The sequence below is a fragment of the Coffea eugenioides genome, chromosome 2 (assembly GCF_003713205.1).
Source record: "Coffea eugenioides isolate CCC68of chromosome 2, Ceug_1.0, whole genome shotgun sequence".
NCBI classification, from domain to species: Eukaryota; Viridiplantae; Streptophyta; class Magnoliopsida; order Gentianales; family Rubiaceae; genus Coffea; species Coffea eugenioides.
The window spans coordinates 71,453,010-71,597,188 of NC_040036.1; the positions used below are offsets into that span (position 1 = coordinate 71,453,010).

Consider the following 144,179-nt stretch of genomic DNA (forward strand, 5'->3'; position numbering starts at 1 on the left):
TAATAATGACCACTTCCATGTTGTTATGGATGGGATAAGCAACTTTGTGAGTTCTAATCGTCAAATTGTCTAATCGAGGGGGTACTTACTGAAGATTGGCAATTTCTCTGGGTTCATTTCAGAACTGAATGGTAGCATTGAGCACTGAAGTCTGGCATTTCTCTAGGTACTCATTGTTCTTTTGGGATGGTGTGTGGTTGCTTTGTAAGATTGTATGAATATTGTAGGTACGCTTTGCATGCAATTCTGCTCCCACAGCTGGAATTAGTTGGGTCTCCAGGAGTATTCCTCCTGCAACTATTTCTTAGGATATAGCCTTATCGGCTTCAAGATTGTTGGAACTTAAGCTTACTAGTAGTTTGACGAGTTTCCGCAGCACTGTTTGTAGCAGATCAGCTGATTTAGGATTCAACTTTCCCACTTCTAGACCAGTGAAGAAGGAAACTTTAGGAATATGATTGTTGCAAAACAATTTAGGGCAGGTGCCCTAGCTGATGCTGCGTAGTTAGCTATACTAATAGAGGGCATGGATGGGAAAACATCCCATAATTGTATATACTTACATGCCTTCAAGAACCATGTGAAGGCTATTTTTAGTATTGTGCTGTTATTGCAACATTCATAGCATCTGTACTTCTGGTTGTTGTTAAAGTCAATTCCGCCTGCTAGCCCACACTCCATCCTCTCCCTCATTAAGGAGCTGTGGTTTGGGTGGCAAAGAAGAGAAGAGAAAGACGTCTCTGTCTGACGTTTGGGAGTTGAGTCAAAAGAGAAGAAATGGAAGAAATTGGATAGAAAACCAAGCAGCAATGCGAAAGCAAAAGCAAACAAGGTAGAAAAGCAATTGATGATATGTATTCAGATTGCCGCAACGTTAGCCTTTGGACACATCTAAAATCATCTCATTTTCTATATATGCTACCTGACCGCAGGAAAATAAACTTAATTATTTTCTCTCCTTTTCCTTTTTGTCATAACAAGTTTTCTCTTCCCAAACTAAGCTGAAAAGAGCATCTCTCTCTCTCTCTCTTACACACACACACACACACACATACTGCAGACGTTTAATGCTTTTAGAACAGCACAAGAAAATGTAGAACGAAATTTAACATATTTAAAGTAGTAGACGCTAGACAACGAACCTATAATCTCCCACCATGTATTAATCCGGAGTGTACTGTTTCACTATATGTTCTATTAACTTTTGAGATATGTGTCCAACAAGTAATCTAAATCAGACAACTTTTAACAGTCATCTTCACCAACAATGGCCTCGAACACTTGCAGAGACCATTCCTTCATCATCAACCGTGATCAGCCGCCTTCTACAATCCCCGAGCCCGCACTTCTGCCTTGCTAGCTCACTTTACGGCGAAGAAATAATTGCTTAAGAACGCATTGATGTATATACCTTCTGCATTTCACCTTGTGTGTGGATTATATGGGAGCAGTTGTGGCATCCACTATGGATAAGTAGCAACTTTTGGCATACTGATATAGTATTCTAACACATTTTAACCGAAATAGTGGTAGCAGAAAACAAACAAGTGGTTAGTTATTCGCGAAAAGTAACCTGATTTAGATAAGGTTTGGTTGTTTTAGGAACTCTTTTATGAGTTTATCTAGCATGACATGTTGGACTAGAATATGTATTTTAAGTATTTGTGTCATGTATCCTACTTGGTCTTCTCAACCCATATAAATTACTCCCTCCGTCCCAATATTAGAGACGTTTATAGGGAATGCAACTTTTTATGTACAGTGGTATCATTATTGACAGCCAAGCCTTTGTTCCAAATTTACCCCGTCGCAAGTACAATGGTCAGCTGCACTTTGTGTTTTTCATGGAGTAATGATTTCGTGGGTCCCATCTTAACCAAAAGCATCCCTTTGTATGTTAGAGACACGCGCTATTATTGGCCTTATAAAGTGAGAGTTAGTCTCACGTACTCCTCTGGCTTCTCCAAATGGATAATAAATAGCAGGTCCCACCAAATTTATTTGAATTTTCTAGCACATGCACTATGAGGGCAAGGACGGAACGTTAGAAGGAAAATAGTGTAGCGTGACTCTAATTTTGGGACAATGAAAAAGGTGAAACATGACATTAACAATGCGACAGAGGGAGTATCAGTTTTTTTTTGGAAGATTACCAACCACAGTTAGTAGACTTGAGACATTTCATGGGTGCTATTGCGACGAAAATCCTTAACTCTTTACCAAAATCAAACTTCCGCATTACTTTCTCTATAAGTGCTCGAGTCAGAACTTTTTTCTCACATCCTCCAGAGGGAAAACGAAAGAGATAAAGATGGACAAGACAGACAGCAAGAGTATACGTGTGAATAGCTTAAGCATGCACATAGCAGAGCTTGTTGCATGCCCTTTAGTTCTCTTCCTTCATGGTTTTCCAGGACTCTGGTACTCATGGTGCCACTAGATCCTCTTCATGGCAACTCGTGGCTATCGAGCCGTAGCTCCGGACCTCCGTGGCTATGGCAATACCACTGGCACACCTGTTAATGATAGCTCAAAGTTTAGCACCATTCATGTAGTTGGAGACCTCATAGGTCTTATTCAAGCTATTGCACGGTATTTGCACCTGATCAAGAGCAGGTGTTTGTGGTTGGTCATGACTGGGGTGCATTGTTGCTTGGCATTTATGCTTGTTTAGGTCTGATAAGGTCAATGACTTGGTTAGCTTGAGTGTTGCCTTTTACTCGAGGAATCCGTTATGCAGTTTGGTCGAAAGCTTGAGAAGTGCATAGGGGGATGATTACTTCATGGGCAGATTTCAGGTTCACTTTTATACTCTTCACTGAATAGTGTTTTGTTTGGACGTTTGGAATTGATGGAACCCACGTTTATATAATCTGAAGAAGTTGAAACAGTTTATATAATCTGAAGAAGTTGAAACAGAGAGGCATTGACGAGAACAATTTTATATATTTGTCTCATTCATTGATACCTAATATATACATGCATAGCAGCATAAAGGTGGGAGAGTTACACCAGAAATAGGAGCCTACATCAGACAAAGTCCTATATGTAGTCAGCAGCTAGAGTTCTACCATCTATCTAGTATCAGTTGGTTGAGGATTCTTATCATGCCCCCGCAAGATAGACGACAGTGAAACAAGTCCTATCTTGACCTTCATGGAATCAAATTGAGAGCGAGCAAGACGTTTGCTGAGAACATCAGCGAGTTGATCAGAGGTAGAAATGTGGGACACACATAGCAGACCATTTTGAACTTGATCTTGAATGAAATGATAGTCAATGGCCACATGTTTCATGTGTGAGTGAAAGACCGGATTGGAGCATAAAGTCGTGGCACCAATATTATCACAATAAATGACTGGTTGGTGCGGAAGAGTGATACCGAGCTCGCTAAGAAGAGAGCAAATCCAACGAAGTTCAGCAGTAGTGGAGGCCACTGATCGGTATTCTGCTCAGCGGAGGAGCGAGTGACAGTTCGTTGTTTCTTGGAGCTCCAAGAGATAGGATTATGACCAAGATAAATGATATAGGTACTTGTAGAGGTGAAGTCATCTTTGTTACCTGCCCAGTCAGCATTAGAGAAGCCATGTAATGCCAGAAGGGAGGCGCAATGAAGTGTGATGCTGTGGTCCAAAGTGCCATATAAATACCGAAGAAGACGTTTGAGGGCAGTCCAATGATCAGCTGTCGAGCGGTGCAGAAATTGAGAGAGCTTGTTCACCGTATAAGCGATGTCAGGTCGAGTGAGAGAGAGATACTGAAGACTGCCAACAACCCTGCAATACTCAATGGGATCAGATAGAATGGTTCCAGAGTGTAAAGTGAGAGGCGGGTGTGTAGCCAAAGGCATAGAGGCAGGCTTTGCTTCAGCCATCTTGGTGCGATGAAAGAGATCAGCAATGTACTTGCGTTGACTGAGGAAGAGACCACCTGAGTGAGAGAGAACTTCAGCACCAAGGAAATATGACAAGGGGCTAAGGTCTTTGAGGGAGAATCGGTGAGACAGCTGTTGAATGAAAGTTTGCACAGCCTGAGAGTTGTCGCCGGTGATAATGATGTCGTCAACATAGACCAGGAGATACAGGGCAATGCTGTGACTGGAGAAGATGAACAAAGAGGGATCGGTTGCAGAGTTAGTGAAGCCAGAGGGCAGAAGAAATGTGCGCAGCTCATGATACCAGACATGGGGTGCCTGTTTGAGACCATAAATGGCCTTGCGTAGCTTACAAATGTGATGAGGATGATCACGATCAATGAAGCCTGGAGGTTGAGACATGAACACATCCTTAGTGAGACTGCCTTGAAGGAAGGCATTGTTGACATCAAGTTGTTTGAGCAACCGACCTCGACTAACTGCAAGACTAAGGACTAGACGAACAGTAGTGGGCTTAATGACCAGACTAAAGGTTTCGGAGTAGTCAACACTTGGATGTTGGTGAAAACCTTTGGTGACCAACCGGGCTTTGTACCTGTCCATCGAACCATCAGGTCTATATTTAGTGCGAAAGATCCATTTGCAACCAACTACATTGTGATCAGGACGGAAAGGGACGAGTTGCGAAGTTCCATTCCGAAGAAGAGCACCAAACTCCTCAGACATAGCCTGTCTCCACTTGGGTTCCTTCAAAGCTTGAGTGATAGTGGTGGGTTGGAGCACAGCCGAGAGATTAAGTTTTTGAACTGGTTTACGGATGTTATGTTTGGAACGGGTAACTATGACAAAGAGAGAGGCTGGTTGGGGAGCTACGGAAGAGGGAATGGATTGTGTAGGAGACGTGGTGCTAGTGAAAGAAGGTTCAATTGTCGGGGTGGTTAGCGGGACGGTGGAAGCGTGAGGCTGAGAATTGGGTTCTAAAGGTTGGTGGGGAGTAGTGGTGGGAGACAAAGAAGGAATGGAAGCAGAGGCGCCAACGGGTAGCGTTATAGAGCACCGCTCGAATAAGGTGGAGGAGAGCCACAAGGTAGGGAAGTATGAGATGATGCAAAGGGAAAAATAGTTTCGACAAAACACACGTGACGAGTAGTATAGAGTCGATGAGTAGACGTGTCAAGACAGAGATAGGCACTTTGAGTGGGAGAGTACCCAACAAAGACACACGAAACAGATCGTGGCACAAGTTTGTGGGATGTATATGGGCGAAGCCAAGGATAGCAAAGACATCCAAAGCATCGAAGTTTAGTGTAGTTAGGAGGAGTACCAAAGAGTTTAAAGAATGGGGAGACGTTATGTAAAGTAGGTGTAGGAAGGCGGTTGATGAGATAGACTGCGATGGAGAAGACAAATGGCCAATATGAAAGAGGCACGGAAGCATGAGAGAGCAAATAGAGACCAGTTTCGACAATGTGACGATGACGGCATTCGAAGTACCCATTGTGTTCAGATGTGTGAGGTGGAGTTGTAAGATAAGAGACCCCATTTATGGTTAAAAAGGAAGAAAGTGCTTGATATTCCCCCCATTGTCTAAGTAAAGGGTGATGATTGGTCGAGCAAAGAATTTTTCAGCGAGAGCCTTAAATCTGATGAAGACGTCACGTGTGTTAGATTTGCGTTTGAAGGGATATAACCAAGTATATTTGGTGAAGTGATCAACAAAGATGATGTAATATTTGTAGTTATTGACAGAAATAACGGGTGATGTCCAAACGTCAGTGAAGACAACCTTAAGAGGTGAGGAAGTAGAGAGTGAAGAGGAAGAGAACGGTAATTTATGACTCTTATTACACTGACAGGAATTATAGTTAAAATTGAGATCGGGTGGAGAGGAGACATCCAAAGTAGACATTGATAAAATATGCTTGAATGTGAACAAAGAAGGATGGCCGAACCGATGATGCCAAACAGGCAAGAGAGCCTTGACACTAGAGAAGGCAAGCAATGGTGACTTCGAGATAGAGATCGACCATTCATAGACCCCATTCTTGGTCTGGCCTTGCAAAAGGAGTGCCCCCGTGCGGAGATCCTTCACACAGAAGGAAGAGGATAAGAATTCAATGGAAGTGTTGTTAGATTTGTAGAATTAGGAAATAGAAATTAAATTACGTTTCATGGTTGGAACGCATAGGACATTGGAGAGAGTAAAGGAGGAGGAGGGAGTGTTGAGTGAAATAGAACTCGTATGGGATATGGGGAGACCAGAGCCATCGCCAATCATGATTTCATTAGTTCCATGATAAGGACTATGGAGAGCAAGATTGCGGAGGTCAGTGGTGACATGATGAGTAGCCCCACTGTCGAGCAGCCAAGGTGTGTTGAGAGGATCGAATGTAGGATGGGTTGCTATATGGGCTTGTGTCTGCCAAGGAGGAGATGTGCCAAAGGAGGATAAAGCAATGTGACGAGAATGTGGTTGCGCATGAGGAAACTGTTGGCGAAATAGAGGGCAGCGGGAGATAACATGGCCTTGAGTGCTGCACCACTGGCATCGGCCAAGGAATGGGCAAGCAGCACGGCTGGTTCGAGAGTTTGGCGGGCCTTGAGACTGGGCAAGCGCTGGTGTAGGAAGTTGAGAAAACTGACTGCTAGCAGACCAGGAAGGTCGTTTGTTACCATAACACGGAGTGGAACGAACAGTAGTAGCATGAGCGGATGCCGATAGGAGTGATGAGCTTGACAGATTACGTAAAGACAGCTCCTTGTTTAAGAGTTTTTCATGAAGTTCATCGAATGAGATGATGGAGTCTCGACCATTGACAGCGTCAATAATGGACTGAAAGTTTTCATCAAGGCCGTCCAGCACTTTTTCAACCAAATCTTCATGATCAAGTGGCTTCCCAAGTGCAACAAGTTCATCAGCTTGGGTTTTGATGGATTGCATACATTCTATGATGGACTGAGTGCCTTTGGTGATATGTTTCAGTTTGTCTCTGAGTTGCTTGATGTGACCGTGAGATGGGCGAGCTTATGTATTGGCTAGAATCTGCCAGGCTTCAAGAGAGAATTGGGATTGAGTGATAAGAGGGACAAGAGAGGGTGAAAGGGTGCCTACAAGAGTACCAAACAATAGCTTGTCCTGACGTAACCAAGTTTGGTATACAAGATTGGATGAGACTGTATCATTAGTGTTGATGGTGGGAGGGGGGAAGGATAGGAGCCATCAATGAATTTCTTTAGATCATATCCAATGAGGATTGCTTTATTTTGTGTTTTCCATGACAGATAGTTGGTGGGGGTAAGTTTGATTGAGTTGTGGATGGTGATCATGGTTAAGGGATTAGTGGGTTCTTGAGTATTTGGAATGACAGCTTGAGTTAAGGAATTTGATTGAGTGTTTTTTGCAGCCATTGAAATATAGAGAAGAGGAAGAATTTGCTTGAGATGGTGGGATGTAACCGAATGTTTAAAGAGCTCGATATGGCTCTGATACCATGAAGAAGTTGAAACAGAGAGGCATTGACGAGAGCAATTTTATATATCTGTCCCATTCATTGTTACCCAATATATACATGTATAGCAGCATAGATGTGGAAGAGTTACACCAGAAATAGGAGTCTACATCAGGCAAAGTCCTATATGTAGTCAGCAGCTAGAGTTCTACCGTCTATCTAGTATCAGTTAGTTGAGGATTCTTATCATAATCTTGGTAATCTTGTTTAACTTCTTGTTTGGTCAAATTTATAAGAGTATCATAATTTTCCCTAGTCTTTAGTCATAAGTTTTTCTTCATATATACTGTATCGCATTACGAAATCAAAGTATATTATTAAAGATAGTAGTGATACCAGATCTTGAAGATTGATTATTTTTTTCATAATCATCGAAAGAACTTTTTTTTTGGGTCTAAGATTTATTTAAATAGAGCCCAGGTTTCGAAATGTCAACAAGTACAAAGAACTAGGTAAACACGAATTCAAGTAAGAGCATTTTCATATTTGTACTAGTTATACTACTTGAATCCTTGATGATTTAATGAATAATAAGAAGCTATAGTTCTTTGCTCTTTGTTTATTTGTTGATAAATGTCCCTGACATCTTTTGCTGCCTAAAATCCAGCAGACATTATAGCCAAATGGGGACACGCTCCAGAAACTACAAAAATTGATCAACAAGAAGAAGCTATGATGTAGTGACCGAACTTAGCCAGGCAACTTATACGCAGACAAAGCAAGAGAAGTACAATATTTTTGTTCTAAAAAGAATTGAAGAATGTAATTTGACTGTTCCTTTGTGTGGAAAAAGTGGAACAGAAGAGTGGATTAAAGGTTGTAGTGACAGAACTTAACCAGGAAATTCTTACAAGAACTTGACAGTGTCACGGTTTCACAGATAAACTGATGAATATAATGTCCATTTGTATATCAAGGACCAGGTGAAGTAGAGGCTGAACTTGCTCAGATTGATGTTAAAGAACTTTTTCAGAAATATACTCGCATATTGAATTCCTGATCCCCTGTTCTTCCCCAAGGGTCAAGCCTTTGGCCTTTCACCTGATACTCCAGTTGTCTTGCTTTCTTGGTCGACCGATGATGATGTCGATTATTATGTCAGTAAATTTAAGAAGACAGGCTTCATGGGAGCAATAAACTACTATCGTGTTTTGAATCATGTGTAACTACCCTTCCAACAGTATTGGAGTTTAGTATCTTTCGAAAGTTTATATGTACATCCTTAGTTCTGTCAACTTGCTTTCTTTTATCATTTTATAAATCCTTACAGCCCTAACTCCTAAATGTTCTTTTCGAAGCAAATATCAGTGTCAAGTTTGGAGATCATATGCTTATACAAAGTTCTTATACTACATTGCAAGTAGGGATTAATATTCTCCCTCAGTGATTTTATGTGATGCTGTCTATATTACATTATACTTGTATTATAAGGGATTCGAAGAAAACTTTCATAGAACTACCAAAATAGGCATCCTTTCAAGTTCGCTGGTACAAAACAATTTTCTAGTATCAGTGCATAAGACTAATCAAATAACTGATTCTATATTCTACCCTGGTGGCTTTAAGAAAGATGTGTCATTTTTGGAGGAAGCAGTTGTAATCAAAGATGCGGCTCACTTTATCAACCAAGAAAAGCCTGATGAGATTAGCAAGCATATCTAAGACTTCATTTAGCAGTACTGAACTTCTGATCTTCCTTTGTTTCTCATTTCCTTAGACAACATTTTCCATGCTTCAGTTACCACCTTTATCTGTTATGAGTCTTATGACTTGAACGAGAGGATGGCATTTGCATTCATGGTTCAGAAACTTGTTGATCCGGAAGCTTTGTAGTTCTATCTGAGGAAACAAATGTATAAATGTGGGGCAATAAACTTTAGGATAATTTTAAAAACCTTCCTTGAGGTTTCTAACAGTTTCACTTGACACTCTCAAACTTTGAAAAATCTCACTTGTTTCTCTTATTTTAAACTTTTTGTAATATTTAAAATCCACTTCGAAATACAATAATCATTTCTGATCTTAGGTTTGGGTGCTGAGAGCACTCGGGAGGAGAGAACAAAGTAAAGGAGGTGGGATTCACTCCCTATAACCTTTTTGGCCCAGTTGAGCTCTTCCTTAGATAGGTTATGAGTAGGAGTAGAATTAGTGTAGAAATTGCCTACTGACAAACAAAAAAAAAAGTTATTTCTTTCATTTCCAGTTCCTTTGTATCTCTCTCTCTAATTTCTTTCCTCATTCTTTCTTCTCCTTTTTCATCTTCAACCAATCATCATTTTCTCCGATTGAGATCTTGACACACCCCTCCTTCTTAGTGTGGGGTAAGAGTAGGAGTTGAGTAAAAATTATCGTATTGATCAACAAAAAAAAAAAAATCAGACTTCTTGACCGTGGCTAAATTTTACACCGATATATATTTTAATCCATTATCAAAATTAACGTGATGTTAAAGTATGAACATCTGCAGATTTATTAATTGTCAATGAAAATTGATAATTATACATGCCTTTTGTTAGCTGAAGTTTCCCTTTTAGAATGCGTCATGATAGAGTAAATTCTCAAAAAGTGGGAGTTTTTAAACTAACATCCCAATGATAATATCCATGAGGTGTGATGGATCAGTGCAATTCACCAGTTGCCCTAGCTATACAGGACTGGTCAATATACAGTATAAGAAAACAAGATATCACTGTTGACTGTAAACAAGATTTGACTACCCCGTTTTAGAATTTATTAATTCAACATGTACTATTGCGTGGATAAAATTATGATTATCCACTGGTAAAGTTGCAAATAGTAAAATTCTGTTTTGAAAAGGCTATTGGTCCAAAACATAGGCATTTAAGGTTGCTTTTTTTTTTTCAATACGATAGCTTCTTATACTATGGAGAGGGGGAGGGCCTGAAGAGATCCTGAAGTAACCCGGAAGGGACTGAACCACTACTGGATCAGACGAGTACACTACGCACCCGTTTGAATTTTTTAAACAAGGCTACAAACCTTGCCTCCCACTAACCCTTAATGCATTTGTGATGGCCACCAGCCCAAAGGCTGGTGGTTATCTAAGGTTGCATGGTATACAATTTATGTCGCGATCAAGCTAAATGAAGTTAGGTCGATATGAGATATTAATCTTAAAAAGAAAATAGTACCCCATATTAAGCCAACCTTATATGGTTCAAATCAAGACGTCAGTTGTTGGGTACGTTGTTCTGACACCAATTTTCAACCATAAAAATGGGGAGACGGGGTAGAGACGGTTATCAGAAGGATCGTCCCTGAACAGTGCACGGCCAGAATTTGGCCCAAAAAAATTGTAAGGTGCAGATCATTTCTTGTACCTCGTTTTTAACAACGTGTGTGGAACCCACAAAATTTTGTTTTAAAGTTACGCTGTGTGCAAACAAAGTTACGCCGTGTGCAAACAAAGTTACGCCATGTGCAAAATACACAAAACCGTTAGGAACCGTTGCACCTGCAACCGTTCCTGCCTGTGGTCCATAAACATGGATTAGTGCCACTCTTAATCCATCTAGTGAATTGAATTGTTGGAGTATGGTAGATGTAAAACTTCTTTTATGCAACAAATTATTATTCGAACAAAAAAAGTATTATTGGATAGAATAAAATATACGAGACTGCACTATGAAAAGTTTACCATATAATCTATACTATATATAAAGCCTAAGAAGGGGTTTGGGGTTAATATTGGGATTAACATTTATCATCATTTTATGAATTTTTTTTGTCCCTATAAAAACTATTTTTATTTTAACTACTTATAACTATTCATGACTATTTTTACTTTTAATTGTTTAAGTATATATTTTCAATATAACTACCCCTAAACATTATAATTGCTAATATAAAACTATTTTATGAAAAATATTTTAAAGATTAAAATTTGTTTTAATAATAAAAATTTTATTTAAAATATATGACCATAAATAGTATGTATTTTTTTGATTTGACGCACATTAAGTGTGCATCGAATACTAGTTTTAATAATCGCGGCCGGACCAAAAAAATCCCAGATTTCCGCCACCCTGCGCTGCTCCCTCCAAAACTGAGGCCCAATTTCAGCCCATACATTTTTGAGACAATCGTTTTAGAAGGTTCACGGCCATGATTAGGCCAAAAAAATTTGTACGGCTCAGATCACTCCTTGTAAATAGGGATGTACGCGAGCCGAGCCATAATCGAGTAGCTCGCGAGTAGCTCGGTCAATGGCTTGGCTTGAACTCGGGTTGACCGAGTTCGAGCCGAGTCTCAAGCTACTCAATTGTCATTCGAGTCGAGTTTCGAGCCAATATTTTAAGACTCGAGGCTTGTCGAGCTACTCGTCGAGTCGGGGGTATTTAAATAATATATTTATAATTTAAATAATATATATGTATTATAATTATAAAATGATCATTATGGGTATAAGTTTTACGGAATTTACAATAAACTCTTCTTTATAATAAAATTTCATAATGGCAAAAAAGTAATAACATAATTGTAAAAAGACCTAAAAAGAAAAAATGTCTAAAAAAGGAAAGAAAAGACGAAAGTGTGTCAAAAAGTTTGATTAGGCTCGACTTGATAAGACTTGACTAAAGGTTAAGGCTTATCGAGTCGAGTCTCGAGTTTAAAACGAGTTTCTCGAGTCAAGTTTCGAGTATCGATTCTTTGTACTCGGTCGAGCTCGAGCTTAGGTATATATGAGTCGAGTCGAGCTCGAGTATAACAATACTCGAGTTTGATTTGGTTCGATTACATCCCTACTTGTAACTTGATTTTCACGTTGTGTGGGACCCACAAAAATATTGTTTTAGTATTACTCGCTGTTGTTCTATTATTACACCTTGTACAAATGATATTACACCATGTGCAAATGGTATTATACCTTCCGGAACGGTTGCTCTGACAACCGTTCCAGCCCGGATCCATTTTCGAGTGGGAACGGTCGGTCCACTCTTAACACCTGCCATTTGTTAAACGAACTCAGAAATTTTTTTTTTTTAAAAAAATCGTGCCTTTTGCCTTTCCTAACCCATCAAATTTCATTCTTCCCCTCATTAGTCAGTGTAGTCGTGTCTCTCTCTCTCTCTCTCTCTCTCACTCTCACTCTCAGTGAGCACTCTCACTCTCTCCACCTTCTCATCTTCTTCCTCCATTTTGAATTGCTACTGGTTTCCAAAATTCTGATTTCATGCTGGGCCCTATTTGAAAACATATATTTTTTTTTCTAATAATCTTCTGCAGAAAAGAAGAAAAATCTCCTTTTGATTTTCTGTTTCTTTTTCTGCGTTAGTTTTTTACCCAGAGAGAGAGAGAGAGAGACTGTGTGTGTGGAAGATATTTTCTGGAGTGTTATTTTCCACCGTGAAGACTTGGAGGCTAAGGCCTTTCGCCTACTTCAGAAATATTTCAGGTACATAGCATGTTTTTTTGTTTGATCTGTTTCTTTTTTTTTTAATTATATCAAGAATTTTGAACACAGGATTTTCTTTTTTAGGAATAGTTTGAATGCGATGATGTTAACTATTTTTTTTAAAATTTTATGTTGATTAATGAGTGCTGTTTACTTAGTGTAACCAGAAGCATATTTTAATTTCTCGTTTCGTAACTTTGCAGTATAACTATCAACATCTGAGGCCATATGCAGGTAATTTGTGTGAGCTTCCAAATTTCTGGAGTGTGTTAGTTGTGTAAGTTTCGTGGTGGCATGTAAGTGTCACAGGAATTCTTGATATTGAAGTTTTGCTCTGGATCTGTTTCTCTAGTTATTTTGTCCTTTCAAAGTTTGGATGCTCTTTTTTATGCTGTAATGTGCTGTGCTATATGGGAACCGATTAGGTAAATCCATTAGCTTAGTTTTATGATGGAACTTCCATCAGCTATAGTCCTTTTTCATATATTGGATGAGATCCTGACCTTTCTCGTTTTTTTCTGCTTGTATTTTATCTAAATCAGTCATTTGGAACCCATCTTTTGGTAAATGCTGCATGATTTATAGAGTGGAACATTCTTACCTGGTGATCAGTCCTCTGGACCGTTGGGTGGTTGCTATGTGACAAAAAATATTGGACTTCTCCAATCAGAAACCACCTGATCCCATACTTTCAGGTGTACGGGTGGTGGATAAGAGGACTGTCCCTTATTTTAGAACTTGATAAATTCTATGGTGGATACCATACTCTTGGTACCTTTCTGCATATGGATATGATTCCAAAGTATTAGTACTTTGTTTGCTAAGCTTGATGCTTCTTGTGATCAAACAAGAGGTACTTGCTGCCTGGTGTAGCTTGGGCTTGTGATTCTTAGGTGTCACAATTTGAAAGTTGAAATGTGAATTGGTTGACCAAAAGCAAAAGGCTGTTAAATCAGTTGACTGATCAAGCGGCTTACAGCTAAGATTGCATGTCTTCGATAACTTCAAATTGTCTTGTTTTGTATCCAAATTGAAGCGGCCAAGAAAACTCACTCATGCTAAATGGTTCAGGGACTTATTGAAGTCATCTGGTTTTACCAAGACTTGTTAGAGTTTGCTCAGCCCCTTGTTGCTTTTGGCATGACTGCAATTAAAGCTAGTTGACTACAATTAAAGCTAGGTGATTACAAAACCTTCAGAAATATTTCATTACCAGCTAGGATACAACCCATTGGGAGCCTTTTGTAGGCTCGGGGTTTGGCCAATTGTCACTAGGGTGACAACCCATAAGGAAGCCGAATCAACTTCTAATGCACTAATGGGTGATGAAGTGGCAAAATAAAGACCCTTAATAGAATTGTATATATGTATGACTTTTTGGGTAAAGTCATTGACCAATATTATGGTAGTATTTGTTTTGAAGCTATTGGTTATTTTACTAATGAATTATTGCCATTGGTTGGTGTACTTTGTCAAAGTTGTACATAGTTGTGTTTCAAGCTCCATACATGGACCGAGTATGTAACGTTAGGATAAGTACGTGAAAGTGAATAGCATGGTGGCAAGATTCTTTCTGATAGATATACTAATAGACCATTTCACAAGTAGGTAAATCCCACATATTTAGGTCTCACCTACTTGTGAGATGATCTACTGCTGGATCTGGTTTATAATAAACCCTTTCGTAGTAGGAAGGCTTAGCTTTGCAGTTCATGCACAGGGCTAGATGAGCAATGCTCAAATGCACATGGTTGGATGAGTGTGTGCGACTGCTTATAGCTTGATGATCTTGCTCTATTGGCTACTTTATAGCATAGACTTGGTTTATCTATGCAATATTGAGTCCATGGCTAATTTGATAAGCATGCTTGACTGCTCATGGCTGGATGAGCATGCTCGAATGCTTATGCACTGTTGACTAGCCAGCTCGATTGACTACTTTATAGTGTAGACTCGATTTACTTATGCAATATTGAGTCCATGACGAATTTGATAAATGTGTTTCATGTGATTTTCTTTCAATGGTGAGTAAGCATTTTAAGTAATGCTTCTCAGCATAGAAGCACCCTGTGGATCCCATTGGCGCAAAAGAGCTCCCACTATATGACTAATGTGTCCCTCGACACCTCATATTTGTTTGAAAATACATTTTATTTGTGAACTTTGAGATAGTAGATGACTTGGAAGTCTAAGAAGACCAAAAGTTGAAAAGTTGCTTTTTAAATATTTGATACAAATATAAAACTATATATTCTATAATTTGCTTCTTATTCTTTATTTGAATAAATTTGCCTAGTGTTTGCTTGTTATTCTTTAGAGAGGGAAAGTTTAACAAATGGGAGTAGGAAGTTAAATGCACATAACAAGAAGGGTGTAACTTTGGTCTGATTTTCATTTGAGAAATTGGTGACTCTTCATGTTTACAGATTATCAAAAATAGTATTATTTATGAAAACAAACTCATAGTCATTTAAGCAGGTTGCGAAGAAGTTGACAACTAGTCTCTAGAGGTCAGAGCTCTTCGTTTAGCCATTGTTTCTTTTGAGTAAATAGAATTAGTAACATTTTCAGATCTCTTCGTTAAACATTTTAAATAAATTGAATTAGTAACCATTGTCAGATTCTTCGTGAAACAAGTTAGTAAATAGAATTAGTAAGAGTGTAGTAACATTTTTTATAAACCTTAGACGGAAAGTGGAAGCTTGTATTTGAATGTGTTGGATTGAAGGGAAAGGGGCAGGAACGGTTGTCAGTATAACTGTTCTTGAATGTTGTAGTATCATTTGAACAAATTGTAACTTATTGTTAATTCCTTGTACAACTTCTCGACAGCAGTTTGATATTTGATCCTTGTTCACGTGGGCTCATATACTAACTGTGTCCTTTTTATGAGGTTGTACAAATAGTGTCAGTAAGATATTACTTTGTTTACGAACAGTACAGTTGTATTGACAATTGTTTTTGCTTCTTTCCCTTGATTGAAAATTTATTACATGCTTATGTTGGGTAGTTATTGACTCGTGGCTAATTTCTCGGAATATATCTGCGAAAAAAAAAGTCGGGAAATTGTGGCAATTAGAAGCCCCGTTTTCTATTATGTGCCCATTGTGCTTATGAAGTGCAGTGGGCCAATTGTTTATTTTTTTTAACTATAAAATTGCCCCATGCTTCGTAAGCTGCAGGGCAGATATATATATATATTTTTTAATTTAAAGAGGAAGCACGGCATGATAGTAATTTTATTTTTAAAATTTTGAAGAGCTGTAAGCACGGCAAATTAAGCTTTTTTTATTTTTTTAAATGAGAAATAGAGCTACTAGCCGTTGATCAATGGCTAGTAGTGGCTAGGACACTACAAAACCCTCTTCACCACTCCCAATTTCATAATTCTCAATTCCTCCTTGTAGAGTTGGGACAGAGGCCGAATGAGAGAGTTTAGAGAGAGAGAGAGATGAAAATCAAATGAATTGAGGAATTAAGGGTCGGGAAAAGAGGGGGGGGGGGTTATCGTCCCAGAACTACCATGTCAAAATGATGAGGCAGGTCATAGACGAATACTGGTGGCTACTTTTAGCCTTTGTAAATATGTTAAAACTGACTTTTTGTAAGAAAGCTGCAACGTTTGCTTGGTTTATATGCATGATCTAATTGTTGCAAACTGTGGCTTTATTAATGTTTGTTTGGGTAAAGATCATAGTAAAATGCTTGATTCTAATCGTATATTATTAAAAGATACTTGACAAAGAAGAGAGTCTACATTTGAATTTAGAAGAATGCAACATATTGATAAGTTCGATGTCTATCGTTCAGTCTTTGAGATGGTTAAGATTTCAACTTATAAGAGTGGGAGGAATGCATTAAAAAAAAACTATTTGGTAAAAATAAAAAATTCGCATCTTATTCATGCACATGTTCGGTGTCAGTTCAATGAGCATCTTTGTGCATGTCTAAATATTTAAGTGTAGTTCCATGTGAAGAATGTTTCCAAGTACTTGGCGGATTGTTTTACAGGAGGATGACAGCTTGACATGTGGAGCAAGATGTATTACACAGGCGATGACTAGATGTATACTAAGCCTCTCATGGATTTTTATGGTTGATTTCTTTTTCCTTCTTCCCTCTATCAATGGCAGTATGTTGATTTTGAATATGTGAGAAATCATGTGTCTTTTTGGGACGGGTTGTAGGTTTTAAACTTTTGCTTTGAAAAACTTGAAGAACTTTTAAATGGCCGAGGCAGATGAGGATTTGAAATCGAGGAGAACGGTTTTTGTAACAGTTGGGACAACTCATTTTGATTCTTTGATTAGAGCAGTGGACACTCAGGAAGTTAAGGAAGAAATTTTCAAAAAAGGCTGTACTCACCTTTTAATTCAAATTGGTCGTGGTTCCTACAATCCTGCAAAGGTAATTGTAAATATTTTGCTCCCTTTACTCTGATTGCTCCACTAAACAACCTTGTTTAGTGGAGCACGATTGGTGGAATGGTGATGAACTATCACCTGAAATTTGCTGTTTTGTTCAGATTTTTTATTGGAAGACTTCATTGTTACAAAATGATGATTGAATACATATGCCAATGCGATTGTTGCAAGAACAAAATGATGATGATAAAGTTTATAAAGATAATGGTCATCCAGTTATCCTGTTCAATTTGTTCATGATTATGGTGGGATGTTTCAGTAGTTTCTAATGGAGAAGATGCATGCTATTGCTGTAAGGACCCAAGGCCTTTGCTTGGGTTTGTGTAATACTCTCAATATAAATCTTCATGAACAACTTCTGTGAATATATTTTGTTGTGGCATCTTTTTAAGATGATATTAGATTGTTATGTATCGTCTAGGTGGTGTTTGCATTCTAACTTGCAACTCCTGACAGAATCTTGATGTATGGATTAAGCATAGGGTAGTGAATTACATGGATTGTCAATCTTGGCTCTTAATTAGTGGTAGTACCACTGTCAAGTCATGTAATCTTTGTGACCTATGTTGCACTCAAGCAAGAATGAATGCTGGCCAACTGAAAAGGATTTTCCTTGACCACTGACATTAACGCTCATGAGTTTCTCATCTCTGACTTTTTGTGTAGTTTTGGAGGACTTTTAGGAGTAAATTTTCTTTTTGCAGAAGTAGCGAGTATGTGACGGATTAGTCAACTTGAAATTTTGTACCTTTAACTCTTAGGTAATTCACTGCCTTTTGAGTTGAATTTGCATGTAGTTTTCATATTGAAGAATTTTTTGTAGCTTAACTTTTGTTATTCTTAATGTGCACAAATTGGTTGGCAAGTGAGGCACTTGACCTTTATTCTAATTCGAGTTTGAATGAGGAATTGGGTTGATGTTATCTTTCTTGATTGTCAAGTGTTATAATTGTAGCAGTAGCAAGATTTGAAGGCTTATGTGAGATGGGGGAAAATTTTGAGCTTAATAGATTAAGGGTGCATTTGATAAAATTGAAGTTTGAAATCTGAAATCTGAAATCTAAAGTCTGAATCTATTAAGTTATTGAATTATTAAGTATTAAATCTAATACATTTGAGTGCATATCAGATTCAGTGATAAGTGAATAGCTTATCACTTAATTTTAGAAGCAAGTTTTGGCTAGAAAATTCAGTGCCACTTAATTAATTTAGATGTTCAACTTTTGGTTATCAAACAGTCTGAATGTGTTACGATTTAAATCTATTAAATTTTAAGTGTTGAATTGAATTATCAAATAGAACCAATATTAATGGAGTTGATAACCAATATTATCCTGAACCAATATTTACTTAGGTGATATAGTTGTAACTCAAGGAGTGCTGTCACCTATGTTTCTGTTTGTGTCAGCACCAGTTTTAGATATTGATTTTGTTAGAGTCTTATTAGCTGGACTTTTTTTTCGATAATATTCAAAGGGATTAGTTGTTGTTAAAATACTATTACATTAATAATTTGAGATTTGGTGTATACTCAAATTAGTATATAAGGAGCCTATATATAGAGTTTTACAAGAAGTGTCTTGCTAATCAAGACAATCAGCTCAAATATAAATTGATTAAATGTAATCAAATAAAAATCAAATAGGATGATACAAAACCAAATCAAATTACATATTTACAATTATGATAAAAATGATAAGAGACTTTTAATATATGGCAAGTTTATCAAAACTCTTGGACGCAATCAATCTCACTTCACTTTTGTTTTTTTTGAAGTCCGAGTTGGGCCAAGTTGTGCTCTGTGCGACGTACGCGCTCCGACTTGAGGAAGAATTTTATAATATTCTATTATAATTATAAATATGTGATTTGTTTTGATTTTGTATATATTTTTTAAACTTTTTTTATTTGACTTGATTATTTGAATAGTTTAAATTTGATTTGATTACCTTGATTAGCAAGACATCGCTTTTGGAACCCCATTTCCTTCTAATAATTATAGCTTATATGTACTAATCCGATCACACCATTGACTATAGCGAAAATTCTCAAATTCAAATTCTTTATGCCTTCTTAGTTTTTTTTCAGCAGTTGTTGATTTCGTCCGTATTATTTATACAATGGGCAATCTAATCTAGCAAGCACTAAGGTCATTTATTGTGAAATTCCTTAAAAACCTCATTCATATGCCTTAAGAGCAACTCCATGATAATCCGGCTAAACTAGAAGCTCCAAAGAAGTCAAAACGATGAATGTCAAATATCAGCACATTTTCAAGAAATCTGAAGTGTAAGACCCCATGTGCATCAAATTGAGGTCTTAAACCCAAACAATTAATCACAACAGTAACGATTGCTAATCTAGATCTTCAAAATGGCTTAACAAGACAAAAAAAATGACCTAATGATTGTTGGCGTTTTTTTTTTTGGGTCAATCAGCACCTGTCTACTTGACACGTACTTTTACTCCTACTCTAATACATTTTAGGAGAAGACTTAATTGGGTCTTACTGGAAGATGACGGGAACTAAATCACCATCGGACCTAATGATTGTTGGGGTTTTAAGTGATAGGAAATGAGACAAAATGCCTTGAAAGCATGGAGAAAGAGTTGCATGTTACCTAACCAAGCCCTAACTCCCCCAACCCCAAAATTTGCTCTAGTTTGCATATAGGATTCTACTCCAATCTTGAGAACTCTGGGAATATCAAACAAAGGAGTCTTTAATCTACCCCTATTGGAGTTCTTTAAAAGAATTCTTTGACAGGCAAAATTTGCGAGTTTATCCATTGCGTCAATAGAAGGCTAAGAACTTGAATAGGGGTACAAGTCGGGGAGAAAAAAAAAAAACTACCTGTAGTGGCATTGTTGCCCCATTAATTTTTCTACATATTTGTAGAGAATTTTAAATTTCAGTTCCGATTTTGGTTTGGTTCAAATATGGTTCCAACCAAATCGAATCAAACTGAACCATATTTGAAGCAAATCAGAATCGGAATCAGAATCGCGATGGCCTGCCAGGTTTTAAGGAAAAAAAAAAATTTCTGGCACAGCGGCCCTTTCCCTTTCTTAAAAAAAAAAAAAAAAAAAAAAAAATCTCATCCAGGCATACTTTAACACAGGACTTACATAGAGCCATATTTGGCGGATTTTTTTTGGGAAGTAACAATATTATGAGGATTTGGCCGTGAAAAAGGAGGATTTCAGGGGGTGTGGGGGAAGGGGGGTGGGGGGTTATTTCGTAGAAATAGCCCAGAAACTTATCTTATGGAGAATAACAGATGAATATTTCAACAGTCACTAGTAAGGGGGTACTGACAATATCTAGTGTTCTTCATACAGAGGAAAAATCTTTCGTAAGCGGAAGCCATTTTAGAAGCTGTAAACATTGAGACTGCATATCTTTGGCAAAGCTTGCCTTTCCTCTGCAGCTCTCTTGAGCCATCCTTAATCGCTGACTCTAAAGCTTCAACAAGAGACTCCACATTTGGTGAGAATGTATAACCAAACTCTTCGTTCAGTACCACTGTTCTGGTTATGCTTGGATAATTTGGGGTCAAAACAGGCTTCCCACAATGCATTGCCTCCATCAAGGTTAGATCCAACCCTTGAGGCCTCAGTGTAGGATTAACAAACACATCAAGCGAATTGTAAAAGTGAGACAATTCTGAAGGCTCCAGTGCGCCTAAAACCTTTACATTTTTCCCTAGTTCAGCGTACCTTCTCCCCCAAGGACCTGAACCTGCTACCAGTAGGAAAACACCAGGATGTCGTTTGGATGTCTTTGCAAATGCTTCATGAAGCAGGGGATGCCCCTTGTCCCTAACTAGCCGCCCTGCAATGCCCAATACTAGGCTCACATTGGAGGGCACTCCATATCTTTCACGAAATACTGCACCAGCCATGGGATCAGGCGTAAACTTTGTCTCATCAACCCCATTAAGGATGACATGCACATTTCTTTGAGGCAGCTGATAGATGTTGACTAAAACCTCTCCTGCACTGTCACTAATGCAAATATGCTGTTTATAGATCGAGAAGAACCTAATCTCATTAAGCAACCTTGGCATTGCTTCTTGTAGCTCAGTCATTGGTCCGGACAATTGCTCCTTTGGGTTGGATAAGAGCTCCTGGAACAGTTTTGAATGCATTATCTCATACCACACCCCATGCCAAGTTACTGCCACTTTAGGCACCACTCTTGCACGCCAATATGGCAGTGATACACTCTCCGTGTGGACATAATCGAACTCATTCATCTTGTTCTCACGATTGAAAATGTCAAATGCTAAGGAGCAATTAACGGAGCCATGATCATTGGACGCGAAATATACGTGAAGATTACCTCGATGAATGTCCTCGTGAGCCCTTCTATCAGAAGGCGCAGTAAAGATATGTATTTCATGCCCCTTAGCAGCAAGAGCAGTGTATAAAGTCGAAGCATGACGTTCCATGCCACCAGGAGCTGCACCAATAGGCCAAGATTTGGAGAAGACTGCAAGCTTTAGCTTCTCGTTTGCTTGTCCAAAACAAAGCTTGTTCCATGGGAATTTAGCCTCACGCAAATCACCCCTGAAATGCACCTCTCTGGACCATGATTTTGCAAAATCAGCCAGTGGAGAAAAGAAGTAAATGAAGGACGCAAGGAAGAGAAGTGCAGCAATAATGGTTGAACATTTCAAGAAACACAATTTTGGACGAGAATGAAATTTACGATTAGAATGCTTCAACCCCATGATTGATGTCTGCTGCTATTAGAGCTCTACTACAGTTTTGATTCTTGCTTCATTGTATTGTGTTCAATGTTAAACATTTAATGGTGCAACCCACTGATGCCGGAGATCTCCTCGTGCTTGTCAACTTTTCTGGAATTGCACAAGATCACATGGCTGTTCCGAGAAATAGTCAACCTGGACACACATTAACTTCAATAAGATCTGACTTTCTTATAGATTGACTTAAATTTATGTATTGACAATAAGATCTGATTTCTTATAACTCGTCAACTTACCCTGTATTGGGCTCATTACCCAAAAGCAGTGTTACTTTTGTTCTCCCTAATTTAGCTTATTTTTCTTCTAGACAGAACATGGGTCTGGAGATTTTGAGCCTGGATGCCAACCATGTATTGGTTTCTGTTTCTTTCTTTTTTTCCCTCCTATTTCTATGTTAATTTCTCTTGCTAATTCTGATAATCTATAACTACCTTATTAGAGCCAAAACAATAAAATCCATTAGAAATTGGGAATGGGAACACTAACTAAAGGGTATCGAGGCAAGGCTTAAGGCCTAATTCTAGATCTTATCAAACCTTCTATAATACCCGTACATTGAAGCTATCGATTACACCAATCTAACAAAACTTCCAAATTACTTGTTAGCTTCCATCAAATTGAAGTTATCTAGCAAACAAAACAAGCTCCTGCTACATATGATTGGAAACCCGACCTCCAGATTCCAAATGCAAAAAGCAAGAAAAAGGGAAAAAAACAGAAATTGCTTGTTACTTGAGAGTTCCATTGTCTCACTTTTGTCCAGTAGAGTAACCATCTGGACCCTTTTCCGCCTTTTGGTTAATTTGCTATTTAGTATAATCTCAAATTGAGGACCTAGTGAAAATGCCAATCTCATGTGTTTATTAGTTTGATTATGAATTTATTAGCACAACCACCATTAAGAGGGTCAAAATGAAGGCCTAAATGGCATGATGCTCTATGAGCAGCAAATGCTTTGTGGATGTAACCCTCCCTATTCCATTAAGAGGCAGAGCCTGTAAATTGCTAAATACATATATAAACAAGTAGGTGTATAGTTTCCTGATCGGCTGATCCTCGCAGACCTAAAACTGCAAAAGAACAACATAGCTCAGGACAGCAGACAAATGTGATATCCATCTGGACACCCTAGAGCAATGAAATAAGAAGCATATTCGTTTGAACTTCACTCTGGGCTAATACCTGCAAGGCCAACCTGAATCATTTGATTCATTTGCTGAGTTTACTTCTACAATAATCAGAAGTTGACTTAACATATTGGAATGGACAAAGCATAAATTTGCAAGCTTGCGTGCTCGTAAAAATCATCAGACTAGCGGTCAAAAACTTCATAACTTGATATCAGCATCAAGGAACATGAGTAAATTCTTATCAAGAGCAGTTCGAAAGAAAACCAAACTTGGCACCATTTGGCTTATGATTATTTCTAGTTAGGACTAAATTCTTGATAGATAACTAATAATCCTCAAGATATAAAAAGATTTTAATGCCCTCGAGTGACATATGCAAGTAAAATTGCAGCAAAAACTGTTGTTGCAGAGGACATAATAGTCCAGAAGCTCTTCTTCTTGTGTGCCTCTGCCACAGAGTTCTCCAAGATTTCAACTTGCCTCTTCATGTCCTCTACTTTGTCCTCTCTGCTCTTGAAAGCATGCTTGATTGCTACCAATTCAGCCACATATGGTTCAATTTCTCCATTCATCTCCTTGTCACCAGTTATATTCATTTCACCATTAGGACAAACCAATTCAACAGTCCTCCTTAAAACTTTCAAAACCTGTTCAGATTTAGCATCTGCTACTTCTAGTTCAGCCTTCGTAGCATCCAACTCTTTGCGTGCAACAGTAAGCTCATTCTCAGCAGAAGCTATGTCCTTCTTCAACCTAATGCAACAGCTCTCCAAATTTTCTTTTTCAGCTTTGACGTAACCATTTTCAGCCTTCAAAATCTCAACCAATTCAACAGTTTCTTCAACATTTTTCTCCATTGCCACAATCTTCTGCTTCAAGCTTATACCATTCTCCCTCTCGTCAAGAAGTTCCATTCTAGCTTCATCCCTTTCAACCAAAACTCGCTTCAAGGAATCTTTGTAATTCCCAACTTCAGATTCCAAGCTATAAATTTTCTCCTTCTGAACCCTGCAGGACCCTTCCATTCCTGAAACCGCATCCCTCAATTCAGTCACATGTTTTTCCAATTCAAGAATCTCTTTTTCCTTCCTAATTTTAGCCCCAGCAATTTCTCTGTTCTCATTAACTATCTGCTCCATTTTCTGCTTAAGCTCATCCAATTGCTTCAACGCATCATCTAAATCCTTCTCCACCACACCATTCTCTTCAATCAATCCCAAAAGCCTCTTCTCCCTCTCACTCTTTTCTTTCACCAATTCATCAATCTCGCTCTCCATCTCCCTTTCCTTGTCCTCTCCTTCAATACACCTCTTCTCCAACTCGGCCACACATACGCGCAATCTTTCCTCCTCCTTCTGCATAGTCCCCACCGTCTCATTAAGTCCATTTACTACTTCCTGCAACTCACTTCTCTTCCTCATCTCCACTTTCCTCTCCTCTTCAATCCCTTCTTTTTCCTTTACAACCCCCTCAATCTCCTTCTTCATTTTCTCAATAGCCTTATTGACCTCAATCAAACTCTTCTCCACCAGCTCTTTATCCCTCATCACCCCCTCAATCTGTTTTTCTTTCTCCCGTTTTGCCCTCACCAATTTATCATACTCACCCCTTAACTTTTCAGCCTCTTCTTGGACAAGTTTCTCTCTTTTCTCAGCTTCAATCAACTTTCCCCCCAACTCACTTCCCTCTTTGATTTGAGCATCAAGTATAGCCCTCATTGCATCCCTTTCTACACAAACTCCGTTCGAGAAACTCCTCTCATTATCAATCTTAACCACAAGCTCATTAATTTTCTCATTCAGCAACTCGATTTCCCTCTCTTTTTCACCCGTCACCTTCTCAATCTCACTTTTCTCCCGCAAAATCTCCCCCATTTCTCTCTCAAAGCCCTTCATTTTCCTCTCAATCTCATCCCTCTCCCTCTCAATCACCTCCTCAGCCTGTTGAGCAACAAAAGCAAACACCACACTCCTCTCAACATCCAACTCCACCACCCCCTCACTCAACCGAGTCAACTCGGACCTCAACCTCTCCTTCTCCGAGTTAGACCGAGTTAGCTCGGATTCCAGAGACCCTTTTGACTGCACAAGCGCCTCCACCTCCCGTCGGCGCTCAACAGTCTCCTTCAGAAGCCTGGCATTGAGGGACTTCAAGCTCTCAAGCTTCTCAGAAGCATCATCCATGGCGGCAATGTTTGCAAACGCGGCAGATTCTTCGTGATGGGTTTTCTGGGTTTCTTTTTCTGAGTTGTGGGTCAGCTTCTTCTTGGCCATTAACCCTTTGCTGAACTCAACAGGGTTTTTGCTCTATCTGCAATTCAAATACTTATATACTATATCTTTGGGGCTAATTTTTCCCCTAAAAGAAAAAAAAATTGGGTGGTGCAATGCAAGGAATTGAAGATTGGGTTTTGGAGATTTGGGATGGAAGATGAGAGGTCTAGGGTTTTTCCAGGATAGTATTTTTCTGGCTCTGGAAATTGGGAAGCGGGATAATAAGAATGGTGACAAGTGGAGAAGGCGGATGGGAGAGAAAACAGAAAAAAAACAGAGGCAAAACAGCAGCGATAAAAAAGCCACAGATCTGTTGGGGTTACATCTGTCTTTCTATTGGGCTGTTAAGAGACGTTGAGAGAACCAACCATTAACTCATTGCCACGTGGATTGCAGTATAGTGAATTGACTGAATTGTTCATCGGATGAGGTAAATGTGTGAGACGAGTACGGGATGGGTTGTTATGTTTTGAATTCAAATTTGGGTGGGCACTTGAATCGAGGCAATTTTTGACTTCGAAAAAAGGGATAATTTGAGAAACCTCTTGAGATGTGTCATAATACCACTTACCTCCCTTAAAGTTTTTAAAATTCATTTACCACCCTTATCAACATGAAAAGACATCAAAGGTCACAAATTGACAACATTGCCCTTGTTCTTAGCAACTATTTAAGCACAAAGCCAAAACAAAATAAAATTTTAAAACCAAAAAATATAAATTAAAAGAATAAATTGCTAGCTAATATTGATCCATATTTCTTTATATTGGAGTCGTGGTGAAATAGCAAAGGACGTAGATAAATTAAATTTAATCAAGATCAACCACTTAGGAGCATTTTGGTAAGTAATTAATACTTTAAAAAATTTCGTGCATAGTTAAGTTACAATTAAGGAAGTCAAGATATATTTTGGAGAATTATGTTTTAATTCATGGTGTAGTTTAAGTTGTATTAAAAACTAAAATAATCTCTTCATAAATGTGAGTTTTTCAATGTTTATATTTTGCTTTTGTTCCATAGGATTTTTTTTTTCTCTTTTTCCGCCACCTCCCTTTTTTTTTTCCTTACCCTAAAGTGATCTTTTGAAGCCTTTTTATACGAAACAAGGGTGGCTAAATCCTCATATCACTGGTTCCTAAGAAAACCAGATTTTGCTGCAATTTTTAGAGCCATTAGATGGCTTTTATTCCAGAAAATTATTGATCAAATCCTAATGGATGAGGTGTCCTTGTACTGGGGCTTGGAGGGAATGAAAATGGAGCAAAAAATTGCATCCAAATTGCTAGCGCAACACTTGTACTTCATGCTGGTTTTTGTACTAGCTGAAAGGAGAAGAATGATTTTCTTTTTTTTCTTTTTTTTACAAAATCTGATTTAATTAATTTACCTTTTTCTTTTCTTTTCTTTTCTTCACTTTCCTACGAAACAAAACAAAACAAAACAATCAAATAAAAAGTGAATTCATTTAAACAACAATTTCTGCTTATTCTTTTTTTAAAAATAAAAGATAACGATTAAATGAATTGATAAAATTTTGGTGTCTACATTATGCATTAGGGTTTTTTTTCCCACCTTGAAACATGATATATGAGACCAATTTCGTCGTATATGGAGGAAAAGTTTCCTTACTTTTTTTTATCAGTTTAATTATTTGCAATTACTACACTTGTGTATTGTGTCATTGTCAGCAAACTCCTTTACTTTATTAAAGATTGGAATCAAATGAGACTAATTTGAGAAGTTACAGTGCAGTGTGTCCAAAATAAAAAATTTGGGATATAAAATGAGGATTAATTTAATTACAAGTTAGGGGTGCAATATGAGATTTAATGATTGGCTATATGAATGTAGATATTTAGTAATTATAATTTGATCATTGTGCTTGTTATGATATTTCTTATTTTTATTTTTTTTTCAAAAATTTTGGAAAACATTAATTGTCAAATTTGCATATCACCCGATCTATGGCCAATATGTTGTGACCGATGTAAAACAATGATATTCATGATTGTTACCATGATCGTGACGGCAAACCGTGGTTGGCATGCTTCAAATGCTATAGAGTTGAGAGATGCATGTTTGGAAATGGAATTTTTAATTTAGCTATATAAGATATATAAATATGCTGGAAAGAAGTCTGTGTTTAATGAGAAATTCGTTCGAGTAAAGATAGTAGACAAGCTTGGTAACTTATTTTCAAGATAACTTTTTCAAAGTTGCTCTAAATTGTGTTACTAAAAAACATTGTGGATGTTGTTTTGTTGCTCTCTCTCCCTTTCTCGCTTCTTTCTATTTGGTGAAACTTCTGCAACTAAACATACACCATGTCTTGTATGACTCAGAATATTTTGCTTTCATTTGATAAAATTTGCAATCCTGACATGGGTAGGAATTAAAACCCAAATCATTAGGAGGAGTCACAAGAGTTCAAACCGCTTGATCCACTGGTCATTCCTATTTTTGATTTAGTGCAATAGTAAAATAAAAAAACTCCTCTACCTGCCTTGTATAAATTCCAATAATTGAGAATCAAAATCTATACCACCTCCTCAATCATCTAGACCCATTAAGATGTGTCCTATCCTGTTGTACAATTTCGAGCACATCTAAACAGTAAACTTAAAACGTATTTAGCTTTTTGTATCCAAACTTAAGAAAAGATGTAGCATATAGCTAGTCATCAGCAAGTTAGTTCGTTCTTTCCGTAAGTTTTCTATGTACATGCAGATACGGGTCTTTGTGGGATTTGGGGCAGGGACGGTCATCAGAAAGACTGTCCCTGAACGGTCCCCTCACAAAACTGAAGAAGTGGTTATTATGCATCCACGTCGACAGGTAGAAAAAAGGCATCAAAACGACACCATTTAATTAGCAAGTTTCAAAAAAAATATTAATTTCAAAAACACCAACATAAACGGTGTTATTTGGGAACAGAATTGTTAAAATATGAAATTTGAACTAAAAATTTGAATTCAAAACTGATTTTGAAAACAAACCCGGGAAAACCTTGACAAAAAAGAAGGTTTTCATTTTAGTTCTTTGAAGGTATAGTGGAAAGAGAAGAATGGTGAGAAATACCAATCTATCTCCAGAGAAGAGAGGGCAAAAATAGCAAATGCAGATTTGTGTACCAAATTAGGGTTAGAAAGTCTTGCTGTGGTGGGTTTTAAATGTTGATAATTTGGACCTCCACCCATAACTAGAACGGCAAGGGTACGAGCAAATATAAACACCAAAGCAATCATAGTATTTGCATCGACATCGCTTCCAAGAAGTGATCTAAACTGGAAAAGGCTATTGCAGTTGTAGCATACAATAATGGCCAAGACAGTTGACATTATAACAGGGTGAACAAATAGTTACAACAATGCGGCGGACATTGATGAAGGTAATGATGCTGATTATCATATGAATTGGATAGAAATTGTAGTGGTAGCAATGTTAGTAGAAACTAATATTTAAATGAAAAAGAAGTTATGCTCTATTTGTCCAGCGTGTCTGTTTGATTGTACACATTGTTACCCAAGAAGAACAGTGCGTTCATTTGCTTGTACAAGTGAAAAATCATTGCTATCATAATGTTAATATATAAGTGTTGTTAATGGGATTAAATCTTGGATATGTAGATGTAAGATCAAAAATAGCAAATATATACATGTGGTGTTTATACACAACGTTAGAAAATATTCACAATGTGTTTCATGAGTATTACATTGAGTTTTGGTATATGTACAAGTATGTCTTGTTAGAGCACTATTTAGTCATCATGTTGCTATATGATAATTTTAAGAGTAACACACGTGGTTAGAATTATTATAATAATGGTTATGTTGTACATACTAGGGTATTCTGTTGCATAATCGGATTGAGAGACACCATAATTTGTACATTATAGTTGCCTCTTCTCTTACTTGTGCATTCTATGAAAAAATTTTATTATTCAGCAGTTTTTTTGTGATTCTATTATCTCTTTGTTCCTATATATGCCACATGTTTGGATATTCTTTGCTAGATAGTTTCTTTTGTAATGCATAACAATCATCTTTAGTTGCCTTTATGCAAGTTTGCTTATCTTTTGGAAAGATTCTTCCAATTATATATATTTAATATTATGGGTACAAAATTAAACTCTAATTGTTAGAATTTTCCCTTGTATGGTTTGGCATATTAATTAGGTACGAGAAAAGTAGATCTGAACAGAAAGCAATAGTTTTTTTTTCGCTTATTCTTCTTGATGGCTGAAAATGTAGCATACACTAGTAGCTCTAGAGTAAAGCAGTTTTTGAGGAATGAATTATAGTCCTCATTTCTTCTGCATCCTATGTTGGTTTATTTGGGCTTATCTCTTTTGATTCTGGTCGGATTTAGGTTCTTAGGATGCTCAATTTCTTAATTGATAGTTTGGATTCAGTTGTCATGAGTCCTTAACTGCAATGTACTATAACTTATGTTAGAGTTTTGATTCTACATGGTCTAAGATAGCATGTACAAGGTATGCATGCAATTATACACTCTGTTATGGAATGTTTACATAATATTGATGAATTTATACACTCTAAACAAAAGAAATTCATGTAGTGGAATGCTTGAAATGGACAGAAGACGAGCCTTCACAAATTGGAATGGAGTTTGATATAGAAGACAAAGCGTATAACTTCGACAATAAAAATGGATTTGCCACGAAATTTAGTGTTCGATAGGACTACTTAAACAAAGACAAGGATGGAGTTACCACATGTTGGAGCTAAAGTTGGAGCATAACTATCTGTTGCTAAGATGGCTCTCTATTGCCGGCACTATCTTGGGCGAAAGAGAACAAAACAAGTTGTATGGAGTTCGGGTGTTAAGTTCAAAACTTTAAAGGCAGTGCTCCAGGCATTTGTAATTCTTCGGACAAATGTACTAGTTGATTTCAAAATTGAGACCATTTCCTGCATTCTTAGAATTTAGTTGATTTTAGCATTGTTACATCTATATTCAAAATTTTCACAAATTGTTATAATATATAAAAAAAATTGGACAGTGCCAATTGGTAGAGGTCAATTATTATTCAGCATGTTTGCTGTAACCATATAAATTACAGAGTAAACTATGTGAATGTTGGGCAATATTGCTATTATTCACTTTCCTGCCCACTGTTTATTTTTCGGATTGTTGATTAAATTAGCGAATCATGTCATGGATAGTATAATGCTATTTCAATAAGTTGTTAGATACAGTGCATGACATGTACAACTAAACAATAACTATGTGATATTCTATCCAGTGTTGATATGGGTCACAGACATGGTAATTGCATCACTGTTATGAGAAATTACAAATAGTTACCTATGTATTATAACTTATTGGTAAGCCATTACACCTTTGAGGAATGATTGTAATCAATGGCATACAACCTTTGCCAGTAATGATTTTCATAAGATATGTAAGAATCAGAAAGTGCCACATGACTATGAGTCAATAATAATTGAGACGTACAAGTAATAGTTGTATATAACATCTATGTCACTCAAACATACAAGCAATTGAAATTGAGTTACTACCTGTTACAAAATTAGAACACCCTCTAAAGAGATTTGGGGCAGGGATAGTTGTCAAATCAATTGTCCGTGAACGGCATAACTCTCTCTGCACAAATTGTAAGTCCTCCTTAACTACTCGTACATCTTTATAACAGAGATGTGATATTTTGTTACTATTCATATGAGTCTCATATATAATATTTGTGTCTCTGTTGTTAAATTTTACAAATAGTTTATATAAAGCTATACCTTGTTCAAAAAATATTATATCATTCAGAATAGTTGTTACTAACAACTGTTGGTGCCCAAGATCCCCATCAAAGATGGCTGTCAGTCCTCATCTTCCAATAGAATTTAAGAAATGTTGAGTCTAACCATATTTATAGTAGTAGAAAATATGCATAAGATATAACCATGAGTTAGCATGATGAACTAGAAATCGACTCATCGATAACAATCTGATGAGAATGGAGTTCGACCACTATGTATATGTTGGCCAAAGTTGTTGTTTGAGGCATCGGTAAATCAACCGTATAGAATTTAGAGAGAATTATAAAATTGTTACAAATTATTAAATATTATTCATATTCATGTTGATTGAATTTGCAAATTGTAGAAAGTGGACAAGGAATGAATGTAACATTGTCTGAACTGATTGTAAGATAATGTCAACTATTTGTATAAGTACATAATAGATACGCGATTATTATGCATGAAACCCACAGAAACAGCTGCTAAATTTATCACACTTATATTGTGAATTTGTACAAGCAATTAATAAGGAGTTACAACTTGTTTAGGTAATGTTACAATGATCAGAAACAATTTATTTCATTTTAAATTAGGAATCCTAAATTGCTTGACTCCAGATGCTCCCTCATCTATGCCTTCATCATCGTTTTCATCGGAATCATCTTCTTCGGCATCTTTGTCGTCATCCCTTTCTTTTTCACATTCATATTCAGAATTTTTGTCGTTTGATTTTAGATTTGCAACCTTTGTTTCCTGTAGTGATTTTTTCCCTTTGTTCGTTGATTTGGGCTTGCTGGATGATGCTTTGGCCTTGGTATGCAAAGTATCTTCAATCTTTAGAATCCTATATGACATTTGGTAGCCAAATTAAACAACTCCTAAGCTAGCATTTCTCCAATCTCGATCTCCTTCATGTCATCTGTAACAATTTTGGACCAAAAAAAAAAATTTGTTTAATTGCTTAAGATTTTTACCCAGCATTCATAATACACTATAAAATCATGATAAGTACATTTAACCTAATACATACATATTAGAACCTACATTTATCCAATCAATTTTAATCCCATAGATTGGTACTATAGAAATACGTACTACTTTACAAACATGGGATAACAAATTATCAATTTAATAGTGTGTGCACTTTTCTCTTTCTTTTATTTATTTCCCTTCCACTGTAAATCCCGCCGACCTTGCTTTAACATGATTATGTTAATTGATTATTAAGTTACAATTGAATGAAAGTGTTTGTCTAGTGTCACTATTTATTCACCGATAATAATAATTATCCAACATGATGTACAGATCTTGCAACCATTTTCTACAACTAAGTAAGGCACAATAAACACTATGCACACTTAGTCTAACACATATAAATTAAAATCTATACTTGTACCAATTGACTTTTAAACAATCCACTTCAACTACTAGACTGCTATTGTATGAACAGGTACCAACTTTCAAACACAAGATAACAACCACTATTAATGTTCAATATGTCCACTTTCCTCCCTGCCTTCCTTTTATTTTTTTTTCCCTTCAATGTGACCTTTCTTTAACATTATTATGTTAATTGATTACTAATTTACAATTACATGAATATATTTTTCACTATCACTATGTATTCACAAAAAGTAACAGGTGTCCAACATAATGTACGGACACACTACTAATAAAACATCTCGTAACTCTTTTATTACACTAAGTGGGTCACATTCAACAATATGTACATTCGACCTAACACATACAAATTGACATTTATATTCATACCAATCAAGTTTGAAATAATTTATTTCACCTACTACACTGCTATAGTATGATTGACTATTAATTTTCAAATATGAGGTACTACCCATTGATGTCTAATAGTGTATGCACTTTCCTCCCTCTTTTAGCTTTTATGCATAGTTGGTAGGCCATCTTGTAATCTATCATAATTTTTTCACTTTTTTTACCTTTACTCTTAATGTATACCTCGTACTACTTCAACGTAATCGGTCATAAACACCCAATAATACTATGCACATCATAAGGCGTTCCTGCTTATCCACCCATACAGAACAAAAAAAAAATTTGACTTCAAAATTTCCTTGTTATTTTATCAACCTAAAATCTCCCGTACCTATTTAGTTCATATAATGATTACACTATTGCTATTAATGCAAGAGTTACGACCCCTGTTTATCCCCTCCTAACAACTCCTTCTACTAATTGGTTTGGAAGTTCTCCTTTTCTTTTTTGCAAACACTTGGTGTGCAAAATTTATCTCTACTTTACTCTCCCATATGGGCCATGAACAGATCTGATTTCTAACATACATAGGGTTTCCACAATCATGATATAAAATCATGGGATGCCATTCACGAAACAATGAAAATTATGTCATTGGCTTGCAATATTGTTACCTGTAGGGTTTACGTAGATGCGATTGGGTGTCATTGCTTCGGACTCCGTCATCTTTAGCTTCATTGTTTGGTCCTAACTTTCCTCAAGTCTTTATAGATATTAGGCCTCCAAGACTTTCTCCTTCAATAGGTAGTTCTTCCTTTTCCTAAGTATATTTTGACTGCTCTTCTTCCTTCCCTTGTCTACCACTTTCCTACTCACTGATTGTATTTTGCTTCAGTTCTAAAGTTGTGGATGAATATTGACAACATTTTGGAGGGAGACTAAAAAGAGTTTTTTGTTTGAAGAATTGAAATGAATAGTCATAACGAGTCAATTTGGGCGGGAATTTGTGGAATAGAGTTTCAATGGTTGGTAACGGAGGCGTTAGGCTCACACATGTTTTTTAGTAATTTTTTCCCTACTCACTAATCAAAACGACTCTGTTTTGAACCTTGTCAACGTGGATTGATGTTGGCCACTTCTTCAGTTTTGTGAGGGGACCGTTCAGGGACGGTCTTTCTGATGACCGTCCTTGCCCCAAATCCGTCTTTGTGATATGTAGCAATTGTGGGGTTCATGGTGCATTCCGTGTGAGGTGGAATGAGAAAGGTGGCAAATTTTGGGTATCTCATGGTATCGTGATTCAGTTTAGAAGTCTGCAGGTAAAAATGCTGCCGAAGAATAAAGTGATCACAAATTGATTACAGTTGGAAAATGGAGACTGATGTACTACTACAAAGAGCATCGTGTTGATGATATATATATATATATATATATACACACACATGTATGTATGTATAGATATAGTGAACGATGTCTTGAAGACATTTTAACTTGATTTTGACGTTGAAGAGTCAGTATTTTAACTCCAAGAAGACTTGATATCACTCCAAGAAATTATGGAAAACTATAAAAATTACTCTACTTATTGACCAAAATTTAAAAATAAAAATTACTCTACTTATTCTACAATAACACATCCCAAAAACATTCCAAAACACTCTCAATACAAATAATTTCAAATACACCTAACCAAATATATATATATATATATATATATATATATATATACAAAAGCTAAAAAAAATCAAATACAGCTAACGAAAAAAAATAAAAAAAATAACAAATTCTATTACCTCTTTCTTCTTTTACTTACCATCCGCCACCACCATCACCCCTTCTCCTCCTCCATCACTGCCACCGCCCTTGCCCCTCCCTCCTCTTCTCTATATTAGAGGACAAAGGGACAGTGGAGGAGCCAGGATTGGCGGGGAGATGGCGGGTGGTGGTGAAAAATTAATAAAATTTAAAAATAGTTCAAAATACATTCCAAAAAACACTAAATCCATGTCAACCATCTACACTGAATAGTAGTTTTTAAAATACATTGCTATAGAACGGTATATAAAAAATTATCCACAAAGCTCCCGGAACTAAATTCACCATTCCTTTCTCTTTTTTAACATTGCAAAGTGAACAAAAGCCATAGTTACATGTGCAACAAATACTCTAGCTACAAAGAATGGTGAACAAAAGCCATAGTTACCATTCTCTTTTTTTAAAATGATCCACAAAGCTCCCGGAACCAAATTCACCATTCTTTTCTCTTTTTTAACATTGCAAAGTGAATAAAAGCCATAGTTACATGTGCAACAAATACTCTAGCTACAAAGGAAAAAGCAGAAAAATCACAAACTCTGTCAACATATTGCTCTTACTGTAGGTGTTGTCGATCAAAATCATATAGAAGAACCAATTTATGTGATATATATTAATTTGGTAAGCAAAGGATCTATGTGCACATTCTGTGCACACTATAACGTTTAAAAATCCAAAAAGGGGAGACTGACTTTCTGTGAAGTTTTCTTGCTTATAGTAACATTCTTAATTTTCTTTTTTTTTTCAATAATAATTTTGCCCTTCTCACGTGAGTTCACAAGACATTTTCCATTGATCATGAACGGTAATTTTGCAATAGAATTTAACGAGATCCACGGGTATATTGAGCTATTTATTAGTACATTGAGGATCCTTAATATTTTTTTAGACATTTATTAATCTTCAAGGATGGTGAAACATCAGAATCGACCAATATTCATGAGAACAAGTGAGGTTTTAGTATGTTGAGGATCCTTAATATCTTTTTAGACATTATTAATCCTCAAGGATGATAAAACATTAGAATCGACTAATAGTCATGAGAGCAAGTGAGAAAAAATCAATGTTAAGGAGTATCGTTTAAAACACACTTTACATTGAATGGGTTTATTGTCATTAATATTGGGCCCTATTAGACACGTATTTTCATTAATCAAACTGTGATGGTGTTAATTTGCGGTAAATGATTGTGACAAAAAATTTCTTCAAGAACGCAAAATTGTAGGTCACGACGAAAATTCTTCAATTGTTGTCAAACAATGGCTATATCATGTTGCAAAGTTTTAAACGGTTTAGAATTGTATTAAGACCACGGTAAATAGTAAATAAAATTTGTTATAATTATTTCTAAAAATTCCAAAATCATGATATGTCTGTGCCAAAGAACAATTGTCACCGAATAAATATAAAGCATTGGCCACAATAGTATCTATATCTATATGTATTGCAGAGTGGGTTTTTAGGAAAGAGCCTCTCAATAGTTTCCAAACTTCTCATTTTTTTTTCTAGATTTTTGTATTTATTTTAATACATAAAAAGTAGTGGGTTATAACCAACCCTATCACTAGTCAAATTTAAAATTTAAAACTTTCCCACTATCTACTTCATAAACCGTTTATAATTTGTTATTTATACTTTAAATCCTTTTTAGTCCTTAATTAAAGATAAATGCTCATTCGTATGCTATTTTAATACAATTTTACATTTTTATAATTAAGAAATATTTATCACTAAACTAATCCTATAACCACCCCTACAAATGACATTTCCAAATTACAATCATGTTTCAAAAAAATCACAAATGTGCAACTAAATGTAAAGTTGAGGGGGTAAAGTGCAACTAAATGTAAAGTTAAGGGGCTTCCTATATTTAACCCTAAAAAAATCGCAAGAACGGAACAATTTTTTTTTTGCCCTTTAGGATGGCCGGACATCCATGTGCAGTGACCAAAAAACTTTCCCTTTCTTAAAGAACGTAAGATTTCCAATTTATTTATTTTTTAAAAAGGAATAGGGCTGTTTCAAATCCAAAAAAAAAAAAGAAACAAACCCAGGTTCCTCCATTGTTATGATTTTTTTCGCCATTATTCTAAGAAATTTGCTAAATTGAGTTCTTTAGGGCAAAGAATGAGATGTGTGACCAGTCCCTTTTTTTTTTAATTTGCGTGACCAGCCTATTCTTTACAAAAGTTTAAATTTTTTAAAAAGTATACAAAAATTAGGGGAGATAATATTAGGAGTTTATAGTAAATTTACCACACTTCTGGTGTGGTTTTCGCCTGTCCAATATCATGAAAGAATAGAATAAGCCATTATCAATTATTACACGCTAAGTAGAATTTAGAAGCATACAACATGATTAAGAAACAACAGAACCAATTAGGACTAGATTTTGACCCAACCCTATCACCAGTCAAATTTAAAATTTAAAACTTTCCCACTATCTACTTCATAAACCGTTTATAATTTCTTATTTATACTTTAAATCCTTTTTACTCCTTAATTAAAGACAAATGCTCATTCGTATGCTATTTTAATACAATTTTACATTTTATAATTAAGAAATATTTATCACTAAACTAATCCTATAACCACCCCTACAAATGAGATTTCCAAATTACAATCACGTTTCAAAAAAATCACAAATGTGCAACTAAATGTAAAGTTGAGGGGGTAAAGTGTAACTAAATGTAAAGTTAAGGGGCTTACTATATTTAACCCTAAAAAAAATTGCAAGAACGGAACAATTGTTTTTTTTTTTCCCTTTAGGATGGCCGGACATCCATGTGCAGTGACCAAAAAATTTTCCCTTTCTTAATGAACGTAAGATGGCCAGTTTATTTATTTTTTAAAAAGGAATAGGGCTGTTTCAGATCCCAAAAAAAAAAAAAAGAAACAAACCCAGGTTCCTCCATTGTTATGATTTTTTTCACCATTATTCTAAGAAATTTGCTAAATTGAGTTCTTTAGGGCAAAGAATGAGATGTGTGACTAGTCCCTTTTATTTTTCTTATTTGCATGACCAGCCTATTGTTGCCAAAAGTTTAAATTTTTTAAAAAGCATACAAAAATTAGGGGAGATAATATTAGGAGTTTACAGTAAATTTACCACACTTCTGGTGTGGTTTTCGCCTGTCCAATACCACGAAAGAATAGAATAAATCATTATCAATTATTACACGCTAAGTAGAATTTGGAAGCATGATCAAGAAACAGAAGAACCAATTAGGACTAGATTTTGACCCCAAAAAAAATTAGGACTAGATGCCACTGGCACGTTGCCGTAACTTGCAATGCCAATTAGGACTATTTAGCATTTTTTTTTGCAAGGAATTAGGACACGGTAAAGCTTATTTAGGCAAACTTTACCACATCGGTGATTTGAATATACTATCAAATTATTGAATATACTACAAATTCTATAATCATGCTCGCATTTTCCCCATATTTTCCCCACGTTTCCCACTCCAATTAAGAGTCCTCCAATTTAAGAAATGTTTATCTCTTAACTAATCCTACAACCGCTCCTAAAAATCCTATAATTATGCTCACATTTTCCCTACATTTCCCCCACTTTTCCACTCCAATTAAGAGTCATCCAATTTAAGAATTCCACTCCAATTAAAAGTCCTCCAAAACATAGCATCCTCATTCAATTTTCTTGCGTGCTCACTCCAATTAAGAGAACTTTCTTGCATTTTTCCCAAGAACTTATTATCTCCTTCAACTTTTTTATGGTATCCATCTTAACTCTTAACCTAATTTCACTATAGAACATGCCCGCTTACAAGCATTTCAATGACAGCTAAATTTCAAACTCGCAAGATTGCAAAGGAGGGAACATTTGTTTAGATAACGAAACGTACACCGCAATGATTCCACACAGCAGTTCGAAAAGTTTCAGCAACTTTGCGTTGACGAAAGAGAAATCTCACATCAAATTCGAACGACAAAATCCCAACTACACCGATTAAAACGTCGTTCGCATCAAATTAGAAATTCCGGTACTGTTTATTCTTTAAACAATTGCATTTCCATTGTTTTTTTAAATATTATTCTCAATAATGTAATATTTTCGATTGATTATTGCTGTTATTGTCTTTCGTCTTTAAATAGAAGTGAAATGTTAGGTAATAGGTCATCCTTTTAGACTTATTTTCTCATGATTCAATAACAACTTATTATGCAATAGTAAGCATAAAAATTTATTTTATAGTCAGAGCAATAGATGTCCATCACTGTTTTTATGTCATCTTTTTTCCCTATGACACAAGTATTGGTATTTGACTTTTAATATAACCAAATTCCCTCCAGATACAAAAATGATGGAATTTGATATAAGAAATTTCTTTCGATAGAAAATTTACATTTTCAGATTGTTTGCGACTTAGTTAGGATTCTTGGAGTTCGATAATTATGTATAGTATTTGATATTGTCATGATGACAGTTTGCGTACCTTTAGGCCAAAAGAGTTAATGTTTCTTATCACAAAAAGATTGTCATTATCTGATTCTTTGTCACTTTGGTCTACATTGATTGTAATGATGTGGTCGACACTGTTGTTAGGTAATTAATTTCGTGTACTTTTAATTTCAACATATTTTTTTGTATTGTATATAACATTTTATTCGTCAAACAGATATAATGTTAACATACAAATAAGAGATTCCAGTGGTAACATATATCTTAATCTACAAGACAGACATGCACGATTCGTATTTAGTTGTGATGTTTCTTATCTCAGAGAATTACAAAGGAAGGTATAATTTCTTGATATATATATATTTTTTATAATGCTATTTATAAACTATGTAAAAAAATATACTAATTTTGAATTTCGTACGTACTTAATTTTCAGGAAAATAGTGATATGTTGTTCAACCAACGAATCAATTCATGCAAAGATCGTGCATTTTCATTTGTAGCACGCACTTCACAAAATTCAACAGAATTAATTAAATCACCAATTTTGGCTTTCGTACTAAAAATTGATTGGTGTGAAGAGTGTTCACAACTTCATGCAAGATTATCAAATCGAATGCATAATATTTGGAAGTATTTCATTTTAACAACATTCAATTACATTCATTTTTATTCATATATCATTCATTTTCTAATATAAATTTTTATTATTTTTTCAGAATCTATCTTCCGAAAAAAGGCAGTTCTTGAATGATATACACATTCTATCATATTTCAAACTATTGTTGGGCAGATATTACATTTTAATTGTGTTGGTACAATTTTTTAACCTTTTTTTTAACCACTTTATTTTCATTTTTTCCAATAATGTCAGCACCGTGCGTAGCATGGGTATTCACACTAGTAATGAAGTAAAACTCCTCCAGTTTCAATGGTGTGCTTAAGAAATTAAAGGGTTAGCTCTTTTTCAGATTTTTTGTGTTGGTCTTACTGTTTCAGTTATGAATGGACAAAAATGCCATTTAAATCTAACTGGATTTAATTCTAAAGTCACCGGGAGTTCTTAAAGTATACAGTTTTAATTATTCAAGGATCAATCAAAAACAAAATTTAAATGAGGGGTTAAAAGTAAACAATGGCAATAATTTAGAGGTTCCACAAATTTTTTACCCAACAATTTAGAATGGTTCTACGTGATTAACAATATATATATATTTACAATAGTTTGAATCCAAAAAACATTTGGATTTCTAGTTCCACATAAATTAGTTTTATTTCTCATATACACCAGATCCCAACAATACTAGGAGAGATTTATGATCTCATCCTGAAAGAAATTGGATTTTGTCGCTCAGCAAACATACTAGGAGATTGGTACTCTAATTCTAAAGTGAATAGAATCCTATTGGTGCCTATTCAGCACTATCAATCATGGGAACTTTATACATCAGCAATTCAAATCGTATTTTTTCCTTGTTAAGTTGTTATACATACTAGTATAACAAGGAAATTGGTATACATACTAGTATAACAATTCTAATCCTAGTATGTTTCCTTGTCAAACATAGTATAACAAGGAAATTGTAATACATACTAGTATAACAATTCTAATCCTAGTATTTTTCCCTTGTCAAACATACTAGGAGATTGGTACTCTAATCCTAAAGTGAATGGAATCCTATTGGTGCCTATATATTCAGCACTATCAATCATGGGAACTTTATACATCAACAATTCAAATCGTATTTTTTCCTTGTTATCTTCCAATAAACAATGGCTACGAGGGGTCAACATATCTCCATTATTTGTCTCGGTTTCTTCTTAATTCTTCTTCTTTTACATCCTCATGGTTGCACTGCAAGAAAATTCAGAGGTACCATGGCCGGTTTTATGAATGTTGAAAAAGCAGCTGAACTGGGAAGGCTGTATCACCTTGACAAGATATATCAGCTCGGTGACTCAATTTCTGATACTGGAAACCTTGTTTTAGAGAGTCCCCATGGAAGTGGTTTCTTGTTCACTAGACCCCCTTATGGCGAGACAACGTTTGGGAAACCTACTGGTCGATGTTCTAATGGGCTCCTCATGGTTGACTATTTCGGTATGCACCAAAAATAATTCCAAACTACTTTTTATTATTACTGTTTTTTTTTTGTAGTTGAGAATTTTCTCGCAATTTGCCTCTTATAACTTTATTTATGTTTACAACCATTATTCTTCCTTTTTTTTTTAATTTACAACGATATCTTCCTATTTCTGGTTGAGGCTATGTGAATTTCTGTTTCTTTGGTTTGTCAAATTTTTAACCTAATTCTATTTTTTTATTTTCCCAAGCTCTTCTAGATCTTTTTTTTGTTTAATTTTTTTTATATGTGATATCTAATTAAGGATCAAAAGTTTAAATCTACTGAAAAAATTAAACGAGCAGAACCATCATCTAATCAGGCTTGATGTGTGTTACGTGAATATCATGAAAATTAACATGCTTAATTACTCTAGAAAATTTATGCAAAAGTAAGAGAGATTAAAATGGAGAGGGCAGATTAAATCCCAATTTCATAACGTTTAAATCAGTTTTCTTATTACAAAAAATTAACAAGTGGATATATATGTTTTTATGAGGAAAAAAGTTTTTCAAACAAGGCAGAATTCCAATTAATTCTTTTGAGGAAAAACTAGGCCTAATTTTTCTTGTAGAACGTCCGTATTTTGGTTCTTTTTTTTTTTAATACTCCTAATCGTATTAGCAACTAAGATTGTTGAACATTGTTTAACAGCAACAGCATTTGGTCTTCCATACCTCGAACCTTACAAGAAAGCTCATGCAAACTTCAAACATGGGGTAAACTTTGCTGTTGCTGGAGCTACTGCTCTATCAGAAGAGGCATTGAAAGCTAAAAACATTACAAATCCAGCAACCAATAGTTCCCTTAGCGTGCAATTGGAATGGATGGCTTCCCACTTCAACTCCACTTGTCACACCAAAGAAGGTTAGCAAATTAATTTAACTTTTTAGCACAGATCAAGAATATATTAAGGTAACAATTATTGATTATCCTATTTCTTTTTTTGTTAATCTAAACCCTAGGATGTTGGAAAATGCTCAGAAATGCCCTTTTCTTTGTTGGTGAGATTGGAGGCAATGACTATAACTATGGCTTCGTTCAAAGAAAAACCTTGGACGAGTTAACTGGTTTAGTGCCAGATGTTGTCCAAAGTATTACAGATGCTGTTCGGGTGAGTGCTCTCTCTGTTTTTGATTTAATTTCCTTGTTAATTTAATTTCAAGTATGTTTAATTTCTCAAAACTGCTTTTTTTAAAAAAAAAAAATTTCTCAAATTCCTTTTTTTTTTGCAACTGTTCAAAAATGGCATTTTTCATTAGGGGTTTGTTTATATGTACAAATAAAAATTTAACAATCTTATTTTCATCTTGCTAATTTTTGCTGTTTTCAGAGAGTCATTGGTTTTGGGGCAAGACGAGTTATTGTCCCTGGTAACTTCCCAATTGGTTGTCTACCAATTTATCTCAGTAGCTTCCACACAATAACTCAGCAGCATATGACGAAAAACAGTGTCTCAAGGACTTAAACAACTTCGCTGAAATTCACAATGAAGTTCTAAAAGCATCAATCAACGTGTTGAAGAAAGAATATCCCTATGTCGACATTGTCTATGGTGACTACTACAACGCCTACTTGTGGCTCCTGTCTCATGCCAAGCGTCTACGTAAGTTAATTTGTTACCATACCATCATTTTGCCGAAATTTTTTTTAAGTATATATATGTACTAAATTAATTATCTAGCTTAATCCCACAACTTAAAATTTTTGGTTGAAAATTCTTGCAGGATTTGATAGAAATTCTTTACAAAAGGCTTGTTGTGGAAGTGGATCAGGGCCATACAATTTTGATCCTCGAAAGATGTGTGGGGCTGAAGGAGTTTCTGCATGTCCTAACCCTGATAAATACATAAGCTGGGATGGAATTCATTCAACACAACGAGCATATAAGTACATTGCAGGATATTTGTTGCGCTCCATCTTGCCTCAAATGAGGATGTTTCATCTTTGAGTTGGAGATCATGTCATAGTTTCTGCTAGCTAGTTGTCGTTCAATTCGGCCCGCAGGGGTTCCTTTTCTTTTTTATTCTTTATTTGTTTATTCGATGGTATAACACATTCCATCTTTTACTTTCCCTTGACGTTTTTATTGTTATCAATAACGTTTTTATTTAGATTCAAAATGAAAAGAAGTACTTTGCATTGATCCAGTAGTACTTGGTACTTCAAAGTTTGCTTTTCAGTTTCATTTTGTTGTTGAAAACAGTTCCCCTGGTCTTTTATCGAGGGGGAAATGGGGAATAGTTTGGTTTTAGCCTTAATCTATTTCATGTCTAATTTCTGTGCTCTGCCATGGTTGACATATAGAACTTACGGCCTGCATCCGAATTTGCCTTGGTTATTGTTAAAGCTGAACTGGTTTTTTGCTTCTAGCTAGCTGCATCTGAAATTCCCAGCAATTCTTAGTATATTTATATGCTATCAAGTCGGGTGGCTTTGCATCTGAGTCCGACTCAATAATCTTTAATCAAGCTGCTCAAGTTTGGTTAATATCAATTCAAGTTGAAAAGAGCAGTGGACTCGAATAATTCACAGATTCCTTGGTGACTTAAATTGAGCAACAGTTCGTTCAACTTGAGAAGGGGGTATTGGTAGAAGGGGAAATCAAGTATGTATCTATGTTCACTGGGTTTAGTGAAATATTATTTGATCACACGGGATCGACAGTGCCACTTTTTCAGTGGCAATTCAGTGTCACTTCTATATTTATGCCAAGTATCCTATTTATTTATTTTGGCATGCGTTGTTTATTTAAATTTCTTCTACTATCACGTGATAAGTGGAATTGGCACTGGATTTGGCATCAAATAGTGGCATAGAGGATCCCAACTGATTATTTGTATCCAAGAACTTCGGAGAAAATATGTGTTTGTCCTAGTGTCTTGGTTCAAAAGTTTTTGGGATAATTTCAGAAATCTCTCTTGAGGTTTTTGGCAATTACATTTAGCTCCTTCGAGGTTTTAAAAATTACATACACCTCACTTGTTATTTAAAATGCCAATACTACCCTAAATATTTTAATGAAATTCCCTTATTGGTATGCTTATACTTAGAATCACTTTTAAAATTGTTTTTCATTCTTAAACCTTTTTTTTAAATTTTTTGCCAATAAAACTGTAGAATTACCACTATTACCTCTAGTTTTTATTGTAACCAAATGTCGAACTAGTGATTTTTTTGATGAGTTAACTTTATATGCAATCCAATATTTTTGCTAATATTTGTTTTCTATTTTTTGGTATTAAAATTAATAAAAAATAAAAAATAAATGGCCCAAAAACACTATTAAATTGTGATAATTCCATTACTCGAAAAATTGATAAATTTTAAAATGAATTGTTTCAACATTTTCTTTTCTATCTTATAAATCTAAATCCATAATAAAATATCATTAAAAGTATCCTATCATAGTAATAAAATTATTATTATAGCTATTTATCAAATAGTAGATATGGACATGAAAATTTGACACCTTTTCCTTGTAATTATATTAGATAATCTTATAATTGTATGGGAAAATAAATTAAAACTCATTATACAAGGGCATTTTTGGGTATTCATTTAAAAATTTGACCAAGTTAATATTATTTTAAAGTTTTGTTACTAAAACTATCAAATCAAAGGAGGTAGGTATAATTTTTCAAATCTCTATAGAGCTCAGTGAAATTGTTAGAAACCTCAGGAGAGGTTTCTGAAATTATCCCAAAGTTATATGTACTGAATCGATCCATAGGTAGGCAAAAACTATGGATGATAAAAAAGAACTTGCAAATTTTCTGCAGTAATTAATTCTAACTCAGCCACTATCATAACTAATTATAACCAGGCCGCAGGCTCTTCTTCTTCTTCTTTTTTTTTTGATAAGAAACAAACGGAAAAATTTTATTACTGAGAAACAAACGGATACCACGATTTGTTTGACAAAATTTGGAGGAGCATTCCAAAGAGATTCATAAAGGTTGGCATACTTTGCTCGGTTGGCTGAGATATGCGCAACCTTGTTTGCCTCCCTTGGTATCCATTTGACATCAATACAAAGTTGATCTAGCAAGGCTAAGCGTATATCCTCAAGAATCAAGCCTAAGTTAGACAGGATGTCTTCCTTATCAAGAATGAGTTTGATAATCGAAGCTGCATCTCCCTCCAAAATAAAACTTGGGATCATTAGATTTCTTGCCAAGTAGACCGCTTCCCTAGCAGCATGGGCTTCCGCTATTTCTGCGCTCACCGAACCAACGAATTTCTTTGCAAGGCCAGCTATAAAAGAGCCTTCATGGTCCCGGACCATTGTCCCAATGCCAAAGTTTCTTTGAGCTTAAGTAAAGCCACTTTGACTAGATATTCCTTTTCTATCAAAATAGAGAGGGGGCAATAATCCTCCCTTTTAAAAAAAAAAAAAAACGGGAGGTCATGAAGCCAATACGTTCTACTTACAATTCCTCATGTTTTAGCACCCAACTCAAGAAATTATCACTCCAAGAAAGACTTGAGATCACTCCAAGAAATTATGGGAAATATGGGAAAGTATAAAAATTACTCTACTTATTGACCAAAAAAAATAAAATTACTCTACTTATTGACCAAAAAATATAAAAATTACTCTACTTTTTTTTTTGTTTATTGTCACCATCTATACCTGTTCCTAGGATCACGGGGAACTGACGGGATTGAACCACCATCCGATCATACAAGTGCAAGAGGCACTCATATGGATCTAAAAGAAGTAAAGTTTGAACCCTTGATTTTTCATCTCACAAAGATATGTGGTGGGCAACTACCCTAGAGCTAGTTGGTTATAAAAATTACTCTACTTGAATTAGTGAGTTTGTGAAAGACAAGTTTATTTTTTCAGAGTCTACAATAACATATTCCAAAAACACTCTAAATACAAATAATCTCAAATACACCAAACAATATATATATATATATATATATATATATATACATGACAACAGCTAAAACAAATCAAATACAGCTAACGAAAAAAATAAAAAATATAACAAATTCTGTTATCTCTTTCTTCTTTTACTCACCACCCACCACCACCATCACCCCTTCTTCTCCTCCATCACCATCACCACCCTTGCCCCTCGGTCCTCTAGTAGAGGACCGAGGGACAGTGGAAGTGGGAGGATTGGCGGGTGGTGGCGATGGCGGATGGTGGAGAAAATTAATAAAATTTTAAAAATATCTTAATAAAATTTTAAATTTTAAAAATACTCCAATAGACTTTCCAAAAAGCACTTAATCCATATAAACTATCTACACTGACATGTAGTTTTTAAAATACATTGCTATAGAATGGTATATAAAAAATAATCCACAGAGCTCCCGGGACCAAATTCACCATTCATTTCTCTTTTTTAACATTACAAAGTGAACAGAAGCCATAGTTACATGTGCAACAAATACTCTAGCTACAAAGGATAAAAGAGAAAAATCACAAACTCTGTCGACATATTGCTCTCACTGTAGGTGTTGTCGATCAAAATAAAAAAGAACCAATATATGTGATATATTAATGTGGCAAGGAGAGTATCTATTTGCACATTATGTGCACGCTATAACGTTTAAAAATCCCAAAAGGGGAGACTGACTTTCTATAGGCATTTTCTTGCTTATAGTAACATTCTTAATTTTCTTTTTTCATAATAAATTTTGCCTTTCTCACGTGAGTTCACAAGGCATTTTCCATTTATCATGAACGGTAATTTTGCAATAGAATTTAATGAGATCCACGGGTATATTGAGCAATTCATTAGTGCATTGAGGATCCTTAATGTTTTTTAGACATTATTAATCCTCAAGGATGATGAAACATTAGAATCGACTAACAGTCATGAGAGCAAGCGAGAAAAAATCAGTGTTAAGGAGTATAGTTTAAAACACACTTTACTTTAAATGGGTTTGTCATTAATATTGGGTCCTATTAGACACCTATTGTCATTAATCAAACTGTGATGCCATGATTGTGATGGTATAAATTTGTGGTAAATGATTGTGACAAAAAATTTCTTCAAGAATGCAAAATTGTAGGTCGTGATGGAAAATTTTCAATTGTTGTATGTTTATATCATTTTGCAAAGTTCTAAATGGTTAGGAATTGTATTACGACTATGGCAAATAGTAAATAAGATTTGCTATAATTATTTCTCAAAATTCCTGTCCGTGCCAAAGAGCAATTGTCACCGAATAAATATAAATCATTGGCACAACAGTATTTATAACGATTCTCAAATCATATTTTTGTACCACAAATTGAGGCTTGATAAAAAAAAATAATTCTTTTTGTATTTGTTTCATAACCATTTTGAAATTGTTGTTGTGAAAAATTAAAATTATTCAAAAATAAAGGCTATGCAATTAATTCATTAAAATTTCCTAAATTAAAAAAATAATTTAATAGGTTTTAAAATTTGAAGATATTGAAAAAATAAGAATGAAAAAAGAAAAAAGAGTAGGAAGTTATAGATTATCATCCTACGTAGGTTGGTTAGTATGTTGCCAATAGGATGGTCCAACAAAGTTTTTTAGTACAAGCACATCTCCTATCTTCTCTTGTTTCCAAAAAAATAATAAATAAAATCCCCTCCCATCTTACTCTTCTTGAAAACCAAGAGTTTCCAACAAAAAATTCAAAAGTCTGACAGCCCCACCTCACCCTAAGGCGAACCAAAGGATTCGGCGGACTGCCTGCCCAACTCTTGTCAGGACTATGGAGTCGAATCACACAAACCCAATATAGTACGCACGATAAGACCTAAAGAAAACGAATAATCGGAGACTACTAAGGTGAGAACATGCTTACCAAACCATAAAATCATAGTTTCAACTGAATACACTTAATAGATAAGATTAAACACTTCTACATATATTTACATTGGAGTCTTTGGCAAATTAACTAAACTAACATACAAGCCAAAATATTCATACACTTAAAAATACGATTCGGGTTTCGGCTGCAAAAGAGCTTAACAAAATATTAATTACACTAGCTCGACCCTTTCTTCCAAGATCATGGATTCAAAGTTTCTCCTGAAAGGAAAACAAAGATAACGGAAAGGGGGTGAACTTATGCTCAATGAGGTATCAAAATAATAACAGTCAAATCTTGGCATTTCACATTTAACCAATCAAGTATACATGTCAGATACAAAGTAAAGCAGTTAGACACCATGATTCAAATAGGAAGGATACGGGTGGCTTTTAGGAGCCAGATTTCCATGGCAAAACTTGATCCAAACCCGTTGACTTTCCGTCAACGTATATAGAACCAACATGTCCGTAGACCCCACTTTACACCAAATTCCGTCCACCAAACATACCCCTTATCGGGCCCGAACACCTCAACAGAAACAGAAGTGGTAATACTCGAGTATACCGGAATCAAGAGTCTCAATACCCAAAAATTCTCAGAAACAAATTACCGTGGTTCATTCTCTAATCGACCAGGCCCTTGCCAGCCCGACTAGAGTAACTATTCACAGGTGTTGAGTTCAGAGGTCACAGAAAGGTCGTTGGATACCAGCCTCCAAACGACGTCCGAACAGACTCAGATGCAGATAACAGATTACACACAGTAAATAGGCATACCGACAGACAAGAGAACGAGTGTGATAAAGTACACCCTCGTCTCAAACAGAATAAACAGATAGTATAGTCATTCAAATCACAGATTGCAGGTGCAGAAACCAAGTTAAGCAACAAATGAGGGGAGTGGTACACTCACCAATTCCAGTACAGATACTTCAAAAGTTTTTACCCAAAGTGGCTTTAATTGCCAAGAACCCTAAAATAATCAAGATAAAATAATTATAGTTCACACATCCACAAACCCAGTAAATGAATGCATAAACGAGGCTCGACTACATGTCGTACGCCTTTCCAGATTAAGTACTAGTACAAAAGAATAAAAATATGACTTTTGAGTAAAAAAATAACAGTTGGTCCTAGGGTTACAAACAACCCCCAAAACCCTTCATTTTTATTAAGATCAACTCAATTTGAAGGAATCGCGTAGTCTTAAAATTTTGGGTAGCATGTCCTCTGTATTTTGCTATATTCCAGCCATTTATGGTTCATTGTTTTTCCTCAACTCAGTCCAATTCAACACATAAGAAATCTCAATACAATAGCCCTTCAACTAGGTTCAAGTTCATCCAAATACAAAGCAAGTCTAGGAATGCAATTGGAAATCAAGTTTTAAGGACAAAAGCTAAATAGCAGGTTTGACGTCTCTTAGCGTATCGGTCATAATCGAAGCTACGCTTATCGGATTGGTGTGCAATTTATACCATTTCGAAACTAAGATAAAGAGCTACAACTTCTGTGTTTGGTCAAATGCTAATTCAGTACGGATCAGAGTGAACAGACGCGGTCAGATTGGTGAAATGTCAACACTGTCCACCGAACTCTACCTATGGCAGTTAGAGGTATTTTTATCTTTTCACATGCTACAGTACTCGGATTGGGCTAAAATTTTACAGGCAGCTATAAAACATCATTTTCTACAGCTTTTATGTTTTAACCTAAGGCCAATTCGGCCTCTATCATGGCCAAACAGAAACGGCCAGAACAGGGTTAGTTGACACCCTAAACTGGAATTTCCGCACCAAATCAGAAATTTTTCGCAACCAATCATATCCAACATATACCAACTCCATTTTACACTATAACAAACCATCAATCCATGACTAAACAATAATTTCTATATAAAAATAGAAAAATCAATAATAAATCAAGAATCCATCAAAACTCCACTTCCAACCATCAAACCTACTACAAATCAACATATTTAGTCACAAAAGCCACTAATAAACCATTATTAAGAACAAATTATGAATTTGTACACACCATACCTTAATACCTCAAGAAAGGTAGTAGCTTAGGTTTCTTTCTTCCAAAACAACTCCACCAACCACTTGAATCCTTCCTAACAAAGTCACTTGAATCCTTCCTAACAAAGAGTTTTTATGGAGTGATTTGAGATGTTAATGGTTGGAACTCAAGATTTGGAACAAGAATTGAAGTGACAAAATGAAAGGTTTTCTCTCTTTTCTCTGTCAATGTGTTCGGCCAAGAAACATGAAGAATGAAGATGATTTTGGTCAATTTTGGTATTTGGTAAAGGTGATAAATAGTAAGTCAAAATCCACCCTCCAATGGTTTCATGACACTTGCCCTTTTCTATGCTTAATCTTATCCTTTTGTCTACCAAAGGTTAATCTATCTAGATAACCTCTAATTATCTCCAAATACCTTGTAAAATAATATCACTTGATACAAAACTCCAACAAGTTGTCAAAAATATATCGCATTTACCTCACTAGCGGGTCTCACGTCAATAATACACTTCAAACTTATCATGAACTAACTTAAACTAGGAAAATGATTTAAAAACTCTATTCACTTATAAAATCTCTGAAAAATCGAAATAGTAGGGTATAATGAAGAAAAATACATGCAAGGAAATAAAATAAATAATATGAAATTAGAAAAATTTACGGGTCCTCACAAAAAGCTCCATTCATCTCTCTCATTGAAAATCAAAAGTTCATCTACAAGAAAATCAGTCTTCTGTGGCCGCCAAATGTCGTCATTGAAATTGAAAAAATTGTCATTAAAAGAAATAGTGACTATATTTTCTGTTGTCATTTGGTTGTCACAGATTCTATGTCACAAATGAGTCCACGTGACAACCTTAGTCAGGTTGTCACATATTCATAGTATTCTGTGATGATGATAAAGTCATCACTAACTATTAACATTTTGTAATGACTTTTATTGTCATTGCTTCACCTGTATTTTTGTTATAGATGATGTGAAAGTCGTCACAAATTATGACTCTACAGTGACGAGGTCCACATGTCACTTGACAGGTGTCGAGATTGTATAATAATCAATACCTACTCGAGAAAAATATAAATTTTGTATATACCGGTGAATAGGGTCAAATCCACAGGGATTGAAGATAATTTGTTTCTTCTAGAGTTCGGAATATGGGGGAATTTTAATACAAGTATGAATAATTAAACAAATCAAATAAAAAGGCCTAACTAATAATTTACTAAAAATGAAACAATAATAAATAAACTCTAGCCAAGAAATAATTTTGGAGATGGTTCACTCAATTGATTATGGATACAATAATAATTTCATTCACTCACTGATAAACAAGTTATAACTACCAAACAAGCGATGGCAATTAACTTTTCCTTAATGTATCAGTGATCAAGGTACGACTGTTAATCACTTCTCTAATCAATAAACAACCTTAGGTACGACTATAGAGTTCAATTTTTCAATTGCCTTAAGAATTAGAGAAGCCCTATTCTAACCAAATAACGCTACAAGGATTATTTTAAGTTAGCCCATATATTCCCCTGACACAAATCCAATCATGCCAATCACCACTAATTTAGAGCAATTAAACAATTACGGATTTAACTACTCTAACTAGTTTTATATTATTAGGTTAAATAAAATATCGGCCCCTTGATATTTAAATAAAATAATTACTGTAAGAGATTAAATCAGAGAACATACGAATACCAATAAATAAAAGAAGTAAAAATAATCAGTTCGATCTCACAATTTTAGATGAACCAAATCCTTCATTGTTCCTTGACTAGAAAAGAAAACTAGTTACTCTCCATTGAGAATAACCCATGCAATTTCATTGACAAAAGTTGCACGAGCATTCAACAATGGAAAAATAATGAAAAGAAAACAAAAGGAAGGAGATGGCACTTTTTGCCTTTAGAGCCTGCTGCCCAAGTCTTTTTGCTTCCTCCAAGTATTAATCATGCGGGATGCCGGCTTCCTTTCCTCTTTCCTATTTTCTAGTTTTCAAAATAAATTAAACTTCCTAATTTTCCTAAAAAGAAGATATTTTCTAATAATCTAAGATGTTTCCCAACTGTATTTGGAAATATGCTTCATAAGTCTTCGACTTGAATTGGGAAACTGCCACACGCGAATCTCGGTTTCTCTGGACTTGAACGCAATACTTGAAAAATTACCCCTTTCATCACATTTTGCGCATTTTCTACAATTGGCACCATTAACCAAATATAAGTAGAATCTATCAATTAAAATAATATTTGGCTAAAATCAAGGGAAAAATAATTATAAATGTAGCAACAAATTACAGCCTATCATCACTTGTAGTCCTGTTCATCAGTGATAAGAATTGCTGTCATTAGTTGAACTTATAACAGTGACTACCTTCCCTGATGTCATCACTGAGCTATGTTTAGAATATCCGAAATTTGCCATACGAAGCCTACCTCTATAGCATTTCTGTGAGGATCCGAAAATTTTGTGTAAATTTCATGCCTTTATTTTGATTTTTATATACCTTGTTATTGATGAATTTAATTGTTTTTACCACTTGAGAAGTGAATCATAGAAGTTTGTAGTGTGAGAATCCAAAATTTATGTAAATACTCTTCACGTTTTAATTAGAAATTTGAACGTGTTATATTACTTATTTATCGATTTAATTACGTGTTTAATTGCTTTTGTTGTAACTTAAGTGTTTAAGTGCATTTTAATTCATTACAAGGTTAAACTCTAGGGATATAATACTAATTAGGACAAGAACTAATGGGGTAACAACACAATAAGATTTCAAGTATAACCTTAATTGTAAAATTGGACAAATGGATTTCTTTGCATGAAATCTCATTGGCCGATGGAGTGGTCAGCCACTTAGATGAAATAAGAACCTTATTCCCAGACATTTCACTCAAAATTTCAGCCTTCATTCGGTAAAGGAACCGAGACAGAAACTAGGAGAGGAATTGGTTCCTTTTCTTGTCATTCCAAACCCGAGAGAGAGAGAGAGAGCTGCATCAATTTCCCTTGTTTCAGCTTCAAAAATTTGGACATTCCACTCCATTCCAGCCGTGCAAGGAGGGGGGAGAACAAGAAGAAACCAGCCACTCTTGAGCTAGAGAAACTAAGGAAAAATAAAGGAGACTGCATTCTCCTTGAATTTCAGCTTTTGTTACTTGTCAAAAAGGTACCAAAACCTTCTATTTTCATAGTAGGATTGAGGAACTTGATTGCATGTTGAATTACTGAAGAAAAGTTGGACTTTAGAGCATGAAGATTGAGTTGTGAAAGCTGAACGTCTGCGAGAAATTTCCAGCCTTGCCGATAGTGAATCTTTTGATGGCGGGTGGGTATTTTGGTGAAATGTGGCTAAAAAATCATGTTATATTTAGTACAATCTTTATTTGGTGTTGCATGTTGGTTTTTAGTTAAGAAAAGTGAGTTTTTGCTCAAGAAAATCCTGTTTGATGACTGCTCATTTGCTGGAAAAATTCTATTATGGCCGAGGAAGTGAGAGCTGGTGATGAAGCTTGTTATTCAAATTTTGGAGAAGTTTTCATCTAGAAATTTAAGTTATATGTCTACTCTCTCATTGAATTTGAAAATCTAGAGCAAAGTTGAAAAAACTTGAATGAGAATTTTGCAAGAAGTAGCTGGAAAATTCTGGTGGGCTGGCCGAGAGAGAAGATGGGAAATTTTCCAGATTTCTTCTATAGAATTTGGTTGTGAAATCTTATATTGTGGTTCAAAACACCTTATAACACCTTAACCTCAACATGCATGTAAGATTTGATTGTAAAATGAAGAGTTCTATTCAAGGAAAATTTACCTTTCAAACTGTCTAATTGCTGTAATTTTTCCAGTTTTGACCGAGAGAGATGAAGAAGAATTTTTCCAGTTTTCTCCATGAATTTTGACTGAAAAATTTCATATTATTGTTGTTTACACCTTATGATACATTAATATTGACATGCATGTAGCATTTGACTTGAATCCAAGTGAGATTAGTGTTGGTTTTGGGAAAACTTTGCTGAAAATTCTGATCATGATTGATAATTGAGGGCTGTTGGAGTAGAGTTGAGGGTTTGCAACTTTAACTTCAAAGTTTTGTTGGTTTTGGTTAAGAACTCACTTCATGTATCATTTAACTCTTTTATCTAAACATGCAAGTGGTATTTGTTGAGTTCCAAGCTAGAAAAGACTGATTTTGGAAGAAAAACTCGTTTGGCAAACTGTTTTATTGCTTTCTTGCTGGAAATTTTTCCAGCTTTGAACCGTGGGGGAAGCTTGAACTTCCAGCTTTCAGATGCAAAATTGTCTTGTTGAGTTTTGCTGGAATGCCTGATTAATACCTCATCTCATGTTACAAGCCTATTATTGGGTGATTTGTGGTTGAAAATGAGTAAGAGAAGAACTGTCTTGGTGACAAAAGTGAGGAAAGACTTGCTGGAATTTTTCTTGCCTGAACCGTGGGGTGTGAACTGTAGTTTCTAGCTTGTAGTTTCTATTTTTATTGAAGTTTTTCAAGAGAGATTCATGCCTTATAGTCACTTTATTATATATTGCATGATTTATGCTTGAATCATGAACGAAAGTTGAGATTTTGGTTAGAAATCAACATGCATGTAACATGTTTTGGATGGAACTTCCAACTTTGAACCATGGTTATATTCCAGCCTTTATTTCAAAAATTTGTTGCTATTTTATTGAAAATTCTTGTCATATATCTTGGTTTAGAATTATGTCAAGTTTTGGTGTTATAAATCTAAAAGCTATAAGGGAAAATTGAATGGTATCGCTAGATTTTCCTACTTGAAACCCGAGAGTATGTAGCTACAATTTTTTAAATTTAACTCCAAAATGTTGGCTGCAAACTTGCACCTTTTGGCTCATTAAACTTTTAATGTTTTAATCATGACATGTATGAATAAATTCACTGGTTTTTTGGGAGAAATTTGAAGTAATATTGGTTAAAGAAATTTTGTTAAAAAAAAGAAGGGGGGGGGGGGGGGCGAGAGTGAGGGTAATGTTTCCGACCTTAGTTCCAAGAATTTGGTTACAAAACTTTCTTCATTTGATGACCGATTTAAACTAGAGTCTTATGTGAATTTCCCCTTAATTTGACTAAGATAGTTAATGGTGTCAAAAGGTCTAGTAATTATAGTTTCGGCATGTCTCAGGAGTCAGTGGTGAGTTAGAAGGACACCACGATGCCGAGGCGTGACTTTTCACTCGATTTGGTAAGTGTTCTACATTTGTTTGTAATGATTGAATACTTGATGAACGATAAATGTTGAGTGCCTAGTTGACTAATACTTGTTGGATTACTGACATTTGAATTGTTTAGAGTGAAAAATTGGCAATTGCTACTGTTTTACTAAAAGGTGAGTGTGTACTTTATCGCACTCGACCTAACTGCTCTTAGGAGCTATTATTGTTTAACTGCTACTATTAACTGTGCATGACTGTTTTGAGCCCAAATCCCATCGATGGTCGGCCTATTCAAGCCAGCTGGGGTCGATCAAGTAGGTTGATAGTCCTGGAGTACCGTTTATTGGTATACTCGAGTATGCCCCACTGAGGTGATCACCGAACACTGGAAGAAAGGAAAATGTTGGTTACTGTTTAACTGGGGAAATGTTATTGAATTAATGAATGGAGCTAAGTGCTACGTTTGGAAATGGATGAGAGCCACTTCTAGAGTCCGTATTCGTATCGTATCCTTTGATATTAATTGATTTGTTATTCCTGTTACATTTGCGTGTTTTAGGATGTTAATTGTTAAGAAACATGTTTTATTGTTGAAAAGTGAATTATGTGATTCCATTGAGTTTACTTGGAACCTCACTGGATATTAGCTCAACCCCTTTAGTAGTTTTCCATGCAAGAGTGGAGAACGGGGTCATAAGAGGCTGGTAGTTAGGGGTGGGCCAAAAAACCCGTTGGTCCGAAAACCTGATGAACCCGATCCGATCCGATCTGAAAAATAGGTTATCCGATCCTATATTTCTTAGCGGGGCAGATAAGGGTCGGGTACCTGCAAAAATCGGGTATTGATACGGATCAGAAAAATAAAAACACGCGGGTACCCGACCCGCAGGATATATTTTATAAATATTAAAAAATTAGGGATCATTTTATAACTTTGTAATTTTTAATTCTAAGTACAAGTGAAGTGGCTCACAACCTCATATTCTAATCCTATATGATCCATCTCTCCTCATCTTGTTTGAAGAAAGCGAATATTCTCCGTAAAACATCAACCAAATGAACAAAATGAAAAAAAATTTGTGAAACTCTGGTATAAAAATTGTTCATCCCTTTCATTCTTTTTATTTTTATTCTACCTCCATCGATCTTTCCTGCAAATTTTGCATCAATTCAATCAAAGATTTGTGTTTGGAGTTTCAATTTTCTGTTAGCTAGATAATTAAAACATTTGTGTCTTTCACTTATTTATTTATTTGATTTATTTTATTGCAATTATGTCTCTTAAATTTGTCTCTTTTATTTAGTGTAAGAAATTATTTTTCTTTTTCATCACCTTTAATACCATAAGGTCTATTCCAAAGATGTAAAAAAGTTGGGGAAGATTTTTTAAGGTTATTTTTGGTTATATTTTTTTCAAAAATAATTAGTTATATTCAATTCTTTTCCAAACTTGATTTCACAATTGACTTATTTAGGATGCAGTCTTGTACCATAACATCCTTAAGGAAGTTGGAAAAGTTGCTAAATACTTATTATCCTTGTGTTTGTTGTGTCGTAGAAGGAAACAATTCAAATCATGGGAATTGGATTTCACTTTAGAAATTGGATTTTGTCGCTCAGCAAACATACTAGGAGATTGGTACTCTAATTCTAAAGTGAATAGAATCCTATTGGTGCCTATATATTCAGCACTATCAATCATGGGAACTTTATACATCAACAATTCAAATCGTATTTTTTCCTTGTTATACATACTAGTATAACAAGGAAATTGGTATACATACTAGTATAACAATTTTAATCCTAGTATTTTTTCCTTGTCAAACACACTAGTATAACAAGGAAATTGTTATACATACTAGCATAACAATTCTAATCCTAGTATTTTTCCTTGTCAAACATACTAGGAGATTGGTACTCTAATCCTAAAGTGAATGGAATTCTATTGGTGCCTATATATTCAGCACTATCAATCATAGGAACTTTATACATCAACAATTCAAATCGTGTTTTTTTCTTGTTATCTTCTAAGAAACAATGGCTACGAGGGGTCAACATATCTCCATTATTTGTCTCGGTTTCTTCTTAATTCTTCTTCTTTTACATCCTCATGGTTGCACTGCAAGAAAATTCAGAGGTACCATGGCCGGTTTTATGAATGTTGAAAAAGCAGCTGAACTGGGAAGGCTGTATCACCTTGACAAGATATATCAGCTCGGTGACTCAATTTCTGATACTGGAAACCTTGTTTTGGAGAGTCCCCATGGCAGTGGTTTCTTGTTCACTAGACCCCCTTATGGCGAGACAACGTTTGGAAAACCTACTGGTCGATGTTCTAATGGGCTCCTCATGGTTGACTATTTCGGTATGCACCAAAATTAATTCCAAACTACTTTTTATTATTACTATTTTTTTTGTAGTTGAGAATTTTCTTGCAATTTGCCTCTTATAACTTTTTTATGTTTACAACCATTATTCTTCCTTTTTTTTTTTTAATTTACAACCATATCTTCCTATTTCTGGTTGGGCTCCTCATTGTTGACTATTTCGGTATGCGCCAAAAATAATTCCAAACTACTTTTCATTATTACTATTTTTTTTTTGTAGTTGAGAATTTTCTTGAAATTTGCCTCTTATAACTTTATTTATGTTTACAACCATTATTCTTCCTTTTTTTTTAATTTACAACGATATCTTCCTATTTCTGGTTGAGGCTATGTGAATTTCTGTTTCTTTGGTTTGTCAAATTTTTAACCTAATTCTATTTGTTTATTTTCCCAAGCTCTTCTAGATCTTTTTTTTTGTTTAATTTTTTTATATGTGATATCTAATTAAGGATCAAAAGTTTAAATCTACTGAAAAAATTAAACGAGCAGAACCATCATCTAATCAGGCTTGATGTGTGTTACGTGAATATCATGAAAATTAACATGCTTAATTACTCCAGAAAATTTATGCAAAAGTAAGAGAAATTAAAATGGAGAGGGCAGATTAAATCCCAATTTCATAACGTTTAAGTCAGTTTTCTTATTACAAAAAATTAACAAGTGGATATATAGGTTTTTATCAGGAAAAAAGTTTTTCAAACAAGGCAGAATTCCAATTAATTCTTTTGAGGAAAAACTAGGCCTAATTTTTCTTGTAGAACGTCCGTATTTTGGTTCTTTTTTTTTTAATACTCCTAATCGTATTAGCAACTAAGATTGTTGAACTTTGTTTAACAGCAACAGCATTTGGTCTTCCATACCTCGAACCTTACAAGAAAGCTCATGCAAACTTCAAACATGGGGTAAACTTTGCTGTTGCTGGAGCTACTGCTCTATCAGAAGAGGCATTGAAAGCTAAAAACATTACAAATCCAGCAACCAATAGTTCCCTTAGCGTGCAATTGGAATGGATGGCTTCCCACTTCAACTCCACTTGTCACGCCAAAGAAGGTTAGCAAATTAATTTAACTTTTTAGCACAGATCAAGAATATATTAAGGTAACAATTATTGATTATCCTATTTCTTCTTTTGTTAATCTAAACCCTAGGATGTTGGAACAAGCTCAGAAGTGCCCTTTTCTTTGTTGGTGAGATTGGAGGCAATGACTATAACTATGGCTTCGTTCAAAGAAAAACCTTGGACGAGTTAACTGGTTTAGTGCCAGATGTTGTCCAAAGTATTACAGATGCTGTTCGGGTGATTGCTCTCTCTGTTTTTGATTTAATTTCCTTGTTAATTTAATTTCAAGTATGCTTAATTTCTCAAAACTGCTTTTTTAAAAAAAAAAATTCTCAAATTCCTTTTTTTTTTGCAACTGTTCAAAAATGGCATTTTTCATTAGGGGTTTGTTTATATGTACAAATAAAAATTTAACAATCTTATTTTCATCTTGCTAATTTTTGCTATTTTCAGAGAGTCATTGGTTTTGGGGCAAGACGAGTTATTATCCCTGGTAACTTCCCAATTGGTTGTCTACCAATTTATCTCAGTAGCTTCCACACCAATAACTCAGCAGCATATGATGAAAAACACTGTCTCAAGGACTTAAACAACTTCGCTGAAATTCACAATGAAGTTCTAAAAGCATCAATCAACGTGTTGAAGAAAGAATATCCCTATGTCGACATTGTCTATGGTGACTACTACAACGCCTACTTGTGGCTCCTGTCTCATGCCAAGCGTCTACGTAAGTTAATTTGTTACCATACCATCATTTTGCCGAAATTTTTTTTAAGTATATATACGTACTAAATTAATTATCTAGCTTAATCCCACAACTTAAAATTTTTGGTTGAAAATTCTTGCAGGATTTGATAGAAATTCTTTACAAAAGGCTTGTTGTGGAAGTGGATCAGGGCCATACAATTTTGATCCTCGAAAGATGTGTGGGGCGGAAGGAGTTTCTGCATGTCCTAACCCTGATAAATACATAAGCTGGGATGGAATTCATTCAACACAACGATCATATAAGTACATTACAGGATATTTGTTGCGCTCCATCTTGCCTCAAATGAGGATGTTTCATCTTTGAGTTGGAGATCATGTTATAGTTTCTGCTAGCTAGTTGTCGTTTCAATTCGGCCCGCAGGGGTTCCTTTTCTTTCTGATTCTTTATTTGTTTATTCGATGGTATAACACATTCCATCTTTTACTTTCCATTGACGTTTCTATTGTTATCAATAACATTTTTACTTAGATTCAAATTGAAAAGAAGTACTTTGCATTAATCCAGTAGTACTTGGTACTTCAAAGTTTGCTTTTCAGTTTCATTTTGTTGTAGAAAACAGTTCTCTTGGTCTTTTATCGAGGGGGAAATGGGGAATAGTTTGATTTTAGCCTTAATCTATTTCATGTCTAATTTCTGTGCTCTGCCATGGTTGACATATAGAACTTACGGCCTGCATCTGAATTTGCCTTGGTTATTGTTAAAGCTGAACTGGTTTTTGCTTCTAGCTAGCTGCATCTGAAATTCCCAGCAATTCTTAGTATATTTATATGCTATCAAGTCGGGTGGCTTTGCATCTGAGTCCGACTCAATAATCTTTAATCAAGCTGCTCAAGCTTGGTTAATATCAATTTAAGTTGAAAAGAGCAGTTGACTCGAATAATTCACAGATTCCTTGGTGACTTAAATTGAGCAACAGTTCGTTCAACTTGAGAAGGGGTTATTGGTAGAAGGGGAAATCAAGTATGTATCTATGTTCACTGGGTTTAGTGAAATATTATTTGATCACACGGGATCGACAGTGCCACTTTTCCAGTGGCAATTCAGTGTCACTTCTATATTTATGTCAAGTATCCTATTTATTTATTTTGGCATGCGTTATTTATTTAAATTTCTTCTACTATCACGTGATAAGTGAAATTGGCACTGGATTTGGCATCGAATAGTGGCATAGAGGATCCCAACTGATTATTTGTATCCAAGAACTTCGGAGAAAATATGTGTTTGTCCTAGTGTCTTGGTTCAAAAGTTTTTGGGATAATTTCAAAAACCTCTCATGAGGTTTTTGGCAATTACATTTAGCTCCCTCAAGTCGGGTGGCTTTGCATCTGAGACCGACTCAATAATCTTTAATCAAGCTGCTCAAGTTTGGTTAATATCAATTTAAGTTGAAAAGAGCAGTTGACTCGAATAATTCACAGATTCCTTGGTGACTTAAATTGAACAAGAGTGTCAACAGTTCGTTCAACTTGAGAAGGGGGTATTGGTAGAAGGGGAAATCATGTATGTATCTATGTCTCCTCACTACGTTTAGTGAAATATTATTTGTATCCAAGAACTTCGGAGAAAATATGTGTTTGTCCTAGTGTCTTGGTTCAAAAGTTTTGGGATAATTTCAGAAACCTCTCTTGAGGTTTTTGGCAATTTCATTTAGCTCCTTCGAGGTTTTAAATATTACATATACCTCACTTGTTATTTAAAATGCCAATACTACCCTTAAATATTTTAATGAAATTCTCTTGTTGGTATGCTTATACTTAGAATGACTTTTAAAATTATTTTTTCATTCTTTTCCTTCTTAAACTTTTTTTAAAATTTTTTGACAATAAAACTATGGAATTACCACTATTACCTCTAGTTTTTATTCTAACTAAATGTCGAACTAGTGATTTTTTTGACGAATTAACTTTATATGCAATCCAATATTTTTGCTAATATTTGTTTTCTATTTTTTGCTATTAAAATTAATAACAAATAAAAAAGAAATGACCCAAAAACACTACTAAATTGTGATAATCCCACTAATCGAAAAATTCATAAAATATAAAATGAATTGTTTCAACATTTTCTTTCTATCTTATAATTCTAAATCCATAATAAAATACCATTAAAAGTATCCTATCATAGTAATAAAATTATTGTTATAATTATTTATTAAATAGTAGATATGGACATGAAAATTTGGCACCTTTTCCTTATAATTATATTAGATAATCTTATAATTGTATGGGAAAATAAATTAAAACTCATTACACAAAGGCATTTTTGGGTATTCATTTAAAAATTTGACAAAGTTAATATTATTTTAAGGCTTTGCTACTAAAACTATCAAATCAAAGGAGGTAGATGAAAATTTTCAAATCTTTGGAGAGCTCAGTGAAATTGTTAGAAACCTCAGGGGAGGTTTCTGAAATTATCCCAAAGTTATATGTACTGAATCTATCCATAGGTAGGAAAAAACTGTGGATGATAAAAAAGTACTTGCAAATTTTCCGCAGTAATTAATTCTAACTCAGCCACTATCATAACTAATTATAACCTGGCCGCATGGCTCTTCTTGTTGCACTACTTTGAGCTTTTAGTAAAAGCACCTTGACTAGAGATACCTTTTCTATCAAAATAGAGAGGAGGTAAGAATCCTCCATTTTTTTTAAAAAAAAAAGGGGGAGGTCATGAAGCCAATACATTATACTTACAATTCTTCATGTTTTAGCACCCAACTCAAGAAAGTATCACTCCAAGAAATTATGGGAAAGTATAACATTTACTCTACTTATTGACCAAAAAAAAATAAAATTACTCTACCTTTTTTTTTTTTCTATTATCTCCATCTATACCTATTTCTAGGATCACGGTGAACTGATGGGATTGAATCACCATCGGATCATACAGGTGCAAGAGACACCCATATGGTGAGCAACTACATTAAAGGTAGTTGGTTATAAAAATTACTTTACTTGAATTAGTGAGTTTTTGAAAGACACGTTTATTTTTTCAGAGTCTACAATAACATATTCCAAAAGCACTCTAAATACAAATAATCTCAAATACACCAAACCAATATACACACACACACACATGACAACTGCTAAAAAAAATCAAATACAGCTAATGAAAAAAATAAAAAATATAACAAATTCTATTATCTTCTTCTTGCACTCACCACCCACCACCACCGTCACCCCTTCTTCTCCTCCATCACCGCCACCGCCCTTGCCCCTCACTCCTCTGGTAGAGGACGGAGGGACAGTGGAAGAGGGAGGGTTGGCGGGGTGGTGGCGATAGTGGATGGTGGAGAAAAATTAATAAAATTTTAAAAATATCTTAATGAAATTTTAAATTTTAAAAATACTCCAATATACTTTCCAAAAAGCACTTAATCCATATGAACCATCTACACTGAAAAGTAGTTTTTAAAATGCATTGCTATAGAATGGTATATAAAAAATGATCCACAAAGCTCCCGGAACCAAATTCACCATTCTTTTCTCTTTTTTAACATTACAAAGTGAACAAAAGCCATAGTTACATATGCAACAAATTCTCTAGCTACAAAGGAAAAAAGCGAAAAATAACAAACTCCATCGACATATTGCTCTCATTGTAGGTGTTATCGATCAGAATCAAATAGAAGAACCAATTTATGTGATATATTAATGTGGTAAGGAGAGTATCTATTTGCATATTATGTGCACGCTATAACGTTTAAAAATCCCAAAAGGAGAGACTGACTTTCTATAGGCGTTTTCTTGCTTATAGTAACATTCTTAATTTTCTTTTTCCAATAATAAATTTTGCACTTTCTCACGTGAGTTCACAAGACATTTTCCATTTATCATGAACGGTAATTTTGCAATAGAATTTAACGAGATCCACGAGTATATTGAGCAATTCATTAGTACATTGAGGATCCTTAATGTTTTTTTAGACATTATTAATCCTCAAGGATGGTGAAACATCAGAATCGACCAATATTCATGAGAACAAGTGAGATTTTAGTATGTTGAGGATCCTTAATGTTTTTTTAGACATTATTAATGCTCAGGGATGATGAAACATTAGAATCGACTAACGTTCATGAGAGCAAGTGAGAAAAAATCAATGTTAAGGAGTATAGTTTAAAACACACTTTGCATTAAATGGTTTTGTCATTAATATTGGTCCCTATTAGACACCTATTGCCAGTAATCAAACTGTGATGCCATGATTGTGATGGTATTAATTTGTGGTAAATGATTGTGACAAAAAATTTCTTCAAGAATGCAAAATTGTAGGTCGTGATGGAAAATTTTCAATTGTTGTATGGTTATATCATGTTGCAAAGTTTTAAATGGTTCAGAATTGTATTACGACTACGGTAAATAGTAAATAAGATTTGTTATAATTATTTCTCAAAATTCCTGTCCGTGCCAAAGAGCAATTGTTCACCGTTCCTTTCTCTTTTTTAACATTGCAAAGTGAACAAAAGCCATAGTTACATGTGCAACAAATACTCTAGCTACAAAGAATGGTGAACAAAAGCCATAGTTACCATTCTCTTTTTTTAAAATGATCCACAAAGCTCCCGGAACCAAATTCACCATTCTTTTCTCTTTTTTAACATTGCAAAGTGAATAAAAGCCATAGTTACATGTGCAACAAATACTCTAGCTACAAAGGAAAAAGCAGAAAAATCACAAACTCTGTCAACATATTGCTCTTACTGTAGGTGTTGTCGATCAAAATCATATAGAAGAACCAATTTATGTGATATATATTAATTTGGTAAGCAAAGGATCTATGTGCACATTCTGTGCACACTATAACGTTTAAAAATCCAAAAAGGGGAGACTGACTTTCTGTGAAGTTTTCTTGCTTATAGTAACATTCTTAATTTTCTTTTTTTTTTCAATAATAATTTTGCCCTTCTCACGTGAGTTCACAAGACATTTTCCATTGATCATGAACGGTAATTTTGCAATAGAATTTAACGAGATCCACGGGTATATTGAGCTATTTATTAGTACATTGAGGATCCTTTTTTTATTTATTTTATAAAAATTTTGGCAGAGTTTCCCCATAAAAAGGATGAAACTCCCTGTCAACAAACCCAAGTTCAAGAAAAATAACCACAAGATAGTTATATACTGCATCTAATGCTATTGCCTTTTAATCTATCGAATAGATGCCACTCCTATCCTATAAAGATAGATAGCCTCTCTCACTTGCTGGCGTAAAGATGCAGCTACGAAATAAATGTCCTCTGCGTATTACCAACATCAACTCAATCTCTCATTATCCTAGACACCGTGTACGAAACGAAGGAAACCCTAAACGATCCAATCTAATAGCCCCCCTGACCAATTGAGGCAAGTCCGAAAATGTATTAAACACATGTCCTGCGCTAGAGTCAGCACCAAAATTTGCCAGACGATCTTCAGGCGTGTTTGCCTCCTTGTAGCAGTGTGTGATTGATTGGAAATACTGCTTGAACATCATCAACTCATCCAGATCTCTCTGCAGACGCCAAGGACAAGCACTAGTTCCTTGAACAATCTGAACCAGGGTGAGAGAGTCCGCCTCTAAGTTTAACTCCAAGCACCCTCTAGCCACACAAAGTCTAACGCCCCATAGCAACGCTCGAAGTTCCGCCTGCATGCTGGTTATGACTCCGAAGTGCTCCGCGTAGCCGAACACAAAATTTCCTCGACTATCCCGCACAAGCCCACCCCCCCACTCCTTCCTGGGTTCCCTCGAGAGCATCCATCTGAATTCAACTTATATCCTTCTCGTGGAGTTGCCCAGTATACTGGCTTAATAACTATCCGTCTTTGATGACTACCCAGCTCGCGAAGCATCCCTTCCCATGTGGGGTCAGAACATTGTACCCCCAGGAACCGTGACTGAAGGAAATCATGCTGAAGCTGGATAATCCGATTCACCGTAACCCCGACCCTTATCTTCCGACCTTCAAACACACCCTCATTCCTAGCCTTCCACAAAACCCAGTATACCACCGAAGGAAGTATATTCTGCACAAACTTTACATAAACATTAGTCCCTCTCCTTAACTAGCAAGACCACACCATGTGACACACTGTATGTATCCCACTAAACTCACCAGCAGTATTCTCGAAATGACGCTGGACCAATCGTGCCCTCTCGCCTGAGCAAAACACATGATTCAAGTCCTCCTCCTGGGGGTTCTGACAACACCAGCATCTAGACGGGCCAGAAACCCCAAATCTCTGTAGGCGATCCATAAGAGGAAGCCTCCCTTGTAGTAATCTCAGCATAAAGAAAGAAACCTTGACTGGAAGACCCTGCTGCCATATACGGCCAAAGAGCCAAGAGCTGCTACCGGAATGACGGATCAGTGAGTAAGCCGATGCAGTGGAAAAGACGTCCGAGTTCGTAAGCGCCCACACCATTCTATCATTGCCCCTACCGGGAGGAGGGTCAAGCTCCAAAACCTGCTTGACCAATTCTCCATCCAAGAATTGACGGAGCATTTCCACATTCCAGGCCCTTCGATCGACAAAATCAGCCACCGAATGATCATGGAAGACCTCCACCTTGTCGCAAAGTGCACCTGACCCCATCCAATTGTCATGCCAAAAATCCAATGCACCCTCACGAATTACCCAGGTAATATTGTTCTCCCCAAAATGCTGTATCGTGACCATCCTCCGCCAAGCCTAGGATCCCCGATGCCCAATATTAGCAAGACAAGGGTGCTATCTTGCACAGTACTTCTGGGACATCAACGCTGCCCATAGCGATTGTTGTTGCCGAAATTTCCACCAGAGTTTAATGGAGAATGAGTCGTAGACCTGCTTTAACCCCTGCAGACCCACTCCTCCTTCAACCCCTGCAGACCCACTCCTCCTTCATCCCTCGGCCGTCACAAATCTGCCCAACGCATCCAATGGAACTTGCCCCCCGAATCAGAATACCCCCATAAGAACTTGGCAAACAATTTCTCCAGTGCCACCAACAGCCCCTTTGGAGAAGACGCGGCTGCCAGCAAATGAACTGGCATAGAGGCTAGCACGCTCTGAATCAACACCACCTGCCCCCTGGCGACAAAATCTAGTTCTTCCAAGATAGAATCCGGGTCGCCACTGCATTGGATGTATCCGCATAGTAAACCTTCTTGCTCCTTCCAGCATACAAGAGGCAACCAAGGTACCTTATCGGAAAAGCCCATCTATTATACCCCAGTACCTGGCTAACAACCACTACCCTTTGAGAGGGAGCCGTGGATGAGTAAGGAAACAACTCTTCTGAGGGTTGAGCTGCTGACCTGAAGCCACACTATAATCCTGCAGAACCCGTTTGATCAATCGTAGGGATCACCTGCCCCCACTTGAAAAGATAATCACGTCATCGGCGAATGCCAAATACGTAACTATAGGACACCGAGGAGGTACTCTAAATGGGGTAAAGCCTCTCTGTGTATGTAGCGCATTGAGGGCTCGAGACAACACCTCAACTCCAATAACGAATAAGGTCGGTGAAATGGGATCTCCTTGCGGTAAACCCCGTGACGACCTGAAAAAGCCATGTGGAACACCATTAACCAATACCAAGAACCACACATTCGATATTAAGCGCCAGATCATGTCTATCCAGGTTTCACTGAACCCGAAATGCCGCATCACCTATAGGAGAAAGGGCCATGAGACTCGATCATAAGCCTTCATCATATCTAACTTGATGACCACGTTGCCACCCCGATTTGATTTCCCGATATCCGCTACTATCTCCTGAGCTAACAAGAAATTATCTGTAATCTGCCTCCCTTGGACAAACCCGCTTTACTGTGGAGAAATAATCTGGGGTAATATCGTCGCCAACCTTGTCGATAACAGCTTGGAGATGATTTTGTTAGTAAAGTTGCATAGACTGATCGGCCGAAACTGCGTGAAATCTTGAGGATTCTCCACCTTGGGCAACAACACAATCAAGGTAGCCGTGATACTCCTAGGTAACTCAGCCCCACAGAAAAAACTGATGATAGCTCGGTATATATCCGATGCCACCACCTCCCAAGCAAAAGTAAAGAATTTCCCTGTAAACCCGTTCCTCTCCCCATCCATAGCAAAGACTATGTTTTTAACTTCTGTAAGAGATGGAACGTCCGTTAACCATGAGTTGTCCTGTTCCGTTACCAATTTCGGTATTACCTCCAGACTAGTATGGGAGGGTAGGCCTCCCTCTGCCGTGAACAGCTCCTGAAAGAATCCCACCGCTACCTTCCCAATCTGGGACTCCCCTTCGATCCACTCTCCAGCGGCACCCCTAACTCGATGACTCACCACCCTACGTCTCTTTTCCGTAACCAAAGAGTGGAAGTATTTGGTGTTCCTATCTCCGTCCAAAAGCCACTTAACCCGCGCCTTTTGTTTCCAAAAACCTTCCTCAACTACAAGCGCACGTCTCAACCGAGCCCGAGCATGATGTAACTCGCTCCGTCGTTGCTCTGTAAGATCCAGGTCGTACTCCGTCTCAGCCTCGGCTACCACACGCTCTGCATTACGGCCCCCTCAAAAATATCCCCGAATGTCGTCCTAGACCATTGCTTAAGGGTATTTTTAACATTCCTCAACCTCGAGGCCAATACTTGCAAAGGAGAGCCATTGACTGGCTGAGCCCAACAATCCTTGATAACCCCCAGTAAACCAGGATGAGTGGTCCAGATGTTTAAGAAACGAAACGGCTTGGGCTTGTTGTCTAGCCTAGTAGCCACCGACAGCAACAGAGGAGCATGATCCGACGGGTCACGGCCTAAATGTTGCACCATGACTTGGAACGGAAGCTCCAAAGAGCACCCACACAGAAGTAATCAATCCAAACGCTTCCAGATCCGCGCTGTTCCGGATCGATTATTACACCAGGTATACCTTGACCCAGAGAATCCCGCATCACTGACTCTAGCCACTGCCATGAAATTCAAAAAGTCTAACCCCTCAAACTGTCTAAATGGCAAACCACCCCTCTTCTCCTCGGTCTTTGTGACCACATTGAAATCTCCTACCAAAAACCACGGGTTCAAAGCAGGTTTATCCTTCAAAAGTGCACTTCACAAATCCTCCCTTTCCTGTTCCCTACACTTCGCATGTATACAAGACAGAATAATGGAGTCTTGGAAAAGATGAGATTGCACTCTAATAGTTAAATGTTGGGGAGTCTCCCCGGCAGTCTGACACGTAAACAACAACCGGTAGAAAACCCAATAGAACCCCAATGATTGGACATGCAACAATCCATCCCCAATTTAATTCTAATATCAGTGATCGACTCCACCCTCAACTTAGGTTCAACAACAATCACCAATTGAAGATCGTACACTTTAATAAGTTTCCTTAACCGTCTTAAGTTAGGAGCACGAGCTACCCTTCTTATATTCCAAAAAAGTAACTTAATCATCAGAAAGGACAGAAAAAGAATTTGTTGAAGAACTAACCATGGAGCGTAGTGTTCTATCTAACGGAAGGCCAGCCCGGAGACCACGCGACCTTACATCCATTCTCTCCTTACGAACCACTTCTTCTTGTTCCAGGGTATCAGAAACAGCCCCCGTGTCTATATGCCCCGTCTCCAGTGGTGACACCTCCCTTCGGACACGATCTCCTCTCCTAGGGGAGAGGTTACCCACTCTTCGTTGAGTGTCCTGTATGTCTTCCACTTGCCCCTCAGCAGAACGCACTACCACCCTCGTGGGCAGCCCACTCTCCGCAGCCTCAAAACCTTCCCCTCCTCCCTCATGTCGCAGCACCACCTCAATACCTTCGACCGCCACCATCCCACAGTCCGCATCTGTCTTCCTCTTTTGCTCCACTGGAGTAGCAACAGAGGTCTGCCGCACCTGGTCCCCTTGCTCAATCCCTGCTCGCTGCCCGTGAGACGCACCACCTAGTGATTGACCGTGATCATCGTTGCCAGCCACAGCCCCCGTATCTTCTCCTTTTACTCCATCAACCGCTGCCGCCTCTTGCAGCAACACCGATGGCAATTCCCCATTACCCTCCACAGGCCCATTAGGCATGTCTGTATTCGCCGTCTCTAAACGGAGTTGTCTTGTTCCAGTATTCTTGGCATGATGACCAGAGGCTCTCCGCAACTCAGGCTTCAACACATGGCAAGTCTCCACATCGTGACCTTGGCGGAAACAATGTGAGCAGTATCTAGGAGGGTTCTCCACTACCAACTCTTGCCAGAAACCAGCGTGATTTCCATTGCCAATCCAAACCCGCAACGGCGTCAGCCGCAATATATCCATCTCAACACACACCCGTGCCACACTTGGCCGTGACACCGCAAGTGTAGCCGCATCAACCAGCAAAGGGTTACCTACCATAGAAGCAATCTGGAAAATCACCTCCTCATTGACAAAGTGTATCGGAGGTTTTGGTAATTGGAGCCACAGCGGAACCATCGACGATTCCCTGTCAACATGGAAGTCCGTGGTCCATTTGAATACTCTCATAGGAAAGGAAGACACATACCATATCCTCCTAAACCATACACGATGGAAGTCAGTTTCATTGTGCAACTGAATCAACACATGTCGTGTGTCCACCAAGCCCACCGATGGGTTCTCACGCAAATCCAGTGACGCAACGAACTTCCTCACCTCCTCCAACTTCGGTCTACCTCTGGAGAATTTCCCAACCAATGCGAAACGAAACGGACTGGCCATAGCTTCCACCGCTGCCTGTGGGAAAATCAACTCAGGTTCCCCTTTGTGTGTAGCCTCCTCTGCCGCAAAGGCAAGCATCGGCTGCGGTGAATTGTTCGTGAACAACTCTGAAAAGGATTTGCGTTGAAAGGTAGGGGGGCAGGATGCCCCCCATCAGGTGGCCAGAGGGTAGCCATGGACTGCTGCACCCCTGCCCAAGCCGCTCTTTCAAAACCTTAGTACCGAAACCTTACCTACTATTATCAAAATAAAAGAGATCGGTTTCTTTTGAACCGGGATGGACCTTACCTTTGGCTAGCAAACCATATCCTAGGTTACTTTACTCTTTAGCATTATGTCAAACATGTGGTACGCATGATTTAAGATCATATAGTTCTTGAAGTTTGGCAGAAAATAAACCCCAATTTTTTGCCAACAATCAAAGTTTGAAAAGAAAAAAAAACAGGATGAATGTCGAGGTTAATTGCGAACAATCTTTAATGAGGATCCTTAATGTATTTTTAGACATTATTAATCTTCAAGGATGGTGAAACATCAGAATCGACCAATATTCATGAGAACAAGTGAGGTTCATAAAAGAGATAATTCCATGCAGAAATGATATGGTAATAACATACTCATTAAAGAAATAACTTGAGTAGAGATTTCTTGGATGTTCAAATCGGTGAGTAGAGGAGACAAGCTTCATCAACCATTACTCTTCAGCTTCTCAATCTATCTGTTGTGCCTCTTGCCAAGGTAACTTTTGAAGGTAGATTTGAGAGCAGAGTTATAGTTCGGTCCAAGCTTCTGGACTGGACATCTTGGGGCTACGGACATTAAAGGATCGCTTGGATTGATTATGGGCAATTTCATCCCATAATTTTCTGGAGTTATTACTCTCACAAAGATTGTTGGAAAAATTGGATTTTACAATCAGCTTAGCTTCAAAGAACCAGAGGAACTTAAGTCATGTAGACCACATGTTTGTCATAATGCCTATACAGAAAACTAGCTTTGGATTTGGTAACCTGGATTTGGTTTTCTAGCCAAAGGTGAAGTCCACTCCGGTTCTATAAACTTCTACATTCTTACCATTTTTGTGCTAAGGTTTACAAGAAGTAGTTTGGGCAGTGGTGCGGCAGTCCATGGCTGCCGTACGGCCACCTGATGGAGGGCAGCCTGCCCCCCCTACATTTCAACGCAAATCATTTTCTGATTTGTTCACGAAAAACTCACAGCAGCCGACACTATCCTTTGCGGCACAGGAGGCTACACACAAAGGAGAACCTGCATTGATTTTCCCACAGGCAGCGGTTGAAGCTTTGGCCAGTCCATTTCGTTTTGCATTGATTGGGAAATTCTCTAGAGGTAGACCGAAGTTGGAGGAGGTGAGGAAATTCATTGCATCGCTGGATTTACGTGAGAACCCGACGATTGGCCTATTGGACGCAAGACATGTGTTAATTCAGTTGAACAATGAAGCTGATTTCCATCGTGTATGGTTCAGAAGGATCTGGTATGTGGCTTCATTCCCCATGAGAGTATTCAAATGGACCACAGACTTCCATGTTGATAGGGAGTCGTCGGTGGTTCCGCTGTGGCTTCAATTACCAAAGCTCCCGCTGCATTTTTTCAATAAGGAGGTGATTTTTCAGATTGCTTCTATGGTGGGTAACCCTTTGTTGGTTGATGCGGCTACCCTTGCGGTGTCACGACCAAGTGTGGCACGGGTGTGTGTTGAGATGGATTTGTTGCGGTCGACTCCGTCGCGGGTTTGGATTGGCAATGGAAATCATACTGGTTTTTGGCAAGAGCTGGTGGTTGAGAACCTTCCAAGGTACTGCTCACATTGTTTCCGCCAAGGTCACGATGTGGAGATTTGTCATGTTTTAAAGCCCGAATTGAGAGGAACCTCTGGTCAACATGCCAAGACTATTGGGCCTGATGGGCCTTCGGAGGATAATACAAAAAACCCAGCAAGGTTGATACAAGATGATGCAGTGATTGATGGGGCAAAGGGAGAAGTTAATAGAGTTGTGGCTAGCAAAGAGTTAGTTGCTCATGATCAGTCACCAGGTGGTACATCTCACGAGCCTGAGCAAGAGGACCAGGTGCAGCAGTCCTCTGATACTATAGCAGCACAGCATGAGAGGAAAACGGAGGAGGAATGTGGGGCGGTGGCTATCGAAGGTATCGAGGTGGTACTGGGACATGAGAAAGGAGAGGAAGGTTCTGAGATGGCAGGGAGTGCGCTGCCCGCGAGGGTGGTCGTGTGTTCTGCTGAGGGACATATTGATGACATACAGGATTCTCAAAGGAGGGTAGGTACCTTCTCCCCTAGGGGCAAGGACCTTGTCCGACAGGAGAAGTCATCACTACAGACCGGGCATTTGGAGACGGTGTCACGTGGTCTCCGAGCTGGTCTCCCGTCAGATAGAACACTACGCTCCATGGTTAGTTCTTCATCAAATTCTTTTTCTGTCCTTTCTGATGATTAAGTTTCTTTTTTGGAATATAAGAGGGGTAGCTCGTGCTCCTAATTTAAGACGATTAAGGAAACTTATTAAAATGTATGATCTTCAATTGGTGGTTGTTGTTGAACCTAAATTGAGGGTGGAGTCAATCACTAATATTAGAATTAAATTGGGGATGGATTGTTGCTTGTTCAATCTTTGGGGTTCTGTTTGGATTTTCTACCGGTCGTTGTTTACGTGTCAGATTACAGGGGAGTCTCCCCAACATCTAACTATTAGAGTTAAATCTCATTTTTTTCAAGACTTCATTACTTTATCTTGTATACATGCGAAGTGTACGGAGCAGGAAAGAGAAAACTTGTGGAATGCACTTTTGGGGGATAAACCCGACTTCAACCCTTGGTTTTTGATAGGAGATTTCAATGTGGTCATAAATACCGAGGAGAAGAGGGGTGGATTGCCATTTAGACCGTCGGAGGGATCAGAATTTTTGAATTTCATGACGATGGCCGGTGTCTGTGATGCGGGATTCTCTGGTTCAAGATATACCTGGTGTAATAACCGTTCGGGAACGGCGCGGATATGGAAACGTCTGGACCGCTTACTTCTATGCGGGCGTGCTTTAGAGCTTCCATACCAAATCATGGTGCAACATTTAGGACGTGACCCGTCGGATCATGCTCCATTATTGTTGTCGGTGGATACGAAACTAGATAACAAACCCAAGCCGTTCCGTTTCTTAAACATCTGGACTACTCATCCTGGTTTACTGGGGGTTATCAAGGATTGTTGGGCTCAACCAGTCAATGGTTCTCCTTTGCAAGTATTGGCCTTGAAGTTGAGGAATGTTAAAAATGCCCTCAAGCAATGGTCTAGAACGACATTTGGGGATATTTTTCAGGGAGCACGTGATGCCGAACGTATGGTAACAGAGGCTGAAACAGCATACGACCTGGATCCTACTGAGCAACGGCGGAGCGAGTTACATCATGCTCGGGCTCGGTTACGCAGAGCGCTTATAGTTGAGGAGGGTTTTTGGAAACAAAAGGCGCGGGTAAGGTGGCTCTCGGACGGAGATAGGAACACCAAATATTTTCATTCCTTGGTCACGGAAAGGAGGCATAGGGCAGTAATTCATCGGATCAAAGATACCGCTGGAGAGTGGATCGATGAGGAATGCCAGATTGGGGAAGCAGCAGTGGGTTTCTTTAAGGAGCTTTTCACAGCAGAGGGGGGCCTTCCTTGCCTTACTGGTCTGCAGATCATACCGAAATTGATAACGGACCAAGAAAACTCACGGTTAACGGACATTCCATCTCTTACAGAAGTTAAAGACATAGTCTTTGCTATGGACGGAGAGAGCACAGCAGGGCCGGACGGGTTTACAGGGAAATTCTTTACCTTTGCTTGGGAGGTAGTGGCTTTGGATATATACCGTGCGGTTATCAGCTTTTTCTGCGGCGCTGAACTACCTAGGAGTATCACGGCTACTTCAATTGTGTTGTTACCCAAAGTGGAGAACCCCCAAGATTTCAAGCAATTTCGGCCAATCAGTCTATGTAACTTCACTAACAAAATCATTTCCAAACTATTATCGACAAGATTGGCGATAATATTACCCCGGATTATATCTCCACAGCAAAGTGGGTTTGTCCAAGGGAGGCAGATTACAGATAATTTCTTGTTAGCCCAAGAGTTAGTAGCGGATATTAAAAAATCAAATCGGGGTGGCAACGTGGTCATCAAGTTAGATATGATGAAGGCTTATGATAGAGTCTCATGGCCCTTTCTACTACAGGTGTTACGGTATTTCGGGTTCAGTGAAACTTGGATAGACATGATATGGCGCTTAATATCGAATATTTGGTTTTCGGTGCTTGTAAATGGCGGTTCACACGGCTTTTTCAAATCTTCACGGGGTTTACGGCAAGGAGATCCCATTTCACCAGCCTTATTCGTTATTGGAGCTGAGTTGTTGTCTCGAGCCCTCAACAAGCTACCCACACAGAGAGGATTTACTCCGTTTAAAGTGCCTCCTCATTGTCCTATAATTACGCATTTGGCATTCGCCGATGACGTGATTATCTTTTCTAGTGGCAGCAGGTCATCCCTACATTTGATTAAACGAGTTCTGGAAGATTATAGTGAGGTATCAGGTCAGCGGCTCAACCCTCAGAAGAGTTGTTTCCTTACTCATCCACGCTCACCAGCTCAGAGGACAGCGGTTGTTAACCAGGTATTGGGATATAATAGAAGAGTATTTCCGATACGGTACCTTGGTTGTCCCTTATATGACGGAAGGAGTAAGACGATTTACTATACGGATACATATAATGCGGTGGCGAATCGCATTTTGTCTTGGAAGAACCAGATTTTATCGTCAGGGGGCAAGGTGGTATTGATTCAGAGCGTGTTAGCCTCTATGCCAATTCATTTGCTGGCAGCCGCGTCCCCTCCAAAAGGGATGTTGATGGCCCTAGAGAAATTGTTTGCCAAGTTCTTGTGGGGATCCTTGAATTTGGGGAACAAGTACCATTGGATCAGTTGGGCAGATCTGTGTCGGCCGAAGGATGAAGGGGGTGTAGGCCTGCGGGGGTTGATGCAGGTCTACGACTCATTTTCCATTAAACTCTGGTGGAAATTCCGGCAACAGCAATCATTATGGGCAAAGTTTATGCTCCAAAAGTATTGTGCAGGGCAGCACCCTTGTCTTGCTGATATTGGTCATCGGGGATCCCAGGCTTGGAGGAGGATGGTCACAATGCAGCGTTTTGGGGAGGAGAATATTACTTGGATAGTTCGTGAGGGTGCTTTGGATTTTTGGCATGACAATTGGATGGGGTCAGGAGCGCTTTGCAACAAGGTGGATGTCTTCCATGATCATTCCGTGGTTGATTTTGTAGATCGACGGGTCTGGAATGTGGGCATGCTCCATCAATTCTTAGATGGAGAACTGGTTAGGCAGGTTCTGGAGCTTGATCCTCCTTCAGGTAGGGGCAATGACAGAATGGTGTGGACATTAACGAACTCGGGTGTTTTTTCCACTGCATCGGCTTACTCATTGATCAGTCATTCCAATGACACCTCTTGGCTTTTTGCCCGTATATGGCAGCAAGGCCTTCCAGTCAAGATCTCTTTTTTTATGTTACGACTACTACAGGGGAGGCTCCCTCTTATGGATCGACTAAAGAGGTTTGGGGTCTATGGCCCATCTAAATGCTTCTGTTGTCAGAACCCTCAGGAAGAGGCCTTGAATCATGTATTTTGCTCAGGAGAAGGGGCACGATCGGTCTGGCGTCACTTCGAGAGTACTGCTGGTGAATTTAGTGGGGTGCATACAACACGTCACATGGTGTGGTCTTGTTGGGTAAGGAGGGGAACTAATGACCGTGTAAAATTTTTACAAAATATACTTCCTTCGGTAGTATGCTGGGTTTTGTGGAAAATAAGGAATGAAGGGGTGTTTGAAGATCGGAAGATGAGGATAAGGGATACGGTGACTCGGATTGTTCAGCTTCTTCATGATTTTCTTCAATCACGGTTCCCGGGGGTGCAGTGTTCTGCTCCTACATGGGAAGGGTTACTTCTCGAGTTGGGTAGTCATCAAAGGCGGATGATTATTAAGCCAGTTTATTGGGTAACTCCGTGTGGAGGTTATAAGTTGAACTCAGATGGATGCTCTCGGGGAAACCCAGGAAGGAGTGGGGGGGGTGGACTTGTGCGAGACAGTCGAGGAAATTTTGTATTTGGATACGCGGAGCCCTTCGGAGTGATAACTAGCATGCAAGCAGAACTTCGAGCGTTGTTATGGGGAGTTAGACATTGTGTGATTCGAGGGTACTTGGAGTTACACTTAGAGGCAGATTCTCTCACCCTGGTTCAGATTGTTCAAGGGACTAGTGCGTGTCCTTGGCGTCTACAGAGAGATCTGGATGAGTTGATGATATTCAAGCAGTCTTTCCAATCCATCACACACTGCTACAGAGAAGCAAACACACCGGCAGATCATCTGGCAAATTTTGGTGCTGATGCTTGCGCAGGTCATGTGTTTAATACATTTTCAGATTTACCACTATTGGTCAGGGGGGCTATTAGATTAGATCGATTGGGACTTCCTACGTTTCGTACACGGTGTCTGGCATGAATGGGAATAAGAAGCAAAAAAGACCAATGCAGGTGAAAGTGACAAGATTAACCGCTGAGCTTCAAGGATCAACATTCAGATTCACTGGAAGACATCCTAATATGGACAACGGAAGATTTAATCTTAGTATCAGATTTTCAGTGCTTAATCCTTCGCTATATTGTATATTTATTGTCAAATTGTGGTTTGATGGCAGGGAGTTTCGTCCTTTTATAAGGGGAAATTCTGCCGAAATTTTTATAAAATAATAAAATTTTATGAAAAAAAAAAAAAAAAAAAAAGTGAGGTTTTAGTATGTTGAGGATCCTTAATATCTTTTTAGACATTATTAATCCTCAAGGATGATAAAACATTAGAATCGACTAATAGTCATGAGAGCAAGTGAGAAAAAATCAATGTTAAGGAGTATCGTTTAAAACACACTTTACATTGAATGGGTTTATTGTCATTAATATTGGGCCCTATTAGACACGTATTTTCATTAATCAAACTGTGATGGTGTTAATTTGCGGTAAATGATTGTGACAAAAAATTTCTTCAAGAACGCAAAATTGTAGGTCACGACGAAAATTCTTCAATTGTTGTCAAACAATGGCTATATCATGTTGCAAAGTTTTAAACGGTTTAGAATTGTATTAAGACCACGGTAAATAGTAAATAAAATTTGTTATAATTATTTCTAAAAATTCCAAAATCATGATATGTCTGTGCCAAAGAACAATTGTCACCGAATAAATATAAAGCATTGGCCACAATAGTATCTATATCTATATGTATTGCAGAGTGGGTTTTTAGGAAAGAGCCTCTCAATAGTTTCCAAACTTCTCATTTTTTTTTCTAGATTTTTGTATTTATTTTAATACATAAAAAGTAGTGGGTTATAACCAACCCTATCACTAGTCAAATTTAAAATTTAAAACTTTCCCACTATCTACTTCATAAACCGTTTATAATTTGTTATTTATACTTTAAATCCTTTTTAGTCCTTAATTAAAGATAAATGCTCATTCGTATGCTATTTTAATACAATTTTACATTTTTATAATTAAGAAATATTTATCACTAAACTAATCCTATAACCACCCCTACAAATGACATTTCCAAATTACAATCATGTTTCAAAAAAATCACAAATGTGCAACTAAATGTAAAGTTGAGGGGGTAAAGTGCAACTAAATGTAAAGTTAAGGGGCTTCCTATATTTAACCCTAAAAAAATCGCAAGAACGGAACAATTTTTTTTTTGCCCTTTAGGATGGCCGGACATCCATGTGCAGTGACCAAAAAACTTTCCCTTTCTTAAAGAACGTAAGATTTCCAATTTATTTATTTTTTAAAAAGGAATAGGGCTGTTTCAAATCCAAAAAAAAAAAAGAAACAAACCCAGGTTCCTCCATTGTTATGATTTTTTTCGCCATTATTCTAAGAAATTTGCTAAATTGAGTTCTTTAGGGCAAAGAATGAGATGTGTGACCAGTCCCTTTTTTTTTTAATTTGCGTGACCAGCCTATTCTTTACAAAAGTTTAAATTTTTTAAAAAGTATACAAAAATTAGGGGAGATAATATTAGGAGTTTATAGTAAATTTACCACACTTCTGGTGTGGTTTTCGCCTGTCCAATATCATGAAAGAATAGAATAAGCCATTATCAATTATTACACGCTAAGTAGAATTTAGAAGCATACAACATGATTAAGAAACAACAGAACCAATTAGGACTAGATTTTGACCCAACCCTATCACCAGTCAAATTTAAAATTTAAAACTTTCCCACTATCTACTTCATAAACCGTTTATAATTTCTTATTTATACTTTAAATCCTTTTTACTCCTTAATTAAAGACAAATGCTCATTCGTATGCTATTTTAATACAATTTTACATTTTATAATTAAGAAATATTTATCACTAAACTAATCCTATAACCACCCCTACAAATGAGATTTCCAAATTACAATCACGTTTCAAAAAAATCACAAATGTGCAACTAAATGTAAAGTTGAGGGGGTAAAGTGTAACTAAATGTAAAGTTAAGGGGCTTACTATATTTAACCCTAAAAAAAATTGCAAGAACAGAACAATTGTTTTTTTTTCCCTTTAGGATGGCCGGACATCCATGTGTAGTGACCAAAAAATTTTCCCTTTCTTAATGAACGTAAGATGGCCAGTTTATTTATTTTTTAAAAAGGGATAGGGCTGTTTCAGATCCAAAAAAAAAAAAAAGAAACAAACCCAGGTTCCTCCATTGTTATGATTTTTTTCACCATTATTCTAAGAAATTTGCTAAATTGAGTTCTTTAGGGCAAAGAATGAGATGTGTGACTAGTCCCTTTTATTTTTCTTATTTGCATGACCAGCCTATTGTTGCCAAAAGTTTAAATTTTTTAAAAAGCATACAAAAATTAGGGGAGATAATATTAGGAGTTTACAGTAAATTTACCACACTTCTGGTGTGGTTTTCGCCTGTCCAATACCACGAAAGAATAGAATAAATCATTATCAATTATTACACGCTAAGTAGAATTTGGAAGCATGATCAAGAAACAGAAGAACCAATTAGGACTAGATTTTGACCCCAAAAAAAATTAGGACTAGATGCCACTGGCACGTTGCCGTAACTTGCAATGCCAATTAGGACTATTTAGCATTTTTTTTTGCAAGGAATTAGGACACGGTAAAGCTTATTTAGGCAAACTTTACCACATCGGTGATTTGAATATACTATCAAATTATTGAATATACTACAAATTCTATAATCATGCTCGCATTTTCCCCATATTTTCCCCACGTTTCCCACTCCAATTAAGAGTCCTCCAATTTAAGAAATGTTTATCTCTTAACTAATCCTACAACCGCTCCTAAAAATCCTATAATTATGCTCACATTTTCCCTACATTTCCCCCACTTTTCCACTCCAATTAAGAGTCATCCAATTTAAGAATTCCACTCCAATTAAAAGTCCTCCAAAACATAGCATCCTCATTCAATTTTCTTGCGTGCTCACTCCAATTAAGAGAACTTTCTTGCATTTTTCCCAAGAACTTATTATCTCCTTCAACTTTTTTATGGTATCCATCTTAACTCTTAACCTAATTTCACTATAGAACATGCCCGCTTACAAGCATTTCAATGACAGCTAAATTTCAAACTCGCAAGATTGCAAAGGAGGGAACATTTGTTTAGATAACGAAACGTACACCGCAATGATTCCACACAGCAGTTCGAAAAGTTTCAGCAACTTTGCGTTGACGAAAGAGAAATCTCACATCAAATTCGAACGACAAAATCCCAACTACACCGATTAAAACGTCGTTCGCATCAAATTAGAAATTCCGGTACTGTTTATTCTTTAAACAATTGCATTTCCATTGTTTTTTTAAATATTATTCTCAATAATGTAATATTTTCGATTGATTATTGCTGTTATTGTCTTTCGTCTTTAAATAGAAGTGAAATGTTAGGTAATAGGTCATCCTTTTAGACTTATTTTCTCATGATTCAATAACAACTTATTATGCAATAGTAAGCATAAAAATTTATTTTATAGTCAGAGCAATAGATGTCCATCACTGTTTTTATGTCATCTTTTTTCCCTATGACACAAGTATTGGTATTTGACTTTTAATATAACCAAATTCCCTCCAGATACAAAAATGATGGAATTTGATATAAGAAATTTCTTTCGATAGAAAATTTACATTTTCAGATTGTTTGCGACTTAGTTAGGATTCTTGGAGTTCGATAATTATGTATAGTATTTGATATTGTCATGATGACAGTTTGCGTACCTTTAGGCCAAAAGAGTTAATGTTTCTTATCACAAAAAGATTGTCATTATCTGATTCTTTGTCACTTTGGTCTACATTGATTGTAATGATGTGGTCGACACTGTTGTTAGGTAATTAATTTCGTGTACTTTTAATTTCAACATATTTTTTTGTATTGTATATAACATTTTATTCGTCAAACAGATATAATGTTAACATACAAATAAGAGATTCCAGTGGTAACATATATCTTAATCTACAAGACAGACATGCACGATTCGTATTTAGTTGTGATGTTTCTTATCTCAGAGAATTACAAAGGAAGGTATAATTTCTTGATATATATATATTTTTTATAATGCTATTTATAAACTATGTAAAAAAATATACTAATTTTGAATTTCGTACGTACTTAATTTTCAGGAAAATAGTGATATGTTGTTCAACCAACGAATCAATTCATGCAAAGATCGTGCATTTTCATTTGTAGCACGCACTTCACAAAATTCAACAGAATTAATTAAATCACCAATTTTGGCTTTCGTACTAAAAATTGATTGGTGTGAAGAGTGTTCACAACTTCATGCAAGATTATCAAATCGAATGCATAATATTTGGAAGTATTTCATTTTAACAACATTCAATTACATTCATTTTTATTCATATATCATTCATTTTCTAATATAAATTTTTATTATTTTTTCAGAATCTATCTTCCGAAAAAAGGCAGTTCTTGAATGATATACACATTCTATCATATTTCAAACTATTGTTGGGCAGATATTACATTTTAATTGTGTTGGTACAATTTTTTAACCTTTTTTTTAACCACTTTATTTTCATTTTTTCCAATAATGTCAGCACCGTGCGTAGCATGGGTATTCACACTAGTAATGAAGTAAAACTCCTCCAGTTTCAATGGTGTGCTTAAGAAATTAAAGGGTTAGCTCTTTTTCAGATTTTTTGTGTTGGTCTTACTGTTTCAGTTATGAATGGACAAAAATGCCATTTAAATCTAACTGGATTTAATTCTAAAGTCACCGGGAGTTCTTAAAGTATACAGTTTTAATTATTCAAGGATCAATCAAAAACAAAATTTAAATGAGGGGTTAAAAGTAAACAATGGCAATAATTTAGAGGTTCCACAAATTTTTTACCCAACAATTTAGAATGGTTCTACGTGATTAACAATATATATATATTTACAATAGTTTGAATCCAAAAAACATTTGGATTTCTAGTTCCACAGAAATTAGTTTTATTTCTCATATACTCCAGATCCCAACAATACTAGGAGAGATTTATGATCTCATCCCGAAAGAATTTGGATTTTGTCGCTCAGCAAACATACTAGGAGATTGGTACTCTAATTCTAAAGTGAATAGAATCCTATTGGTGCCTATATATTCAGCACTATCAATCATGGGAACTTTATACATCAACAATTCAAATCGTATTTTTTCCTTGTTATACATACTAGTATAACAAGGAAATTGGTATACATACTAGTATAACAATTCTAATCCTAGTATTTTTTCCTTGTCAAACATACTAGTATAACAAGGAAATTGTTATACATACTAGCATAACAATTCTAATCCTTGTATTTTTCCTTGTCAAACATACTAGGAGATTGGTACTCTAATCCTAAAGTGAATGGAATTCTATTGGTGCCTATATATTCAGCACTATCAATCATAGGAACTTTATACATCAACAATTCAAATCGTGTTTTTTTCTTGTTATCTTCTAAGAAACAATGGCTACGAGGGGTCAACATATCTCCATTATTTGTCTCAGTTTCTTCTTAATTCTTCTTCTTTTACATCCTCATGCTTGCACTGCAAGAAAATTCAGAGGTACCATGGCCGGTTTTATGAATGTTGAAAAAGCAGGTGAACTGGGAAGGCTGTATCACCTTGACAAGATATATCAGCTCGGTGACTCAATTTCTGATACTGGAAACCTTGTTTTAGAGAGTCCCCATGGCAGTGGTTTCTTGTTCACTAGACCCCCTTATGGCGAGACAACGTTTGGAAAACCTACTGGTCGATGTTCTAATGGGCTCCTCATGGTTGACTATTTCGGTATGCACCAAAATTAATTCCAAACTACTTTTTATTATTACTATTTTTTTTGTAGTTGAGAATTTTCTTGCAATTTGCCTCTTATAACTTTTTTATGTTTACAACCATTATTCTTCCTTTTTTTTTTTAATTTACAACCATATCTTCCTATTTCTGGTTGGGCTCCTCATTGTTGACTATTTCGGTATGCGCCAAAAATAATTCCAAACTACTTTTCATTATTACTATTTTTTTTTTGTAGTTGAGAATTTTCTTGAAATTTGCCTCTTATAACTTTATTTATGTTTACAACCATTATTCTTCCTTTTTTTTTAATTTGCAACGATATCTTCCTATTTCTGGTTGAGGCTATGTGAATTTCTGTTTCTTTGGTTTGTCAAATTTTTAACCTAATTCTATTTGTTTATTTTCCCAAGCTCTTCTAGATCTTTTTTTTTGTTTAATTTTTTTATATGTGATATCTAATTAAGGATCAAAAGTTTAAATCTACTGAAAAAATTAAACGAGCAGAACCATCATCTAATCAGGCTTGATGTGTGTTACGTGAATATCATGAAAATTAACATGCTTAATTACTCCAGAAAATTTATGCAAAAGTAAGAGAAATTAAAATGGAGAGGGCAGATTAAATCCCAATTTCATAACGTTTAAGTCAGTTTTCTTATTACAAAAAATTAACAAGCGGATATATAGGTTTTTATCAGGAAAAAAGTTTTTCAAACAAGGCAGAATTCCAATTAATTCTTTTGAGGAAAAACTAGGCCTAATTTTTCTTGTAGAACGTCCGTATTTTGGTTCTTTTTTTTTTTAATACTCCTAATCGTATTAGCAACTAAGATTGTTGAACATTGTTTAACAGCAACAGCATTTGGTCTTCCATACCTCGAACCTTACAAGAAAGCTCATGCAAACTTCAAACATGGGGTAAACTTTGCTGTTGCTGGAGCTACTGCTCTATCAGAAGAGGCATTGAAAGCTAAAAACATTACAAATCCAGCAACCAATAGTTCCCTTAGCGTGCAATTGGAATGGATGGCTTCCCACTTCAACTCCACTTGTCACGCCAAAGAAGGTTAGCAAATTAATTTAACTTTTTAGCACAGATCAAGAATATATTAAGGTAACAATTTTTGATTATCCTATTTCTTTTTTTGTTAATCTAAACCCTAGGATGTTGGAAAATGCTCAGAAGTGCCCTTTTCTTTGTTGGTGAGATTGGAGGCAATGACTATAACTATGGCTTCGTTCAAAGAAAAACCTTGGACGAGTTAACTGGTTTAGTGCCAGATGTTGTCCAAAGTATTACAGATGCTGTTCGGGTGATTGCTCTCTCTGTTTTTGATTTAATTTCCTTGTTAATTTAATTTCAAGTATGCTTAATTTCTCAAAACTGCTTTTTTAAAAAAAAAAATTCTCAAATTCCTTTTTTTTTTGCAACTGTTCAAAAATGGCATTTTTCATTAGGGGTTTGTTTATATGTACAAATAAAAATTTAACAATCTTATTTTCATCTTGCTAATTTTTGCTATTTTCAGAGAGTCATTGGTTTTGGGGCAAGACGAGTTATTGTCCCTGGTAACTTCCCAATTGGCTGTCTTCCAATTTATCTCAGTAGCTTCCACACAAATAATTCAGCAGCATATGATGAAAAACAGTGTCTCAAGGACTTAAACAACTTCGCTGAAATTCACAATGAAGTTCTAAAAGCATCAATCAACGTGTTGAAGAAAGAATATCCCTATGTCGACATTGTCTATGGTGACTACTACAACGCCTACTTGTGGCTCCTGTCTCATGCCAAGCGTCTACGTAAGTTAATTTGTTACCATACCATCATTTTGCCGAAATTTTTTTTAAGTATATATATGTACTAAATTAATTATCTAGCTTAATCCCACAACTTAAAATTTTTGGTTGAAAATTCTTGCAGGATTTGATAGAAATTCTTTACAAAAGGCTTGTTGTGGAAGTGGATCAGGGCCATACAATTTTGATCCTCGAAAGATGTGTGGGGCTGAAGGAGTTTCTGCATGTCCTAACCCTGATAAATACATAAGCTGGGATGGAATTCATTCAACACAACGAGCATATAAGTACATTGCAGGATATTTGTTGCGCTCCATCTTGCCTCAAATGAGGATGTTTCATCTTTGAGTTGGAGATCATGTTATAGTTTCTGCTAGCTAGTTGTCGTTTCAATTCGGCCCGCCGGGGTTCCTTTTCTTTTTGATTCTGTATTTGTTTATTCGATGGTATAACACATTCCATCTTTTACTTTCCATTGACGTTTCTATTGTTATCAACAACATTTTTATTTAGATTCAAATTGAAAAGAAGTACTTTGCATTGATCCAGTAGTACTTGGTACTTCAAAGTTTGCTTTTCAGTTTCATTTTGTTGTTGAAAACAGTTCCCCTGGTCTTTTATCGAGGGGGAAATGGGGAATAGTTTGATTTTGGCCTTAATCTATTTCATGTCTAATTTCTGGCTTTGCACCTGAGTCTAACTCAATAATCTTTAATCAAGCTACTCTTTTTTTTTTTTTTTTTTTTTTTTTTGTCGACGGAGTTTCCGGTCAAGTCCGTAAAGGCGGCCCGACTAATCCCCACTCCGGCCCGGCCTAGCTCCCCAACCAGACCTAGCACGTTAGATGCACGGCGAACTGATGTTGCTGCGGAGGTTCGACCCCAGGACCTAACGGTCCCGAGGAAGAGGCGCCAACCACCAGCCCATTCACGTGAGGACCTTTAATCAAGCTACTCAAGTTTGGTCAATATTGAGTTAAGTTGAAAAGAGCAGTTGACACGAATAATTCACAGATTCCTTCTCCTTCAACTTGAGAAGGGGGTATTGGTAGATAAGCCAAGCACACTTCCCCTGCGATGATATACTTCATCCAATCAACTTTCAAACAAGTAATAGAAAACCCGGGTATAATAGGGGTGACAATCGGGTTCAAATCAGGTTTACGGGTTGGGTTGAGACCCGGGTATAATAGAAAACCCGCTGACTCGAACCTGACCCGTCAACCCGAAACGGGTCAGAATACCTGACCCGAACCCGAACCCGAAAAATTCGGGTTGACAGGTAGACCCGAAATAACCCGAAACTTAATTTTAATTTATTAATTTATCATTGTAATTTCTAATAAAATCAATTTCGCACAAGACTAATTACATAATCAAGTAATAAAATTTTAAATAAATAATCCCAAACCAAATCTTCAATAAATTAAAACACCGTAAAAGTGTTTTATCCCAAACCAAATATAAAAAAAATTAAAACATGTGAACCTACAAATTGGCTGTTGCTGGATCTTTAAGATCCTCCAAATATTGTTCCCCTTGTTTAGAGCGCTTAAAATTACACCCGAATTAACATGTGAACCTACAAATTGAATTTATTTCACTTGTACATTTGGACACTTTCCTGAATTGATTATTCTATTATAAAATAAACACTCTCAACAAGTGTCTACTAATCACTTGTTCCTCGTTAGCCAAACTCTTATCACTCACTGGCAAAAGCACACCTCTTATATTCGGGTCAGGTTGTGGAATGAAATACTCGGGGAAGAGATTCTTGGTAAGGGCAAATGTCCTCTCTTCTCTACCTCTTATATTCATCTCTGCTCATATGAACAATTCTCCTATATTTGCTGTTGCTTTCAGACTCAAATTGCATGATCTGACATTGAGTTATAGATATCAGTATCTGCGCACAGATAGTCTTTAATCTTAAAATTTGTTGCATTAATTATTAGCTAACTAGTTTTTGTTTAAGATGGTAGGCAGACAAGTTCAGTGATCTCATCCAATATACTTTTACCAAATCTTTGTAGAAAGCATTACTTCAGCATATAATAGATGATGCCTTGTCAATTTTCGCCCTTTTTCGGAGCTAAGTACAGCAACTTAATTTTGAGTGCCTTGTATGACTCAGGATATCTGCTATGTACTTGTAGAAGCAGTAACTTGTCTACCTCATGTCATCGAAGGATGCACCAACTGTTGAGAATGAACTTTTGTCATTCAGCACCTCAATAATTTAAATCACTCTATATGCATGTCACCATTTTTTATAAAGATTTTCAGTTTCAAACTCGACAAAAGTAGTCATTGGCACGTTAGTTCTGTTTTTAAGGTTGTCTTTGCATATGTGTGCATGTTGTTTCTATAAAAAGGTCTTCTGTAATCTGCAGCAATTCCTTTGTTGGTAAGTTGTATGGCTTGGATTGACAATATGAGTCTAATCTTTGGGGTTACACTTGTCATTTATCTTTAAGCAGTTGATGGAGCTTGCACATATATGGTTCTTATCATGCTAATGGCACAACTTGTCTTGGATTTTTATGAAATTGCCTCTGCTATTGTTGATGGTTAAACTTGATGCTGGACTTGATATTCTTGATTTGCTGTCCTTTAACTTGAATGTTTTTGAATTTGCTTATGTTATTCTTGATGGTTTAAGTTGTTGGTGGAATTGATTATTCTTGAATGCAGTTGTTTGATTTGCTGCCATCTTTTTATCTAGCATTCTTTCCTGAATAGGCACTTAGGTGTTTTCCTTTTTGCTTCTCACTCTTTCCTTGGTCCTAGGGATTTTGCTTTTGTAACTGTTGTTCTTGCATTTTAGAAGAAACAATTTCTTGAAGGCACAGAATAAGTAGCTCGAAGTTTTTCTTTGTTGCCTTGAATTAACAAAGTGTGAAGTTCATAATTAACCAATTGTGAAGTTTCTCAATTAAAGCATAATGTCTGTATCAGCCTAAATCTCTAAACACTAACTCTTTTCTGCCATTGAAGTACCATATTAACCAATTAATGGATGATGACAATTTGGAAGTTTTTTTTTTTTTTTTTCATTTCTACATTTCCAAAATTCTGAGATTTCTCTTTTCTGATGTCTTCAACTTTCTTTAACCATATTTTATTTCTGTGCAGGTAAGATTTTGTCACACAGGAAAGCTTCTAAAGCAGTTGGAAATGAGAACTTTGAGAAGCCTGGTTATTTTTCTAGGAGTGAAGTACACATTTGAACTGAATTTTGGACAATGAGATGTAATGATGATACGGATGCCTTCCTTTCTGTTCTTTTAAGTATATGGATAGATGCTGAGTACTGAGTTTATATTTCCATTAGCTGATCCAGCTTAAAACTCAATTCAGCTGAAGAAGTATATGTTTGAAGCCCAAAGCAGATATGCGTCCCCTCCTCCCCTCCCAAGAGAAGAAAAGGAAAGAAAGAAAAAAGAACCGCTCTGTGTTTGGTTTCTCTAGACTTCTTGGTTTTCAATTTGTGTACTTTTAGATAAAACACCTTGTTTATGTTGCACTGGTTTCCTAGTCGAGGGAACAAACTAGTGGTTCCATTATTTTGCAAATTATCAACGCCATGGTTTTTCTTTTTTGTTGAAGACAAGTTACCGAGGATTTTTGTGAGAGCCTAATAGGTATGGATAGTACTCTCAAATTGTTATTCGAATGCACGTACTCATATCTATTATCACGCATTGCACTTGGACTTTTTTTTTTTTGTTTTTTTGCAACTTCATTTCACTTTTTTTTAACGTTTAACTAATTAAACCTCTCTTAGCTTGTGCTTGTTAGTCTCTTGTAGATGAATGATACTACTAATCCATACCAAAATTTTAAAGAATCCACCTACAAAAAGCGACTAAAAATCATAATATTTTCCTGAGTGATAGACACAAATATGGAATCCCTAAAATCAAGAGATCAAGGACGTAGATCTAGTTTATTTCTTGCTAAGTTGTATTGTAACTTAATATATGATTTTCTAATTTTAAATAGCTGAGACAATGAAGAAAACCAAAAAACACACACACACACAAAAGAATTGGGACAAATAATTTTAAGGTTTTATATGACGTATACAAAGTGGTGTAACAAAAGATTTAAATACTGGTAATATATTCTCCTTTTCGTAATCAACGCTTTACAAATGCATTTGAAAATAATAGAAAACGATCATGCAAGAATGGAAAAAAACAACTAACTTAATGGAAGACAAGTTGCCTTAGCGCATTCACTTCACAATTTATCAGAACTTGGATGGAAATTTTGACGACCAACCAAACTACAACAAAATCAGAAATTTCAGAGCCTTCACTAGGTTAGCATTTTAACACAATATTAAGCATAATTCCACAGATGGTAAGACTTAACAATCCTACTTCTGTGTTAGACTCAAAAAAAAGTTGAAGATTTTGTTGCTTTATATCATTTTTGCATTACAGCATGGTAAAAAATATTGGTATTTTTCACTTATCCAAAAGCGTTGATATTTTAGCTTAAATTAGCAGCCTGTACCTGGTCAGTTTAAAGCTTGAAGACAAATCAGAAAACAACATGACCAGACCACATACGATACACCACCAACCTACCTCCATACTTGTTTTCTGAACTTGTAGATTTTGTGTTTTCAGTCCTCCTTCGTTGTGATTTTTGCTGTTTCTGAAACCATCCACGCTGACACTTGGCTTTGCAGAAGCATATCCAAATTAGGCCTTTCTGCAGAAAAATTTTGCGGTGCAGCATTAAGAATTGATTGCTTTTCAAGGCCAAACAACAGGAGCTGATTACAGTGTCCCAAAGCACTCGCCTGCCACACTTGGAGTAAGCTAATGGCTTCACTCCCCTGCGATTACAATAACAAGTTTCAATCAGATTGATGGATATAATCAGATTGTAAATGACATGGAAAATCATGAATCGTCCTCCATGAATTCGAATTCAAGCTATAAATCTTTACTTCGGGCTTAATATCCATACAAAAAGGTCGGAATTCGCGGACACGATCATGCAGAATCCGGTGCTTCCAAGTTGTTGGGTTCCAAAATACAAATCCTTCTTTGGAGATATGTAAACAATGCAAGCCATTGCATGAACCTACGACTTGAGTACTTATGGCCGAAAGAGAATTTTTTTTTTGGAAATTGTAGGGCAACCCAATGGAGCGCATTGAGTTTGAGTTCTTCAAAATTGGAGCAGTTGGTTTGAAGGAGAGAATCATGATCACAATCAGCTGAGCGAAGTATGCATCTTTAATGCGAAAATGAGTATAGTTGGGGCATGTTTTTTTGGGAGTAAGACCACTGCTTTCTGATGAATTCTTGGCTTGCCATTAAATCCCGCCATGAGTTTGAGGCAACGGAATCTTAAGAGGGACTTTACAAAGAGGACGATAAATATATTGACAACAAAGAGGACCTTTTTTTTTTTTTTTTGAAAAAGAGGACGTTACGTAATGAGCGGCTGTCTGTCACTCTGTCTTAATTTTATGACTGATACGAATAGTCTTACTAGTATAATTTTGGATAAATTATCTTTCACCTTCTTTGGTTTAGTGTTTTATCACATAACTTTCGTATGGTTTAAAAACTTATATATAACTCTCTCATGATTTGAATTAAAATGTCACCATTAGTTTTTCCATTAAAACTAACGGTTAATAGTAAAAAAAAAATTCAAACTAATAAATTGACAAATTTACACTTTCATTACTTCTTTTTTTCCTCCAAATGTAAAAAAGAATAAATTGAAATAAAAATGGGTAAAAAACAAAAAAGCCCCCTGTGGTAAGCCTAATACACAGAAAAACCCCCTATGGTTTCAAAATATACAATACGACACCTCATGTTTTGAACTAAATTATAAAGGTGACGGAATCCGTTAAACTTTACGGAAATGACTTATTGGAACCTAAAAAAAATGTTTTATGCCTAATTTTTATCAAATATACCTATTCTACCCCTTAACCCTCAATTCTCTCTACTTAGAGAATAAAACAAATGATTTTTTTGAGCTGTCTTTTGCTTAATTATATCAGTACATTTTGGTTATTTCGTCCATTTCCGTTAAATTTAACGGATTCCGTCACCTTTACAATTTAGTTCAAAGCATGAAGGGTCGTGTTGTATATTTTGAAACCATGGAGGGCTTTTCTGTGTATTAGGTTAACCACAGGGGGCTTTTTTATTTTTTACCCAAATAAAAATAGATAAAAAAGAAATAGAAAATACTATTAAAGATTTGGTTTAAAAATCTATAATGATATTTATAGCCAAAAAAGATTTGGTATTTTTTTGTTTCTTATTTTTTTGTTTTATATTTTCATTCCATCTCTTTTGTTTCTTATTTATTTATTTTTTATTTCCCTTCCTTTTTTTGTATTTGGAGATGACACAAGTAATAAACTACATATTTTTCAAATAAAAAATGTTATGATCTTGTGCTAAATGGAAGTATATCATTGGTGATGTACTAGTAGGGTAACAAATTTTATTTCGCTGTTTTATATCTTTTGATATAAACGTATTAGTATTTTTTAAAAAAGAATATTTCAAAAATACATGTAATTCAAGAGTTTTTGGGCGAGTGGCAACTCAATTAAGTCATGGTACGAGTACGATTAGTCTTGTGGAGAACAAATAAAACTACTTTTAAGTTTTATATGTAATTATGGAATAATAGTGATTAACTGAAACAATACAAAATTGGGAAATCCCTCTTCCTAGCCCAAAACTCAATTCTTTTCATTGTAAATGTTTGGGATAATTTTAGAAACCTCCCTAAGGTTTCTAACAATTTCACTGAGCTCCCCTGAGATTTGAAAAATTACACTTACCTACCTTGTCATTTAAAATGACAATTTCACCCTTAAATATTTTAATGAAATTCCCTTATTTGGTATGATTATATTTAGAATGAGTTTTAAAATTATTTTTTCATTCTTTTCCTTTTTATTCCTTTTTTTTTAAATTTTTCGCCAATAAAACTGTAGAATTACCACTATTGCCTCAAATTTCTATTTATAACCAAATGTCAAATTAGTGATTTTTTTGACGAGTTAATTTTATATGTAATCCAATATTTTTGCTGATCTTTGTTTTCTATTTTTTGGTATTAAAATTAACAACAAATCAAAAAGAAATGGCCCAAAACCATAACTAAATTATTATAATCCCATTACTTGAAAAATTAATAAACTCTAAATGAACTATTTCAACATTTTCTTTTCTATCTTATAAATCTAAATTCATAATAAAATAGCATCCAAAGTATCATATCATAGTGATAAAATTATTATTATAGTTGTTTATCAAATAGTAGGTATGGACATGAAAAATTTAGCACTTTTTCCTTATAATTATACTAGATAATCTTATAATTGTATAAGAAAATAAATTAAAACTCATTGCACAAGGGTATTTTTGGGTATTCATTTAAAAATTTGACCGAATCAATATTATTTTAAAACTTTGTTACTAAAACTATCAAATCAAGGGAAGTAAATATAATTTTTCAAACCTCAAGAGAGTTCAATGAAATTGTTAGAAACCTCAGGGGACGTTTCTGAAATTATCCCTAAATCTTTTTTGAAAACAAAATTAAACAAACATAATATTTCCATTATTAATTACCACAAGATTTTTTTCACAATACTCAAAACCCATCCAATATTCGAATTCCCACTATTTGGAGGCTGCCATCATTCATCATTGGGCCATAAAGGAAATAATAATAATAATAATAATAATAATAATAATAATTTTGTATTATGTGTTTCTTTTTGTTCATTTTGGGCTATCCTCTAACCGTCTTAACGGTTTTCAAGAACGCAAACCATCTCCCAATACTCTCTTACATTCGACACTCAAATCCCACTTCTTTCCCTCCCACCTCATTTTTTTAAAGTCGCAGTAACTATTTCCGATCATTTAGTTTCTTCTTCAAAATTTTCTATCAAGAATCAAGCCCAGAAATTCCAAGAAAGAAAAGAAAAGCAAAAGAACATCGATCAGGAGCTCAAGGAAAATGTCAACTTCAAGCGATCCCCTGTCAGAGTCGGAATGCCCATACATCCTGGCTACTACTGCAGGCATTCCTGAAGAGCAATCCCTGAGACACATAATCCGTACAAGATTCCCAAATGGCATGCCTGAAGATTTCATAGCCATCATTATGGGAGACATTCTGACTGGTCTCGCTTATCTCCATGTTTCCTTGTCCATTGGTCATAATGACGTTAATTCCAGTAACATCTGTGTTGATTCTGAGCAAGTTCTCACCACCATTAAGCTTGCTGTTGATCCGGGGAAGCACTTTGTGGATCCTGGACCTGCATGGAGAGAAGGTAGAACTCCCAATGACGGGATACGGGGTTTGGGGATTACTGCTTTGGAGATGGGCTTTGGTTCTTTACCAAGAAATTGCACTGGGAATGCGGATTTGGTTTCTTTGGCCAACAATATGATCAGGATTCTGAAGCTGAAATTGGGCTATCCTGATGAGAAAGGGGAAGAGGAGGCCGAGAATAAAGGGAAGGAAAAATTGGAAATTGATGACGATCAGGAAATGAAAGAAAAGGCAATGCAGAAAGGAAAGAAAAAATTGGTGATTCCTGATGATCAGGAAATGAAAGAAAATGCCATGCAAAAAGAAAAGGAAAATTTGGAACTGGCCGATGATCAGGAAATGAAAGAAAAGGCCATGCAGAAAGGAAAGGAAAAAGTGGAACTTGCTGATGATCCGAAAGGGAAAGAAATGGTCAAGCAGAAAGGGAAGGAAAAATTGGAAGCTACTGATGATCAAGAATTAAAAGAAAAAGCCAAGCAGAAAGGGAAGGAAAAACTGGAAATTGCTGATGAAGAACTCAAGAACTCAACGATCAAATTGCCTGTGCTGGAGAAGCTGCTGAATATTAGTTCTGTTGAGAGCCCAGAGAAAAAATTAATAAAGCAGCAGGAAGGTCAGCAGCAGAAGAAGAAACCTATGGTAGCCCTGGCACAAAAATTCAAGAAGGCTATGAAGTTCTTTCGCAATAATAAGAACGACAATGCTGATGAGAGAAAATTCTCAAGGGATTTCTTGGAAGTGGTGTTGATATGCCTCAAAGAACAAAAGCTGACTACAGCGAAGCAGATTCTGGAGCATCCCTATTTCCAGAAGACCGTTAATCTGCAAAAATTTGAGCGCAGCATGAGGTCGCGTAATTTCCATTGATGATGATAAATGATTTCTTGAATTAGACAGTTTGATGCTTCTAATATTGCTATAACATCGCGCATTCCACTGACTGAGGAGTTCAATTAGGCCATAAAGACTCCATAATACCTAGGTGGCTCTGTTATTTCCTAGTGGATCATTTTCTTGTTGCCAGACTGAAACTCTTTATGAGTTCTAGACTTTGATTTTCTTGAGTTCAGGAGTAGAACAATGCATGAGACATCCATTCATAGCTGAAACTTTTAGTCTGTTTGATTGTTTGCTTACTAGATTGAGAGCTGATCATTTTCTGTAAACAATATGATGATGATGATGATGTACACAGCTTCCCAATCAAAGGAATTTTATTGGACGTATGGTTCACTAATAATCTGTTTTGCCCTGTTTTCTGATAAATATAATGAAGAAATGCATTGAAAGTTGAAAAGGATTGTTTCAGATTGAAGACATAATTTGCAGCACTTAAAGATTTTGAAAGCATAATCAGATGTAATGTTCTTGAACAATCCCTGGTAAATTTATTTGTTTTAGTGCTGGATGATGAATGTTTTGAGATTTCCATCTTCCATTATCATCAAATTCTGATTTCCAGCTGAAAATTTCACTATTAATCATAAATGTTACAATAAAGATAGGTTTTTTTTCTTCTTTTTTTTTGGGGGGGGGGGGGGGGGGGGGTGTGTAAATGTAAGGTTCACAAAGTCAGAAGTTATAATTATTTGGTTGTAGTTATGGTCTGTCTGTCTATCACACATTTAAAATTACGGTATAAAAGTGTGGAATTTCTTAGGTGTGACCTCAGAACTATCCAGACAATGATATATTTTTAGTTTTTATGGTATTTTTAACTTGTAGAACTAATGAAAATATATATATATATATATATATATATCGTGAGGATAAAGATACTACATTTCATTAAAAAAATAATAAAATACTATACAAAAGCAAACACTATAAGATATTTTTTCACAGTCTTGTTCTATATTATGGCTCTCTCCAAGGACCATTTAAAAAGGAAAAAAAATAAAAGGCTTGGCTCATGCTTAAAAATAAAAAATAAAAAAGGTATTGGCCCATGCTTTAATTTTTTTTTTTAATTACATGAGAAGACATACATAATTAACTCTGTGATTATATTTGAAGCTATTTTTTTAACCGTGAAGTTACAGAGATAATTCATGGGAAAAATAAGGAAAGTTACATAAGCTTAAAACAAAAAGGTACTATAGAATAATTTTCAGAACACACAGGGAAAGTAAATCCATCTATATCAGGGTTAACGAAAATAAAAGGTACTACAAACACCATTCGGTCTTAGAACCCTTATGCATGCAGCTGCATTGGAGCTAAAATATGGTATTCTAACACCTAAATTTTAGATTTCACGTTTTTTAATTTGTTTTTGGTTCATGAAACGTAGATCTAAAATTTGTAAATCAATTAAATTTGGGATGCTTTAGAATTAATTTTTTTTTCTTTTTTACTTATAAATACCACATGTACTCAGCATAGGGATGATAGCGGGTAGGGTAAAACCCGATATCAGCGATATTTAACCTGATAATTAATCCAATTGAATGATCGATAGCTAATCCGTTAGAGTTTGATATTGATGTGGGGTTAGTGACAAATAACCTAATAAGATTTGGTAAGAAAATGCTAAAAACTCGATACCCGTTATATATATCTATATCTCTCTCTGTGTGTGTGTTGAGGAAAACAAACTTATTTTCTTTAGTTTGTATTTAGTTGATATACATATTTGTCTTGTAAACTGTTATTTGTCTTACTTTTTGTATAACTCCTTGTTAAAAAATGTGGAATAGTTAGCTGATCTTCAACTGGTAGGGAGGGAGCGTATCAAAAACATCTCAATGGACATCCAGGACCTGACTATTGAACTTGATCAATTCCACTTGTAGTATCCACATTTTACTAATCAGGTTTCACAATCTGGTACAATCAGCACATGTCGAGATCAGTCTTGACCGTGGTCCTGAAACTCTAGAGTCTGGTAAATTTGTACAAATACAGATGCTGTATCTATTACCTAGAAAAATATAAGCAATCAAATATGCAGTGGTTCTTCATCTATTCCACATATAGAAGAATTCATCCTTTAGATGGTAATAGATACAACAGCTGATGATCAGTATGTTACACCAACAGATATTCAGTTCAGAGGGATACTTCTTAATCATAATATTCTGCAGCCTCCCGGTAGCCTTTTCCCGGCCTCTGGAACTTTTTAGTTTTATTAAAGTTACATAGTATTCTTCTTTATCTATAGTTGGTTTATGAGCCATTTTGCAAATCAAACAATATTTATATATATATATATATATATATATATATTTCAATGGACTCCAAAGACAAGATTCTTTTCAAATGATTGGCTTTTTCAATGGTGATTTCCCAAAACAAGAAATCGAATCTCCTTCTTTTCATCAATTGTTAATTTGAGATTATCGTATATTAATGTCTTGTCACTAAATGGTCAAGGGAAAAAGTGCAAGTTTCATTGAACACTTAATTTCAAGAGAGACTCCAAATCTTATCGTGGCGAAAGGTAAAGGAATCGGTTTGAGAGTAACAAAAACGTCATTGTCATCTTACTAAAGTTTTCACTAGTGGAATTGGGTCTCGGCATGTCTATCACAGCCTTTGATGTAAGTTGAAAAATAACAAAACCCGATCTACAAAAATTCAATGGCGAACGGGTTTTACCAAAGAGAGTTGGGGCTAATGAGCTAGCTTGAGATTTTGATGAGAAGGGCTTTTTTTTTTTTTTTTTAGCAAGAGATAGATGGGATTCAAAAAGCAAGAGAGGACAGGATGATTTGAACCCAAAACATCCAAATCCTGAGGTATCAACCAATGAGAAGGGTTGTTCTTGCATTCACAATCCATACGCAGCCAAGGATGCTTCTTTTTTTTTTTTTTTTTGAAGCAAGGATGCTCCTAACAATGTGAGATATGATCTCATGTCAAAACCCTCAAAAGATTCAAGTGCGTATCAAAATTATGGCATACTATTATAGAGAGCCTATATTTTTATTTAGAACCAATTTAATCACTCCCTCAAAACGAATTTCAATCGCCGAATTTATTGTCTATTCAATTGTTTAATGATTTTACTTCTTAAGTGTCGCATCTTATCTATTTTTGGTGATGTGTGAGTTTTATCAACGATGATCTTGGGAAATAGGAACGTACGTGACCTACAGCTTTTGCTTTGCTATTGGAGAAATAATTTTTTTTAATTGGGAATAAAATTGGAGGACCTTATAAAATCTCACCGAATGCTGATTATACAATGGGAAAATTGATAATTTGATCCCTTGGGTTTTAGAATTTTTTTTAAATTTTTCACGCTCAAAATAAACTAAAACAATCCCTCAGATATAAAAAAATTTTATGCGTTTAGTCTCAGAACTTGTTTTTGCTCAATTTTTTAACTGAAAGAAAAATGCATGCCTATCTCACATGCCTATAATTGCAAGGGTAAAATGGAAATAAAATTCATTTTTCTTAACCAAAAAAAACACACACACACACACAACACATAACCACTCTCTTTCCCCCACTTTCGACCATTAAAACCCTATTTCTAATTCTTAAGCTACCAAGACCCAATTCTCAACAATAAAACTTCAGTAAGTGCACCTTCACAAAAGGTGAAGAAATGGCAAAGGGATTAGATTGAAAAAAAAAAGGTAAAATCAATCAAGAAATTCGAGTAAATCACAGCACACAATAATTTCACAAAAATGATAGACAAGAAGGAAAGTAAGGTTCAAATTCGCCTGACAAGGAAGGAAACAAATTTTTTCCCCCATTTTGTCCTTGAAATTATGGACTCTGAGGCGGGTGCGTGTTTTTTAGCCCCAAAAATGAGCATAAAAGAACTCCGAGAACAAATGGGCAAAATTTTTATATCTGTGGAACTATTATAATCGATTTTGAATGTGAAGGACTAAAAAGCTTTTCTGAACATGGCAAGGAATAATTTGACAATTTTAAATTTTATTAAACATCAATTACTATTACTATGAAAAGCTTGACGTACAAATATTTTAAACTTACAGCGCCGTTCAAATTTCCCGAAATTTATATGCAATTATTTTGAGGCCCTCTTTACCAAAATCGTACGGAGTATTTGATAATCCAGGGCCTCAAAGTTGGTGTATCCTTTGACGACTGAAGGTAGATGGGTCACTGCTTCTATAAGTATAAAGAAGATATCCTGAGGCATACAGGGCACTCAAAATTTAGTTGCAGTACTTGGCTCATCTATTATATGTTAAAGTAGAAGTGGCAAAATGGATATATGGTTGATAAATGATTTTAGTTAAATGGATAGTGGATCAAATTGATCCAATTCAATTAAAACCATTTAATAAATGGATCTAAATTGATGCCATTTAAATGGATAGTGTAAACTATGATCCATCCATTTATCCATTTACTCTCCCAAATCCTAAATTTAAGATCCAAATATTTTTTTCCAAAAATTACAGATCCCCAAAGTTCTATCCTTAATCACCTAAAACCTTTTGGTAATAACAAATGCTTGTACTACTACTCTATTTCAGTTCTTCATAAAATTAGTTTAATTCCAAGAAAATTTAACTGTTGTGGTTAATTTAGCCTTTCATCATTACTTTAAGTATCATTTTGTAAAGTAATAAACAATTAAGAACTTTGCTACATTTTTATAACTTTTGGGTGAATTGAATACGGCTTTACAGTGAAAAGAAGTTTACGTTTCTAATTTTTTGCCCTCCTGTTCAAGAGGGATGCCTTGAATAAAAGTGGAGTTCTAATAAGAAATCTTATGTTATTTGACAAGTAAAATATTTTCATCACATGTGCACGTAGTACCTAAAAATGTATGAAACTCCTTATTATACCATTGATATACAAGGTACCTTATATTACTTAGTAAATTAGGTGTCTTTTTTTTTGGATAGTTGGGTTGGGTGATAAGGGGAGAGGGATTGTAAGTATGAGGATTTGGATTCAAAACTTTTCACTTATTAAAAAAAAAAAGAAGGTGTCATTTACGTATCTTAACCAATGTTGCGGGGACACTCGTTAGAAAGATTCTTTTTATAAATAAAAGAATTAAAAAAATAAAAAATTATTTTGATACTGCATGATGCATTCTCGCTTTTTCTTTACTTAAGAATGTAAATGTTTGCAATCATTGCTACATGAGAGTTTAATTAAAAAAAACAAGAGTAGAGACTAAAATATAATTTTGAAAAGGATGAAAGAAGTCTAGGAACTAGAAGCAAATAAAATGCAATTAATGTTATTAGCAACTTGGCATATGAGGAAGTTATGAAGGAAAGAATAGGTGGTCCCATAAAATTAATTTGACATATGAGGAAGTTATAAAGGAAAAAATAGATGGTCCCACAAGATTCTATCCCACTTTTTTATAAATATTTGCAATCACTATGTGTGTTTTCTGTTTTTTAAGTTAAGTGGATGTATATGGATGACATGAATAATCCATTTAAATTCACCAACATAATTGGATTTAAATGGTTATCCATTTAAAACCATTGAATTTATATGGATCATCCAAATCCATTTAAGGTTGGTTTATATAGATGGATTGGTGGATATGAATCCATTTTGCCACTTCTATGTTAAAGTAATGCTTTCGACAAAGATTTGGTTAAAAGCATATTAGACTAAACCAATGACTGGTCTACCTACCATCTTAAACAAACACTACTTAGGTTGTACTTAATACAACAAAGTTTAGATTTAGGAGACGTAAGCATATGAGCAAAGATGAATATAAGAGTTATAGAAGAGAGAACATTAGCCCAAATCCACTTTCTTACTGAGAATCTCTTCCCCAAGTCTCTTATTGCACAACATCAAAGATTCAAACAGGAAAGAAATATCAAGCCCAAAAGGCCCAACAAGATTGTAAGAACTCACATTTGGTTCAATCATCACCGTGTAGCAAGGATACATTAGCCCACATAGCAAGAATGGGTTGCAAATATCAAATCTCATAATTCAATCCTACGAGTGGCATGTTAGCTCAAGTTAAAAAAAACCTATGTTTGTAATTAAATCCCCAGCAAAGGGAATGAATGCTACTAGTCGAGAGAAAGAGAGAGAGAGAGAGAGAGAGAGGAAGCAAAACGGCTATGCGATTACCTCTTTTCTTGTAGTACAGTTGTTCTTTTTGTATTTCCTAGATTACTATCACTGCTGAGCTTTCACTAGGCTTTGTAAAAACATACCCAATTCAAAGAATTGTTCAGCCCCAGTAACTTGCATCACAGGATAAGTAATAGATATGCTTTCAATGTCGTACCATAGCAGCAACTGATTAGCCTGTCCCAAAAGTACTCGTCTACTGCATTTAGAATAAGCTATTGGTTTCACTGCTTGAGGATAGCTAGTAGACAGACGACAGTTAGTAGATAGATCACATATTTTGATTGAAACCAAATTAGTCCAAGATTTCTGGACTCCATACTCTGCCATCACCCAAATATCAAAATGACTTTTATAGTATTCACAAATCAAGGAAAGACATCCTTCCAAAATACCCAAACGCATATCACAATGGCGATCAAAATACTCAGGTTGTTGGAGTAACTTGAATTCCTCTGTTCCAAGATCAAAGGTAGCAATAAGTTTGTCAGAATTGGATTTACTACTCTCTTTTACAACCCAATGCAATGCACCAATTGCAAGCTTGCCATTGACATGCGGATCAAAATAGTAAGGAAAATCTGAAGCCTTTTTCCTAGAATCTTATTTCAAACCATGAACCATAACTTCGGAGTAAACCTGATCATCTTTCCCATAAATCACTGGAATAGCAACCACCTTGTAATCATCGCCCACTGAGTCATCCCCAAACCCATAATTGGTATACCAGGTACCACCGGTGAAAGGACATCGAAATTCAAGGGCACACAGTAAAATCGGGTGCTCTCTGGTCGATGGGTTCCATAAAATAGGGCGATCATCCCACAAAGACAATACACAAAGCAGTCCATTACACGAACCCAGGATATCAGTTTCAAGGTCAGTCCTGGACCGTACTGGGAGACTGAGTTCATTGAAAACGGCGCGGTCAGTTTCAAGAAAAAAGTCATAGTCTGCAGAGTAAAAGTATACTTCATCAACTACTAGATCAGAGCTGCCATTGAAATTTCCAAGAATAAGGTTGTGATGGGACGAGTTCTTCAAGTAGTTTTTGATGAATTCTTGGCTACCTATTGTAGCCCGCCAAGACTTGGATAGGCACCTGAATCTTATGAGTGTCTTTATAGGGAGCCTGGAGAAAATTTCTTCGATCAATGCAAGTGGGAGTCTGCTAGCCATTGCTGAAAACTTGATGGATAAAGATAATAATCTTGATTCGGGTCGATGTTTGTAGAAGGAAATTAGGAAGGGAAAATGTTCGATCTTGGAGTTTCAGTGAATATTCATGCATGGTTGCATACAACATGTTTGTTTATATGCTCCAAGAATGCATTTTGTATTTTGGCCCTTGAATTTCGATGTCATTTAGCCGGTGGTACCTGGTATACCAATTATGGGTTTGGGTATGACTCAGTGGGCGATGATTACAAGGTGGTTGCTATTCCAGTGATTTATGGGAAAGATGATCAGGTTTACTCCGAAATTATGGTTCATGGTTTGAAATCAGATTCTTGGAAAAAAGCTCCAGATTTTCCTTACTATTTTGATCCGCATGTCAATGGCAAGCTTGCAAGTGGTGCATTGCATTGGGTTGTAAAAGAGAGTAGTAAATCCAATTCTGACAAACTTATTGCTGCCTTTGATCTTCGAACAGAGGAATTCAAGTTACTCCAACAACCTGAGTATTTTGATCGCCATTGTGATATGCGTTTGGGTATTTTGGAAGGATGCCTTGTCTTGATTTGTTCATTTTGATATCTGGGTGATGGCAAAGTATGAAGTCCAGAAATCTTGGACTAATTTGGTTTCAATCAAAATATGTGATCTATCTACTAACTTTCGTCTGTCTACTAGCTGTCCTCAAGCAGTGAAGCCAATAGCTTATTCTAAATGCCGTAGACGAGTACTTTTAGGACAGACTAATCAGCTGCTGCTATGATATGACATTGAAAGCAAATCTATTACTTATCATGTGATGCAAGTTACTGGGCTGAACAATTTTTTGAATTGGGTATATTTTTACAAAGCCCGGTGAAAGCTCAGCAATGATAGTAATCTGGGAAACACAAAAAGAATAGCTGTACTACATGAAAAGAGGTAATCGCATAGGCATTCTATTTCCTCTCTCTCTCTCTCTCTCTCAACTAGTAGCATTCATTCCCTTTGCTGGGTGTAGACACCAAATTTTTGCCAAAAATTTGTCAAATTTTATGTTTTCTTGAATATTTTCTATTTGATGAGTCATTTAATTTCTTGCATTTTTATATATTTTTTTCTCATTTTTGTAGGTTTATCTTAAGAAAAGAAAATTAGAAAAAAATCAAAAAATCAAAATCAAAAGCAAAAATCAAAATCAAATCATGACTAAATTTATACATTTTCATCATTTTCCCTACCAAATACACTTAACCAATTGTTACACTCAATTTTTTTCATTGATCTTTCTTGTCACTTGGTATGACAAATTCATCATGTTTTTTCATGCACCTTTCTTGTCATTTTGGGAGGCTATCATTTTGACCAACAAAACACTCCACTCTTCCTCCCTCAAAAAAAGACTCATCTCTTGGCTCTCTTTTTTCCTCTTCGAACGAGAACAAAAACCAAACACACAAACTCCACTTTGGCTCAAAAAAAAGACTCTCTCGGCCCTTTCTTTTTTTCCTCTCAACAGACAAGACAGAAAAAAGAACCAAACACTCCAACTCAATACATCTCTCGGCCTTTCCTTTCTTCCCTCGGAACAAACAAGCCAAAAAAAGGCAACGCTCCACTCTCTCTCTCTACTTTGGCCTTTCTGTTGGGAAAATCGGGTAATTTTTCACTCAAAATACAACTAGTAAATTAAATCGATTCAGTAATTCTCAGAAAAGATCGTTAAAATAGTTAGATAGAATTACCATTTCAAGTAAATTTTCAGGAAAGGTTGGAGGGGTCACAAGTGGTCTCACTTAAAACCCAATCTCCTATAACGAAATTTATGTGCACGGTGTATTATCACAATCAGACCCGTGTATACATAAACAGTACATACACACGAATAAGAAAATACACCCAAATGAACTGTATAAAACATTACAAATAAATCCGGCAAATATATTGAATACTATACTACAATTGAAAAGAAACTACCAAATAAATGCATAATAAATAAAAGAGATAAGGAAAGAACGCACCCGAAAATTGATAACGGAGTTCGGCCAATTTTGCCTAATTTCCGGACACCACATAAGCGACCCGCTCTTAATAATTTGGGAGAGGAAAGAATTACAAATAATTCTTTGGTGTTTTTGGTGTGTCTTAATTGAGAAGTGAGAGTGTTTATTTATAACTAACAAACACCTCCCTTCAAAGGTAAACAATCAATGTGGGATTTAGAAAGTTAGGCCAAAAGTCAACAAATCTCTACCTTGGTATAATTTCTAGTCCCACCAAAAAATACAAACCTTCACACACAAATAAAAATAACAAACGGTCCTTGCGGTGCCTCCAAATTTGCGCCCTCAGGCGCCAAGTCAAATATGTAGGATGTTGACCAACTCTAAACAATGTTTAAATTTGGACCTTATAACCACCTTGGTTAGCATATCTGCAAGATTCTTCGTAGTCCGAATCTTCTGGAGAAAAATCTTCTCTTCTTTGAAAATTTTCCGCACGAAATGATAGCGAATATCAATGTACTTTGTTCGTGCGAGTAAGACCTGGTTCTTTGCTAAGTGAATAGCACTCTGACTGTCATAAAACACGTTAATGTGTTTTTTACCAACTCCCAAGTCTTCAAGTAATTCTTGAAGCCAAATTGCCTCCTTCACAGTTTCAGTAATCGCCATATACTCTGCCTCTGCCGTAGACAAAGTCACTGTTGACGGCAAAATAGATTTACAACTAACTGGCGCCTTGGCAAATGTGAACAAGTAGTCAGTTGTCGAACGTCGCTTATCTAAGTCACCTGCATAGTCAGAATCACAATATCCAACTACACATTGACCAAGTGATTCATCCTGTTCAAAAACTAATCCAACATCTACAGTATTTTGGATATTCCGTAGAATCCATTTTACAACTTGCCAATGACTCTTGCCCGGATCATGCATAAACTTGCTTACTACACTAACTGCCTGTGAAATGTCGGGTCTCGTACATACCATTGCATACATCAACCTACCAACTGCATTAGCATACGGAACTTTCGTCATGTATGCCCGCTTTTCATCCGTTTTTGGAGATAATAGGCTTCTAAATTTCAAATGAGGAGCAAACGGAATACTTACAGGTTTTGAATCTCTATTCATATCAAAACGTTGTAGTACCTTATTTAAATATTGCTTCTGTGTTAAACAAAGTTTGCCTCTCGTTCTATCCCTGCTTATCTCCATGCCGAAAATCTTCTTAGTTTCTCTCAAATCCTTCATCTCGAACTCTTTATTCAACTAATCCTTCATTTTGTCAATTTCAACTTGGCTCTTTGACGCTATCAGCATATCATCAATATACAAGAGTAAGTAGATGTAGGACTCATCTCGTAACTTGCACAAATACACACATTTGTCGTATTTGTTTCTTGTGTACTTCTGACCTATCATAAACTGGTCAAATCGTTTGTACTATTGTCTTGATGATTGCTTCAATTCATACAACGATTTACTCAACTTAAAAACCCAATTCTCTTTCTCAGCAACTTTAAATCCATCTGGTTGAGATATATAGATTTCCTCCTTCAAGTCACCATGAAGGAACGCGGTCTTCACATCAAGTTGAGCTAACTCCAAATACAACTGTGCTACCAAGGCCAATAAAATTCAAATAGAGGAATGTTTAACAACTGGAGAAAATACCTTATTATAATCAACTTTCTCCTTCTGAGCGCAGTTTTTAACCATCAATCTTGCATTGTAGCGAATATCATTCTTGTCAGGACATCCTTCTTTCTTTGCAAATATTCATTTGCATCCAATTGCCTTCTTACTTTTCGGTAATTGTGTCAACTTCCACGTCTTGTTCTTCTGAAGAGATTGCATCTCTTCTTCCATAGCATCTTTCCATCTACCATTTTCTATACTTCGAACTGCTTTAAAAAAGGTGGATGGAGCATCGTCAATAACTGGAAGTGTATAGGCCACAATGTCAGCAAAACAACCAGGTTTTTGAATTTCTCGTCCTTGGCCTATTGACAGCAATTGACTCTTGCTACTGTTGAGGTTCTTGGGTTGAAACCTCTTCCTCATTTGACTCCTCTTCTACCAGGAGAGAGTCACTGATGGTGCTATTTGCTGGGCTCACCATTATTGCTCATCCTCCATTTGTTTCGGCGTACATTCCACCTATTGCGGAGTACCATTGGTCTCATCTTGTGTTACCTTATTCAACATGGCAGATTCATCAAAGGTAACATCCCTGTTGATAATGGTCTTCTTTGATTTTAGACACCACAAATGGTATTCCTTAACTCCAGTATTAAAACCCATAAAGAGAGACTTCTTTGCTCGTGGATCCAACTTTGATTCATTTACATGATAATATGCAATAGAACCAAAAATATGCAAAGAATCATAGTCTATTGCAGGTTTTTCAGACCATACCTCACAGCAAACAACGAACTTTCTCCACTAGTGTCATGTTCATACGCTCTGACACCCCATTCTACTACGGTGTTCTTCTAACTGTGAAGTGCTGAACTATGCCACACTCTTGGCATATCTCTTGGAAGAGATCACTCTTGTATTCTCCACCGTTGTCTCTTAAATGGAACCTTGATCTTTTTTTCAGTTTGATTTTCAACCTGAGCTTTCCATTTAAGAAAAATTCCTAGCACATCATTCTTGTTCTTCATAGTAAACACCCAAACTCTTCTGAAAAAATTATCAACAAAAGTAACAAAATAGTACATGCCTCCAAGGGATGGAGTCTTGGCAGATCCTCACACATCTGAATGTACATAATCCAAAATACCCTTGGTATTATGGATGCCAGTGCTAAATTTCACTCTTCTTTATTTTTCCAGAACACAATACTCACAAAATTCTAATTTGCAAGTTTTCGTACCTTTCAACAATCCTTATTTGGCAAGATTTTGCAAGAATTTTTCACCAGCATGTCCCAATCACATGTGCCACAATTTTGTTGTCTCCGCATCCTTCTTACTACTGAAAGATGTTGCCGCCCCTGCTGTCCCAACAACTGTACTACCTTGGTAGTAATACAAATTATTCTTCCTTACACCTTTCAACATCACAAGTGCTCTCGAAGTTGTTTTAAAAATTTCATCTCGCATCGTCACAATCAGGCCTTTTGACTCCAAGACCCCCAAAGAAATAAGATTCTTTTTCAAATTCGGCACATACCGAACATCCTTCAAGATTCTGATGGATCCATCATGATTACGTAATTTGATTGAACCTATCCCAACTGTTTTATATGGATTGTCATTTTTCATGTAAACAACTCCACTATCAAGTTCTTTAAATTCAAAGAACCACTCCCGCATGGGAGACATATGGTAGGTACAACCTGAATCCAAAATCCACTCATTTGGATGGGATGTTAAAGGTGATACAGCCAAAGAGAAACCTGATTTCGCATCACTTTTACACTCTGTAACATTTACGTCTTGCGGAGCTTTTCCTTTCTTCTTCAACTTTAGACAGTCTTTCTTCCAATGCCCTTTCTCATGACAGAAAGCACACTCATTTTTGGCAACTCTATTTTTCTATTTGGACCTTCCTCTTATCCTCTTTGATTGGCTTTGTTGACGACCTCTTGCCACTAACTCTTCATTTGCTGTACCTACTTTATTTTTTATTTTATCCTACTTTCTCAATTCATGACTATACAAAAGCAGAACATACAGCATCTAAAGACACATTCTCCTTTACATGAAGTAACGTAATCTCCAAATGTTCAAATTCATTAGGAAAGGATGATAACAACATCAAAACCAAATCTTCATCTTCAAATTTCACATCTAAATTTAACAGGTCTGCTACTAACTGATTAAATATAGTGATGTGTTCATTCATAGTAGTACCTGATTGGTAATCGAATCGGAACAATCTTTTCTTCATAAGGAGTTTATTCTGACCCCTCTTTTTCAGAAATTTCTTCTCCAATGCCCTCCATAACTTCCATGCAGAAATCTCGTTCTTAAGAGCATACTTTTGCTCTCTGGACAAATACGATCGAATAGATTTGCATACCAACCGATTTATGGTACTCCACTCCTTCTTTTCTATGTCATCTGATTTCTTTTCTTTAATGGCAATGTCAAGACCCTGTTGAAAAAAGAAGCCTATGACCTCACCTTGTCACATGTCAAAATGACCAGTACCATCAAATATCTTCACCGCCAGTTTCAAACTTGACATTGGAGTTCTCGACCATGTGGACGAGGAAGCTGATGCCCCAGATATAATTCTTGATGTGAAATTATTTGATGCCATTACAGACTCAAATGATAGTATTCAATATATAACAAATTACAAACAAGCCAAAGGATGAACCTTCGACTCTGATACCACTTGTTGGGGAAACCGGATAATTTTTCACTCAAAATACAACTAATGAATTAAACCGATTCTGTAATTCCCAGAAATGATCGTTAAAACAATCTCCTTAGATAAAATTACCATTCCAAATAAATTTTCAAGAAAGGCTAGAGGGGTCACAAGTGATCCCACTTAAAACCCAGTCTCCTATGACAGAATTTACTTGTAAGGTGTATTATCACAATCAGACCCGTGTATACATAAACAGTACATACACACAAATAAGAAAATACACCCAAGTGAACCGTATAAAACACGATAAATAAACCCGACAAATATATTGAATACTATACTACAATTGAAAAGAAACTACCAAATAAATGCGTAATAAATAAAAGAGATAAGGAAAGAACGCACCCGAAAATTGATAACGGAGTTCGGCCAATTTTCCCTAATCTCCGGACACTGTCTAAGCGACCCGCTCTTAATAATTTGGGAGAGGAAAGAATTACAAATAATTCTTTGGTGTTTTTGGTGTGTCTTAATTGAGAAGTGAGAGTGTTTATTTATAACTAACAAACACCTCCCTTCAAAGCTAAACAACCGATGTGGGATTTAGAAAGTTAGGCCAAAAGTCAACGCTTTCCTAGAGCTCCCAACAAAAAACACAGACAGAGGAAAGAAAAGAGGGCTCTCAGTTGAGAGCTTCTTCCGGGCTTCCTGACAAAAGCTATGGACAAAAAAAAAAGGGAAGCTTGGGAGCTCGCTGCTAGCGCCATTACCACCACCACTGCATAATAATCTCCATTGTAAAACCATTGTAAGTCTCTCTTTTTATTATTATTATTTTTTAATTTATTTATTTTGATTCCAATGAGATAGCTCCCAGAAATTTGGCAAAGATTTAGTTGATTCTTGTTTTAATGCAATCTGGTTCGGTTCGTTTTTCTTTTGCTTTGATGATCAATAATTTTGTGAGTTTTAAGAAATAAATTAGTTGCTACTGTTGTATTTTTTTTTTCGGAATAAGCCATGAACAAAAATTAAGAAAAGAGAAATGGCCTTGTAAATGCCTTGTTTGTATTTGATAAAATGCCACAATAAAAATATGAGTTAAGTTAGTGAATCTTTTGTGCATATTTTCGTCAAAATAGTTGACCACTAGCTAGCACAAAGCCTGCAAACGCTTGGTTATCCAAAATTTTAGAGTTTTTGAGCCTTAAAAGCATTAGAATAATTTTCTTCATTTTTTGGGCTATTTTGACTTATTGCATCATTTTGTTGTTGTTTACTTGTTAAACTAAAAGTATAGTTGTAATGTAGAAGTTATAAGGAGGTTTTTGGCATAATTTTTATGATTTTTGGTGAAGGTTTAAGGGTTTTAAAAGAATAAAAAACTGGGCTGTTTTTTGGTATTTTGTCCACCTTCGGGTCATTTTTTGTAAAAACTAACTTCAAAAATGGATTCTACGCAAAAAATGGAGTGAGGGGGTGTATTTTGAGAAAATTTGGTGATCGAAAAATTCACCGACGGCCGGCGGCGGTCTGACGGCGGTAGCGCTGCCGGTGGCTGCCATGGCCACCAGCTGAAGCCGGAGTGGAAGGAGAAGAAAAAAGAAGAAGAAGAAGAGAAGGAAAAGAAAAGAAAAGAAAAGAAAAGAAAGAAAAAAAGATTTGGGCTAATGTTTATTTTCTAATGGGTCATTTCTTTAATTTCGATTGGGCTAGGGTCTTCTTTCTTTGGGGCTTTTTCATTTGGGCTTGTATTTATTTTCATGAAAGCAGCCCACATTTTTCTTCCCGGCAGGATGGCTAAGGCCCAAGCAACAATAAAAAGAAAGGCCCGATGGTTTTTTCTTGCACAAGTCAGAAACCGAAATTTGCACTTTAGCCCCTGATCTTTAGAGTAGTTATATTTCAGCCCAGAACATTTTAAATTTCTTTCACTTGGGTCCTTAAATTAATTTCATTTTGGTCCCTAAACTTCATCTTTCATTTAATTTTGACCTCTAAACTTTAAAAAATATATTTTTGACCCTAAAATTTTTTCTATTTTTGCAATTTAGTCCCTAGTGAATTTTGACTCTCTTTATTATGATTGTTTCTTTTCTTAAATAGCTAATTATGTTACTTTTGAATATATTTAACTTGTAATTTTTTTAGATGTTCTTAAATTCCTTTATGTATGACATATTAGTGTGAGTTTAGTACTTTTATTATTATTATTTTTCAATTAAATTGGTGCCATGATTCTTTTGTTCATTTTCAGTATAAATAGGGTAATTTGACTCCATTTAGTCACCACTTCAAAAGGGAGGTACTCCTATTATTATTATTATTATTATTATTATTATTTCGATGTCAATTACGTGCTATTATGTGCTCGTACGTGTTCCTATATATTTATATATTTTTATATGCTTTATTTATTTGATTTAAAAGTTCATTCGAATTTTCTTATATTTGTTTAATTAATTTTTATAATTATTTGAGAAACATTTAAATATCTCAAGAATGTAATAGATAGGATAACTAGATTTGTTTTATTATATTTTCCCGTTTTAGATTGTAATTAGGTCCTCTATTATAATAGATAGTGTAGATAGGATTTATTTATTTATTTATTTATTTTATTTTATTTCCTCATTTTAGATTGTAGTTAGATTTCCCGCTGTAATAGATAGGTTTTCGCGTGTTTGTGTGGCTTATATGTTATGTGCTTTATTCGCTTTTCTTAGAATTTTTGCATTTAGATATTATGTTTATGTGTTATGTGCTACGTGCTCTTACATGTTTATTTGTTTTAATTTATGCCTTATTTGTCTTACAATGTATTAAGAATGCATGACGTCATCACACTAGTCCAATGCTAGTTGTGGCTTCTCCCTCCGTTTATTTGCTAGTCCAACGCTAGTAAGAATTTTTAGAAATGGACTAGTCTAACGCTAGACTCGTAGATCGTTCACGCATTAGATTCATCTTTTGTATGATATCCATTAAATTTTAGGATATTTTATCATTTGCATGATATTTCCTATTATATTATCCCCTACCCTCTATATGTGTTAATCATATCATTTAGAATTGCATCTCATTTAAGAAATTGTAAAATAAGTTAGTTTATTTGCTTATTCATATTAGGAGAATTATTCATTGAACATGGGTATGGGTGATTATAACTCTTTAGTTTAAATACCCAATAGATCTTTGTATAAGAAAATCATGTCACGAGTTTTTGCCTCCCGTACCCATTATGCTGTATTCCTTTTCTTTTGATCACTTATGCCTATGTATATAATTTTTTTTTCTTTTAATTTTATCATTCGCATACTCGTGACCCATTCAAGAAATTATTTTGGCCTTCGCAATTAATGCGATTGATATCAATTAAACCCTTGAATGGACATTTTGCTCCTCTCGACATTTTTATAAATTTAGATTTGCATCCATATAGGAAACATCCAAATGTGATAAATTTAAGAGTTAGATTAGAGAATTTTTTGACTAAACCTTGCAACTAGCTTAGACTAGGTCGAAAGGGTGCCTTAAGTTTGAGTTAATCGAACCTTTGCCTTTCCTTTTTTCAACCATGACTTCCGAACTCATCTTCTCTTGCTTTTCAAAGACCTGGAGTTGTCAAAAAGGGTTTTATTTTATTTCATTTTTATCAAAAATATTTTTGGGTGACTTGGTACATCCAAACTCAATACCAAGTGGCGATTCTTCTTTTTTTTTAAAAACCCTTTTAGACTAAATTTTGGACCCAAACTGTCGCATTCTTTAAAGTCCCATTCTAGGTCTTTTTTTTCATAAAATCACATCTTTTATTAAACAACTTATTTTTTCATCTTGGAAAATGGGGCGCGACACCAATTATGGGTTTCGATGTCCTTTCGCCGGTGGTACCTGGTATACCAATTATGGGTTTGGGTATGACTCAGTGGGCGATGATTACAAGGTGATTGCTATTCTAGTGATTTATGGGAAAGATGATCAGGTTTACTCCGAAGTTATGGTTCATGGTTTGAGATCAGATTCTTGGAAAAGGGCTCCAGATTTTTCTTACTATTTTGATCCGCATGTCAATGGCAAGCGTGCAAGTGGTGCATTGCAATGGGTTGTAAAAGAGAGTAGTAAATCCAATTCTGACAAACTTATTACTGCCTTTGATCTTGGAGCATAGTAGAGGTGGCAAAATAGACGGGATTTGCTTAGGTTCGAAATGGAATCGAATCATATGGGTTTGGATTTAACCTTACCCATATGTGTTTTGGGATTAATTTGGGCGGGATCACTTTGGGATGGGTTTAGATTGATCCCGTCCAATACCCAAATCTATTTTCTATATTTTTTTCCTTTAATTCTTTTTAATTTTTTATATAACTTTAATATTTTTATTTATTAAATTTCTTTTGATCTTATTGTGAATTTATATTTTCCTAAATTCATTTACACTCTAAAACGATCAATAGTTACTTTTAAAAGACATAACATTTTGGTAAGAATGAACATATCTTCTCCCTGGATTAAATCAAAAATTCGAGTAACAAATAAAGGAAAAGATAGATATACAGTCATATTCCAACCTTACCCATAATGTTGTCTAATACAAGGACTAGAAACAAGATTTTTTAATGCCAAATTCATTCTTACTGACATTCTTAAAATTTTCAAAATTTGATACAAAAGAAATTCACATTAAATGCTGAATAAAGCTAGCACAGAAACAAAGAAACTGATTAAAAATTGATAACAGGGTTGCATATAGAAATCTATATAGATAGTTCAACAATTAGCATAAAATCAATATAAAGGGTGCCAACAATTGTTAGTAAAGCATTGATTCTTGCAGACACCAAAATTTTATCAATTAATTTTATTTTTATTCTTATTCTTATTTTTTTAAAGTTGTTTAAATGAAATCATTTTTACTTAACTGGTTTTCTTTTGTAGGAAAGTGAAGAAAAGAAAAGAAAGAAAATGGAAGTGAAAAAAATCAGATTTTTGCCAAAAAAAAAAATCAAAGATGAATTTTTGGATAAATGAAATTTTTTGAGAAGATATTTGGGCCCAATAGGTACCCAAGTATTTCCCAACATTTTCCATCAAATAATGGGTACAATTGGGATGCATCCCATTTTAAACCCAATATCAAATTACAATACCCATTCCGCCCAAAATTCTTTTGGGCATGGGTAACCTATTGGGATTTGGGACAAATTGCCACCTCTAGAATAGAGGAATTCAAGTTACTCCAACAACCTGAGTATTTTGATCGCCATTGTGATATGCGTTTGGGTATTTTGGAAAGATGCCTTTCCTTGATTTGTTCATTTTGATATCTGGGTGATGGCAAAGTATGAAGTCAGAAATCTTGGACTAATTTGGTTTCAATCAAAATATGTGATCTATCTACTAACTGTCATCTGTCTACTAGCTGTCCTCAAGCAGTGAAGCCAATAGCTTATTCTAAATGCCGTAGACGAGTACTTTTGGGATAGGCTAATCAGCTGCTGCTATGGTACGACATTGAAAGCAAATCTATTACTTATCCTGTGATGCAAGTTACTGGGCTGAACAATTTTTTGAATTGGGTATATTTTTACAAAGCCCAGTGAAAGCTCAGCAGTGATAGTAATCTGGGAAACACAAAAAGAACAGCTGTACTACATGAAAAGAGGTAATCGCATAGGCGTTCTGTTTCCTCTCTCTCTCTCTCTCTCTCAACTAGTAGCATTCATTCCCTTTGCTGGGTGTAGACACCAAATTTTTGCCAAAAATTTGTCAAATTTTATGTTTTTTTGAATATTTTCTATTTGATGAGTCATTTAATTTCTTGCATTTTTATATATTTTTTTTTTCATTTTTGTAGGTTTATCTTAAGAAAAGAAAATTAGAAAAAAATCAAAAAATCAAAATCAAAAGCAAAAATCAAAATCAAATCATGACTAAACTTACACATTTTCATCATTTTCCCTACCAAATACACTTAACCAATTGTTACACTCAATTTTTTTCATTGATCTTTCTTGTCACTTGGTATGACAAATTCATCATGTTTTTCCATGCACCTTTCTTGTCATTTTGGGAGGCTATCATTTTGACCAACAAAACACTCCACTCTTCCTCCCTCAAAAAAAGACTCATCTCTTGGCTCTCTTTTTTCCTCTTCGAACGAGAACAAAAACCAAACACACAAACTCCACTTTGGCTCAAAAAAAAGACTCTCTCGGCCCTTTCTTTCTTTCCTCTCAACAGACAAGACAGAAAAAAGAACCAAACACTCCAACTCAATACATCTCTCGGCCTTTCCTTTCTTCCCTCGGAACAGACAAGCCAAAAAAAGGCAACGCTCCACTCTCTCTCTACTTTGGCCTTTCTGTTGGGGAAACCGGGTAATTTTTCACTCAAAATACAACTAGTGAATTAAATCGATTCAGTAATTCTCAGAAAAGATCGTTAAAACAGTTAGATTGAATTACCATTCCAAGTAAATTTCCAGGAAAGGCTGGAGGGGTCACAAGTGGTCCCACTTAAAACCCAGTCTCCTATAACGGAATTTATGTGCACGGTGTATTATCACAATCAGACCCGTGTATACATAAACAGTACATACACACGAATAAGAAAATACACCCAAATGAACTGTATAAAACACTACAAATAAATCCGGCAAATATATTGAATACTATACTACAATTGAAAAGAAACTACCAAATAAATGTGTAATAAATAAAAGAGATAAGGAAAAAGAACGCACCCGAAAATTGATAACGGAGTTTGGCCAATTTTGCCTAATCTCCGGACACTGCCTAAGCGACCCGCTCTTAATAATTTGGGAGAGGAAAGAATTACAAATAATTGTTTGGTATTTTTGGTGTGTCTTAATTGAGAAGTGAGAGTGTTTATTTATAACTAACAAACACCTCCCTTCAAAGATAAACAACCCATGTGGGATTTAGAAAGTTAGGCCAAAAGTCAACAAATCTCAACCTTGGCATAATTTCTAGTCCACCAAAAAATACAAACCTTCACACACAAATAAAAATTTCGAGGCATAACTGTCGTCTGTCTACTAGCTGTCCTTAAGCAGTGAAGCCAATAGCTTATTCTAAATGCCGTAGACGAGTACTTTTGGGACAGGCTAATCAACTGCTGCTATGGTACGACATTGAAAGCAAATCTATTACTTATCCTGTGATGCAAGTTACTGGGCTGAACAATTCTTTGAATTGGGTATATTTTTACAAAGCCTAGTGAAAGCTCAGCAGTGATAGTAATCTGGGAAACACAAAAAGAACAGCTGTGCTACAAGAAAGGAGATAATCGCATAGGCGTTTTGTTTCCTCTCTCTCTCTCGACTAGTAGCATTCATTCCCTTTGCTGGGGATTTAATTACAAACATAGGTTTTTTTTTAACTTGAGCTAACATGCCACTCCTAGGATTGAATTATGAGATTTGATATTTGCAACCCATTTCTTGCTATGTGGGCTAATGTATCCTTGCTACACGGTGATGATTGAACCAAATGTGAGTTCTTACAATCTTGTTGGGCCTTTTGGGCTTGATATTTCTTTCCCTGTTTGAATCTTTGATGTTGTGCAATGAGAGACTTGGGGAAGAGATTCTCAGTAAGAAAGTGGATTTGGGCTAATGTTCTCTCTTCTATAACTCTTATATTCATCTCTGCTCATATGCTTACGTCTCCTAAATCTGAACTTTGTTGTATTAAGTACAACCTAAGTAGTGTTTGTTTAAGATGGTAGGCAATGTTTTTAAACTCGGACCGGTCAGTGAACCGGAGAGGTGGCCGGTTCGCGGTTCGACCGGTCCGACCGGCCGGTTCAAAGATTCACTTTTTTTTTTTTAGTGTTAAGTACTAAACAGGTTTCATTCTACACTTGAACTTTACCAACATAACTTAATTTAAGTTATGATAATAATAAATTTTCTAAAAGTTATACACAAAACATGGAATGATAAATATAATTAAAATATCATAATTCACCACAAATTTTCATAAATTCATTATAAACATAAAGAGATACAATCCAAATGTGCACCAATTATCACAAATAAAAACACAAAAAATAAATAAATTAAATATTGAAATTCTTTTACAACCCTTAAAAAAATCCATAAAAGAGTTCAAGTTAAGACAAACTATTTGAATAGCAAACTTTTATCAGTGGCATGATAAGCAACCACACCACCTTCACAATTTCATCAACTTAAGCTGAAAAAGTTAAAATTTTATTATAAAAATATAAATCTAATTGCTCAAACTAAAAAAAACTAAAAAATTTTGAAAAACAAATATACAGTTAAACACATAAAAAATTAATTGCTACTAAACATTACTAATTAACATGTTATATTAAATTCAATGATCCTATACCATTAATTATTTTAAATTCAATTATCAATAGCTTCGATTATGTGCCAACTACCATATTTTTGACCAGCCCAATGTTATTATTTGTAATTCCTACCCAATTCCTACACGGATGTGCACTACTTTTGCAAAAATTTCATCCTTAATTAATCGAATAAAAATAAAACAAAAATGAGGGAAACATATGAAAATTGAGGGGAAAAAGAAGAAAATGCAAAAAATCAACTAAAGATAATAATATAGAAAAAAAACCTTGAAAAGAAAAAAATTAAACTTACTAAGATGTTGGAAAACAAGAAAAGTTGAAATTTTCAACTTGTTTACAATTTGCTAAAGATAATAACCTGATAATAATGGTGAAGACTTGAGAAAATCTTGTTGTGGATATTTGGGTTAAAAATGGTTAAGAAGAAAAAATTGAAAAAAAAATAAGAGAAGAACTTGATGTTTTAATATATTTTTTAGTCAAGTAGAATTCTCAACAAACTTAAGTACAGTCTAGCGGTAAGATTGTCATATTTAAACTTGGAGACCCAGGTTCGAATCTTTACTACACCATTCTTGAACTGGCCGGTCCGGTCCGGTTCTGAAAACATTGATGGTAGGTAGACCAGTTCATTGGTTTAGTCTAATATGCTTTTAACCAAATCTTTGTAGAAAGCATTACTTTAACATATAATAGATGAGCCAAGTACTGCAACTAAATTTTGAGTGCCCTGTATGCCTCAGGATATCTTCTTTATACTTATAGAAGCAGTAACCCATCTACCTTCAGTCGTCAAAGGATACACCAACTTTTGAGAATCAACTTTTGTCTCCCACCACCTCAATCAGTTAAACAACTTGAAATTAACTCATTTCCTGTTTCTCTATATGCATGTCACCGTCATTATGTATAAAAATTTTATGTTTCGAACTTAACAGAAGTAGTCATTGGCATGTTAGTTCTGTTAATAAGGTTGTCTTTGTATTTTTGCACATATTGTTTCTCTAAAGAGCTCTTTTCTAATAAGGTTAATAAGTTGTATGGGTGGTATGACAAATCTTTGGTGTTACACTACAGTGGTCCTCTATAGAAATCTATAGGTATAAAATTCGCATCATATGATGCTGATTGCGGGAAGATTATAATTAGAATATGTGTAAGTTTATGTTGTTACTTATAGATATGCATGGCTCATATCTATCGTGATATTCTTAACAAAAGTAAAGAGTAGTATTAATTTTTCAAGATGTTTCCCTGAAATTTGATTTTGACGTGTTAGCATTGTCATTTATCTTTAAGCAGTTGATGGAGCTTGCACATATATGGTTCTTATCATGCTAATGGCACAACTTGTCTTGGATTTTTATGAATTGCCTCTGCTATTGTTGATGGTTAAACTTGTTGCTGGACTTGATATTCTTGATTTTGGTTCTTTGATTTGCTGTCCTTTAACTTGTCTTGAATGTTTATGAATTTGCTTATGTTATTCTTGATGGTTTAACTTGTTGGTGGAATTGATTATTCTTGAATGCAGTTCTTTGATTTGATGCCATCTGTTTATCTAGAATGCTTACTTGAATAGGCACTTAGGTGCTGTGTTTTTCTTTTTGATTTCCACCTTTTGCTTGGTCCTTGGGATTTTGCTTTTGTAACTGCTGTTCCTTGCATTTTAGAGGAAGCAGATTCTTGAAGGCACAGAATAAGTAGCTCAAAGTTTTTTTTGCGGTCTTGAATTAATGCAGTTTCTCAAATATAGCATAATGGCTGCATGAGTGCTAAATCTCTATAACACAAACTATTTTCTGCCTTTGAAATATTGAATTAACCAAATCATCTATGATGACAATTTACAAGACTTTTTTTTTCCATGTTCTACATTTCTAAAATTCTAAGATTTCTCTTTTTCTGATATCTTCGACTTTGTTGGGCCATATTGTTTCTGTGCAGGTATGATCCTGTTGTGCGAGAAAGCTTTTAAAGCAGCTGGAAATGTGGTCTTTGAGAAGTGTGCTTATTATAGCAATGAAGGATTCTTTGATATGTAATGATGATTAGAAATCTTACTTGTTCTGCTTTCTGAGAGTCTATGGAGAGATGCGTATTACTGTCTTGATTTTTTTATTAGCTGATCCAGCTTAAAACTAAATGCAGCTGAAGAAATATTTGTTTGAGGCCAAAAAAAAAAAAAAAAAACTCCTTATGTTTGGTTCCTTCAGACTTCTTGCTTTTTTCTATTGCACTGGTTTCCTTTTCCAAGGGAATAAGCTGCTCGTTTGATTAGGCTAGTGTTGCTTGATGATTACTTGTGCTTGCATTTGATTATTCTGCAAAATATCAAAGCCTTGTTTTTCTTTTGCATGGTAGATTTTGTGGATCTTGGAACCTGTAATTGAAGACAAGTTACCAAGTATTTTTTTTGTGTTCATATTTTCATTGTAAAAGTTTATACTGTTTGCTATACAACTCGGTAGAAGCAAACAAAACATTCTAAATTATTTATTCACTTTAGAATAATTTCAGATTCATATTAGATTAATTTTTACTCTCATCTGCATTTTTTTTTCTTTTTCTATTAGATGATTGGCATAGGTAAACCTGCCATCACACTTTGCGTTGACCAAGGTACCCTTGCTAATTTTTGAACATTTGCAACAAATTCGAAACTTAATAATGAGTCATTTTTCGCTTGCTCCTAAGTCCATTTTTAAAATATTGCACAAATATATTTTCACAAATTATAGCTTTAAGGTAGAACAAACTCAATTTCAACCACCAAAAAGTTACAAAAGCTGCATACTATCTAACCATTGGATTGCTATTTTTAGTAGTTTTTTTTTTTTTGTAGAAAAATATACTGTGACGATTCGATATATGTGAGGTAATAAGGTAATTGAAAAATATGTTCACAAAAAATGAAAAAAAATTTCTGCAAAAAATCAGAATCCAAACAAGAATGTTCATTGATGATGCTCATTTTATAGAAATATTATTCACTGTAGTGCACGTGTAGCATAAAAAACATCAATTTGCACCTCATGGGCTTTTGAGACTCTTGAGAGAATTTTTTTGAGGATGCTCAAATTGAAAGGTAAGTGAAAATGATAGAGGGTAGTTTATTAATGATTTATCAAAAGAAAAAAGGAATCAAACTAATTTTTTATGCACTAACAATGTAATGGTTTTTTTATACTAATAATTATGGGTGTATGCCATATGTGCATGATTGAAATTTCAAATTTGAATTCATATTATATGGTATGATCCAAATCTGTTAGCGTAAAAAAAATTTACAGTGGCAATGTATCAAAAACTTACTCACAAAATATTGCAGAAAATTTTTCATTTTTTTAACCTCTCAATTATTTGCCAAACTATTTTTTTGTTACCATTTTCATTAACTTAATATCACATGACCTAGTATTATATTTTCCCGCCAACAACACAGCCTATATTTCAACCTACGGGATAGCATTGTCCATACAGGCATTATATGTGGCATGCATGTCATTTGAATATTTTTATAATAATCATTGCAATATTTTTCTGTATTGTGATGTATAACAGATCAAAATGTAATCCAAAGATAGAAAGGGAATAAAATAATAAAAAAATACATTTATAATGTAAAATAGGGGAAATGGGGCAGGAACGGTTGTCAGTGACAACCGTTCCTGAAGGTTCACGGCCACGATGTGGCCTCAAAAATTTGTGCAGCTCAGATTACAGCATGTAACTCGATTTTCACGTCATGTGTGGGGCCCACAAAAAAGTGTTGTAAAATTACGTCGTGTGCAAAGTAAGTTACATCGTGTGCAATGGAAGTTACGCGCTGTGAAAAATGAATACAACCTGCACAAACGGTTGCACCTAAAATAGGAGGTGCAATGTTAGTAAACAGTAAGGATCCACTTGAGTGGCATAACTTAATCGTAATGGGACATTAATCCAAACAAAAGTGAGGAGTTCTACTTTGGAGTCTAGTAATCCACTTGCACTTTGTAAAAATCTACAACCATCATTGGATACCTTTTTTGCATATCAATCAAGGATGACGCCAAATTCACACTCCTTCAATTTAAATCCACACCCATAACATTAAGACGATCTCATAAGAGTTTGATATAAACTTTTTTCAACTAGTTGATTTGGATCTCGCGCGTGTTAGGATTTTGTTATTTGATTGAGTTTTCAAGGATTTGGTGATAATTGTATCTTAGTAATTTATGAAGTTTCGTATATTCACATTCATTGATAAGGTATATTACATAATATTTGTCACTAGGTCATCAAAAACTAGCAAGAGCTAGTTAGCCTCGACGAAACGATTGTTCTAGCTACCAGAGATAGAATGCATGGAGATGAGGCTTTAACATTGACAAATGGAACATTCAGTCCATGCTATACACATTGTCTAGGCAAAAGACGGTATATACAATGTGATCACCATGGTTTAGAGTTGATTTATTCTGCCTTTATTCTGCCATGCAGTGAAGGTGCCAACGTGGGAGACCAGAATTCAGTGTTGATGACATTGTTAGAATGTAAAAACTTGTTTTCCACGCGACAAGAGATGTTTAAAACATCAATTATAAATTTTAATTAATTAAAATTGTTTGATATCATCACCGAGCTTATTTTTTATTGCAAAAACGTCTACCAGATCGCATAAATGCATTTTAGTCAACTTGATTAGAAGTGTGCGGATATAGGCTATGTAGGTATGAATTTAGCCCTACCCATCAATTAATTCAGTGACTAAATACCTTGGAACCTGCAAAAGTATTTCCATAGCAACTCCCCCAAATGATTAAATGAAAAATTGGATTCTGGTCTATTAAAAGTGCAGCATATTCTCCATATTCCTCGCTTGCTCTCTGTAGAAAGTAAAAAGCCAGTAAACTGCGGAGACAAAAATCGTCAAAAATGCCTGACGTCCCACAGGATATCTTGAAGGAAATGCTTTCAAGGCTTCCTGTAAAGCCACTCTTGAGGTTTAGGTGGGTATCAAAACAATGGAAGTGTTGCGTTTTTGGGACAGAAAACGCAGCGAAAAAAAAGAAAAAAAAAATTTTCCAAAACCCATTCAAGGATCACCCTAGATTTTGCGTATGGTTCAACAAGAGAGGGAAAAACGAATTACCTTAATCCGTGTGACGTTCCTTTGTCGAATTGGAGACGACGAACAACCCCTTGAGCAGTCCAGATGTCCTGCCTCTACCGAAATCCACGCGAGAGTGATATCTGGATCGTCTCTACGATATATCTGTGAAAGTGATGAAAGTTGCCAGCCTTTCTTTGTCACTTTTCTTGCCTATATTTTTCTCTCTATGTATGTCTTACACACCTTTTTCCTCCACTCTCTCTTTATGACGAAACCCTATTTTTCCCTTGATAGAGTCATAGGTTTTCATAGTACTAATAGAGAGAGGATTCGTAGTAGAGAAAAAGGGAAGAGATAGGTTTTATCCAAAATCAACTCTATCCCTCAGCTATCTGATAGATAAGAGATAACTATTTTCTCTTATCTGCTCAGATAGGCCTGGAATTTATTTTTCTTATAAATTAAATCCCGAAAGTATCTTATACTTTATTTCCAATTCTTCACTTGGACACATAATTTTAATCCAGAACCAAAACTCTAATGCGTGTGATCCAATAGGCTCCAAATACATTGGCAATAATTATGAGTTATAATTCCCAAAAAAGAATTAGATAAAATAAACAACTTTATTTTATCATTAATTACAATAATTAATTAATTCATAATTATAAATCATGAGCGGTGTCTAGCAACACATCATGACCACCCAAGTACCCGAAATTAGTCAAGGGAATATTGACCTACCCTTTCCATGAGAAGTTACCATGTAATTATTATCCTTTCACCACCGATATCCAATTAGTCAAGGGATAAGGAATAAGTGCCAATTCCTTAATGACTAATTAAATTTAATAGTTTCCAGAATTAACCCTAGATTAGGTTAACTTGAAAATATTCTTCAATTAACCTAATATGGTCGACCTTTTAGGGTTAATTTCCTACTAGTGGCCATCCGGATATCAACTCCTACTATCGAAGTGGTGAACCCTATCTTGATCACTCATTACCTTTCCGTGCTTCACACTACACCCAATCTCTATTCTATAATCTACTCTTAACGAGTAACAAGCAATAGACTCAAAATGTAGTGATTCACACTCAAGATACTATGGTGATCTCAAGTCTTAGGATCATTTACATAACTTACCACAAGAGATACAACCATTGGCACTAGATAGATATCCTAATGGGATCTCTAAGCGGATCATTCCAATGTACTTGTACTTTACAAATCATTTACACATTAACCTAGACATCTATATACCATGGTTGATGAGAACAACCACTACTTACATTAAGTAGAGACTAATTGTGTACTAGTCTTTCCGTACTAATGATGTCCTATCTCATTAGTACTATGACTAGGGAAGTTTAAGAATATTATTATAAATGTGATTGATATCTCATAGTCATCAACACTTGTGACCACCATCACATTAGTAAGTATTCTGAGGACTTTATCAGTTATATCTAGCATTTAACAAATAAAGAAGAAGTTATTAAATTACAAAACATAATAAGGAATGTATTAAATAAAATCATTGTTTTAGGGCATACATTCCAACAATCTCCCACTTGCACTAAAACACTTCATTCATGACCATCAGTCCAAATGACAATACATGACTTTCATGTTTCTTTTGAGAAAGAACTTTAGTGAGAGGATCAGCTATATTATCCTCTGTGGGGACTTTCTCTATCTTTACATCATTTCTGGCAATGATTTCTCTAATTAAGTGAAATTTTCTAAGTACATGTTTGGATCGCTGATGAGACCTAGGTTCCTTTGCTTGAGCAATAGCTCCATTGTTATCACAGTATAGAGTAACTGGATCAACAATAATTGGAACCACACCAAGTTTTGTCACGAACTTTTTAATCCAAACGGCTTCCTTAGCTGCTTCCGAGGCTGCAATGTATTCAGCCTCTGTTGTAGAATCTGTTGTGGTGTCCTGTTTGGAACTTTTCCAACATACAGCACCTCCATTAAGAGTAAAAATGAAACCTGATTGTGACTTATAGTCATCTTCATCCGACTGAAAACTCGCATCAGTATAGCCCTTAAGTTCCAACTCACATTTTTCATATATTAAGAACAAATCTTTAGACCTTCTCAAGGACTTAAGAATATTCTTAACGGCTGTCCAGTGACCCTCACCTGGATTAGCCTGGTATCTGCTCGTAACACTCAGAGCATAGGAGACATCAGGTCTTGTGCACAATATAGCATACATAATTGATCCAATTGCCGAAGCATATGGAACCGTACGCATTTTATTAGTCTCAACTTGTGTCTTAGGACACATGCTCTTAGAAAGGCTTATACCATGAGTCATAGGTACAAAGCCCTTCTTGGACTGATCCATGCTAAACCTCTTTAGCACTTTGTCTATGTATGTAGATTGTGAAAGACCAAGCAGCCTTTTAGATCTATCTCTATAGATCTTAATGCCCAATATATAGGTCGATTCTCCTAAATCTTTCATGGAAAAGTTCTTTGACAACCAGCCATTTACCGATTGTAACATTGGTATATCGTTTCCCATTATTAATATGTCATCCACATATAGTATAAGAAAAACGATTGAACTCCCACTAACCTTCTTGTATACACAAGATTCATCCGAATTCTTGAGAAATCCAAACTCTTTGATTGTCTCATCAAATCGGATGTTCCAACTCCTAGATACTTGCTTAAGTCCATAAATGGACCTCTGTAGCTTACATATTTGACTAGGATTTGAAGATGTAAAACCTTCAGGTTGTGTCATGTACACATCTTCCTGCAAATTTCCATTAAGAAATGCAGTTTTTACATCCATCTGCCAAATCTCATAGTCATGATATGCTGGTATTGCAAGCAATATCCGAATGGACTTAAGCATCGCTACTGGTGAGAAAGTTTTGTCATAATCGATTCCCTCTTTCTTCTTGTAGCCTTTGGCTACCAGTCTAACTTTATAGGTAATCACATTTCCTTCCATGTCTGTCTTCTTTTTGAAGACCCATTTACACCCTACAGGTTTTATCCCTTCAGGTGGATCAACCAAGATCCATACCTTATTGTCGTACATGGAATTCATTTCGGAATTCATGGCTTCCAACCATTTGGAGAAGTTTGGACTATCCAACACTTCTTGGTAGGTAGTAGGTTCGTCATCTTGAATGACTAGTATATCATTGCTTTGGCTCACAAGAAATTCATATCTCTTGGGAGCTGAGCGTACCCTTACTGACCTACGGGGCCCTTGTATATCCACAGCTTCTGTATGCGCACTATCATTATATGGCTGAAGTTGTTCTTCAACAGGTTGCTCAATGTTTGTTTGATGATCTTGAATCTCTTCAAGATCTATTCTACTCCCACTGTCTCTTTCTAGAATAAACTCTTTTTCTAGAAAAACAGCATGTTTTGAGACAAACACTTTTTGCTCAATTGGGTTGTAAAAATAGTATCCTATAGACTCTCTTGGATACCCTACAAACAAACACTTGTCGGATCTAGCATCAAGCTTATCCGATTCTGCCCTCTTTACATAAGTTGGGCAGCCCCAAACCTTCATGTAGGACAGATTCGGTTTCTTTCCTTTCCATATTTCATATGGAGTTGAATCAACAACCTTTGTGGGTACTCTGTTAAGAGTATGGGCGGCAGCGTCCAATGCATATCCCCAAAACGATTTTGGAACACTCGAGTGGCTCATCATGGACCGTACCATATCCAATAGGGTTTGATTTCTCCTTTCAGACACACCATTTAGCTGTGGTGTACCTGGAGGAATCCATTGTGGAACTATTCCATTATCCTTTAAATAAACTCGAAACTCATCACTTAAGTATTCTCCACCACGATCAGATCGTAGTGTCATAATACTTTTACCTGTTCGTTTCTCTACTTCATTTCTGAATTCTTTAAACTTTTCAAAAGATTCAGATTTGTATTTCATTAAATACACATAACCATATCTAGAATGATCATCTGTGAAGGTAATGAAGTATGAAAATCCACCTCTAGCTGTAATTGACATTGGACCACATACATCAGTATGTACTAACCCAAGTAAATCACTAGCCCGTTCTCCCTTTCTAGTAAAGGGCATTTTTGTCATTTTGTCAAGTAAACAAGCTTCACATATATCATATGATTCATAATCAAATGAGTCCAAGTATCCACCTTTGTGTAACTTAGAAATGCGTTTCTCATTTACATGACCAAGTCTACAGTGCCAAAGGTAGGTTTTGTTTAGTTTATCTAATCTCATTCTCTTTTTGTTCACATTGAGAATTTGGTTATCCAGATTTAGAATATACAAACCATTATTCCAATTTCCAGAACCATAAAACACATCACTTTTGAAGAAAGAACAACATTTATTCTCCTGGGTTATCCTAAACCCATTTAAGTCCAAACAAGAAATAGAAATGATGTTTGTAGTGAGTGCTGGAACATAATAACAATTTGATAATTCTAAAATCAGTCCACTGGGTAAAGCAATATAATAAGTCCCTACAGTTAGAGCAGCAACTTTTGCTCCATTGCCAACACGTAGAGTGACTTCACCTTTTCCCAATTGTCTACTGTCCTTTAGACCCTGCAAAGATGTGCAAATATGAGAACCACATCTGGTATCTAATACCCAAGAGTCTGATTCGGAAGTAGATACATTAATCTCAATCATATATGTACCCGGTGATGAAGCTTCAGCAAGCTTCTTCTGCTTTAGGCTCTCCAGATATGCCTTGCAATTCCTCTTCCAATGTCCAGTTTATCCACAATGGAAGCAGGTTGCTTTAGTCTGGTCTGTCTTGGCCTTCTTGGGCTTCTTGACAGGCTTGTTTGTGGGCTTCTTAAACCCTTTTCCTTGCTTCTTCCTCTTCTTAGAGGTGGAAACAACAAGCACATTAGTGGGACCCTTCCCTTTCTTTATTTCTTTCTCAGCAGTTTTTAGCACATTCAACAATTGAGGCAAAGTGTGCTGCAGATTATTCATCTGATAGTTCATGACAAACTGTGAGAAAGAATCTGGCAGAGATTGGAGCACTAAATCAACATTCAGCTCCTGATCCATCTTAAAGCCTAATTCGGCCAATTTTTCAATTAGCCCGATTATTTTTAAGACATGCGGAGCAACAGGTGCTCCCTCTGCCATCTTGCACCTGAACAATTCTTTGGAGGTATCATATCTCACCGTCCTTGATTGTTGTTCAAACAACTCTCTCAAGTGTTGTACAATATCATACGCCCCTATGTTCATATGCTGCTGCTGAAGCTGAGGTGTCATGGAAGCTACCATGATACATGAAGCTTCCCTATTGTCATCCTTATGCTTCTTGTAAGCATTTCGAGCAGCAGCAGGAGCATTTGGTTCAAGTTCTTGGAGCATGGGCCCATCAAGCACATATTCAATTTTTTCATGAGTGAGAACGAGTAGGACATTGCGATGCCAATCGAGAAAGTTTGTGTCGTTAAGTTTGCAATCAGTGAGAATGGTACGAAGGCTCAAATTGTTACTCATTCTACAACAGAAATAAAGTTTGTTAGAGAGAAAATTTTTGTTTAATAAAATCATAAAAACTTCAAAATTATGATTTTATTTCCACTATTTTTTCGAATCAATTACCCTCTTAGATTGACTCAGAATTTTCTTAAAATCCATAGTGGCTAGAATCCCATCTCAAAATTTTTCTCGACCTTGGGTGAATCCCAACAAATCAAAAATGATTTTTGAAATGTAGGTACTTTACCAATTACAAATTAATTGTAATTTCTAGATAAGTCAGGTATCAACTCTTGATTTTACCTCTTTATGTATTAACCTAACCATTGCCTCTAAAATTAATGGTTTGAGTGAATCCCAACAAATCATAATTTTAGTTAAATCGTACCCATCATTCTTGAGAACATTTCTCATAGTAAAAACATGTAGTAAGTAAGGCAGCCTTGGGTGAATCCCAACAAGCTAGCACTTAATAACTATTCTGGTTTTATACTATAATGATAGAAGTCAACTTTTATTATTGATTTAATATTATATTTGAGGGATTTGTCTCCTTTTCCAAAACATTTTGTAATTAAAGTTTTGAAAAATTTGTTTGCTAGTCTCATCAATAGACATGCATATAACCATTTCAAAAACATATATAAGTATGAAATTAAAACGTGGATGGTTGTGGATATTTCTAAGCTAATTTCCCCAGCCATTAGGGAAATTAGTGGTTGACTAGGGTTTAATCGAAAACCACAAGAAATTCCCCTCTTTGTTGCATGGCTCCTTTTCTTCATCTTCAAGTTACCTGTCATCTATCTTCTATCTAATATATATTACAAATAGTATAGAAGAAACCCCGAGTTATATTGGGGAGACTTAGATGAGAAGAAAAATTACAACCAGAAATTAAGAGAGGCAGGGTACGCAGACCCTATTTAAAATGAATACAACCATTCAATCATAAATCCACAATCAAATTGGGTTTTATATCCACAACCATCCACCATGCATTCTTGCAATTTAAACAACTTTAAAGAAAACAGGTAAATATAGCAATTTCAATTCATGGATTAATCGGATTTAATTCCCAAGGTACCCAAACAGATTTTGGGTCCAAATATATGCAAGAAATTTTGTTAAAATAAATTTTGTTAGGTCAACTTTATTCTCAACTAATTTGAGAAAAAAAAATGGGGAAAATAATTCAAAATAATTCTAAATTAATTCCCAACCTAATAATATATGAAATAAATGATTCCATAACACATTTTAACAATTAAAATGGGATTTAATTCAGAAAATTGCCAAAACTTCAAAACTTCAAGTTTTAGGAAAAATTTAGTTTCCTAAACCACTCTTGCAATCGTTTTCTAGCATCACTGGCGACCACCATTGGCCACCATTTCTCTAGCCGCCACCATTAGAGTCTCCATTGACCACCAGTGGCAATGGCTCTCGGCGGCACCCACCAATGGTCACGGCCAGCAGTGGTGCTACTGCAGCAGCAAAAAGGTTGCTGCAGCAAGTCTGCCACACCTTTGCTGTCTTTTGCATATTAAATCTCGTAAGCTTTGTACCCAACAACCTCCAAGAGCTGCAACAACCCCTGGATGATTGCTGGCTGGCAGCATAGCTTTTTTTTTTTTTGACCAAGAGACCTCGTTTGACAGCTTCACCCGCAAGTGCTCGGCAAAGTGATGATCAAAATTCAAGTTTTTATTCAATAAATAACCAATAAAATATGTAACTTTTCCAGATTTTAAAGGTTACTCAGAGGCCTCAAAATTTTAGAAAAACAAACCCATAACAATGCTATAATCAGATTACAGCAAACCTGTCCATTCAAAGCTTTCTCGGCTAATGCATTAGCATGTCCATAGAATTAATGCAAGGGATTAAGATGGAAGAATATCAGACTAGTCGGAACCGAAACAAGAGTCCGAGGTGCATGAAACCAGTTCCAACGCCCTTGGTATTCAAGTTTCCATATAGTCCCGATATTTATATTCCTCCGAAACTTATTTTACACACAATTTCGCATATCAATTAAACCCACTTTTAAATAATAATCCATGAATCGATAATTACACGAAATCATACGTAAAATTCTAGGGATGGCTCTGATACCACTGTTGGGTTTTTGGGACAGAAAACGCAGCGAAAAAAAAAATTTCCCAAAACCCATTCAAGGATCACCCTAGATTTTGCGTATGGTTCAACAAGAGAGGGAAAAACGAATTACCTTAATCCGTGTGACGTTCCTCTGTCGAATTGGAGATGACGAACAACCCCTTGAGCAGTCCAGATGTCCTGCCTCTACCGAAATCCACGCGAGAGTGATATCTGGATCGTCTCTACGATATATGTGTGAAAGTGATGAAAGTTGCCAGCCTTTCTTTGTCACTTTTCTTGCCTATATTTTTCTCTCTATGTATGTCTTACACACATTTTTTCTCCACACTCTCTTTATGACGAAACCCTATATTTCCCTTGATAGAGTCATAGGTTTCCATAATACTAATAGAGAGAGGATTCGTAGTAGAGAAAAAGGGAAGAGATAGGTTTTATCCAAAATCAACTCTATCCCTCAGCTATCTGATAGATAAGAGATAACTATTTTCTTTTATCTGCTCAGATAGACCTGATAGGTTTTATCCAAAATCAACTCTATCCCTCAGCTATCTGATAGATAAGAGATAACTATTTTCTCTTATCTGCTCAGATAGGCCTGGAATTTATTTTTCTTATAAATTAAATCCCGAAAGTATCTTATACTTTATTTCCAAGTCTTCACTTGGACATATAATTTTAATCCAGAACCAAAACTCTAATGTGTGTGATCCAATAGGCTCCAAATACATTGGCAATAATTATGAGTTATAATCCCCAAAAAGAATTAGATAAAATAAACAACTTTATTTTATCATTAATTACAATAATTAATTAATTCATAATTATAAATCATGAGCGGTGTCTAGCAACACATCATGACCACCCAAGTACCCGAAATTAGTCAAAGGAATATTGACCTACCCTTTCCATGAGAAGTTACCATGTAATTATTATCCTTTCACCACCGATATCCAATTAGTCAAGGAATAAGGAATAAGTGCGAATTCCTTAATGACTAATTAAATTTACTAGTTTCCAGAATTAACCCTAGATTAGGTTAACTTGAAAATATTCTTCAATTAACCTAATATGGTCGACCTTTTAGGGTTAATTTCCTACTAGTGGCCATCCGGATATCAACTCCTACTATCGAAGTGGTGAATCCTATCTTGATCACTCATTACCTTTCCGTGCTTCACACTACACCCAATCTCTATTCTATAATCTACTCTTAACGAGTAACAAGCAATAGAGTCAAAATGTAGTGATTCACACTCAAGATACTATGGTGATCTCAAGTCTTAGGATCATTTACATAACTTACCACAAGAGATACAACCATTGGCACTAGATAGATATCCTAATAGGATCTCTAAGCGGATCATTCCAATGTACTTGTACTTTACAAATCATTTACACATTAACCTAGATATCTATATACCATGGTTGATAAGAACAATCACTACTTACATTAAGTAGAGACTAACTGTGTACTAGTCTTTCCGTACTAATGATGTCCTATCTCATTAGTACTATGACTAGGGAAGTTTAAGAATATTACTATAAATGTGATTGATATCTCATAGTCATCAACACTTGTGACCACCATCACATTAGTAAGTATTCTGAGAACTTTATCAGTTATATCTAGCATTTAACAGATAAAGAAGAAGTTATTAAAATACAAAACATAATAAGGAATGTATTAAATACAATCATTGTTTTAGGGCATACATTCCAATAGGAAGGCCATCATAGATGGTCCAGAATTCATCCAAGTCCACATTGCTCAGTCCCTCAAAATAAAATCCCATCACAGCCTGATCCTCAGACATTCATACCTTCACTCTGCAGATACTGACTCACTCAACAAAACCAACTGGGCTTTTTTTTTAAGAACTCAATCATCCATTGAAGACTCCTCATTTCGGAACTGAGATCTTAGGTTCTTGCAATGGTTTGCTTTGTCTGCTGAACAGTGAAGAATATATTATGTTGTGGAACCCATCAACCAGAAGGTGTCAAAAATTGCTTGTCACTGAAACTGAGTTTCCAAGAGAAGGATTCTGTTGTTGCCAGTATATAATCTATGAATTTGGGCATGAATGTGTGAGTGATGATTATAAGGTGGTTAGGATTATACAATTTTATGGAATTAGTTCTGACACCTTTGATTCTGACGTTAAGGTGTATAGTTTCAGATCGAATTCTTGGAAGAGAATACAAAATGTTCCATATTATCTGTGTTACAAAATGGCTTATGGGATGCTGGCTAATGGTGCATTGTTTTGGGTTGTGAGTAGAAAACCCGAGTCAAATACTGCTAGGTTGATTGCTGCTTTTGATCTTGCAACAGAGGCGTATAGGTTGGTGCCACAGCCTGTTTATTCTAATAAGAATTTCCATATGAATGTTGGGGTATTGGAAGGATGCCTTTGAGTGCTTTGCAATTATTACTCAGATCATGTTGATATTTGGGTGATGAAGGATTATGGGGTTAAGGAATCTTGGACGAGGTTGATTTCAATTAGGCAAAGTGATGTTTCCACTGGGCATTTTGAGGTAGTGAGGCCAATTACTTAATTTTTTAGACTTAAATCAGACGTATATAGAAGAAATGATGATCCTGCAGCTTAACAAATTCTTACTAATCTCTAAAGTAAATCGGCAGCGAGTACTTACAAAAATAGTGACAGAAGTAAATGCCTAGCAGGGATAGCAGTCAATGTCTCGTTACAATTTCCTATATGGAACGAAGCGCTTCTGGAGAGGACCATGACCTATGATTTTATCTTGTTACCAGAGAAAGGAAGCTGTTCCGGGAAAATCCTAATAAGAAAGACGAGGCCCTATGATCTTATCAAACTAGGCATCATATTGCCAAGAATCGTACTGGGAACGTGACTGTTGTCTGTGCACGTAGTACTGTTTTCTTGTTCAGATTTCCTTCTACATCCTTGGGTTTTTATATAGTTTCTGTTGGTTCTTGACCAAAATAAATCATATAAGTAACAATAATTTCTCTAATAAAATATAACAAAAGAAATAACAAAAATTTTATACCTCAATATTGCATTAAAAAATGCAAATAATTTGTACCATAAAAAGTTAATTTGATATGGGTTGAGGCGTGGATTAGATCACTCTCTTTAAGATGATTCGCGCTCCTACGGAATGTCATCCGGTGTAGCAAGTCTCAGCATGTCATTTCTCGGATACAACATCCCAACATTTTTCTCACTGTAGTCTACTCCAATCTACACTATTGAAGTAAAACAGAACTATCACATAACACTGTTGGAGGGGAAGAAACTCCAATGATAGTGAGAGGAAGAAAATACTATTGGAGAGGAAGAAAATAGTGTAAATATGGCAAAGTATATATCAAGTTTGATTGATAGATGCCTCTATTTATAGACTAAGAAATTAAAAATATTAAAATACTAACATTAAGAGAAATTAACACCTCATATTTCAGTTACAAATTGAAAAGTCTAGATTCATTGTATAATGGTAAAAAATTCGCTAAATGAATTCATAAACCTAATCATTACATAGGTTACATAATTCAAGACATAATCTCATTTTAAAGACATAAATTACACTTTTCAATGATTTTATTTGTAGCTGAAAATTTATTGAACAATTTGTAATTTATTGTGTTTGAATTGAAAATAAACATGTGATATTTTTTTTATTAAAATATCCAACAGTTTCTTCCAAGATTTGCAAGAATATTCAGTAAAGGGAACATTAAGGCGAATGATTTTTCAAGATGGGAATTTCTCCCCATACAATTTGTGAAAACAAGAGTCAGATATTAGCTCTTTCCATAATTTGCAAACGCACTGCAACTTGTACAGACTTTTCATGTCCACTCTTGCTAGTATATCAACTAACAAGTCTGTCGGGAGCTCTCTGTTGATCATCTCTTTCTCATCTCTGTTGCCTTTTTTTGCATCTTCTTTCTCATCTTTGTCGTCTTCTTTTGCATCTTCATCAATTCTCAGCCGCTTGGTCATCTTCCTTAACATCAGCATCTCGAGGTCTATCGAACCCGTAGGGTACTCACTGTCAATCATCTCCTCATCTTCCTTGCCATCTTTTGCTTCTTTGTCAATTCTCAGCCTCTTAATCCCCTCCTTCAAGATCATCATCTGGTGGTGTAATTCTCTGTTGTTGTTGTTGTTGTTGTTTATTTTGGACCTCTTCACCATCTTAATATATTCTGAACTTCGTCAATTTTTTTTTGTTTATTTATTTTTTGGTTTGATGGATTTAGTTTTGAAGAATATTTGTAGTAGTATCATACCGAGTAGAAATAGAATAGCTGCTAATCCGAGAAGTTGTGGAGAATTAGGTTTAGTAGGACCGACCCCTTTATTCTAATCATGGTTCGCCATCGCGGGTCGCGGTCGCGTCGCGGTCTCAGTTGTTCCACATCCATCGCGGCATATCGATTGAATATCGGGTGATATGAACATTATAACACATTAAAGTTTCCAAAAATTTTGAAAAAATTACTAAAATTAGAAAATAGTGAAAAAGACACAATTTAAAAAAGTATCGGAGTCCACTCCGAGTTGACTCGGATATATCGACCGATAACATGTATCACGGATTCGAATCGGTCAATATCGGCCGAGTCAGAGCGAGTCGTCGCGGATATAGTGATATCCGCGATTCGGGGATCGGTATCGTACCGGCCCCTTCCGTTCCAGATACGACTCGGCCGATACGTATCGGTATCGGCCGATATGGCGAACCATGATTCTAATATTTCCTTATTCCTAGATCTTCTCGAATTTGGACTCTTTTTTTTTTAGTATTTCTTTCGTTAATGTAGGAATTAATCCATTATTTCTAAAGTAGAAGTGCAACTATAACGGAAAACTACTTAATGCTTTGTTTGGATTGTGATTTTTTGAAGGAAAATTTTTACATATTTCGCGATTACATTTTTTAATTACTTTTTTTACTTATACATCAAATTGTTATAGTATATTTTCTGTAAAAACTCTTAAAAATGGCAATCCAAACAAGTTCTAGGTATTCAGGAAGTCAAAATTCTGATCTTCATCCATATCCTTCACGTTAAGTAATTAATAGTTGTATTGAGTAATTTAATTGAAAATCTTTTGAGCTAAAAAAACAAGGAAAGTGCCTGCCAGATAAAAGCTACATCGTTCATCCTTAATACACAAACTAATGAGAGTCTTTATATTAACAGTTAGCTAATAATTAAAAAAAATGGTTAGGTAATAGTTAAATTATTTAATGTACGGGGGAATGTGTGAACAGAAAAGTTTTTAGGTACATAAATGAAAAAAGGCTAATCTCTTATAAAGGGCTAAATTTAAATCTTGGTATAGTTCTAATTGTACAATTGTCCAGTTCTTTAATTCCTAATGCCATGGAACAACACAAATAATATGGACCGGATGAGAAGAATATTCATAATTTCCGCAATTGATCTTCTCTGTTCCTTTTTACCTGTTGAGATGTTTAAATGAGCCTACATGCATGATAGAATTCGAGGTCGCAATTAAAAAATTAAGATATGAATATCATAGAGTTAGTCATTCTCTAACAAATAATGATAAAGTAACAATCATTTCATTGTTAGATTTTTTGATATAATTCTGCCATTAATGTAGATTTAATGAAATGATAATGTTTTTATATGTTGATAGGTTGCATTTTTGTCATTAATTCTATTATTATTTTCCTCTTTTATTAAACCAAATATTGTATTAATTGATAAATTCTACTTATATTTGGTATTTGGTACTAATTGTAGGATGGTGGAGCAAAAAGAGATAAAAGATGTGATTTTTCAAGAGTTTCCCAATTCAAAATGGAGTCTACGTGGATTATTGGTGGAAGATTAGGAGGAAGTCTATTTGGTTTCAAAAAGCTAAAAATTAGGAAAATGATAAGATGGCTGGCCCGTGTGATTAATACTGGGAGTCAGCAATTACGAGGACTGGAAACTTGGTTTTCATTTGACTAGTAGTTGTTTCCTTAAACAATTCCTGAGTTTTCGAAATTAGTGGCGGTAGACTAGTAGTTAATAGGTCACTTAGGTTTTCCTTTCTTTTAGAGGGGAGAACCGTGACTCCTGAGAGAGGACGGCCGCTTGGCCCCTCAATTCGCCTTGCTTTCATGAGTTTTAGAAAAAAATCAATTGCAGCCAGGTTCCATGGAGTCTGGCAGAATTTTTTCTAGGATGAGCCACTAATCTTCTTTTCTAGTCAAGGGGACAACTGACATTTGGTTCGGCAATTACTGTGAGATCTAAATTATTTTAACTGTTTACTTCATTTATTGGTATTTATATGTTTTCTACTTTTAATTGTTATAGCCATTGTGTATGATTGAATAATGCGTAATATTTAATTATTCACGTAGGCTATATTTGCTAATTGGGGGTAGTTGAATCCGTAATTGTTCATTACCTCCATCCCGGTAGCAACTGACTTAATTGGATTTATGTCAGGAAAACATACGATCTAATTTAAACAAACCCTCGTAGCGTGTTTGTTAGTTAGGATTGGGCTTTTCTAAATCTTAATGCAAACCAGAAATTAAATCCTACGGTCATTCCTAGGGTTGTTTCCGGGTTAGAGAAATAGTTAACGGTCGTACCTTAACTATCGACAAATTAAGGAAAGGCTGGTTGTTTATCGCGTGTATGACAACTATAACCAATCAATCAATAAATGTTAGAATTATTCTTGAATCAATGATCAGTTGTATGAACCATTTCTGAAGTGTACCCTTGGCTAGAGTTCTTCCAATTATTTCTTTTAATTAATTATTTTTTGCATTTAATTTATTTAGTTATCAATTCACTAGCATCTAATCCTAAAACCCTCCATTAATCTTGACTCGAAAAGAAACAAATTTCTCTCCAGTCCTTGAAGAGACGACCCTACTTGCCACTGTCTACTAGTTAGTGAATTCAGTTAAATAATTAATTCTGATATATCGGATTAAGCAAACTCTTTGGGAACAGGGTGAATCAAGTAACCCAATGCACACCTAGGGTCCCTGCTCCAGTACTAGAATTGATTATTGACTGTTTCAGGTGGTAGCTATGTTTTATTTATTATTATTGCACAGATTCAGCACCTGTTAATTTTTGGCGCCGCTGCCGGGGACTGGTGCCTGATTAATTTGTTTCTTTTTGAGTTCATCTTGTTTTCATTTTTTTTATTTTTTTAATATATAGTTTATGGCTACTAACATTCCGTATTTTGGTGATAGACTGGATTTTATTTCTAAAAGGGGTTATGAGACTCATGCTTTTTCTAATGATCAATGGGCTATTGCAAATAGTGAAACTTATTTTGCCTCAAATCATTCAACTGACATATGTCCTGCATTTCAAGATGGTCTAAGTGCTCCAATCGATACTTTTGAAAATTTTTCACCTCAATATCAAACGTGATATGACCCTTATTCAAACGGGTATGATCAAGAATGGTGGGATGATTCCAATTTTAATTATGAACAAAGGCCAATAGATTTTCAACAGCTAGAACCTCAAGAACCGTCATCCATGTCAGGTATGTCTCTTGAAAAAATAGTTGAATTAATAGCTACTAACACATATCAATTTCAACAGGAATCACATCAATTTCAACAGGAGACACATCAATTTCAACAAGAGGCACATCAATTTCAACAGGAGACACAAAGAATGATTAAAGAGATGGAAGAAAAAAGGCGTGAATAGGCATCTACAATGAGCAAATTGATTTCTCCAATTTATGAAGAATTGCCCTCACAGACCATCAATGATCTTAAAGAAGATGAGAGTACAATTATCCTGACAAATGACATGGAATTGCAAGAGTCTCAAGAAAAAGAATCTAAAGATGCAGTTGAAAAGGGAATTGAATTACAAGAAATGGAACCCCAATATCAAATGGTTCAAGTGAATGAAACCAGTGAACAATCTCCAAATGCGGTGACATCACCTCCATTCCTTGATCAATATTCTCCTGACTCTTATTCTTCAATTTCTGTTAGTGAAATTGATTTTATTATCCCAGAAGATTTTGAGTTTCATAACAGGAATAAGTTAAGAGTTGTGATGGCAAAAGATCTCGAACCAGTAAGTGTTCGTGATGGAGGAGTGAGTGAAGAATTAAAATCCTTGTTGACTTGTTTGGCGCCATCTACTAGTCCATGGAAGACCGTAGCTCGTGTGCTCAAAAATTACTCTATTTACGAGGGCTATCAGAATTACATAGAAGTTGAAGCACTAAAACGAGCTACACGATTTTATCCTCCTTGAATAAATATGACAATGTCTAGCCAAAGATATTAAAGAAAGGTGCTGCTTAGGAGGCAACCCAAAGCCTTTATTTTAATTTTCTTATATTTTTGGAGTTTTTGTTAAGTGTTAGTTGCATTTAGTGATTTATTGCTTTTGTGGCAGGAAGCTAGCAGTTAGATGTGCCCACGCTAGATGGTCACGCCTAAGGAAGGAAGTTTTAATTTGGCGGACAGAAAACTACCCAGCAGTTAGGCGTGCCCACGCCAGATGGTCACAATTAAGGAAAGCAATTTTTGTTTGCAGTCAGAAGACTCTATAGTAATTAGGCGTGACCACGCGATTTCGATCAAAATGAAACTAAATTTAGGTAATACCTTAGCTAAATATGCTGTAAACATTCAAATGATGTTGTTGGGTAGTCTTACGTCTTCCCTTTATGCTTAGCACAGTTCCACGGTAGTGACAAGAGGTCATTGCCCACAAGGTAAAGCTTTTATAACACTTTGCACATATGTGAGGGGTGTGTGAAATTTGCCAGTTTGACCCCAAAAAACAATCGTCACCACCATAAATTTGGTTAACTTATGGATCTTTGGTAATGTTCGTGTTTTTCCATTCATGTTCTTGCTCTTTTTTTTTTTCCGGAAGCGTTAAGAGATTATATTGATAAACCATAGTAATTTTACAAAAATATGGGTAAAGACCTAAAGACACTATACATAGTGTACGAAGACAATAAGGAAACAAACGTTCCTCATCTAACTGAATGCCTATAGCATATGAACTAATCTATCTACTTCTATCTCTTTGTTCATCTTGGAGCAGAAAAATTGAGCATTGCCTAAACATTGATCTGAGGCTATTAATGTCCTCCACATGTGCAAATAATCTGATATCCTTGGATCTTCTTGACAGTAGTTCTCTTAGCAATTGTTGATCCGTGATTCCAATCCTTACAATTGACCAGTGTTGAGCTCTTGCTCTGGCCATTGCCAGTTTCACTGCTTCTGCATAGTCCAAAAGACAGTTCCCCGTGCTCCTTTCTCTCATGGCCCATGTAACTTTTGCCTGGCCGTTGTTGTCTGTTGCAATGACTCCAAACCCAACCACCTGCCCATCATCTTTGTGTGATATAGCTACTTCTACATTGATACCCTCCTCCTCACATGTGTTTAAACCAGACCTGTCAAGTGCATCTAGTGTTTCTAGAATACTCAGACTCCTGTTCCCTTCTATCACCGTCAAGTGTTCCACCCATTCTTGTATGGCTTTCTGTATTACTTGTAATGGTTGCTTTTCCTTTCCTTGGAAAACTCTCTCATTCCTTGCTTTCCACAGCTACCATAGTATGTTGACCGTAAGGCCTATATGCTCCAAACCTTCAAGCCTGTATCTTGCTCCTACTAAGACATTCCACCATTTCTTGAAACATCCTCTCTGATCCTCGATCCCATCCCATTGTACAGGTGCTATATTCCACACGTGTTCTGCCTTCTTACAATGAAAAAATAAGTGTTCCACTATTTCTTCTTCTTCTCCACACCCTGTGCACCTGGGATCTCCCATCTTAGTTCTGGTAAAAATTAGCTCATTAACTGGAAGTGCATTGTTCAAACCTTTCCAGATAAAAACTTTTAACTTTTGTTTGACCTTCAACTTCCACAGCTGCTTCCGCCCTTGCCTACCATCATAACACCCGCTTGAGCTGTCTTCTCTCCTATTGCCACTCCTCTCCTGATCCTGTTTTTTGTTCAGTTGTTTGTGTGCTGATCTCACAGTGTATTGTCCACACCCACTATGGATCCAGAAATTACCATCCTCTCTTCCTGTTAGACTAATAGGAATCTTCAATATCTTGCTTGCATCATCTCTGTTGAACGTCCTAAACACCACTGGTCTATTCCATCTGAAATTGGAGATCAACTGGTCCACTGTATTAAGGTGTCATCTTGGTGGCTTTACTGAAGTTGGCTTCCCTTGTGGAGAATCTGGTATCCACTTGTCCTCCCATATCCGTGTACTTCTCCCATTTCCTATTTTCCTTCGAACTCCTTCTTCCACTAATTCTCTTGTTCCCATAATGCTCTGCCAGATCCATGAGGATGTTTTAGGAACTTTGCAACTGAATATTGACTCCTTGGGATGATATTTGGCTTTGAGCACCTTACTCACTAATAAGTTTGGTTTAGTTAACACTCGCCATACCTGTTTCCCCAAAAGAGCTTTGTTGAAACACTGCAAATCCTTGAATCCCAGTCCTCCACATTCCTTATCCTGAGTCATTTTCTTCCAAGAACACCAGTGATGTTTGCTTTTCCCCTCTGTTTCCCCCCACCAGAACTTGGACATCATAGAACTAATGTCTTTACACAGCTTGGAAGACAACTTAAAACATGACATGCCATAAGTTGGCATTGCCAATGTCACGGCCTTAAGTAAGACCTCCTTGCCTGCAGGACTCAAAAACTTGTTCTTCCAGGAATTAATTCTCTTCTGGCAATTTTCCTTTACAAAACCAAAAACTTGTTCCTTAGTTCTGGTGATCACCATTGGGAGCCCCAAGTACTTCCCTTGGCTGACTTTTTGTATCCTCCCCAACTCCCTGCAAACCTCATCCTTCTTGGCATTGGAAGTGTTCTTGCTAAAGAAAACTGAGGACTTCTCAATATTGACCATTTGACCTGAACTGTCCTAATATAGCTTTAGAAGGTGCATTAGCTCTCTAGCTTGATTGGGCTCAGCCTTATAGAATATTAAGGAGTCATATGCAAAAAACAAGTGTGTGATTGATGGACATCTTCTGCTAATTTTCATACCAGTGATTTTCTTATTCTCTTCAGCTTTTTTGAAGAGATTAGACGTTCCCTCTGAGCACAAGAGGAAAAGATAAGGTGATAGTGGATCACCTTGTCTTATACCTCTTTTTGGAGTAACAAAACCTCTATGCTCCCCATTGATAATGAATGAGTATGTGACTGTGGCAGTACAACTCATAATCCAACAGATCCATTTGTCGCAAAAACCCATTTTCTTCATTACCACCGCCAAGAACCTCCATTCCACCTTGTCATACGCTTTAGACATGTCCAGCTTTAAAGTCAAAAAACCTGCATTTCCTTGCCTTTTGTTCTTAAGATGGTGTAAAAATTCATGTGAGAGAATCACATTGTCTAGTATTTGTCTTCCTGGAACAAAAGCAGCTTGGTTTTTGCTTATACAGATTTCCAACACCTTTTTCAATATATTAGCAAGAATTTTAGAAATCACTTTGTAAGTCACATTGCAAAGACTAATGGATCGATAATGCTTCAGATCAGTAGGGTTACCTAATTTAGGAATGAGAGAAATGACAGTTTTGTTCATTGCCTTAAGCATGTGACTGGAATGGAAAAAACTTTGGATGGCCTTAACCATGTCTTCCTTAATGAGGTACCAAAACTTTTGGAAAAAAGAGGGGACATTCCATCTGGTCCTGGGGCTTTATTAGGATTCATTGAGAACAAGGCTTTCTTTACTTCTTTTTCTTCTACAGCTTTGGTTAAGTTGTTGTTTATTTGGTCAGTGATTGAGTATGGAATTCCATCAAGTATTTCCTCCAAACACTGCCCTCCAGAACTAGTGAACAACTTTCGATAATACTCCTCAACTTCTGCCCCTAGCTCTTGTTCATTTTTAGTCCAAGTCCCATCTGTTCTTTGTATGTTTAGTATCTTATTCCGAATCCTCCTTCCCTTGGCACATGCATGGAAATACTGAGAATTCCGGTCTTCGTCCATCAACCAACTTACTCTAGCCTTTTGACACCAAAACAGTTCCTCATCCTCATAGGCTAGTCTCAACTGATTTTTCAAATCTTTATATCTCTCCCTACTATTTTGGTCTGACCCATTTCTGATCTCTACCAACTGATTCTTCACCTCCTCAATTCTCCTTCTTGAGTTCTCCTGAAAATTATTCCTCCAATTCAATAACTCAACTCTACAATTGGCGATCTTTTCTTTTATTTTATACATTCTTGATCCTTCACACTCCATATTCCAGGCTCTTTCCACTACCTGACACATGCCTTCCTTGTTTAACTATCTTTTATCAAAACAAAATCTCTTTTTCTTTTTCCCAAATGAAGGACTTGAATCAATTAGCAACATACTGTGATCAGATCCTATATTTTCCACATGCTTACACATTGCTCTATCAAAAACTTGGAACCATTTTGTACTGCACCATTCATGTTCTTTGTCACTAATGAATTTCTTCAGTTCTTTTATAAAAGAACAAAAATAATTAGTCACATCTGGTCTGTGTCAAAATTTCATAAACAAATTAGGACAACCTCGTTTGGGAAAATTGGTTCATATTGATTTTTCTCTCCTTTGACATCCTTTTAATGGATAATTTTCACATTTAGATTAATCTTCTTCAGTTATGCACAATATTATTCATTCCTGTCAATTATTTGGCTAGTTAGTAAAGTTTTCAGATAGTAAATATTGCGAATGTAGGAAGAATTTTTCATGTGTTAAGAAATTTATACAAAAATTGGCCAAAATGAATCGAAGCGTTCTAGGAGGAACACGATCTTTTTTTCTTTTTTTTTTCCTTTTCTTCCCTTGTAATTGATTGCTTTCGACTATAGTGAAAAGCATTGTATAAATTACAGCTTAGTCAAAGGAGAATAATTGAAAAAGTTAGTGCAAAAGAGTTTTAACTTGCTACATATATCTTAAAGGGATGATTGCTTTACACATATATCACGAAATCACCTCTTTTTCTCGCATTTTGTAGAATGTTTGAAATCTTAATATATGGTTCATCGGCAAAACTTAAGTATTTGACTCTATCAGCGTTGGATGAATGACAACTATATAAAATTTGAATTTAAAATTCAACTTTTGTACACATGTCATGAATCAAGCGGTGATATTGTATACACTATCAGTGTATATAAGATTTACTCTTCTTATTTCCTTTATCTACATTATTCACAATTTTACAAACTAGCAGTAAAGTCTGTCTAACCATCAGCGTTGGATGAATGACAAATATATAAAATTTGAATTTAAAATTCAACTTTTGTACACATGTCATGAATCAAGCGGTGATATTGTATACACTGTCAGTGTATATAAGATTTACTCTTCTTATTTCCTTTATCTACACTATTCACAATTTTACAAACTAGCAGTAAAGTCTGTCTAACCATCCCATTGCCCTATGAGCAAAGGTAAAGAGAGACACAAAAGTGCAAGTTCTTTTAAAATATGAAGTTACATCAAAAAAATGTCTAAATATAATGAGGGTATATATAATCATACGATAAAAAAGGTATATTAACTAGTATTCATCTAAATCGAGCACCGCTTAGAAAAATCCTTAGCAATATTTAATTTGACTTCAAATTAAAGGGTTCCAAATTGGATAATATTTTGCCAAGCAAAAGAAAAATCAGTTCATTGTATGTAAAATAATCAAATTCAAGCACAAGGGATCATCAAGATAGGAGAAAGAACAAATCAATAGGAAACAACAGAGAGAGGGCATGATGAGAGGAAGATATCTGTAACTGGTTTAAACAAAATGACTCTTCAGGTGCGTATAAATTAAACTGGATTAGTTAATAAAAATACCAATTTTGTACTAGGCATCTAGCTATAAGCTCTTAGAAAGAAAGCACAAAGACATAAGGTTTCTAATGATCTTTACACTACATAGTCACAAATTTACTCCACATAGACTCAATGATCGAATATTAGGCTTCTTAAAGTCTTCTTTCCCTACTGTTTCAGAACTTTCTTGTGCAGCAAAGTTCTAACTGTAACTACAAAGAGAGAATTTGGTGTAACATGGTAGATACTAGACAATATCAAAAAGAAAACCAAATCCGAGAACAATAGAACATGTAGGGAAAAATCATTCCAAATTTTCAGCAGAAAATGTTAATAAATTCTTTAAAAGGCAGAAAATAGTTTATGTTTAGAGTTACAGGACTCGGTATAAATCTCACGCTTTAGTTGGTAAATATATATATATATATATATAGATTCTAACTATCCCTTATGGATTTCTAAGCCGGACTACCATGTAGTTGCAAATTTACAACACCTAACCATGTAAATCATCAGACCCTTTAATTATAATCCTTTTCGCCATCATGATCCCCTGTGTAAATTTTATACCTATAGATTTCTGAAAAGGACTACCATAATGGTTTCTCCCCCCCCCCTAAATGTGCCAACTGCCAAGATTTGTCATTCCACCCCATAAAACTGATTTGTGAATCAAGAACTCCTACTGATCATAGAAACCTTTCTAAAGAAACCAGTTGCACAGGAAATACAAACACAATCTTGTGAAGATTAAGTTACAGAGCTTAGCTGAAAAAAGAAGGCAGGGGGCTGGTAGTAACGAATTTACAATAAGCTGACAAACTATCTTAAAAATGAATTGCCAAAATTTTCTACTGATTGTCTTCAACAAATTTAGATCCAACCTTTAGTTAAACGGATCTCTAATCAAATTAAGGCTTTTTTCACAGATTATACACCTCATTCTACTATTATGCACGCATGCAGGAGATGCAAGCCCCGTAAGAGAAGATATTCACCTAAAACTATCTTCAACTGAGAGTCAGAATCCCATGTCTTGCTGGTCCCTTAGGTCTCTTATTGCACAACCTTCAAAATCAATCAGGAAAAGACAAACAAAGCCTGAAAGGTCACACCAGATTGCGGGAATCTCACATTTCGTTGCGTCAAGTAAGAAAGCATTAGCCGACATTAGCTATAATTCTACAAATGGTTTCAAAATCTCATGTGTCATAGTTCAGCCCGTAATGGCATGTTAGCTAGGAAATCCAATTCCTACTTTTACAATGCCAAGCAAAGGGAGTAACTGTTTTTGCTGCATACTAGAAAATGCTAAAACTAAACCTAATTTTTACTACTAGAACAAGAAAGAAAGCTTGTGAGCTCACCAATTTTCTTCTTCAAGTTCTTCTCTTCCTTCTCAGTTTTCGAGATTTCTTGTTTGTTCTGCAACTCTCGCAACTCTCACCACTAAGCTTAACAAGGCTTTGCAACAATATACCCAATTCAAAGTACTCATCAGCAAGAGGACGTTCATTGTTAGGATGACAAGAAACTTCTGTCTCTGGATAACTTACTGACTCACTCTCAAGATCACACCACAGTAGCGGCTGACTAGCCTGTCCCAAAAGCACTCGTCTACCACATTTAGAATAAGCTATTGGCGTGATTAACCACAAAAAACTGTCTTCATTTGACCACCAGATATTGGGTTCATACAGGTCACATTCTTCAATCGAAATCAAATGAGTCCAAGATTCCTTGACCCCATACTACTTCATTACCCATATATCAACGGTAAAATCGATTGTACGATCATAAATTAGACACATGCATCCTGCGAAAACCCCTAAAT

At 35.8% G+C, this 144,179-nt stretch overlaps 10 protein-coding genes, 1 long non-coding RNA gene and 2 pseudogenes across 11 annotated transcripts in view; 8 read left to right on the forward strand and 5 right to left on the reverse strand.

Moving 5' to 3' along the window:
• The window catches only part of LOC113761714 (gibberellin receptor GID1C-like), a 2,795-nt gene extending 2,162 nt beyond the window's left edge, over nt 1–633 (forward strand). The window contains exon 2 of the mRNA XM_027304818.1: nt 1–633. This exon is cut by the window's left edge and continues 932 nt beyond it. Within this exon, the coding sequence (XP_027160619.1) occupies nt 1–73 (73 nt within the window). The 3' untranslated portion in view covers nt 74–633.
• A 1,678-nt stretch (nt 634–2,311) lies between these two features.
• Nucleotides 2,312–8,549, forward strand: LOC113760178 (annotated as a pseudogene).
• A 3,888-nt stretch (nt 8,550–12,437) lies between these two features.
• LOC113760446 lies at nt 12,438–17,452 on the forward strand. Its single transcript, XR_003467039.1, has 4 exons — nt 12,438–12,799; nt 13,003–13,033; nt 16,811–16,894; nt 16,987–17,452. It is a non-coding gene; the product is annotated as an uncharacterized LOC113760446 (long non-coding RNA).
• A 3,061-nt stretch (nt 17,453–20,513) lies between these two features.
• On the reverse strand, nt 20,514–21,959 carry LOC113760180. The gene has a single exon (XM_027302747.1). It carries the CDS (start codon nt 21,957–21,959, stop codon nt 20,514–20,516), a length of 1,446 nt encoding a protein of 481 aa, XP_027158548.1.
• Nucleotides 21,960–23,135: 1,176 nt separating this feature from the next.
• LOC113760826 (major antigen) lies at nt 23,136–25,620 on the reverse strand. Its single transcript, XM_027303560.1, has one exon. It carries the CDS (start codon nt 25,399–25,401, stop codon nt 23,482–23,484), a length of 1,920 nt encoding a protein of 639 aa, XP_027159361.1. The 5' UTR covers nt 25,402–25,620; the 3' UTR covers nt 23,136–23,481.
• A 15,402-nt stretch (nt 25,621–41,022) lies between these two features.
• LOC113760181 lies at nt 41,023–43,218 on the forward strand (annotated as a pseudogene).
• A 14,240-nt stretch (nt 43,219–57,458) lies between these two features.
• LOC113760182 (acetylajmalan esterase-like) lies at nt 57,459–59,835 on the forward strand. Its single transcript, XM_027302748.1, has 5 exons — nt 57,459–57,681; nt 58,541–58,753; nt 58,852–59,000; nt 59,217–59,490; nt 59,612–59,835. Exons 1-5 carry the CDS (start codon nt 57,459–57,461, stop codon nt 59,833–59,835), a joined length of 1,083 nt encoding a protein of 360 aa, XP_027158549.1.
• A 12,928-nt stretch (nt 59,836–72,763) lies between these two features.
• LOC113760183 lies at nt 72,764–76,813 on the forward strand. The gene has a single exon (XM_027302750.1). The coding sequence runs from the start codon at nt 72,764–72,766 to the stop codon at nt 76,811–76,813; it is 4,050 nt and encodes a 1,349-aa protein (XP_027158551.1).
• Nucleotides 76,814–82,442: 5,629 nt separating this feature from the next.
• LOC113760184 (GDSL esterase/lipase At5g03980-like) lies at nt 82,443–84,819 on the forward strand. Its single transcript, XM_027302751.1, has 5 exons — nt 82,443–82,665; nt 83,525–83,737; nt 83,836–83,984; nt 84,201–84,474; nt 84,596–84,819. Exons 1-5 carry the CDS (start codon nt 82,443–82,445, stop codon nt 84,817–84,819), a joined length of 1,083 nt encoding a protein of 360 aa, XP_027158552.1.
• A 15,113-nt stretch (nt 84,820–99,932) lies between these two features.
• Nucleotides 99,933–101,066, reverse strand: LOC113760185 (F-box protein CPR1-like). Its single transcript, XM_027302752.1, has 2 exons — nt 100,527–101,066; nt 99,933–100,430 (listed from the first exon to the last, which is right to left on the reverse strand). Exons 1-2 carry the CDS (start codon nt 101,064–101,066, stop codon nt 99,933–99,935), a joined length of 1,038 nt encoding a protein of 345 aa, XP_027158553.1.
• A 24,551-nt stretch (nt 101,067–125,617) lies between these two features.
• On the reverse strand, nt 125,618–130,287 carry LOC113760186. Its single transcript, XM_027302753.1, has 2 exons — nt 130,187–130,287; nt 125,618–126,368 (listed from the first exon to the last, which is right to left on the reverse strand). Exons 1-2 carry the CDS (start codon nt 130,285–130,287, stop codon nt 125,618–125,620), a joined length of 852 nt encoding a protein of 283 aa, XP_027158554.1.
• Nucleotides 130,288–130,444: 157 nt separating this feature from the next.
• Nucleotides 130,445–130,891, forward strand: LOC113760187 (F-box protein CPR1-like). The gene has a single exon (XM_027302754.1). It carries the CDS (start codon nt 130,445–130,447, stop codon nt 130,889–130,891), a length of 447 nt encoding a protein of 148 aa, XP_027158555.1.
• Nucleotides 130,892–143,724: 12,833 nt separating this feature from the next.
• LOC113760188 (putative F-box protein At1g50870) overlaps nt 143,725–144,179 on the reverse strand; it is a 1,218-nt gene continuing 763 nt past the window's right edge. Inside the window, exon 3 of the mRNA XM_027302755.1 lies at nt 143,725–143,943. Within this exon, the coding sequence (XP_027158556.1) occupies nt 143,725–143,943 (219 nt within the window). The remainder of the gene's footprint in view (nt 143,944–144,179) is intronic.

Excerpts from the sequence above, each read along its gene's own strand:
- LOC113760180 (XM_027302747.1), bottom strand. The coding sequence starts at position 21,959 with ATGGGGTTGAAGCATTCTAATCGTAAATTTCATTCTCGTCCAAAATTG.
- LOC113760826 (XM_027303560.1), bottom strand. The coding sequence starts at position 25,401 with ATGGCCAAGAAGAAGCTGACCCACAACTCAGAAAAAGAAACCCAGAAA.
- LOC113760182 (XM_027302748.1), top strand. The coding sequence starts at position 57,459 with ATGGCCGGTTTTATGAATGTTGAAAAAGCAGCTGAACTGGGAAGGCTG. Across the intron at positions 57,682-58,540 it reads CCTCATGGTTGACTATTTCG|CAACAGCATTTGGTCTTCCA; the intron begins GTATGCACCAAA and ends TTTGTTTAACAG. Across the intron at positions 59,491-59,611 it reads GTCTCATGCCAAGCGTCTAC|GATTTGATAGAAATTCTTTA; the intron begins GTAAGTTAATTT and ends AAATTCTTGCAG.
- LOC113760183 (XM_027302750.1), top strand. The coding sequence starts at position 72,764 with ATGTATGATCTTCAATTGGTGGTTGTTGTTGAACCTAAATTGAGGGTG.
- LOC113760184 (XM_027302751.1), top strand. The coding sequence starts at position 82,443 with ATGGCCGGTTTTATGAATGTTGAAAAAGCAGGTGAACTGGGAAGGCTG. Across the intron at positions 82,666-83,524 it reads CCTCATGGTTGACTATTTCG|CAACAGCATTTGGTCTTCCA; the intron begins GTATGCACCAAA and ends ATTGTTTAACAG. Across the intron at positions 83,985-84,200 it reads GTATTACAGATGCTGTTCGG|AGAGTCATTGGTTTTGGGGC; the intron begins GTGATTGCTCTC and ends TGCTATTTTCAG.
- LOC113760185 (XM_027302752.1), bottom strand. The coding sequence starts at position 101,066 with ATGGCTAGCAGACTCCCACTTGCATTGATCGAAGAAATTTTCTCCAGG. Across the intron at positions 100,431-100,526 it reads TTTATGGGAAAGATGATCAG|CTTGCAATTGGTGCATTGCA; the intron begins GTTTACTCCGAA and ends GTCAATGGCAAG.
- LOC113760186 (XM_027302753.1), bottom strand. The coding sequence starts at position 130,287 with ATGTCTGAGGATCAGGCTGTGATGGGATTTTATTTTGAGGGACTGAGC. Across the intron at positions 126,369-130,186 it reads GATGGCCTTCCTATTGGAAT|AATGAGTAACAATTTGAGCC; the intron begins GTATGCCCTAAA and ends TTTCTGTTGTAG.
- LOC113760187 (XM_027302754.1), top strand. The coding sequence starts at position 130,445 with ATGTTGTGGAACCCATCAACCAGAAGGTGTCAAAAATTGCTTGTCACT.